The sequence below is a fragment of the Bufo gargarizans genome, chromosome 3, assembly GCF_014858855.1.
Source record: "Bufo gargarizans isolate SCDJY-AF-19 chromosome 3, ASM1485885v1, whole genome shotgun sequence".
NCBI classification, from domain to species: Eukaryota; Metazoa; Chordata; class Amphibia; order Anura; family Bufonidae; genus Bufo; species Bufo gargarizans.
Window position 1 is genome coordinate 141,470,042 of NC_058082.1, and position 144,179 is coordinate 141,614,220.

Genomic DNA, 144,179 nt, shown 5'->3' on the forward strand with positions numbered 1-144,179 from the left:
CGGAGACATCTCTGCTGACTTAAACTCCGGTCCGGTATTTGACCTCACCTGGCTGGAAACCAGCCCAGCGGCACATGCTGGGAGGAAAATACCTGTCTTGCCAGAAACAACCCTTCACTGTGTAACAATATATCTCATACACTACGTGCAGAATTATTAGGCAAATGAGTATTTTGACCACATCATCCTCTTTATGCATGTTGTCTTACTCCAAGCTGTATAGGCTCGAAAGCCTACTACCAATTAAGCATATTAGGTGATGTGCATCTCTGTAATGAGAAGGGGTGTGGTCTTATGACATCAACACCCTATATCAGGTGTGCATAATTATTAGGCAACTTCCTTTCCTTTGGCAAAATGGGTCAAAAGAAGGACTTGACAGGCTCAGAAAAGTCAAAAATAGTGAGATATCTTGCAGAGGGATGCAGCACTCTTAAAATTGCAAAGCTTCTGAAGCGTGATCATCGAACAATCAAGCGTTTCATTCAAAATAGTCAACAGGGTCGCAAGAAGAGTGTGGAAAAACCAAGGCACAAAATAACTGCCCATGAACTGAGAAAAGTCAAGCGTGCAGCTGCCAAGATGCCACTTGCCACCAGTTTGGCCATATTTCAGAGCTGCAACATCACTGGAGTGCCCAAAAGCACAAGGTGTGCAATACTCAGAGACATGGCCAAGGTAAGAAAGGCTGAAAGACAACCACCACTGAACAAGACACACAAGCTGAAACGTCAAGACTGGGCCAAGAAATATCTCAAGACTGATTTTTCTAAGGTTTTATGGACTGATGAAATTAGAGTGAGTCTTGATGGGCCAGATGGCTGGATTGGTAAAGGGCAAAGAGCTCCAGTCCGACTCAGACGCCAGCAAGGTGGAGGTGGAGTACTGGTTTGGGCTGTATCATCAAAGATGAGCTTGTGGGGCCTTTTCGGGTTGAGGATGGAGTCAAGCTCAACTCCCAGTCCTACTGCCAGTTTCTGGAAGACACCTTCTTCAAGCAGTGGTACAGGAAGAAGTCTGCAAGGTAAGAAAAACAAGATTTTCATGCAGGACAATGCTCCATCACACGCGTCCAAGTACTCCACAACGTGGCTGGCAGAAAAGGGTATAAAAGAAGAAAATCTAATGACATGGCCTCCTTGTTCACCTGATCTGAACCCCATTGAGAACCTGTGGTCCATCATCAAATGTGAGATTTACAAGGAGGGAAAACAGTACACCTCTCTGAACAGTGTCTGGGAGGCTGTGGTTGCTGCTGCACGCAATGTTGATGGTGAACAGATCAAAACACTGACAGAATCCATGGATGGCAGGCTTTTGAGTGTCCTTGCAAAGAAAGGTGGCTATATTGGTCACTGATTTGTTTTTGTTTTGTTTTTGAATGTCAGAAATGTATATTTGTGAATGTTGAGATGTTATATTGGTTTCACTGGTAAAAATAAATAATTGAAATGGGTATATATTTGTTTTTTGTTAATTTGCCTAATAATTATGTACAGTAATAGTCACCTGCACACACAGATATCCCCCTAAAATAGCTAAAACTAAAAACAAACTAAAAACTACTTCCAAAAATATTCAGCTTTGATATTAATGAGTTTTTGGGGTTCATTGAGAACATGGTTGTTGTTCAATAATAAAATTAATCCTCAAAAATACAACATAGAAACATAGAATGTGTCGGCAGATAAGAACCATTTGGCCCATCTAGTCTGCCCAATATATCTGAATCCAACAACTTGCCTAATCATTCTGCACTCCCTATATATATATATATATATATATATATATATATATACACTCACCTAAAGAATTATTAGGAACACCTGTTCTATTTCTCATTAATGTGATTATCTAGTCAACCAATCACATGGCAGTTGCTTCAATGCATGTAGGGTTGTGGTCCTGGTCAAGACAATCTCCTGAACTCCAAACTGAATGTCAGAATGGGAAAGAAAGGTGGGCTACAACAGCAGAAGACCCCACCGGGTACCACTCATCTCCACTACAAATAGGAAAAAGAGGCTACAATTTGCATGAGCTCACCAAAATTGGACTGTTAAAGACTGGAAAAATGTTGCCTGGTCTGATGAGTCTCGATTTCTGTTAAGACATTCAAATGGTAGAGTCCGAATTTGGCGTAAACAGAATGAGAACATGTATCCATCATGCCTTGTTACCACTGTGCAGGCTGGTGGTGGTGGTGTAATGGTGTGGGGGATGTTTTCTGGGCACACTTTAGGCCCCTTAGTGCCAATTGGCCATCGTTTAAATGCCACGGGCTACCTGAGCATTGTTTCTGACCATGTCCATCCCTTCATGACCACCATGTACCCATCCTCTGATGGCTACTTCCAGCAGGATAATGCACCATGTCACAAAGCTCGAATCATTTCAAATTGGTTTCTTGAACATGACAATGAGTTCACTGTACTAAAATGGCCGCCACAGTCACCAGATCTCAACCCAATAGAGCATCTTTGGGATGTGGTGGAACGGGAGCTTCGTGCCCTGGATGTGCATCCCTCAAATCTCCATCAACTGCAAGATGCTATCCTATCAATATGGGCCAACATTTCTAAAGAATGCTATCAGCACCTTGTTGAATCAATGCCACGTAGAATTAAGGCAGTTCTAAATGCAAAAGGGGGTCCAACACCGTATTAGTATGGTGTTCCTAATAATTCTTTAGGTGAGTGTGTGTGTATATATATATATATATATATATATATAAATTAGTTTCTATCTGTCTAGACGTTCTTTATGCACGACCAAACGACTGGACCGATCTTCACCAAATTTGGCACACAGATACATCAGGTGTCCGTTAAAGTTTTAGACTGGGTCTCTGCTCTCTAGGGCGTACCGTTCCTGAGATATTCCTAAAAAAATGACCAGCATTAGCCAATACAAAACAACCCAGCCATTTTTCTTCACTGCTATAAGTCAGCTTTAGGCTAGGGCTACACGACGACATGTACAGCTCAGCAGACAGTATGACACAATAGACGTAGATTCACAGCAGACAGTATTACACATGATAGGATTAGATACACAGCTCAACAGACAGTATTACACATGATAGGATTAGATACACAGCTTAACAGACAGTATCACACATGATAGGATTAGATACACAGCTCAACAGACAGTATCACGCATGATAGGATTAGATACACAGCTCAGCAGACAGTATCACACAGGGTAGGATTAGATACACAGCTCAGCAGACAGTGTCACACAGGATAGCATTAGGTACACAGCTCAGCAGACAGTATCACACAGGATATGAATAGATACACGGCTCAGCAAGGATTAGATACACAGCTCAACAGACAGTATCAAACAGGATAGGATTAGATACACAGCTCAGCAGACAGTATCACACAGGATAGGATTAGACACACAACTCAGCAGACAGTATCACACAGGATAGGACTAGATACACAGCTCAGCAAGGATTAGATACACAGCTCAGCAGACAGTATCACACAGGATAGGATTAGCTACACAGCTCAGCAGACAGTATCAAACAGGATAGGATTAGATACACAGCTCAGCAGACAGTATCAAACAGGATAGGATTAGATACAAATCTCAGCAGACAGTATCACACAACATAAGATTAGATACACAGCTCAGCAGACAGTATCACACATGATAGGACTAGATACACAGCTAAGCAAGGATTAGATACACAGCTCAGCAGACAGTATCACACAGGATAGGATTAGATACACAGCTCAGCAGACAGTATCACACAGGATAGGATTAGATACACAGCTCAGCAGACAGTATCACACAGGATTAGATACACAGCTCACCAGATAGTATCACACAGGATGGGATTAGATACACAGTTCAGCATACAGTATCACACAGGATAGGATTAGATACGCAGCTTAGCAGACAGTATCACACAGGTTAGTATTAGATACACAGCTCACCAGGCAGTATCACACAGGATTGGATTAGATACACAGCTCAACAGACGGTATCACACATGATAGGATTAGATAAACAGCTCAGCAGACAGTGTCACACATGATAGGACTAGATACGCGGCTCAGCAAGGATTAGATGCACATCTCAGCAGACAGTATCATGTGGGATAGGATTAGATACACAGCTCAGCAGACAGTATCAAACAGGATAGGATTAGATACACAGCTCAGCAGACAGTATCACACATGATAGGACTAGATACATGGCTCAGCAAAGATTAGATACACAGCTCAGCAGACAGTATCACACAGGATATGATTAGATACACAGCTCAGTAGGCAGTATCACACAACATAAGATTAGATACACAGCTCAGCAGACAGTATCACACAGGATAGGATTAGATACACAACTCAGTAGACAGTATACATGATCGGATTAGATACACAGATCAGCAGACAGTATCAAATAACATAAGATTAGATACACAGCTCAGCAGACAGTATCACACAGGATAGGATTAGATACATAGCTAAGCAGACAGTATCACACAGGATAGGATTAGATCATTGTTAGATCACATTAGGTCACTGTTATGGGGAAAAGTGTTGATATCTTTTAACGACACATAGAAACTTTAAATTAAATAGATTAAATATACCTGTAGGAAGCCGGGTCCTTCTGCTAGTATATTATAACACTGGTTGGAGATCCACACTGCACTGCTTTACATTAGATGGTAATGATGTGATCCTGCCATCATGGCTGAGCAGCCTGTCAGGAATGCTCACCAATGTCTACTAAATATAAACTGTGTATATATATATATATATATATATATACATATATATACATATATATACAGTTCAGACCAAAAGTTTGGACACACCTTCTCATTCAAAGAGTCTTCTTTATTTTCATGACTATGAAAATTGTAGATTCACACTGAAGGCATCAAAACTATGAATTAACACATGTGGAATTATATACATAACAAAAAAGTGTGAAACAACTGAAAATATGTCATATTCTAGGTTCTTCAAAGTAGCCACCTTTTGCTTTGATTACTGCTTTGCACACTTTTGGCATTCTCTTGATGAGCTTCAAGAGGTAGTAACCTGAAATGGTCTTCCAACAGTATTGAAGGAGTTCCCAGAGATGCTTAGCACTTGTTGGCCCTTTTGCCTTCACTCTGCGGCCCAGCTCACCCCAAACCATCTCGATTGGGTTCAGGTCCGGTGACTGTGGAGGCCAGGTCATCTGGCGCTGCACCCCATCACTCTCCTTCATGGTCAAATAGCCCTTACACAGCCTGGAGGTGTGTTTGGGGTCATTGTCCTGTTGAAAAATAAATGATGGTCCAACTAAACGCAAACCAGATGGAATAGCATGCCGCTGCAAGATGCTGTGGTAGCCATGCTGGTTCAGTATGCCTTCAATTTTGAATAAATCCCCAACAGTGTCACCAGCAAAGCACCCCCACACCATCACACCTCCTTCTCCATGCTTCACGGTGGGAACCAGGCATGTAGAATCCATCCGTTCACCTTTTCTGCGTCGCACAAAGACACAGTGTTTCGAACCAAAGATCTCAAATTTGGTTCCAAAGCACAGATTTCCACTGGTCTAATGTCCATTTCTTGTGTTCTTTAGCCCAAACAAGTCTCTTCTGCCTGTTGCCTGTCCTTAGCAGTGGTTTCCTAGCAGATATTCTACCATGAAGGCCTGATTCACACAGTCTCCTTTTAACAGTTGTTCTAGAGATGTGTCTGCTGCTAGAACTCTGTGTGGCATTGACCTGGTCTCTAATCCGAGCAGCTGTTAACCTGCGATTTCTGAGGCTGGTGACTCGGATGAACTTATCCTCCGCAGCAGAGGTGACTCTTGGTCTTCCTTTCCTGGGGCGGTCTGCATGTGAGCCAGTTTCTTTGTAGCGCTTGATGGTTTTTGAGACTGCACTTGGGGACACTTTCAAAGTTTTCCCAATTTTTCGGACTGACTGACCTTCATCTCTTAAAGTAATGATGGCCACTCGTTTTTCTTTACTTAGCTGCTTTTTTCTTGCCATAATACAAATTCTAACAGTCTATTCAGTAGGACTATCAGCTGTGTATCGACGTGACTTCTCCACAACACAACTGATGGTCCCAACCCCATTTATAAGGCAAGAAATCCCACGTATTAAACCTGACAGGGCACACCTGTGAAGTGAAAACCATTTCAGGTGACTACCTCTTGAAGCTCATCAAGAGAATGCCAAGAGTGTGCAAAGCAGTAATCAAAGCAAAAGGTGGCTACTTTGAAGAACCTAGAATATGACATATTTTCAGTTGTTTCACACTTTTTTTTGTTATGTATATAATTCCACATGTGTTAATTCACAGTTTTGATGCCTTCAGTGTGAATTTACAATTCTCATAGTCATGAAAAGAAAGAAAACTCTTTAAATGAGAAGGAGTGTTCAAACTTTTGGTCTGTACTGTATATATATATATATATATATATATATATATGTATCAAGGCCGATTCATTGGCCTGTATTTGTGGGAGAGGCGCCCTGCCCTATATCTGGCACGCACCTTTCTCCAAAGGGGACAGACGGCAGCAGTGTTCCTGGGGTTGTTACGGCTGTGCACATACTCCACGGTGTCTTTATACTTCGCTCTGGTGATGTGCTAGCTTATAATGACATTTTAACACTATTTTTAGGCTAGTAGGAAAGCTTCCACTACCATGTGTTGCTTATACCAAAGGAATGATTTATGGTTTTTCCGCAAGTACTATTTTTCCAGTTTAAGTAGTACTTCTCTTAGAATTGATGGTCGCTGGAAAACTTACAAATCTTCTTTATCTGACTAGGTACAGGCAAACAGTGTCTTTTGTGGGGGGGGGGGCAAAGTCTGGCACGGGCCTCCGTGCTGTTAGGTAGGGGGGTTAATGCCATACAGTGTGATGGTGATGAGTTGTTGGGGGTAGTGCCCCCAGTAACAGGCGCCCCTAGACGTATGACAGCAGGGGCACGCCAGACCCTTCACATTGCATGGCATTTTATTTCATTGTTCTGTTTCAGATGGGCAGGTTTTCTCATTTGCCTGTCTTCATACACTTGTCGCCCAGCTTCGGGCCACTTGAACGCAGGCGCAAGCGTTGTAAAAAAACAACAAAAAAAACCAAAACAAAACAAAAAAAAATTATTCTGTTTAATTCATGCGGACAGGTCTATTCCACTGTTGATTCCTTGTGTTCTTCTCATATCAGCATCGTGTCCTGTTTCCGGTAAGGTCCTCCTTCTTTGGCTCCAATTCATTTTCCACTGTCACACGTCTCCTCTTTCTCCGTACCTCAGCTGTCAGGTGGTCACCAGGGTCAGTTACCTTTTGCATGACGGTTTTTCAGCAGTGGCAGTGGTGGTGTCAAGTCACGGGTGTTAGTCAACTTGTCGCTAAATGGTGATAGTGATGGTCTGTCATTTTGCTTGTTTTAACAGTCTGGTCATGTCTCACGTGTCAGATATCGTGGATGCTTCTGGCGAAGACTTGGGTTCCAGGGCATCGGAATCCGGTAGTATTCCGTCTCTGCGCAATTGGACTGTGCCCAAACTCATGTCCGAACTAACCAAAAGAGGCATTCCTTTCCCGGCCGCTGCCCGAAAGGCGGAATTGTATCGGCTACTGGTGTCCACCCCTGCAGAACCTAGCCAGCAAGAGGTCTCTATGGCCACGGTTCAGACCTCCTTGACTCAGCTCCACGTCATGCTGAATAGTCTCACCTCCTCCGTGTCTGGTGTGCAATCCAGGTTGGAGTCGGTGGAGTCTAGGGTCGCTGGCTTATCTTCACCCGCCACTCTGTTACCAGTCGCAATGGCACCTGTTGCCAGTACCTCAGGTAACTTTGTTACAGTGCCCAACGTCACTCCAGCCCATTTCATTCCGGCAAATATCAAAAAGGACATCCTCGATGGCAGAGACGTGAACCTAGCCTCCCTCTTAATTGCCACTCGTGACCTATCGGACAATAGGGTCATTGCGTGCGGCGATGTTTCTGTCGTCCTGAAGGGACGCGATCTCAGGCTTAGCAGGAAGTTGACGATTCCGGAGTTTGTACTTGCCTTTAGTCTCTACCGAGATATCATCTGTTCGGTACGACCGGATAGGAGAGAAGGGGGGGCGTGGCCTGGAGCGCACCAGAGCAGATGCATGTCTCTGTAGCTCCGCTACATGCAGTCTTAAAAGCGGCTCATAGGAACTTTCTACAGAAGATCTTACTGGCCTGACTTCACTCCTAACTTCTAAAGACCTTTCTCGCCATGCTCAAGATGCCGAGGGGCAAAAGAATACCAGGAACTCCAGCTAAGCTCACCAGCTTCTTCAGCCCGACATCGCTCCAAAATGGCGCCGGCTCGCGGGAATCCACAACCCCTGTGCGTGAGGAAGCTGCTCCTGCTCTCGGATCTCTCCACAACTCACCAGCAGACAGCTCACCGTCTTATACATCGGACAAATCACAAGGCAAGTCGCACTCCCCCTCCTCATCTCCTGTACACTCAGATTATTTGGGTGCAGGGAAACCTCCTAATGCGGCCCCTATAACATTAGAAGCCATGAAGGAGCTACTGTCTGACCTAAAGACATCATTTAATAATGACCTTAAAACAGCTCTCGCTTCACTAAAAGCAGACATCACTGCCATAGGTGACCGCACAGCTCATTTAGAGGAGAAAATGGAGGAGTTCACAACTGCTCACAACTGCCTTGTTGACGCTCATAACTCTGCTGAGGAGGATATAGCTGCTATCAAGCTAAAATTGGCGGACATTGAGGACAGATCTAGAAGGAACAACATTCGTTTTAGGAACATTCCAGAAACAGTGCAGGATGAACAACTGCAGGATTACCTGATTGACCTATTTTCAGCTCTGCTAAAATTGGCGGACTTGCGGACCTCTAATACAGACTTGCTAATAGACAGAGTCCATAGACTTCCTAAACCTAAAGCTATCCCAGCTTCCTTGCCCAGGGACACTATAGCAAGGATCCACTACTACCACATCAAGGACTCGATCCTCAAAGCTGCAGCCAAAAAGCCGGATCTTCCTGAAAGGTTTCAAGAAATCTCACTCTACACAGATCTTTCCCCTGCTACTCTAGCTAGACGCAGGGAATTTACTAAAATTACACAAATACTAAGGGAGCAAAAAATCCTTTATAAGTGGGGTTTCCCAGTCAAACTTATAGTCCACTACAATGGACGCACTGCGGTGTTAATCTCGCCTAAAGAGGCTATGAACTTCCTATCTAAGAATGCCCTTATCAGGGATTCAGAAGAACCAAAGAGTCCTCCAAAGAAAAAACACCACACTCTTGCTCATGAATGGACAGTAGTGGGCTCTCCTAAAGCCAATAACTCTCCAAAATAAGTAACTCTCTAAACTAGGCTAGTATCAAGATAAATATTCTCCTATCAGTCTGATTTAATATTACATTTAGACTGGTTCGGTAATGTTAGACTAATTTTCACCACCACCTCCCATGTCATGTTAGCGACCTGGGGTCGCATTGGTTCACCTAGAACCGGACTTTACTATATCACCTATTCGTTTTTTATTTTTTTGGTTTTACGTTATTTTAATGTTATGTTCAAAACTACTTGTTTGTGGTATATTGATAATGTACGGTCTCTTTCACTATTACAGGTATATCCTATATCATATCCCCTCTGCGCACTTCTATTTCCTAATGCATTATGGTCTTACGAATTGCCTCCTTAAATGTTAAGGGCCTTAATAGCCCAGCCAAATGCTCTTTTTTATGGAAGGAAGCTCACAGACTGGAATGTGATATATTGTGCGTCCAAGAAACGCATTTAAATGAAGCAGACAGCTTCAGAATTAGTCATAAGGATTTCCCCACTATTATATTCTCACACGCCTTCAACAAAAAAAGGGGTGTTTTAATCGCCATCAAAAAGTCCATTGCCTTTCAAACTTTATCCCTTGATACAGACCCTATGGGTAGATACATTATCATTACTTGTCTGATCAATAATTCACCCTATACTATAGTATCTTTATATGCGCCTAATTCCAGAACTTTAAGTTTTATCAGGTCTATCTTGGAGTCCGTTTCTGCTCAAAAGAAAGGTTCTATCATCATCTGTGGAGATTTCAACCTGGTAATGGACCCTCGTATTGACAAATCTACTCCTGTAAGTAAAAAAGACAACTATAAACTTAAAGATTTGTGTCACAAGGAAGAACTTTTTGACGCATGGAGGTCACTGCATGCTTCAGAAACAGACTACTCCTTCTTTTCAAACCCACACAACTCATATTCCCGCATAGATTTTTTTTCTGGTTGATAAATGGTTACTTCAAAAAGTGGTGGACTCCAGGATAGACCTGATTACTTGGTCTGATCATGCCCCTATCACAATCTCCATTCAAGAGACGTTCAACCTCAAACATTCATCCCCATGGAGGTTGAATAACCTTTTATTATCAAACAACCATTATAAAGAATTAATATTAAAGGCAATAATAGAATATTTCCAACTTAATACTAACCCAGAGATCAACCCAACCACAATATGGTGCGCTCACAAAGCGGTAATCAGAGGTCTCTTTATTAAATATTCTTCAGAAGAAAAAAAGAAAAGATTACTAAAAATAGAAGAACTACATAACAAACTAAGAATCTTAGAAAAAGAAAACCATAAATCCCCAAATCCCCATATATCTAAAAAAATTATTAGCATTAGACATGAAATATATCTTCTGATGCAAAATAACTTTGAAAGGCACCTTAGACAATCTAAGGCTCAATTTTACAGACAAGGAAACAGAGCATCTAAAATGCTAGCCAACAAACTAAAAAACAGAGCAGCAAACGCCCGTATTCCCTTCCTATGGTCCGCTAATAAAAACAAAATAATAAACCCCCTTAAAATTACCGAGGAATTCGCTAAATATTACCATTCCCTTTATAACCTAAAGAATGACCCAAACTCTCACCAACCAACCGAAAAAGATATCAACTCATTCTTAAATAATATTTCACTCCCCACTTTGTCCGCAGACCAACTCGCTTCTCTAAACAAACCTATTTCCTCACAAGAAATACTAGATGCAATTTCCTCTCTTAAAATAAACAAATCCCCAGGTCCAGACGGTTTTATTAATGAATATTATAAATCTTTCTCCCATATATTAACTCCCCAGTTATTGTCTTGTTTTACACATATGATGCACGACAAAGGTATTCCCACAGAGATGCTCCAAGCAATAATAATTACTTTACCAAAACCTGGAAAAGCCCCCAATACTCCTGCTAATTTTAGACCAATATCTCTTTTAAATACTGATCTAAAATTATTTTCCAAAATCCTAGCTAATCGTCTGGCAGACATTTTACCTAGTCTGATAGATTCTGATCAGGTAGGCTTTGTCAAACACCGACAAACATCAGACGGGACGAGACGTTTTCTAGACTTGATTGAAATAGCCCATACCCGTCGGACGCCTTCCATGCTCCTCTCTTTGGATGCGGAGAAGGCGTTCGACAGGGTTCACTGGGGATTTCTTCGTTCGGTCTTGGAAAAATTCGGGTTCATTGGCCCTTCATTAACTGGCATATTAAACCTTTACTGCTCACCCCAAGCTTTTGTTTACTCCTCTGGATTTAAATCTCACTTATTTTCCATATCAAATGGTACTAGACAGGGATGTCTCCTTTCTCCCTTAATATTCGCCTTAATAATGGAACCACTTGCTACCCACATTAGATCTTCCCCACATATCTCTGGTATTACAACGTTAGAAAAAGATCACCGCATTGGCTTATTCGCGGACGATGTCCTCTTATTACTATCTAACCCAGCTACTTCTCTCCCCCACACCTGCAATATAATCTCATCCTTCTCAAAAGCATCCTACTATAAAATTAATACCACAAAATCCCAGATCCTAAACTTGGGTATTCAGGAAAAAACTGTAAAGTCTCTAAAAGCAACCTTCCAATTTAACTGGGTTAAAAAAATCAATACCCTACCTGGGAATTAACCTCACAGCAATCCCCAGCAAAACATTCACTCTTAACTATATCCCCCTATTTCAAGAAGTCAAGTCTAAGTTAACTAGCTTCAAAACACAAGGCATTTCCTGGCTAGGCAAAATTGCTGTTGTAAAAATGAGCATTTTACCCAAAATTCTATATTATTTTAGAAACCTACCTATTCCAATACCTATCAAATATCTCAAAGATCTGCAAAAATCCCTTTTACATTTCATATGGGGAGGCAAGTATCACAGAATAAAAGCAGATATACTATACCTTCCTAAAAGAAATGGTGGTTTAAGTTGCCCCTCAATTATTCAATATTACAGAGCTACGATTCTAGATCAACTTAAACACCTATGGCATAATGACCAATATAGAAAATGGTCTTCCATAGAAAAATATTCTCTTAAAAAGCATTCTCTGAAAGATCTTCTTACAGCTATGTCCCTCTTCAAGTTTTTCCCCCCTAGTAACCTGGCCACCATCAAAGCTATCTTTAACGTCTGGGACGTTGTTGCTAACAAACGTCAATTATTTGTCTTACCTCTCCAGGATTACAGCATTACAATATTAGAGTCCTACATCCCAGATTTAGATGTCTCAGCTTGGAAAGAGAAAGGTATATGCTATATTAAGGATCTCTTTACGAACAATATCCTTAAATCCTTTTCAGAACTTTCTCATTCTTACGGTATCTCTACGAGAGACTTTTACAAATATCTTCAGATCAGACACGCTATTACTAATACCATTTTTACACATCCTTCTAAACAAACCAATGAAAACTCATCCTCAATTCTTTTCACCAAATGGCTTCTAAATCACAACGCCAATAGAAAAGGAATTTCTAAAACATATGAGATTCTTATCATCCCTTCAGAAGACCCTCTCCAAGCGACTAAGTCTAAATGGTCTCATGACCTTTCCACAATGTTATCCTTAGAACAATGGTCATCTGCACTCGATGCAATATTTAGTATTTCAAGATGCGTTTCTCATTTAGAGACATCTAGGAAAATCCTTTATAGATGGTATTATCAGCCGACAAGACTTAATAAAATATTTCCAGACGTACCCCCTGAATGTTGGAAATGTGGTCACTCACAAGGATCCTTCCTTTATTGTTGGTGGGAATGCCTCCGGATTAATTCTCTATGGCAGAGATCATTCAATATCTTTGCAAAAATTTCTCAGTTTCCAATTGCACCTTCACCGCAATTGGCACTTCTGTTTATAGGTATTGAGTCTATTCCATTCGAGTTCAGAACAGTTTTTGGCCATATTTGCATCGCAACACGCCAACTTATAGCTTCACATTGGAAATCCAATCAGATCCCTAATAACCTTGATGTTATTAAAAAAGTTGAAGAAAACTGCTGGTACGAAGGAGCAGCTGCTTCCGCTCTTTTCAGAAAAGAAAAATTTTATAAACAATGGGGAATCTGGCTGAAAAGCACCTTTCATGCTAATTCTACCCTAGCAAGTTCCTTAACTATGTAACCAAGCTTTAACTGGCTTTCAACAAGATTCCGCAGCCTGTTTACATTATTTTATAAATCTTATACTTGCAATGTATTAAATACCTGTAAGACACCCTTACTAATATACCACTCTATGTTACTTTATGTTACGATACTTTACTCATTCTAGATTTATGTATTACTACTAAATGCTGATAATTTACGTGATTATGCATCTTCTTCAATAGGTACTATCAGAGTATCTGGTTCTTTGATTTTGTATTATTTTATCATCCTATGCTCCTCCTCTCCCTCTCCCCCCTTCTCCCTTCCCCCCTTCTTCCCTTCCTCCAATCTCACCACCTCCCGCCCTCCCTCCCCTATTTCAACCCTCCCCCCCACTTCCCTACATCCCCTTCCCTAAATTCCTTTATGACTTTGTATGTAATCAAAGCCTGATATATTATAACTGTAATTATGCTCTTTTTTCAAATTGGAAAATTTAATACAAATTTTCATGTTTCAAAAAAAAGGAGAGAAGAGTTGGACCTGTATCTGTTCAGGTCACTGAGTTGGGCTACAAATACGGAGGCTTCGGGTTTGATGACTACCATTGCTCGTTTTCCGCAAAGGTGGCAGCAGCGCTCAGTCAGTTCCAGTTTACCACCAACTGGGCTAATATTGACACAGAGATATTCTGTAGGCACTTCGCTGGGCTTAAACCCCGGCATGTTCTTCGTGCCAGTCTATCTATCACACAGGAGAATGGTGTCATAATGCCGCGAGTGCCCCGAGGTCCAATCCTTCTCCTCCTATCCCTGGTCCATCGGCTGGCGTCCAGCAGAATTCTGCTGTAGACAAACTCGGCCGCCCAATCAAGTACCTGGGCAGGTCGCAAATCTGCAACAACTATAATTTTTCTGCTTGCAATCATAGTCAATGCCGTCTGTTGCACATTTGCGTCAACTGTTTCCGAGCCCACCCGAAGGTTGCCTGCTCATTAAAAACTGATAAACATTGCATGAGCGTGGTAAATGTAGACCTCCTGGAATTTTACTTGCAGGGGCATGAGGATGCTTCCTTTCGCAACTTTCTTGTGTCAGGTTTTACTAATGGTTTTCACACAGGTCTTGTGGCATTACCGGATGACACCCATGAGTGTAGGAACCTGCAGTCTGCGTCACACAACCCCGGGTCCATAGATAGACTCCTCCAGTTGGAGTTAGACAAGGGATACATCATCGGCCCCTTTTTGTCATCCCCTTTCGAACGCTGGAGGGTCAGCCCCATAGGGGTGGTCACGGGAAAGTTCAGCCACAAAGAAAGATTGATTTTCGATCTGTCAGCGCCTCATGGGTTAACTACACCCAGTCTGAATTCACTCATTCCAGCGGAGGAGGTCAGCATGGTGTACGCCTCCATCGATCAGACTATTGCACTCATCCTTGCCACAGGCCCTGGGGCGATTCTGTCCAAAGCGGACATATCAGACGCTTTCAAGTTGATTCCGATCAGGCCAGAACTTTGGCGGTGGCATGGGATCAAGTGGAATTCCCTTTATTATTTCGCTACAAAGTTGACTTTTGGATCCCGTAGTAGCCCTTGGATTTTCGATCAGCTGGCGAAAGCCTTGCATTGGATCCTCGAGAACAGCTTTTGTTGCGAACATGTTATACATTACTTGGACGATTTTTTGCTGATCGAATCTCCACAGGGCTCGCGGCGCGATCTCCAGAGCCTCTTAGCATGCTTCACTCAATTAGGGATCCCCGTTTCCCCCAAAAAAGTGGATGGTCCTGTGACCACCATCACCCTCCTGGGCATCGTGTTGGACACAGAGTATGTCAGCTAGGTTGCTGGAAGACAAGTTGGTTAGGGTCCGGGCAGTCATTCACAGTTTCGTCACTGGTAGGGTCACCACCAAGGTGGAACTGCAGTCGTTGTTAGGCATGGTAAATTTTGCGATGCGCGTCATTCCTCAGGGTAGGTCTTTCGTAGCCAGGTTGTTACCACTCCTCTCAGCAGCCCCCTGTCAGGATAGTCCAGTGTTCCTGGACAGTCAAATGCAAGCGGATTTGAGCATGTGGGACCACTTTTTGAGTCATTGGAATGGCGTGTCCATGTTTGTCCCGGCGGTCTCGCACAACTCCCCCGTCATATTCTCCAGCAGCGGGGTCAGCACTGGTTTCACTGCTATTTTTGGCCCCCATTGGCTGAATGGGGCGTGGCCGGAGGAGATTTGCGAGGCCACGGGAATTTCCCAGTCTACGGAGGCTAGGGACTTGTATCCCGTGGTGGCGGTAGCGCATGTTTGGGGTAACCATTGGACAGGCCGTACCGTGATCTTTGTCTCTGGTAGCCCCTCCACCATGGCTATCCTTGACAGTGGCAAATCCAGGTCTCAACTGGCCATGTCCTTGATAAGACGTCTGGTACAGTTGTCGCTCCTACACAATTTCTTGTTCTGTGGTTCCCTCATACATGATGCGCAGGTAGTAGCAGTTGACGCCCTAGCTAAGCGGAATTACTCTTTGTTTTCTCAGGTTTGCCCCGAAGCCGATACATCGAGAACCCCGTCTCCCCGTCCGGTCGCGCTCATTCTCAGTTGAACAAATACTTAGCTACGGCCCATGGGCTGTTTGCCAGGTCGCTCTAGGCTAATACCACCAGGGCGTACAACACCGGCTGGCGGTTGTACTGCAAGTTCCAGCAGGAACACCCCCGAGGCGGCCTTGATCATATTGACTTCATATTGTCGTTCATCGGGTACTGTCATGGGCATATGCACCTTTCACATGGCACCGTCAAAACTTACCTATCAGGGGTCGAACATCATTTGTCTCTCTCCCCTCCAGAAAGAACATCGTTGTTTTCCAGTCACGTGGTCAAGGCCACGTTGAAAGGTCTGCAGAACAGTACCCCAGGTGTCAGCTCCCGTAGACAGCCCATTTCCGGCCCAGTGTTCAGAGGCATGTCCGATTTGTTAGACCTAAGCCCTTTCGGGGTTCTACAAAGCTTGGTACTCAAAGCTGCCATCTACTTGGCCTTTTATGGCTTCATGAGGCCAGGAGAGTTCACCTCGCTGTCACTTAGTGGCCCCTTCCTAGCTCGCCGACAGATGGTCCCCAGCCCAGAGGGCTTTGTCTTGTCTTTACCTGTGACCAAGACCTCCCAGTCAGGTCCCCCTACCCAGATCAAATTCTTCCCCACGTCACACAAATGGTGTCCGGTCCACGTCCTGCAGGAATTGTCAGGGGCACTGGCCGGTCACGGCACTGACACCCCTCTGTTACCCTTCGGGGCAGCAGCATTGTCCACCTCTCAATTCATAGCGCATGCGCGTATACTGGCGGTCAATTTAGGTTTAGACCCCCTCACGGTGTCAGGGCATTCGTTCAGGATAGGGGCAGCCTCGGCCGCTTCCAGGAATCAGGTGCCAGCACACACTATCCGTAAGTTGGGCCGGTGGCATTCGTCTTGTTACAGCCGATATGTTCCGAACCCCGTTAGCGAGATTTCTTGTGCCTTTCAGAGTTTGGCGTTGTAATATGTCAATAAACACGTTTTGTATTTTCATGCTGGGTTTTTGGCCTCTTTCAGGTGTACTCTCGACGGAAGCGGTTATGGCACAACTCAAACCGCTAGGTCTGTTGGGGGTTAATGAGGGGGTAGGTTCTTTCACACATAGCCCCGGCCACAAGTATCAAGGCCGATTCATTGGCCTGTATTTGTGGGAGGGGCACCCTGCCCTATATCTGGCACACACCTTTCTCCAAAGGGGACGGACGGCAGCAGTGTTCCCCTCCCAGCCCGCCCTTTTCCTTTCACTCTCCTACAGGGTATGCCCTCTTTCAGGTGTACTCTCGACGGAAGCGGTTATGGCACAACTCAAACCGCTAGGTCTGTTGGGGGGTATATGAGGGGGTAGGTTCTTTCACACATAGCCCCGGCCAAAAATATATATATATATATATATATATATATAGATACACAGTGGATATAAAAAGTCTACACACCCCTGTTAAAATGTCCATGATGTAAAAAAAATAATAATATATGATTGCATAAGTATGCACACCCTTAAACTAATACTTTGTTGAAGCACCTTTTGATTTTATTACATCACTCAGTCTTTTTCGGTATAAGTCTATCAGCATAGCACATTTTGACTTGGCAAGATTTGCCTACTCTTCCTTGCAAAAACATTCCCAATCTATCAGATTGTGAGGGCATCTCCTGTGCACAAAAAGTTCAACCTTGGTTTCATCAGACCATAACACCCTTTCCCACATGCTTTTGGGAGACTTCAGATGTGTTTTTGCAAAATGTAGCCTGGCTTGGATGTTTTTTTTTGTCAGAAAAGGCTTTCATCTTGCCACTCTACCCCATAGCCCAGACATATGAAGAATACGGGAGATTGTTGTCACATGCAACACACAGCCAGTACTTGCCAGATATTCCTGCAGCTCCTTTAATGTTGCTGTAGGCCTCTTGGTAGCCTCCCAGACCAGTTTTCTTCTCTTCTTTTCATCAATTTTGGAGGGACATCCAGTTCTTGGTAATGTCACTGTTGTGCCATATTTTCTCCACTTGATGATGACTGTCTTCACTGTGTTCCATGGTATATCTAATGCCTTGGAAATTCTTTTGTACCCTTCTTCTGACTGATACCTTTTAACAATGAGATCCCTCTGATGCGTTGGAACCTTTCTGTGGACCATGGCTTTTGCTGTGGGATGCGACTAAGAAAAGTTCAGGAAAGACCAACTAGAACAGCTGAACTTTTTTGGGGGTTAATCAGAGTCACTTTTAATGATGTCAGGTGTATGTTGACTCCTATTTAACATGATTTTGAATGTGATTGCTTAATTCTGAACACAGCTACATGCCCAGTTATAAGATGGTGTGCACACTTATGCAACCATATTATTTTAGTGTTAGTTTTTTTCTTCCCTCCACTTAAAAGATTTCAGTTTGTTTTTCAATTGAGTTGTACAGTTTATAGATCACATTAAAAGTGGAAAAAGTTCTGAAATGATTTATCTTTGTCTCATTTTTTTTCAGCACAGAAACCTGACAGGGGTGTGTAGACTTTTTATATCATATATATCTGTATATATATATATATATATATATATATATATATATATTTATAGAACAAATATATAGAAATTGAGCAGCACGGCTATATGTGAGGTATCAGATAATGTGATCATGGCCACTACATTATTATGCAAGTGTCTGTAAGAACCGACATGATGCGCCCCACCGTGGAACGCACACGTCTGCGTAGGCCTTCACACCAGTGAACTAAGTCAGGGCTACGATGGCCTGAAGGCCTACGCAGACGTGTGCGTTCCACGGTGGGGCGCATGACGCCGGTTTTTACAGACGCTTGCATAATTAACATAGTGGCCATGATCACATGATCGGATCCTCGATCAAGTGATCGGAATGTTTCCAAAGATCCTGCGACATGCGCAGTTGATTGACCTGCACGCCGTAATCCATGTGGACCTCTTCCAGCGCCCGCTCTAGGACCTTCCTCCTCCTGCTTGCTTTTAAGGTACACCTGCACTAAATATATAATGATGAAGTCATCCACAGATGTGTGTATTTATAATTATGATGACCATACACTGCTATATGCATTTATGATTGTTTCATTTGACAATTATGCCTAAAGCACATACGTTGTACTTTATGCCAGTATTTCTGTTCACGGTATACACTGATATATGATGTATTTGAATGATTATTTTGTGATATACTCTTGATTGGAACAATTAGCACTTTGATTAATTATGTGAAGCTGTATAAATATGCACAGTGCGCTAGTATGTTTGTCACTGCTTGAGAAAGATCCCAGGAGGTGGATCTGAATTTATTTTACGCCTTGGTGGTGCCGTGGAATTTCTTTCTGCTGTGTATATATATATATATATATATATATATATATATTCACTAGAGGAATCAGCACTGGAAATGTTGCCCACTGTCAGGGGCGTAACTAGAAGTGACTGGGCCCCACAGCAAATATTTGTAAGGGCCCGCACAGCGCACTTCGCACCTCCCTCCTCCTGTGTAAACCCCACTCCTTTGGCACAGTGTAGCGGTATACTGTATATTGTGTGGCACAGTGTAGGCTATATGTGTATAACATAAACATATTTCATATCAAAACTTACAATTACTTGGCTTGGCCCTTGGGGATCTCGCACCACTTCAACACTTTGGCCGGGGGCTCGGTGGAGCTGATGTTGTGTTTTATCCTAATGAGAAAGATTTCATAATAAGGATTTAGAGAAGGGGCAGAGGAATAGCAGATCAGGGAGAGGCTGGTGCTGCTACTAGGGGGTCATACCATGGGGGAGTAATAAAGCCCACCATAATGCCCCCCAGTAGTAATAATTCTCCTTATAATGTGACAGTGCAAAAATACCCCCTTGTAATGCCCCCAGTTGAGCTAATGTTCCCATAGTGCCCCCATAATGTGCCAGTATAAAATACCCCTATATAGTGCCCCCAGTATATTCCCCCATAGTGCTCCTCCCCCCCTCCCTGCTAGTGCCCCCCATAATGTACCAGTATAAAATGCCCTATATATAGTGCCCCAGTAGATGCCCTCAGTGTCCGGCCTCTGATAGGCTGCCGGCCTAGTGTCCCCCATAATTCCCCCCAATAATGTGCCAGTAAGTGTCCCCATAGGTGCCCTCCCATCATGTGCCAGTATCAAGTGCCTCTCTCCTCCCCCCCATGTTCCAGTATCATAGTGCCAAACCCACCCATGTCCCAGTATCAAGTGCCAAACCCCCCACATGCCAGTATCAAGTGCCTCTCTCTCCCCCCATGACCCAGTATCATAGTGCCACCTCCCCCCCAAAAAAAGTGCCAGTATCAAGTGCCTCTCTCTCCCCCCCATGTCCCAGTATCATAGTGCCATCTCCCCCCTAAAAAAAGTGCCAGTATCAAGTGCCTCCCCCCCATGTGCCAGTATCATAGTGCCAAACCCACCCATGTGCCAGTATCAAGTGCCAAACCCACCTCCCAACGTGCCAGTATCAAGTGCCTCTCCCCCCCATGTGCCAGTAGCAAGTGCCAAACCCCCCACATGCCAGTATCAAGTGCCTCTCTCCTCCCCCCATGTGCCAGTATCATAGTGCCAAACCCACCCATGTCCCAGTATCAAGTGCCAACCCCCCCCACATGCCAGTATCAAGTGCCTCTCTCCCCCCTATGTCCCAGTATCATAGTGCCATCTCCCCCCTCCCAAAAAAAAGTGCCAGTATCAAGTGCCTCTCCCTTCATGTGCCAGTATCATAGTGCCAAACCCACCCATGTGCCAGTATCAAGTGCCAAACCCACCTCCCCCGTGCCAGTATCACGTGACTCTCTCCTCCCCCCATGTCCCAGTATCATAGTACCATCTCCCCCCCTCCCCCCAAAAAAAGTGCCAGTATCAGGTGCCAACCCCTCCCCCCATGTGCCAGTATCAGGTGCCAGCCCCCCCCCATGTGCCAGTATCAAGTGCCTCCCGCTCCCCCCATGTCAGTAACAGTCAGGTATAAAAAAAAATAAAAAAACACTTCTACTTACCTCCATGTCAGCGATGCGATGCGATGCAGCCTCTTCCTGTGTCCCGCCCTGTATGTCCATATATGGAGTCAGTGCTTGTATTTCAGAAAAGTTTCTGCTGGGATTCGAACCCATGACCTTCTGTATCAGAGGCAAATCACCTAACCACAAGACCATAAGATGTCCCCATAGATGCCCCCCCTCCATCATGTGCCAGTATCAAGTGCCTCTCTCCTCCCCCCCATGTGCCAGTATCATAGTGCCAAACCCACCCATGTCCCACTTGATTCTACTGTTATAGCTGGCTAAGTGTACATCTATACACATGACAGCTGCCCTAACACACCCAGCACTGCTTTATCTCTATATGACAGCTGTCCCAGCATACTCAGCTCTGCTATATCTCTATATATGACAGCTGCCCCAGCAAACCCAGCTCTGCTACATCTATGCACATGACAGCTGCCCAAACACACCCAGCACTGCTATATCTCTATATGACAGCTGTCCCAGCACACTCAGCACTGCTATATCTCTATATATGACAGCTGCCCCAACAAACCCAGCTCTGCTACATCTATACACCTGACAGCTGCCCAAACACAACCAGCACTGCTATAGCTCTATATGACAGCTGTCCCAGCACACTCAGCTCTGCTATATCTCTATATATGACAGCTGCCCAGCAAACCCAGCTCTGCTACATCTATGCACATGACAGCTGCCCAAACACAACCAGCACTGCTATATCTCTATATGACAGCTGTCCCAGCACACTCAGCTATGCTATATCTCTATATATGACAGCTGCCCCAGCAAACCCAGCTCTGCTACATCTATATATCTCTAAGTATTGCTATACAATAGATAGATATATAGAGATATAGTAGAGCTGAGTGTGCTGGGGCAGCTGTCATGTGTATAGATGTAGCAGAGCTGGCTGTGTTTGGGCAGCTGTCAGGTGTATAGATGTAGTAGAGCTGGGTTTGCTGGGGCAGCTGTCATATATAGAGATATAGCAGAGCTGAGTGTGCTGGGACAGCTGTCATATAGCAGTGATTTAGCAGTGCTGGGTGTGTTGGGGCAGCTGTCATGTGTATAGATGTACACTTAGCCAGCTATAACAGTAGAAGTCTCATATTTTTTCAGGCAGTTGCAATGCATCCTTTATGGCTGTGTGGGTAAATGCTTTGCCACTGATACACTGATACATTGGAGACTTTAGGAGACAGTAAGATTAGATCACATTAGCGAGGGGGCCCTGAACTGAGACAAGAATCGATCATATTTAACTAACTTGAAAATAAACTGTCACACACGCTGACGGGGCGCCGGTAGTTATGGCTGCCTGTGTGTAGTGTGTGTCAACAGAAGGCGGCCCGGACGGGCCCCATAGCCGTTGGTGATCCGTACGTGATCCCTACGCTATGGGGATCAGCCATTGGTGATCCCTACGCCTGTGACCACAGTATCACAAGCTCCAAGTGAGTGTAGCTTCAAGTCATGTCCACTAAGAAATGCAACGTTTTCGCAGTACAACTGCCGTTTTCATAAAGGTGCTGTGGTTCTTGTCCCAACATGTAAGGCTGGGCTGGTTTTCAGCCAGGTGAAGTCAAATATCGGACCGGAGTTTAAGTGCACATACCGGGTGCAAACCATATCAGAGGAGGTGCAGCTAATGTTGCAGCTAGACATCATTGAGGAGTCAAAAAGTGAGTGGGCCTGCCCTATAGCATTGATACCCAAGCTGGACGGGACGTTGCGGTTTTGTAACGACTTTGGAAAACTTAACGAGGATTCCAAATTCAATGCGTATCCCATGCCCCGGGTGGATGAGCTCAACTAGAGGTTAGGACAAGCCCGGTATTTTTCTGTTTTGGACCTCACCCTTAATGGAGGCGGCCAAAGATAAAACTGCCTTCATCACGCCTGAGGAGCTGTATCAATATAAGTTCTTACCCTTTGGTCTGCATGGCGCCCCCGCCACTTTTCAGTGACTAATTGACATTGTGCTTCGTCCACATCGTCGGTACGCTTCGGCTTACCTAGACGATATTGTCATCCACAGTACCAACTGGGAAAGTCACCTACCCAAAGTGCAGGCTGTAGTGGACTCTCTTCGGAAAGCTGGCCTAACCGCTAACCCAAAAAAATGTGCGATAGGGTTAGAAGAGACTAAGTACCTGGGGTATTTCATTGGGCGTGAAGTCATCAAACCCCAAGTGAAGAAAATAGAGGCGATACGAAATTGGCCCCGACGTGTCACCACTAGGCAAATAAAGTCATTCCCGGGAATGGTGGGCTATTACATGAGGTTTTTCCCCACTTTACTACTCTAGCCACGTCCTTGACAGGACTCTCTTAGGAACACAAGTCAGTGATGGTTCCCTGTGATGAGCGGGCGGAAGAGGCTTTCTCCACTTTGAAGTCGGCCCTGTGAGAGTCACCCGTTTTGGTGACGCCCGACTTCAAAATGGAGTTAATAGTACAGACCGATGCCTCCGCAGTAGGCCTCAGTGCTGTACTGTCTCAGGAAGTCAACGGGGAGGAGCATCCCATTGTGTTTCTTAGCCGTAAGCTCACCCCAGCCGAGACCAGGTATAGTATAGTGGAGAGAGAGTGCCTGGTCATCAAGTGGGCACTCGAGTCTCTCCACTATTATTTGTTGGGGAGAAAGGTCTGCCTGGTGACTGACCACTCCCCTCTCAAGTGGATGAGCCAGGCCAAGGACAGAAATGCCCGGGTCATCCAAAGGTTTCTGTCCTTACAAAACTAAGTTTTCAGTGGAACACAGGGCAGGCCGGTTACAGGGAAACACGGATGCCCTGGCGTGTGTTCACCCCCTCAGGGTTGAACAAAGGGGGGGGGTATGTGACACAGCGGGGGCTTTTGTCTGGGAAGAAAGGTATTTTCCTCCCAACATGTGTGGCTGGGCTGGTTTCCAGCCAGGTGAAGTCAAATACCGGACCAGAGTTTAAGTGCCGGCCTGGGTTTTGGCAGCACATGGCTGTCATTAACCACTTCAACCCCCCTAGCTGAAACACCCTTAATGACCAGGCCACTTTTTACACTTCTGCACTACACTACTTTCACCGTTTATTGCTCAGTCATGGAACTTACCACCCAAATGAATTTTACCTCCTTTTCTTCTCACTAATAGAGCTTTCACTTGGTGGTATTTCATTGCTGCTGACATTTTTACTTTTTTTTGTTATCAATCGAAATGTAACGATTTTTTTGAAAAAAAATGACTTTTTCACTTTCAGTTGTAAAATTTTGCAAAAAAAAGACATCCATATATCAATTTTTTGCTAAATTTATTGTTCTACATGTCTTTGATTAAAAAAAAATGTTTGTGTAAAAAAAATGGTTTTGGTAAAAGTTATAGCGTTTACAAACTATGGTACAAAAATGTGAATTTCCGCTTTTTTGAAGCAGCTCTGACTTTCTGAGCACCTGTCATGTTTCCTGAGGTTCTACAATGCCCAGACAGTAGAAAAACCCCACAAATGACCCCATTTTGGAAAGTAGACACCCTAAGGTACCCACTGATGGGCATAGTGAGTTCATAGAACTTTTTATTTTTTGTCACAAGTTAGCGGAAAATGATGATTTTTTTTTTCTTACAAAGTCTCATATTCCACTAACTTGTGACAAAAAATAAAAACTTCCATGAACTCACTATGCCCATCACAAAATACCTTGGGGTGTCTTCTTTCCAAAATGGGGTCACTTGTGGGGTAGTTATACTGCACTGGCATTTTAGGGGCCCAGATGTGTGAGAAGTAGTTTGAAATCAAAATCTGTAAAAAATGACCGGTGAAATCCGAAAGGTGCTCTTTGGAATGTGTGCCCCTTTGCCCACCTAGACTGCAAAAAAGTGTCACACATCTGGTATCACCGTATTCAGGAGAAGTTGGGGAATGTGTTTTGGGGTGTCATTTTACATATACCCATGCTGGGTGAGAGAAATATCTTGGCAAAAGACAACTTTTCTCATTTTTTTTATACAAAGTTGGCATTTGACCAAGATATTTATCTCACCCAGCACGGGTATATGTAAAATGACACCCCAAAACACATTGCCTAACTTTTCCTGAGTACAGCGATGGCATGGCGAGTTCCTAGAATATTTTTTTTTTTGTCACAAGTTATCTCACCCAGCATGGGTATATGTAAGATGACACCCCAAAACACATTGCCCAACTTCTCCTGAGTACGGCGATACCACATGTGTGACACTTTTTTGCAGCCTAGATGCGCAAAGCGGCCCAAATTCCTTTTAGGAGGGCATTTTTAGACATTTGGATCCCAGACTTCTTCTCACGCTTTCGGGCCCCTAAAATGCCAGGGCAGTATAAATACCCCACATGTGACCCCATTTTGGAAAGAAGACACCCCAAGGTATTCAATGAGGGGCATGGCGAGTTCATAGAATTTTTTTTTTTGGGCACAAGTTAGCGGAAATTGATTTTTATTTTTTATTTTCTCACAAAGTCTCCCTTTCCGCTAACTAGGGAAAAAATTTCAATCTTTCATGGACTTAATATGCCCCTCACGGAATACCTTGGGGTGTCTTCTTTCTGAAATGGGGTCACATGTGGGGTATTTATACTGCCCTGGCATTTTAGGGGCCCTAAAGCGTGAGAAGAAGTCTGGAATATAAATGTCTAAAAAATGTTATGCATTTGGATTCCGTGAGGGGTATGGTGAGTTCATGTGAGATTTTATTTTTTGACACAAGTTAGTGGAATATGAGACTTTGTAAGAAAAATAAAATAAAAATAAAATATCTATTTCCGCTAACTTGTGCCCAAAAAAATGTCTAAATGGAGCCTTACAGGGGGTGATCAATGACAGGGGGGTGATCAGGGAGTCTGTATGGGGTGATCACCCCCCTGTCATTGATCACCCCCCTGTAAGGCTCCATTCAGACGTCCGTATGTGTTTTGCGGATCCGATCCATGTATCCGTGGATCCGTAAAAAACATACGGACGTCTGAATGTGAATGGAGCCTTACAGGGGGGTGATCAATGACAGGGGGGTAATCAGGGAGTCTATATGGGGTGATCAGGGGTTCATAAGGGGTTAATAAATGACAGGGGGGGGTGTAGTGTAGTGTAGTGGTGTTTTGTGGTACTTTACTGAGCTACCTGTGTCCTCTGGTGGTCGATCCAAACAAAAGGGACCACCAGAGGACCAGGTAGGAGGTATATTAGACGCTGTTATCAAAACAGCGTCTAATATTTCTGTTAGGGGTTAAAAAAATCGCATCTCCAGCCTGCCAGCGAACGATCGCCGCTGGCAGGCTGGAGATCCTGTCTCTTACCTTCCGTTCCTGTGAACGCGCGCGCCTGTGTGCGCGCGTTCACAGGAAATGACGGCTCTCGCGAGATGACGCGTATATGCGTCACTCTGCACAGAGCTGCCACCTCCGTACCGCGGATCTGCGTTAGGCGGTCCGGAAGCGGATAAAGGGCTTCTGTCACCCCACTAAACCGTTTTTTTTTTTTTTGTTTACTTATAATCCCTATACTGCGATTTATGCCTACATAATCTAATCATTTTGGTCCAGTAGATTGTGTTAAAAACGTGCTTTTAAAATATGCAAATTACCTTGCTACCAGCAAGTAAGGCGGCTACTTGCTGGTAGCAGCCGCATCCTCCGATCCCCTCCTCATGTTGATTGTAAAGGCCAGGGAACGGGATCGTTCTCTGCTGGCCCTGTTTGCATTCAAAATCTCGCGCCTGTGCCGTACCTGTCTTCAATCGGCGCAGGCGCACTGAGAGGCGGACACTCGCTCGGCGCTCCATCCTCAATGCGCCTGCGCCGGGTGTAGATGTGACGTCATCGGCGCAGGTGCATTGAGGATGGAGAGGCCGAGCGAGCGGCCGCCTCTCAGTGCGCCTGCGACGACTGAATACCGTTACAGCGCAGGCGCGAGATCTTGATAGCAGACAGGACCAGCAGAGGACGATCCCGTTCCCTGGCCCTGTTAATCAACATGCGGAGGGGGCGTCTTTAGGATCGGAGGATGCGGCTGCTACCAGCAAGTAGCCGCCCTACTTGCTGGTAGCAAGGTAATTTGCATATTTTAAAAGCACGTTTTTAACACAATCTACTGGACCAAAATGATTAATTAGATTATAGGGATTATAAATAAAAAAAATAAAAAAAAACGGTTTAGTGGGGTGACAGAAGCCCTTTAAATAGGCAGCTGGGCTCAGCAGCTGAGTCTATGTTGTAATCTGGGCGCCTTGTATCTGTATAAAGGCTTGCTACCTGTTTGGCGTGAAAATAGGTTGGTGCTGCTATCAGCAAGGACTCTTTGACGCAGAATTGCTGCATGGTGTTAATTACCACCAACACTGCAAGGTAACTTTTTGTTTGAATATGACTTTGTTTTGTCACTTGCCTAACGTGTGAATAAAACACTAAACTGTTTGATCCAAATAACTTGTTGCCTCTATACTGCGTCCGCTAATCCTGTCTACCAGAGTGAGTCCCCCACAAGTTTTAAGTCTCAGAGGCAGCTAGTGCTGACCAACACTGTTTTTCGTTAGTATGGCTGTAAATCCGATCCGTACTGGCTCTTACTGGGAGTAGCCAAAATGCTGGGTGAGTGGCATCTCTCCACGATCCTGGCCCGGTCTTTTTGGCCTATATAAAACCCAGCCAGCAGTCTCAGCTGGGTGTGGTTTATCCTCCATCTGACAGAGAAGCTGGGGAGTCTCTGTGTTTTGGGACCTGTGAATTTGTGCCGTGCTAAAGGGCTGAGAGCCGCATGCCAGGAAACAGGCCCCTAAAGCCTGCTGTGGACTGTGGGTGGAAAACTGCTAACCAGGTGCCAATTTTGTTCTATGGACAATGCATGGTATGAACAAACACCGAACTGTTTAATGTTAAAGCCTTTGTGATTGCCTCTATACTGCGTCCGCTAGCCTGTCTACCAGAGCAAAACCACACAATTGGTGTTGGATGTGGACAAACGCAGTGAGGCAGGCCTTAGGGCCGAAAAGATTTTTTGTTTTTCCAGGGCACAAGTGCATGTCCTATATTAAGCCGGCAAGGTTACAACCCATGTCCCCGATTAAAATGGAGGCGGTCATGAAAGCCCTTGTGGAGGCAAATTTGCAGCAGCGGGAGGCTAACAAGCAGCAGCCGAAAACTAGCCAGCTGCTATTGCAACATGTAATGGCGTTGCAATCGGCCGGAGCGTCCCAGAACGTCCACCATGCCCAGAAAGCTGTCCTTGCGGTGATCCATAAGATGTCCCCCTTGGATGACGTCGAGACCTATCTGGTGATGCTTAAAAAGGTGGCTGTGAGGGAGATGTTACCCCGAGACCAGTGGGGTGAGGTCGTTGCTCCGTTACTGGCGTCTGGACCCCAGCAAGTAATTTTTGATCTCCCCGATGATCAAGTGGCCGACTAACCGACTGTGAAAGGTGAGATCCTGGCAAGACTGGGGGTGAATATATTGGTCCGTGCTCAGCGTGCGCACCAGTGGGAATTTAACTCGGCTGAACCCGCCAGACCACAATATTATCACCTGCTACACCGGTTTCAAAAATGGCTGCAGATTGACATATCGACTCCCACTGCTATGTTGGACCGTCTTTTGGCAGATGTGTTTTGGAGGGCTTTGCCGTACCCTCTCCAGCACTGGATCGGCCAGGTGTCTCCTGGTAACGGCTTAGAGATGGTCGACCTGGTGGAGCGCTATGAGGCCACCAAAAATCTGCATGGGGGTTCTTTTGGGAGGGGGCCAACCAAACCCCGGAAATCTTTACCCCAGACCCGGTGGCCGGTGCCAGCCAAACCCACCCGGGAGGTATGCCATGCAGACCCAGCCCTGGTGTTACGAGCCTGGATACATAAGGGCAGACTGTCCACATCGGGGTGAACCCATGGATACCAACTATGGCTACCGCCACTCATTGTATGCCAGGAAGCTGTGTGCCACAGGTACCTCCGAGACTGTAGACAATAGCCATCTGTGACAGGTGGAAGTGGGGGAAACTCTGGCGGTGGCACTGGTGGATTCAGGGAGCCTTGTGTCCCTAGTAAGAGCAGCCCTGGTGCGGCCCTTCGATTATACTAAGAGGGAAGAACAGAATTCTGAGAACCTGAGTCCAAAGGGCCAGCGGTAGGGGTGACCACCACTTTGGTGGAAGAGGGTGAGACAACCCCGCTAAGTGTGATGGTGGGAGACATGGAGGACTTGCTACCAGGTCCGGGGCTAGCCGACCTCAATGTCTCCAGGGATAATTTTGGTACTGCACAACATCGGTACCCAACTCTATCCTGAGCCTGGGAAAATGTATTAATAATAGATAGGGAACCACTACAACCGGGGGCAGAGTCGGTGTTTTCCCATTTTGTGGTACATCAAGAGATGTTATATCTAGTAAACCAGCTGCGAGGTGAATCCATTGAACAGTTGGTGGTACCCCAGGCTTATCGCAAACTCGTGTTAGAGTTAGCCCACCAGCATGTTCCCGGGGGGTCATCTAGGAAGGCTAAAAACAAAGGACTGGATTCTACAGCGGTTTTACTGGCCCAGTTTGTTCAGAGAGGTAGAAGAATATTGTAAGTCTTGCCCAACCTGCCAGATAATGAGCCCCAAGCCACATTTCTATAGTCCCCTGGTACCCTTCCCGATTATCGAGATCCCGTTTGAGCAAATCGCTATGGATCTTGGAGGCCCAGTACCGAAGTCTGTTAGAGGACACCAACATATCTTGGATCTTGGTGTCCTCGACTATGCCTCTTGGTACCTAGAGGCAGTGCCACTGCGGCATACATCAGCCATACTCATAGCTAAGGAGTTAATGGAGATGTTTTCTCGCATGGGTCTGCCTAAGGAGTTTCTGACTGACCAAGGTACCCTGTTTATGTCCAAGGTCATGAGGGAACTCTGTAAGTTGCTCCACATAAAACAGCTATGGATGTCCATGTATCATCCGCAAACGGATGGACTGGTAGAGAGGTTTAATCAAACATTAAAAAAATATGCTAAAAAGAGTAGTCTCTAAGGATGGTATGGACTGAGACCTTCTGCCCTATTTCATGTTCGCAGTGCAGGAGGTTCCCCAGGCCTCTACTGGGTTCTCACCCTTCAAACTGCTATACCGCAGACACCCTCGCGATCTGTTGGACGTGGCCAAAGAGGCGTGGGAACAACAACCCACACCGCACAGAAGTGTTGTTGAGTAGGTCACCCAGATGGAAGGACGAATGGAAATAGTTCTACCTCTGGTTAGGGAGCATATGGAGGCAGTGTAGCGAGCCCAAAGTCTGATCTATAATCGGCAGGCTCTGGTCCGGATCTTTTACCCGGGTGATCTGTTATTGGTTCTGGTACCAACCGTAGACAGTAAGTTCCTAGATATGTGGCAGGGGCCCTACGAGGGGCTTTAAAAAATTGGAAAGGTAGATTACAAGATACACCAGCCAGGGAGGCGAAAGCCGGAGCAGGTGTACCATGTGAATCTGCTCAAACCCTGGAAAGATAGGGAAATATGTACGGAAGACAGCCCACGACCAGGGTTCCTAGGGGAAGCGGTTTTGACCCCTCTGTCTGAAGCAAGGGAAGAGGCTGGCACAGTGAAAATTGCTGACAGCCTCTCTAAACAGGCTCAGGAAGCCAGGGAGTTCTTTAGTCAGAACACGGATGTGTTCTCGGACCTCCCTAGACGCACTTCCATAGTCCGACATGACATTATCACTGAGCCTCAGGCAAAAGTCTGCTTAAAACCATACCGGGTACCCGAGGCTCGGTGACAAGCCATCGCGGAGGAAGTGCAGCTAATTGTCCAACTAGGTGTCATCGAAGAGTCAAAAAGTGAATGGACCAATCCGATAGTCTTAATGCCCAAGCTGGACATTGTTATTCTGTAACGACTTCTGCAAACTGAATGAGGTGTCCAAGTTTGACGCATATCCCATGCCCCGAGTGGATGAGCTTATTGAGAAGTTGGGCCAAGCCCGGTATTTTTCTGTGTTGGACCTCACCAAAGGCCACTGGCAGGTACTCTTGATGGAGACTGCCAAGGAAAAAACACCTTTCATCACACCAGAGGGGCTGTATCAGTATTAGGTATTACCCTTTGGTCTACATGGCGCCCCTGCCATGTTTTAAAGGCTAATTGACATTGTACTCCGTCCACATCGTCGGTACGCTTTGGTGTACCTGGACGATATTGTTATCCACAGCACCGACTGGGAAAGTCACCTACCTAAAGTACAGGCTGTAGTGGACTCCCTTCAAAATGCTGGCTTAACCGCTAACCCCAAAAAATATGCGATAGGGTTAGAAGAGACCAAGTACCTGGGGTATGTAATTGGGCGTGGAATTATTAAACCTCAGGTGAACAAAATTGAGGCAATTAGGAATTGGCCCTGACCTGTCACTACTCAGCAAGTAAAGTCATTCCTGGGTATGGTGGGGTACTATATAGGTTTGTCCCCAATTTTGCTACAGTCGCTGCACCATTGACCGGCCTTTTGAAGGGATGCAAGTCAGTGACGGTTCAGTGGAATGAACAGGTGGAAAAGGCTTTTTTTTACTTGAAATCTGCCCTGCGTGGGTCCCCGGTATTGTTGACGCCTGACTTCAAGAGGGAGTTTGTGGTACAGACCGATACCTCTGAAGTAGGCCTCGGAGCTGTACTCTCTCAGGACATCAATGGGGAGGATAATCCTATTGTTTTCCTGAGCCGAAAGCTTACCCCAGCCGAGAATAGGTACAGTATAGTGGAGTGAGAGGGCCTGGCCATCAAATGGGCACTCGAGTCTCTTCGCTATTACCTGTTGGGGGGAAAGTTCCGTCTGGTGACTGACCACTCCCCTCTCAAGCGGATGAGCCAGCCCAAAGAGAGGAATACTCGGGTAACCAGGTGGTCTTGTCATTACAAAACGTAAAATTTTCTGTGGAACATAGGGCAGGCATGTTACAGGGAAACGCAGATGCCCTGTCCCGGGTACACTGTCTGGCGGGTGCTCACCCCCTTCAGGGTTGAACAAAAGGGGGAGGTATGTAGGAAGGGGCAAGGGGCCGTCATTGATAGAATGTATGTGTCACCGAGATTACTGGCCTCGGTGAGGTAAGAGCCGGTAGTTTTAAGTGTCAGCGTCAGCTAGTGCTTACTGACACCGTTTTTTGTTAGTATGGCTGTAAAGCCGATCCGGGCCGGCTCTTACTGGGAGTAGCCAAAGTGCTGGGTGAGTGGCTTCTGCCCTTGATCCAGGCCGGGTCTTTTTGGCCTATATAAACCCAGCCAGCAGTCTCAGCTGGGTGTGGTTTATCCTCCATCTGACAGAGAAGCTGGGGAGTCTCTGTGTTTTGGGACCTGTGAATTTGTGCCATGCTAAAGGGATGTGAGCCGCATGCAGGGAAACAGGCCCCTAAAGCCTGCTGTGGACTGCGGGTGGAAAACTGCTAACCAGGTGACGATTTTGTTCTATGGACATTGCATGGTGTGAACAAACACAGAACTGTTTAAGTTAAAGACTTTGTGATTGCCTCTATAATGCGTCCGCTAGCCTGTCTACCAGAGCAAAACCCCACAATATATATATAGGGCAGCTCTGCAAGTGAAGACAACCAGAGCTGCTCACATTCTAGGACAGGTGTTTGTAGCTATTTTAAATCATCGTCAGAGAACCCCTTTAAACTTGACACTTTTATTAAAATCATTATGGTTCCAGAATCACATTCCTCTACTATTTCCTCACTGTTATAATTCCAATACATGTATCAACAAACTAGAAACTACAGTTGCAAAAATGAATAAGTAAATTCTTGAATAACTTCTAATTCTACATTAATTACTAATAAAATGTGGTCTCATTGTTATCTAAATCATAATTATAGAGAAACTCAATCCACCTAAACTAATAACATGCAAATAGTTAAACTATTCATATCTTTTTTAACACATTGAGTTAACTTCCATAATGCAGGGAGAAATCATTGAACGATGCCTGGGATGCCTTGCATGCATAGCCCTCTTCTGGTCATGCTACAGCATTTTGATAGGTTCAGTACATAAATCAATAGTACTCAAAAATGTAAGAAACTTTTGTAATATGTCTTGAAAGTGACTATGCCTCTTTTTTCACTTCAGGTTCTTTGTCATGCATTGTAAATTAACATTGTCTTAAGAGACTGACAGGAAATGTCAGCGTACTCCTTCTTCCCCTCCACTCTCCATAGAATTCTCTTGGCAGCATGCAAACTGGTTCCTAAGTGAGCTGAAAGTCAATTCAAGACAGTCAAGGCAAGGAATGTCGAGGCTGATAAGAGGGGAAATAAACTTTTTCCTCTGATGAGATATATATTGTCCTTAGGACGCAGAGACAGTTGCTTGTAATGGTGAAGCTGGGAGCTGACCGCTGCTTGCTTTACTATTCAACTCAACTACAGGAGCTTCCCAGCAGGCACAATGCAGTTATCCATCGTGCAGCTGGGCTGTGTAGGAGCCTCCTACACAGCCCAGCAGGCAAGATGTTCTCCAATGATTGGGGGAACAGAGGTGGCACTGCTAAAAGGGGGGCATAACTACTGTGGGGCACAATGTTGGCATAAGTACTGTGAGGGGACACACTGTGGGCAGATCTACAGTGAAAGGGGGGCACAATGTGGGCAGAACTGTGAGGGGGGCACAATGTGAGCATAACTATTGTGAGGTTACACAATGTGGGCATAACTACAGTGTGGAGACACAATGTGGACATTACTACTGTGAGGGGGCACAATGTGGGCTTTACTACTGTAAGGGAGCCTTCAGTTGTTGCAAAACTTCAACTCTCATCATGACCTGAGGGCCATGAGTTTTACATCCCTGATTTACTGCGTCTTGTTTTAGGACTGTACGAGCAGAAGGACCAAGCTTTGCACAGGTATATTTCATCTATTTTCTTTAATGTTTGTGTGTGTCGTTAAAAGATATTGACAGTATCCCCCATAACAGTGACCTCTACAGCACCCCGCCCCTTTAACGGTGAACTCCACAGTCCCCCACTACTTAACACTGACCCCCCACAGTGCCCTGCCACTTTAAAATGGGACCTTCACAGCAGCGCATTCCCTTAACTTTGACCTTCACAGCAGCCCTCCTCTTTAACAGTGAGTTTCACAGCTACTAAATCCCTTGACAGTGACCTCCTCAGGGGTCCGCCCCCTTAACAGTGACCTCCACAGTACCCTGCTACCTTAACAGTGAACTCCACAGCAGTTGCCCCTTTAACCACCTCAGCTCCCCTAGCTTAAACCCCCTTAATGACCAGACCACTTTTTACAATTCTGCACTACACTATTTTCACGGTTTATTACTCGGTCATACAACTTACCACCCGAATGAATTTTACCTCCTTTTCTTTTCACTAATAGAGCTTTCATTTGGTGGTATTTCATTGCTTCTGACATTTTAATATTTTTTTTATATTAATCGAAATTTACCGAAATTTTTGGAAAAAAAATTAAATTTTTCACTTTTGGTTGTATTTTTTTTTAAACTACATTTCTATATAACTTTTTCTCTAAATTTATTGTTCTACATGTCTTTGATAAAAAAAAATCAAAAAGTGTATATTTATTGGTTTGGGTAAAAGTTATAGCGTTTACAAACTATGGTACAAAAATGTGAATTTCCGCATTTTGACGCAGCTCTGACTTTCTGAGCACCTGTCATGTTTGCTGAGGTTCAATGCCCAGACAGTAGAAACACCCCACAAATGACCCCATTTTGGAAAGTAGACACCCTAAGGTATTCGCTGATGGGCATAGTAAGTTCATAGAAGTTTTTATTTTTTGTCACACGTTAGCGTAAAATTATGTTTTTTTTTCTTACATAGTCTTATAGTCCACTAACTTGTGACAAAAAATAAAAACTTCCATGAACTCACTATGCCCATCACGAAATACCTTGGGGTGTCTTCTTTCCAAAATGGGGTCACTTGTGGGGTATTTATACTGCCCTGGCATTTTAGGGGACCTAAAGCGTGAAAAGTAGTTTGGAATCCAAATGCGTAATAAATGCCCTTTAGAATTTGGGCCCCTTTGGGCACCTAGGCTGCAAAAAAGTGTCACACATGTGGTATTGCTGTACTCAGAAGAAGTAGGGCAATGTGTTTTGGGGTGTATTTTTACATATACCCATGCTGGGTGAGAGAAATATTTCTCTAAAAGTCAACTTTTCCCATTTTTTTATGCAAAGTTGTCATTAAAGAGAGATATTTCTCTCACCCAGCATGGTTCTATGTAAAAAGACATCCCAAAACACATTGCCCTACTTCTTCTGAGTACGGCGATACCACATGTGTGACAATTTTTCTGCAGCCTAGGTGCGCAAAGGGGCCCAAAGTCTCCCTTTCCGCTAACTTGTGACAAAAAATTCAATCTTTCATGGACTCACTATGCCCCTCAGCGAATACGTTGGGGTGTCTTCTTTCCGAAATGGGGTCACATGTGGGGTATTTATACTGCCCTGGTATTTTAGGGGCCGTAAAGCGTGAGAAGAAGTCTGGAATATAAATGTCTAAAAATGTTTACGCATTTGGATTCCGTGAGGGGTATGGTGAGTTCATGTGAGATTTTATTTTTTGTCAATTGTCTTTTTATTGAAAAGCAGCATAAAAAGAGCATCACATACATTAATGTATAAGTCAGGATAATGACGTACATACAAATTTGCAATTGACAGTCACATAGAAGTTATACATAAGGCATAAGTAAGGTGCAGTGTACCTAACTAGATCAGCCAATGACAGCAATTGACAATAAAAAGTGCAACCTGAGGTAGGTAAGTCAAGAACGAACCGGTAAGGAAGGGGGGGGGGGGAGGAGGGTGGGAATTAGAGTGAGGAGGGAGGAGGGGAGGTAGGAGGGGGGGGGGGTTGTAATATGTCCTTAGAACTGGACAAATACGGTCTGAGGCTGTTGAAAACCTAAGATGATTCCAAAGGGAGGAAGACAGTCATCCCCATCCAATCTCGCTAATGTGTCGGTCACCACCCTAAACCTGTCTCAAGGTCGTTGTCAGTCAAGAATCGCTAATATGCAAAGTACCATTCGCCTGCCTATATGTACACCAGGGGCCCCATAATTTTTTGTGCTTCTCATGAGACCTAAGTTCCCAACCCGCCAGCTCCTCCATACGGTGTATGTGGTCCAATGTGCCTAACCACTGAGATACAGTGGGGGGGTCTGAGCTCAGCCACTTTTGGGGGATGAGTAAACGTGCAGCCTGTATCAGGTGTGTACTCAGCCTGTTCCTCGACGGCGATAGGTCCTTCGTTGGGAGCCATAAGAGAACAAGCTGAGGGGTCAACGTCAGGTTAGTGTTTAGTATTTCGTTAATGGTCTGGGAGACACTGTTCCAATATCCTCTTATCTTGGTGCAGGACCAGAAAATGTGAAGAAGAGTGCCACCTTCCTCCCCACATCTCCAACACTTGTCATGATCACTCAGACCACTAAGAAATAGTTGTTTGGGGGTAAGGTACCACTGCGTGAGAACCTTGTATGAATGCTCTTGGATCTTCACACAGCGGGAGAAGCCATGCGAGTGTGCGTGCATGCGGAGAATATCAGTCTCCGAAAAAGTAGTCTTGAGGTCATTGGCCCAGGTGTGAACATATTGTGGGGTTATGTGGCGCTGAGGTGAGTTCAAGGCCATATAAATATTAGATATCAATTTGCGTTGAGGTGAGGGGGGGTTTGCTAACTTCTCAAACCAAGTCTGTGTCACCACACATGGTTTCTGGGCGAGTAGTTGTTTCCCAGCAGAATTGATAGATATTAGGTCTAGGAAGTTTGTTGTCTTCCAAACTTGGCTAAGGGGGTGCTGCTCCGGCAGAGTGCCGTTCATTTTCCCTATAAATTCGGTTGTGGAAAAGCTTCTTAGTCTGTGCCAGATCTGTGAGACCTGAGCACTGGAAGGTTGGATAGTGTGTGGTATAAGATCTGCTGGCATCGCGCCCGGAGGATTCTGAAGGAGCCCATGAGCCTTATTGAGCTGTTTAATGACGAAACTGGTGCCCTTTAGGAGCACGTGAGAGTGTAGGGAAGTGTTTGATTGACCCCATAAGGCTGCTTTCTGTATTTGGGTAAGCTGCGCTAGCTCCAATTCCGTGCCCAAAGTGCGGTAGGCAGGGGAGTGGAGCTGCAACCACCTCTTCAGGTGTATGGCCCTGTAATACGTCTGGACATCCGGCAATGCTATACCTCCATGACCACGCCCCAGTACCAGCCTCTGGTGAGGGGCCCTAGCTTTCTTTCCACCCCACAGGTAAGTCGCAAAAAGTCTACGGATCTTTGTAAAGTATGAGTTAGGTAAAAATATTGGTAACATCTGTAATATGTACATAATTTTTGGGAGGACAAATGCTTTTAGGATATTTTTCCTTCCCATCCAAGAGGAATAAGGGAGGCGTAACGATTGGAGCTGTTTCTGGACCTCTGCTATCAGGGGAGTGTAGTTAAGCCGAAATAGGTCGTCTGTGGACGCGGAAATCTGAACCCCCAGATAAGTGACACATGAGGATTGCCATTTAAAGGGTGTAGTGGTTTTCAAAATGGCGATGGAGCTCGCCGGAGCACTAACATTTAAGGCTTCTGACTTGGTATAATTCATTTTGTAGTTTGACAGCCTACCATACTCCTCAAACAATTTCAGAAGATGCGGGAAGGCCTCGATCGGGTTGGAAACCATGATCAATAGATCATCGGCATAAGCCACATTGATATATTCTACCTCGTTAATTCCTGTTTTCACTCCACGTATATCTACGTGTTCTCTAATGGCCTGAAGAAGTGTCTCCATGACCAGTACATACAAGGCAGGAGATAGGGGGCAGCCCTGACGCGTCCCGTTGCAAATCGGGAATGATGGAGACAATGTGCCATTCACCCTAATCCTTGCACTCGGACCCTTGTATAACGACATGACTGCCTCCTGGAATCTAGTCGGGATTCCAAACCTCGACAGCGTCCTTCTCATAAAGTCCCAGCTTACCCGATCGAAGGCCTTCTCCGCATCTACGCTGAGAAGCGCTAAGGGGAGGTTTTTCCGTTTGGCCCACTGAATTGCAGCAATCAACCTACAGGAATTATGGTTACCCTCCCTCCCTGGGACAAAGCCAGATTGGTCGGGGTGGATAAGTTTGGGAAGCAAGCGGCCCAGCCGCGTCGCTAGAAGTTTGGACCATATTTTAACATCCACGTTAAGTAACGAGATTGGCCTATAGCTACCGCAGAGTAGGGGGTCTTTCCCCGGTTTTGGGAGTATGGTCACCGTGGCCTCCAATGATTGCTTGTGTAGGGTTTCCCCATTCAGTAGCGCATTGCACCACGTCACCAGATGGGGTATCAATACATCTGAGAATTTTTTATAATAGCCCGCCGGAAATCCATCCGGGCCAGGGCTTTTACCCGTGGGCATAGAGGTCAGTAGCGATTTCACCTCAAGTTCAGTGACTGGCTCTAATAAGGTGTCGCCTTCTTGGGAGGTTATCCGGGGTAAGCTCAGGCCACTCAGAAACAAGTCTGTTGCCTCTGGTATTGAAAGATCTGGGTGGTCGGGGTCTGATAGGCCGTAGAGTTGCTTATAGAATTCCTGGAATTCTTCTGCGATCTCAGCTGTTTTGTGCAGTATGCTTCCATTGCTGGATTTAATATTGGGTATGAACATGGACTCTCTCTTTTGTTTCGTGAGGAAGGACGTCAACTTAGACCCCTTATCGCCATGGGAATAATGTTTATATTGGGCGTATTGATAGGCTTTTGCATTTTGAATGTTTAAGTGATCTTTTAATTGTGATCTCAGCTGATTCAGTTCGGTCTGAACTGTTAGTGCTTTAGACCGTTTATGGACCGCCTCTTTGTCTGCTATCCGAACCAAGAGGTCATGTAGAATCCTTTGTTTCTCTTTCTTGACCCTACTGCCTAAGGCTATGAGCTCGCCCCGGATAACCACCTTGTGCGTCTCCCAAAGTGTCGTCTGGGCCATACCCGGTGTCGCATTGGTCACAAAGAAGTCCCTTAATTTTTGTTCTAGGGTTGAGGTGTCTGCTTGTCTATCTAGCAGCGTCTCGTTTAAGCGCCACTGTCTAACTGAGGCTGGCAAGCTGGAGAATCTGAGGGCAGCAGAGACTGGGGCGTGGTCAGAGACGGTCACAACACCTATGTCGGCCGAGTCCACCATATCCACGGCGTTGCTGGACAGTAAGATGTAGTCTAACCGTTTGTGCGATTTATGCGGTGCTGAGAAGAAGGTGAAGTCCCTAGTATCTGGGTGGGCTAGTCGCCAGACGTCTAGCAGGTTCATATCTGAAATATATCTGTTGATACATCCTAATGCTGACTGGGTCAATTGGGAGGAGCCATCAGAGGCATCAATGAAAGGGTTCAATGTGACATTGAGGTCTCCCCCAATTAACCTAATCCCTTCCGCAAACAACTCAAGTTTGTTCAGTGTGGTCTTGATCCATTGCTTCTGACCACGGTTAGGGCTGTACAAACTGGCAAGCGTAACCTTTTGTGTGCCAATGAGGCCCTTCACGAATATGAAGCGGCCCTCAGGGTCCGTCAGGGTGGATATCAATGTAAATGGTACTCTCCTAGAAATTGCAATACCCACTCCTCTCTTTGCTTTTGCAAAGGCACTAAAATACCAGTGCTGAAAGTATGGGTTCTGAATTTTGGGTATATGAGCTGTCGGGCATATTCATATCTGCACATTAAGGTCTGACAATATTAGAACCAAAATGGAGATTCACATTACCTTTAAGAGGCCAAAAACTCTGCTGGAATAAGCCAGAGAAGGAATGGTCACTGGCATACAATGTATATTGTTTTAAAAGTTATTGCCAACAGATGTGGTATCTTAAGAGAATGTAATGGGTCTCACATAAACTGTATCAACTACCGGGGTCATCATTACTCAAATAGCTGTGACAATTAGGTGTATACAAACCAGGGCAAAAGCTAGAAGTTTATGGTTCTCTTATCTGACCATAAATAAGGTGGTCTGTTAACTGTCAAAATGGATCCATGGTGTCTGGGAAAGTGATCCTAAAGTGTCAGAAAGAGTACCTCCTAATTGATTTAAGTTGGGAGAGACCAAAGGTTAAGAGGTGTAATAAAGCCGGATATATATGTTAATTCTAAAAATTGCTATATGATACAACAGTGCCATCAAGTGGTAGATGGGCAGAAAGAATGTCAATAAAATGACATCATACCCATGATTACCATACGTCACACCCACCTTATCTAATTGGAAATCCCTAATCCAAGAGGGGATGGGCATAGATAAGGATGTGGATATCTAAACCAGTTTTTAGAAGAAGAAACTAAGATCACTTGAAAAATCACTTGAGACAAAGAGGACTGGAGCCAAACATCACTTGGAACTTCTTCAGGGAGAACACTTGGGAATTCATACATCAGCATCACTTCACACGTCAGGAACGTACAGACGTGGACAAAATTGTTGGTACCCTTTGGTCAATGAAAGAAAAAGTCACAATGGTCACAGAAATAACTTTAATCTGACAAAAGTAATAATAAATTAAAATTCTATAAATGTTAACCAATGAAAGTCAGACATTGTTTTTCAACCATGCTTCAACAGAATTATGTAAAAAAATAAACTCATGAAACAGGCATGGACAAAAATGATGGTACCCCTAACTTAATATTTTGTTGCGCAACCTTTTGAGGCAATCACTGCAATCAAACGCTTCCTGTAACTGTCAATGAGACATCTGCACCTCTCAGCAGGTATTTTGGCCCACTCCTCATGAGCAAACTGCTCCAGTTGTGTCCGGTTTGAAGGGTGCCTTTTCCAGACTGCATGTTTCAGCTCCTTCCAAAGATGCTCAATAGGATTGAGGTCAGGGCTCATAGAAGGCCACTTTAGAATAGTCCAATTTTTTCCTCTTAGCCATTCTTGGGTGTTTTTAGCGGTGTGTTTTGGGTCATTGTCCTGTTGCAAGACCCATGACCTGCGACTGAGACCAAGCTTTCTGACACTGGCTAGTACATTTCTCTCTAGAATTCCTTGATAGTCTTGAGATTTCATTGTACCCTGCACAGATTCAAGACACCCTGTGCCAGACGCAGCAAAGCAGCCCCAGAACATAACAGAGCCTCCTCCATGTTTCACAGTAGGGACAGTGTTCTTTTCTTGATATGCTTCATTTTTTCGTCTGTGAACATACAGCTGATGTGCCTTGGCAAAAACTTCGATTTTTGTCTCATCTGTCCACAGGACATTCTCCCAGAAGCTTTGTGGCTTGTCAACATGTAGTTTGGCATATTCCAGTCTTGCTTTTTTATGATTCGTTTTCAACAATGGTGTCCTCCTTGGTCGTCTCCCATGTAGTCCACTTTGGCTCAAACAACGACGGATGGTGCGATCTGACACTGATGTTCCTTGAGCATGAAGTTCACCTTGAATCTCTTTAGAAGTCTTTCTAGGCTCTTTTGTTACCATTCGGATTATCCGTCTCTTAGATTTGTCATCAATTTTCCTCCTGCGGCCACGTCCAGGGAGGTTGGCTACAGTCCCATGGATCTTAAACTTATGAATAATATGTGCAACTGTACTCACAGGAACATCTAGTTGCTTGGAGATGGTCTTATAGCCTTTACCTTTAACATGCTTGTCTATAATTTTCTTTCTGATCTCTTGAGACAGCTCTTTCCTTTGCTTCCTCTGGTCCATGTCGAGTGTGGTACACACCATATCACCAAACAACACAGTGATTACCTGGAGCCATATATATAGGCCCAATGGCTGATTACAAGGTTGTAGACACCTGTGATGCTAATTAGTGGACACACCTTGAATTAACATGTCCCTTTGGTCACATTATGTTCTGTGTTTTCTAGGGGTACCATCATTTTTGTCCATGCCTGTTTCATGAGTTTATTTTTTTACATAATTCTGTTGAAGCATGGTTGAAAAACAATGTCTGACTTTCATTGGTTAACATTTATAGAATTTTAATTTATTATTACTTTTGTCAGATTAAAGTTATTTCTGTGACCATTGTGACTTTTTCTTTCATTGACCAAAGGGTACCAACAATTTTGTCCACGTCTGTACCTCAGGACGGGATAGATCTGAATCTTGGAAAGCTGGGTCCCTTCTAAAAGCTCTTTATCCCAAAGCAAGGGGTAATGTATAATCCATTTTATTTGCAGTAATTATAAATCGCTCCAATTGGCATATAGTTGAGACCCCATTATTAGTGGGTCAATAGTGTTAACATTAATTTTATGGGAAATTTTAATGAACGTGCACATCATTAGAATTCCTGTAATATTGTTATCAGAGTGGAATCTCTGATCGGATTTTTATTATCCGTAGTTAGGTCAACGGGCGTATTTATAAGGTGTCTCTTACTGCCATATTCTCTGATTGAGCATAAGGGATTTTCCACAGATTCATTTCTATTGTTTTTTTGTTGTTGTTACATTATAATATTTTGATTACCAGTATATTAATCGGTAATAATTTGATAAAAGGAAGTAGTATTATATTGTACTTAAGTCAGCCTGTAAACGGTGGAGCACCATCTTATGGTCAATTTTGATATTATCTTTGTATTTGTATGCCATGTTTTCTGCTTGTATTTATAATAAATTATATTTTGTATAATTAATTGCACCCTGTTTCATTAGCTGCACAAATTAACTTTAGATCTCATCAATAAAAGAACTGGCGTTTATATGTCCGCCAATTAAATTTCCATTTTAATTTTTTTTATTTTTTTTTTATTTTTCATAAAAAAATCTGAAATCATAATTTTTATAATTTCATATTTTTATATATGATAAATACCCGACATATATGGAGGTCCCACCGAGATTGATTGAGATATTTCTATAACCAATTTGTGCAATTAGTGAAAATATTATTTAATCCTTATTGGCAAGTCAAATTGTTGTTGTTATTGATTATTGATCAGAATCATGAGTGTAACAAACAGCGACCCAGGTAATGGCCAGGTTTTAGCAGATAGTCCCTCTGACCCAGACAAGATAATCTCTAAGGTTATCAATTATGTTTATTCCCGTTTGAAGATTGATAAAAATATAGATGAATGGACTAATGAACTGCAAGCGAGAGCCTTTGAAGAACGTTGTGATGTATGGAAGTTAGGTGGCATGGTTGATAGATACCTGACCTATATGGATTTGGCAAATGATAATACCAAGAGGGACCAACACCTCTTATGTGCATTGCCACCTGTTTTGTATGCATTGTTGGCAGTCAGTACTCTTTCTAAAACTAGGTATGAGTCTATAATGGGTACAAAAATATATGTATCCAAAATGGAATCAGAACTAAAATTCGCAGAAGCGAAGATCAAAGACTTAGAGTACAACCTTAGTCTCAGCCTTGATGCATACCAAAAGGCAAAAAGTGATTTAGAGGATTTATATCTCCAGTATTCCAAAATTAAACAGACAGATGAATCAGCCCGTAATATAGTCAATGCTGAAAGGGATCCATCTAACACTGTGAGATCTCCTGACCCTCCATTTCTTACTCCCCAATATCCAGACATGCCATCACATGCTTTTACAGCAGACCCCATTCAAAACATTCAGCAACCTGAAAGTGTTAGCATGATTAAACAGGAGGCATTAACCCAATTAGGTCGCGCATTCCAAACTGTAACCACCTTACTAGGTGTTGATATTATGGAAGCCCCTAGAAGTGTCTCTCCTCATACTCCCCTGGATAGACATGTTAGGGTTAGGGTTAAATCACCTGTGCGATATAAGTCTCATGAAAGTTGTGAAAGTGCATGTGAGTCTGACGGTGATGTGGGGAAGCATGTGACTTATTCCTTGCCACAGAATCACAGGCGACCAACATATGCTGAGGTGGTTTCTAGGAAGAAAAATTCCCAAGATTCAGAAAAGGATCAGAGCTCCTCCAGCATAATTAAGTTTTTAAATAGTACAGTATCCAAGTTTTCCAAGAAAGGTTCGTCTCAGATAGCCAATCACTTAGAACTGTATGAATCCACTATGGATTCTTTAAAATTATACTCTGATGCTGACCGGATTAGGTTCCTTCCATGGGCATTTGATGATAGATATCGTCATTACTTTACATCCTTTAAGGAGAGAGGAGTACAAGATTGGCCAAGTGTTTTGCATGAGGTTAAATTGGAATTCGGTCCATACCGAACCACTACTGCTGCAAAACGGGACATATATAGCCTTACGTGTAGACCTAATCAGAGTCCCCGTGAATTCCTCTCTGTCCTCAAAAATGCCTATGGGTTGGCATATAGATCCCCAAATTGGGAATCTGAAGAATTCAAGCAGTTATTCTATGATGCTATGCCAACCCAGATCAAACTTAACTTAGCCAGAGATCTGGATATTGATGCTCCCTTGGATAGGTTGGTGACGGCTGCCACCACGCTGTATAATATCAGTGAGTGCCATACAACAGGTGAGAGAAGGTTTAAAAATTCCCCAGAGCAAAAGGTAGCTGAAGCTAAGGTAAACCCTAACTTGGGATTTGAAAGCCAGCCACGAAAATTCCCTCAATCTACAGGACCTTCTCAACAAGCCCAGCAACAACAGGTAGGACCGCCCAAACAGACCAAACCCCTAAATAATAATGGATCAGAGGGGAATAATTCAGGTAATGGGAAGTCTAACTACCGTCCCTATTACAATTACGTTCCCCAGGGATATAGGCCCTACAACACTAGAAGTTACCAGGGTTATAGACGTTGGGATAATAGGCCCAGACAACAGAGGGAAGATAGGAATTCACCCAGGAGTAGGTCACCTACTAATAACCAGGGTGCCCAACAAAGCCAAAATGTACCCAAACCAAACAGGTTTGATCAGCTGGTAGAGCAAGTGGCCCAGCTGAGCAATATGGTAAATAAGTTGTCCCAGTTATCCCCAGAAAAACAGCCTAATCCTTTTTTAGGGGCAACTGCCGGTCCCAGCAATGTAACAGCATAAAGCAGATTGGGCCGGGTCAAAATCCAGGCCACTGTAAGGATATTAAATTGATTGTGGTAGAATCTGATGTGATTCCTAATTCTTTATTTCCTTGCAGTACCCCTGACCCTGAAATTAGGGCCAGGGGGGAAATGTCTAATATGTCATTTGTCTTGCAGTCTAAGGATGTCAATTCAGTTGACCAGATGTCTGTTCCAGTGTATAATCACATCGTCCCAGCATCTAGCCATGAGCCAGCTGTGATGTGTGATGTCACACAGCTTGTCCCAAAGGGGGGGGCTAACGCTGCTCCTCCAGCTTGTCCTGGGAGACTCAGGAATGCAGAGGTCACGGAGCTGCAGAGAGGTCAACCTCTCAGACTGCAGATGGGTAAACATCCTAACTTTCTCTGTGATTTGTTGCAGGTGGATGGCCGATACTTTGTGGACATATATCTACAAAATGAACTTATCGGACCAATCAAAGGATTAATAGATACTGGATCACAAGCCACCATTTTATCTTACACCTATTTCAAACAAGTTTCAGATTTAACATCAAAGAAGCCACGATTAAGGTCATTTGATGGCTCTTTGATAAGTGTGGGTGGAAATGCCTTACAGGTAAAAGGAACATCCTGGTTGACATTTAAGATTGGCAAGAAGACAATTAGACATCCCACATTGATTGTGGATCTTCCATATGATCGGATGATCATAGGAATCGATTTATTAAAAAGATTGAGTCCCATAGTTGATTTCATTAATGAAGCAGTATGGACTCAGGTGAAGGCACCCATTGCCTATGAATACTCTTGCAACACACAAGCACAACGCTGTTGTCATGTGATTGAAGAGAAACCTAACTCTATTGAAGTGCATTTCAGGAACAATCAAATACCGGAGGTCACAATCCTGAAGAATGGTAAGCCCGAGGAAGATATCAATGGTGCTGCTCACACCATTACCATCCAGAGGGACAAAATCAAAAAGGTAACTTTGGATGATGATATATTAACCATTTCTCTTGAAAGGGGGAATCAAGAAGTCTTGGACCTGACCAAGCACATTCAATCGATGGTACGGATTGAAAAGGTCAATGACAATTTATTGATTCCCGTACAGGTAAACAATATAGCCCGGGTGAAATATGCCAAGTTGGATCTGAAATCCGAAGCGAGTTACATAAGCCTAGGACTTTTAAAACAGATCACCAACCCTAAAATGATTAAAAGTTCCTCTCCACAGGACCAATGGGTTCATGATCTGGATGGAGATTTCCAGAGTCATAATATTGTTGCAAGATGTGTTTTATCTATCTCCATAGGAAGTAAAACTACGGAGCACGTTTTCATCGTGATAAGTGAATCACGGTATCAAATGTATATAGGTAATGACCTTCTGCACCGATTTGCCATACAGATTGACATGGTAAATAACACCTTATGGTCCAGATTGCCGGGAAACCCAGAGGGGTTCCAGGATGAAGAACAAGCCTTACGATGGGGACAACAGATGCCCTATGCCGTAAGTATCATGGTTGCTGAGAAAGTTGAAATTCCTGAAGGATGCAAACCATTTCTTCTCCCCATTAAAGTAAAGAAGGGACAGAAGCTGAAGAACGCAGACGCGTTGATCTGTTTATCCAACAGAATGCAGCAACTCGGCCTAAAGGTAAAACCTACTCCACTGATAAACATCCATCAGGATCAGTTACACATGGTAATTCATAATATGGTTCCCCATAGCATATCCCTACAAAAGGACACCGTAATTGGTTTAGCTATGGATTCGGAATACTACACATTTGGATTCCAAAATGATGTTATTGGAATAATTCCTGATGAATACCTGACAGAGGAACAAACAGTGGAACAACATTTTTCCTCAACCCCTGAGGGGTTATTTAACATACACTCTGTTTATCCTTTCAGCTCTGAAGAAGGTACATGCCACATCGAAGAGTCATCATTAGTTTTCAACCATGAGATCGATGAAAAAGAGTATGAATCATACCAGCAAGGAAAGGATAAGGTACGCTACACCCAGAATGATTTAACTAGTGAGCTTGAAGAAGCTTACGAGTTAAGTCAGCCTGAGATTTTCCCAGAATTTCAGGAGCGGGTGGAAGAACAAATCTCCATGGCTGACGCATGCTCCGACGAGTCGAAGCGTCAACGGCTAAAGGAGCTCTTCGCAGAGTTCCAGGAGATGTTTGCCAAGGATTCTTATGACTGTGGGGAAACAAACCTACACGTTACAAGAATCCAAACAGATCCTGATGCACCCCCTGTTTTTGTCAAACAATACCGACTTCCGCTGGCGGCTTACGAGTCACTATCGGAAATCGTCAAGAACTTGGAGGAAAGGGGTATCATCCATCCAGTACACAGTTCATTCAATCATCCAATACTTGGAGTCCTCAAACCTAATGGTCAATTTCGTCTCTGCTCGGACCTAAGACAGTTGAACAAACGTGTTTATATGTCCGGATGGCCCGTGCCATATATTGACCAAAGTTTGGCACAAATACAAGGATCCAAAATCTTTACTGCCCTTGACTGTGCACAAGGATATTGGACGATTAAGATAGATGAAAGGGATCAGTACAAACTGGCCTTTACATTTGGCAAACGACAGTATGCATGGACCCGATTGCCCTTCGGGTACATAAATGCGGGCCATGAGTTTGCAGTGTTCATGCATAAGGCAATGCCTGATGCCGCTGAACGAGGTACCTTATCCTATGTGGATGACATCCTGATCAAAAGTACAACTTTTGAAGAACATATTCAGGAGTTGAGGCATGTACTGACCCAGCTGAGGAAAGCAGGTGTAAAACTTTCTTTGCAGAAGGCTCAATGGTGTCGGACCAAGGTTAATTTCCTAGGTCATGAAGTCACTGCGGATGGAATTAACCCACAGAAAAAGAAGGTGGAAGCAGTGACCAAGACAAAATCTCCTACAAATCTCAAGGAGTTGAGATCATTCCTGGGTATGATGAACTACTCACGTAAGTTCATAGATAATTATGCAGAAATTACAAAACCTCTTTTACAGTTGCTAAAGAAAGGAGTAAAATGGGAATGGAGCGAGCGTCATGAGCAAGCTGTAACTGAGCTCAAGGCCAAACTTATCCAGGCTCCATGCCTTGCTTATCCAGAAGGGGGAAAACCTTTCTTCGTGGAAACAGGTTTCACTGATAAAAGCATAAGTGCAGTTCTTTTCCAAAAACAGGAAAACCGAAGCAAGATCATCGCCTATGCCAGCAAGTCATTGTCACCGGTAGAGGTAAAATTCAATAGCTGTGAAAAAGCATTATTGTCAACTGTATGGGCTTTGCAATATTTTAGGAGTTTTATCCAAGGCGAAAGGATCATTGTGGAGACCGCACACCAGCCGCTGCAATACTTGCAGAGTGATCGTATAAGAGATGGAAACTTGTCAAACAGCAGGATAACCGCCTGGACAATGTCCTTAATGGGATGGCCATTGGAGATCAGGTACAAACAAAATAATAAAAACCCAGTTGCTCAGGGATTAGCAGAACTCCATGACTGTACCAATACGGAACATAAAGGTGAGACAACGGAAAATGATTTCCTGGAGGAACAATCATCATCACCATATAAATCTTATGAAGAGGAGTACTGCAAATCGTTACCATGTGTGTATGTAGACGGCTGTTCCTTCCATGCCGATGAAGGATCTGAACGTACATTGGTTGCAGGTATTGGAGTCGTGTGGAATAATACATTCCTAGATGTATCCGTTGGATACAGAATTGGTTCTAAAAGCAGCCAGGTTGCAGAGCTTACTGCTGTGTACAAAGCCGTACAAATGGCTATCGAATATGATATTAAGGAGTTTGTAATCATCACAGATTCTGATTATGTTCGTAACAGCTTTGTGGAGTACTTTCCCGGATGGAAAAGATCCGACATGATGAGAAGCAATAACAAGCCAGTAAAGCATGGTAAGATGTTTTGTAAAATTGATGAGATGGTTACCGTCCACAGTCTTATCGTTTATTGGAAGAAGGTAAGAGGTCATTCAAAGTATCCAGGCATGGATAAAGAGGGGAATGACCTAGCAGATTCCCTTGCCAAGCAAGCAGCCATTGACGGAGAAGTCTTTGATGTGGACGACCTCATGGGAACTGTCCAAGTGGATGCTATGACAAGGAGTCAGGCCCAAAAGGGAGCTGAAGCCAATGTGGCACAGTGGAGCCAAGATTCCCCTAGTGAGGATCTCATTGCGAGCCAAAAGGGGGATCCGATTATTGGTCTCTTTTATAAGTACATTGAGGATCCACACAACTGTCCCATAACCACGGAAGACTGTATGGATAAGGAGGAGTTACGAATTTTGATGAAAGGTAAGTCCCAATTCTCATTACAGGATGGATTACTGATAAGGACCTCGAAGAACGGTATCAAACAATGGGTAGTACCTGCAGCATACCGAGGTCTGATGTTGCAACATGCACATGATGCCCCAACCGCTGGTCATCGAGGTGAGAAAATAACTTACGAGTTACTACGGGACTACGCTTACTGGCCACATATGTTACAAGATGTGCGAACATATTGTCACGGATGTCTAATCTGCCCTCAATTCCAGCCACAAGGACCCACTCATCGGGCACCGCTGATGAAAAGGGGGATGTCCATGCCATGGTCAGACATCCAAATTGACTTCATTGGACCAGTAACAACCTCATCAAAAGGAAACAAGTATATGTTAACCGTAACTTGTCTGTTCACCAAATGGGTGGAATGTTTGCCGTGCAAAACATGCAGTTCAAGTGTATGTGCATCTCTACTTATTAACCACGTATTTTCTAGATTTGGCCTTCCCCAGCGCATTGAATCCGATCGTGGAAGTCACTTCACCAGTGAGGTGATGACAAAGATGTGGGAAATCCTGGGGGTAAAGCGGAAGCTCCATATAGCTTATCGACCAGCCTCTAGTGGTGGAGTAGAACGTTACAACCAGTCCATTGTAAACATCCTGAAAAAATTTGTCAATGAATCTGGTAAGGACTGGGATGTCAAGTTGCCTTTGGTGCTTATGGCCATCAGAGCCACCCCAAGTGCAGCAACTAAGCTTTCTCCCTTCGAGATGATCACGGGAAGGAAGATGGTGTTACCCCAGCATTTACTTTACAGAACAACGGACCATAACTTGATCAATGCTACAACATCGCATCAGTATGTGGAAAATTTACGCAAGCACCTTCAGCATGCTTTTGCGTTCGCACAGAAGAATATAGAGAAAGCCGCAATGAGTGCTAAGACATACTACGATCTGAAGACTACACAGAAGGAGTATCAAATTTCCGATCGGGTATATCTCTATAACTTCGCTCGGGATCAAGTGAAGGAGAGAAAATTCCTACCTTCCTGGAAAGGTCCCTATGTCATCACTGACAAATTATCTCCAGTGGTCTACAAAATCAAAATCCCTAAGGGGGATGAGTTTATTGAAAAATGGGTGCACATTAATCAGCTACGTGTTTGTCACCCTAGTGCGCGACTTCGAGAGATTGAAGGAGTTGGATGAAAAGAGGTGAAGAGACTTTATGGTTCCAGCTAAAGACGGAAATAAGGATTGGTATCGTATGAACTAAAAAGTGTTATCTGTTATTGAACATTTTTAACTCATACTAACCCATCCTGATGTATGTTTCCTCTGTAACAAAATGTCTCCTAACTCACCTCTGAAACCAGAACTTACTCTGTCCAAGAAAAGAACTTATGCCAATCAGAGGTATATGGTATTAGTAACTCTTTTCTTGCAGGATAAAGTTGAAAAGTGTATGTACTCATATGTGTCATACAATATTTTAGAGGCGTAAGATGTCATCAAAGATGATTGCCATTGTCTACGTCGTCCTGATCTTGGGGAAGGAGTTCCATGCTGAGCCGATTGCTGTGCCAGGTCCTTCGTCCGGAATCATGCTACAAGATACGGCGGGGTTCATCTTGACGAACAAGAGGATATTATCCCAGAAGATCTACATCAGCCTGGATCCACGTGTCTTCGTCGGAAAACAACTCAACGTGTCTGAGATCCTGTCGCCGGAGCTCCAATCCTGGTATCAGATGCACATCGGATATTTCCAAGAACGGATTACGCAGATCCTGGAACAAGCAAGGAAGACCTTGACCAAAGAAGAGTTTTCTACAGACCAAAGCGATTCATATTTTTGCAATCGTACCCGCCATAATCTTTGGCATAGTGGGCACTATTATTACTACCGGTGTGACAGTTGCCGATTCCATCTCTTTCAAGACATTGGGACTTGAAGTTGGTTCATTGAAAAGGAACCTATTAAACATTCATGTGGAAATGGAGGATCAAAACAAACCTTTATCGAACTTATATCCTGTTTTGCAGGATCTATAGGATGTTGGAATTTGTGTCCCATCCAAGTCATGCGTTAGATAAGGTTCTCCAGAAGAACTTTAACCAAGCTCTGGTTGGAACACTATAAGCCAAGTCTACGCATCGAAGAAAATATATGAAGAGCCCTTTATTACATTCCAAATGCATTCACATGTTATGGAATATTTTGGAATGAAGGGGGATTTGTCGGGCATATTCATATCTGCACATTAAGGTCTGACAATATTAGAACCAAAATGGAGATTCACATTACCTTTAAGAGGCCAAAAACTCTGCTGGAATAAGCCAGAGAAGGAATGGTCACTGGCATACAATGTATATTGTTTTAAAAGTTATTGCCAACAGATGTGGTATCTTAAGAGAATGTAATGGGTCTCACATAAACTGTATCAACTACCGGGGTCATCATTACTCAAATAGCTGTGACAATTAGGTGTATACAAACCAGGGCAAAAGCTAGAAGTTTATGGTTCTCTTATCTGACCATAAATAAGGTGGTCTGTTAACTGTCAAAATGGATCCATGGTGTCTGGGAAAGTGATCCTAAAGTGTCAGAAAGAGTACCTCCTAATTGATTTAAGTTGGGAGAGACCAAAGGTTAAGAGGTGTAATAAAGCCGGATATATATGTTAATTCTAAAAATTGCTATATGATACAACAGTGCCATCAAGTGGTAGATGGGCAGAAAGAATGTCAATAAAATGACATCATACCCATGATTACCATACGTCACACCCACCTTATCTAATTGGAAATCCCTAATCCAAGAGGGGATGGGCATAGATAAGGATGTGGATATCTAAACCAGTTTTTAGAAGAAGAAACTAAGATCACTTGAAAAATCACTTGAGACAAAGAGGACTGGAGCCAAACATCACTTGGAACTTCTTCAGGGAGAACACTTGGGAATTCATTCATCAGCATCACTTCACACGTCAGGAACGTACCTCAGGACGGGATAGATCTGAATCTTGGAAAGCTGGGTCCCTTCTAAAAGCTCTTTATCCCAAAGCAAGGGGTAATGTATAATCCATTTTATTTGCAGTAATTATAAATCGCTCCAATTGGCATATAGTTGAGACCCCATTATTAGTGGGTCAATAGTGTTAACATTAATTTTATGGGAAATTTTAATGAACGTGCACATCATTAGAATTCCTGTAATATTGTTATCAGAGTGGAATCTCTGATCGGATTTTTATTATCCGTAGTTAGGTCAACGGGCGTATTTATAAGGTGTCTCTTACTGCCATATTCTCTGATTGAGCATAAGGGATTTTCCACAGATTCATTTCTATTGTTTTTTTGTTGTTGTTGTTACATTATAATATTTTGATTACCAGTATATTAATCGGTAATAATTTGATAAAAGGAAGTAGTATTATATTGTACTTAAGTCAGCCTGTAAACGGTGGAGCACCATCTTATGGTCAATTTTGATATTATCTTTGTATTTGTATGCCATGTTTTCTGCTTGTATTTATAATAAATTATATTTTGTATAATTAATTGCACCCTGTTTCATTAGCTGCACAAATTAACTTTAGATCTCATCAATAAAAGAACTGGCGTTTATATGTCCGCCAATTAAATTTCCATTTTAATTTTTTTTATTTTTTTTTTATTTTTCATAAAAAAATCTGAAATCATAATTTTTATAATTTCATATTTTTATATATGATAAATACCCGACAGAGCCTCTTTAAAATGTAGCTCCTGAAAGAAGCAGATATCTGTATTATTCTTTTTTAACAGACGGATGACCTGAGAGCGCTTTTGTGGGGTGTTAAAGCCCCTGACATTGTACGTTGTACATTTAATTGACGACATCATTGTGAGAATAGGGTATCTTTGGAACCGGAGAACTCCAGCCATACACATCGACCGTATCTAGGGAGTGAACCAATAACATCACAACTAAAAATTCTGTCAACATGACAAATAGAACAGTGCGATAGCTCCCATGCCAGCAACACTGCAGCGGATCTATTGGCTGCAGTGAAGCGGGCGTGAACAGCCATGCAATCAGGCACAAGTACCAGGTTTGTGCCAGTGTAACCCTGGTAAGTAGGGGGGGATGCAATATGGAACCACATTACTCAATGGTGTCCACAGTGCACCACCTGCTGGACTGGTGCGTAATAGCACCTTACAGATATTGGTCTAAGTGAATGCATAAAAAAGGCACAGCAGGGTAAAGTATCTACCCTGCGGAGTACTACAAGAACAGGAACTCTTCAATACTTTTGACAGACAGGTATACTTGCAGCCTCATGGTGTTGCAAAGATCAGCATGAACCTGTCCTTCCCTGGAACCCCTGGGAAGTCACTCATGTAAATTAGGTAGAACTACTGGACAGTCTCTAGGACTTCAGGTGTCTCTTGATCTGTGCTGGTTCTTCCTCTTTTGTGAAGCTTTGAGCCAACCTGCGGCCTCTGGTAGTTCTGGCAGCTGTGTCCCGATGTCGGCAGATGGCAGCCAGGATGGCACATCAAGCGGATCCGTCTGTAACAGCTCCCAGGCAGCCTGGAGGTCTTGAGGCAGGCGAATGGTACAGCGCTTCCCATCCACAGCGAATGTAAGGCCGAAGGGGAATAGCCATTTATATGGCACCTTGTGATGGCGCAGATGCTCTGTGAGGGGCCGCAGCGCCCTCCGTTTATTCAAGGTAGAGGACGCCAGGTCCTGGTAGATGGAGATTTTGGCGCCTTCGTACAGGATTTCTCTCCTGTTTCTAGCGGCCTGCATTAGCGCAGCGGTGTCCACATACCTCAATAGACCGCATACAACGTCTCTAGGGTTCTCCTTCTCCTTCGGCTTCGGCCTGAGCGCTCTATGAATGCGCTCAATCTGGATCTCGGCTGTGCTGGAGCTTCCCAGGAGTAGGGAGAAGATGGCGCCTGCGGCTTCTGGTAAGCCCTCGTGTGCGACGCTTTCCGGCAGGCCACGGATGCGGAGGTTCTTCCTCCTATTCCGATTTTCCTGGTCTTCAATAAGGGAGTACGCTGTGTCCAGGGAGGCTGCTAGAGCCATGGTGTTGTCGCTTGCAGCCTTTACATATTTTGTAATGGACGCCTGGTTGTCCTCTAGCGTTTCCACTCTCCCGCCAATATGCTTCAGGTCAGCTTTGATTTCCTGCAGCTCCTGTACAACTGGGGTGAGGGCCGCCGATAACGCTTGTTGCAGGAATTTCTTCGATATCGGAGCAGCGCTATGTGAAGCGGGGCATGCTTCCCGGTCATTTATGGCCTCTTCATCATCCTCCGATTCTCTGCCCCAGTCATCAGTTTCCGGCGGCGCCATCTTAGGGCCGGCCGGCGCAGGAGCTGGAGACTTCTTATTCAGGTATTTCTCCATGTCGGAGGCACCGCGCTCTGGTTTGCTGGCTTCAGTTTTCTCTCTGGGTATGTATCTACCCACTTTTCCCATTCTTGAGCGATTTAGACCGCAAAATTTACCAGTTAGCAGAGTGGTGAGGAGGAGAGCTCTCCTACATACGTCCGGCCAGGTCTGCAGCCAGGCTCCGCCCCCGTGAGATTTTATTTTTTGTCACAAGTTAGTGGAATATGAGACTTTGTAAGAAAAAAATATATATAATTTCCGCAAACTTGTGCCCAAAAAAAAAAAATCTTCTATGAACTCGCCATGCCCCTCAAAAGTGATCTTTTTATAGCGCCACAGCGATTTTACGGTGTTTTTGCAGTGATCATAAAAAAATTCTGTCACTGCGGTGGGGCGGACTGAACGCAAGTGTGCGCACAAGATCAGGCCTGATCGGCGAACACTGCGTTTTTTTGTAGAGCCTATAGAACATGTCCTATTCTTGTCCGCAATTGCGGACAAGAAAAGGCATTTTCTACATAGTTCTGGCAATGTGCGGATCCGCAAAATGCAGAAAGCACATTGCCGGTGTCCGTGTTTTGCGGATCCGCGGTGTCCATGTTTTGCGGATCCGTAGATTTGTGAATCCGCAAAACACATACGGACGTCTGAATGGAGCCTTACAGGGGGGTGATCAGTGAGTCTATATGGAGTAATCACCCCCCTGTAAGACTCCATTCAGACGTCCGTATGTGTTTTGCGGATCCGTGGATCCGCGGATCCGTAAAACACATACAGACGTCTGAATGGAGCCTTACAGGGGGGTGATCAAAGACAGGGGGTTGATCAGGGAGTCTATATGGGGTTATCACCCCCCTGTCATTGATCACCCCCCCTGTAAGGCTCCATTCAGACGTCCGTATGTGTTTTGCAGATCCGCGGATCCATGGATCCGCAACACACATACGGACGTCTGAATGGAGCCTTACAGGGGGTGATCAATGACAGGGGGGTGATCAGGGAGTCTATATGGGGTGATCAGGGGTTAATAAGTGACGGGGGGTGTAGTGTAGTGGTGTTTGGTGCTACTTTAGAGAGCTGCCTGTGTCCTCTGGTGGTCGATCCAAGCAAAAGGGACCCCCAGAGGACCAGGTAGCAGGTATATTAGACGCTGTTATCAAAACAGCGTCTAATATACCTATTAGGGGTTAAAAAAATTGCATCTACAGCCTGCCTGCGAATGATCGCCGCTGGCAGGCTGTAGATCCACTTGTTTACCTGCCGATCCTGTGTGCGCGCGTTCACAGGAAATCTCGCGTCTCGCGAGAGGATGCGCCGTCGCGTCCAGGAGGAATAACAGGGCTGCCGCCAGGACGCAATCCTGTGTGCGGCGGTCCTGAGCTGGTTAATAGTGGTGGAAAAATGTCTGGGTTGTTATGGAAACCTGGAGTAAAACTGTGTATATGGAGACTAAGGGCCTGCAAGCTTCTATTGGCTGATAAGGGACATGTGACCGTCTGTATGGCAGTTGGGATATGAAGAGAAAGACTTGCATGCTTGTATTGGCTAATTCAGGCAATTTTGGGGGAATATCTCAGGAAGGTACATCTTAGAGAGCTGTGACCCCCTCAAGATTCCTTTCCAGGTAGCAAGGGAATGTGTATACTAAGTTTCGTTGAAATCGATTTGGGTGATCGCGTTTTTGGGTGATCGCGGAACATACATTCATATATATATATATATATATATATATATATATATGTATATATTGCAAATAGTGAATGTGACGTACAGGAGTAACTAATAACCAGTTGAGGTGCACTCAGTAAAGCGGACTCACCCTGTCCACTCCAACAAAGAAAATTAGTGTAACAAAAAGAACTGTTACAGTTCAAATAGCCTAAAGCTAATGGATTCCCGTTTCAGGTCTAATTCAAAATATAACGTTTACTTCTTTATTTAAAATATACGGGAAGACACAAGAACACGGACACTAAGTCTCGGCCGCACTTGCTTAAAACCTAAATTGTAGCTCCTCCGACATGTTTCACCACTGCTGTGGCGTCTTCAGGGGAAATGGTACTCTCAGGATATCTGAACCATAAGGAATTTATTAGCATATACAATATAGTTCAATAAATAATGGTGGCTGTGTAAAGCAACAACAGTCAATATTAAAATAGCATAGACATCTAAAATGTAAAATGGCGCACCTAAAGTGCATAGACTGGTAGTAGGACCATGAAGCAGCGATCACGCAACATTTAACATAAAAGAACTAATGAAGGTACAATATATAATAGAAAATCGATAATTAATGGATAAAAAGGAAAAATTGATATCACCGTCTATCAGTGCGAATTGTGTTGATGAATTTCAATGCGAAATAGTCCCGAATATAAATAGCAGCAATATTAGCAATGTCCTGAAATATGCCCAATGTGATAAACTGGTGATTATACAATCGAATGTTATTATGTCCCACAATGGTAAAGTATGAACAAGCAAGGAGTAGCGGCGTCCCGCTAAATGCAATTACCAGTAGCTACTAAGGAAGGGGTAACTCGATACCCCGAAACGCGTCTAGCTAAGACAGAACCCCCAAGTCTGTGACCACTTGAAAAGCTGGAATATCTTGCCGGATTCGCACAGAAAAATTGTCCGCCGTGTGAATGGTAGTTTTGAAAAATACTACGCAAGACCTGAATCCATAGTGAAGGTCTGACGGCACATGCCAAACATTTGCCAGCGTGGGAAGTCAGGACGAATATCACTAGTAGAATATTGGTCTCTACACACACAGGACCACCTTGCAGAGCGACTCTGTGATGCGAAAAGTTATATGGTAAGACTGTTCGAAATTTTCCTGCAGAACTTTAAAACTCGCAGTGATAACGTTCCAGTGGGACGCCTCTGGTACTTGCATTTAGCAGGATGCCGCTTCTCCTTGCTTGTTCATACTTCACCATTGTGGAACATAAGAACATTTGATTGTATAAACACTAGTTTATCGCATTGGGCATATTTCAGGACATTGCTAATATTGCTGCTATTTATATTCGGGACAATTTTGCATTGGAATTCATCAACACGATTCGCACTGGTAGACGGTATATTCGATTTTTTTCCATTTTATCCATTAATTATCGATTTTCTATTATATATTGTACCTTCATTAGTTCTTTTATGTTGAATGTTGCGTGATTGCTGCTTCATGGTCCTACTACCAGTCTATGCACTTTAGGTGCGCCATTTTTACATTTTAGATGTCTATGCTATTTTAATATTGTCTGTTGTTGTTTTACACAGCCACCATTATCTATTGAACTATATTGTATATATATATACTATATATAGTAATATATGTATATTAGCATATACTATATTCTATATGCTAATAAATTCCTTATGGTTCCGATATCATGAGAGTGCCCAGTTCTTTTTGTTACACTATATATATATATATATATATATATATATATACACACACACGTCCTTCTTTATATACATATAGATTTATTTAGGTTGTCTGTTATGCATCCAGTTATGGGACTCTATTTGTTAACGGAGGGTTCTGGTCTTCAAACAGTAAGGGCAGATCTACACAGGATGCTGTGCATTTTCCACTGTGGAATTGTGCAGAAATTTACGTGTAAATTTTATTACACAGCATGTCAATTTATGTTGTTGATTTGCTCTGTTGATATGACTTTTTGTAATGCATAAGATAAATTCCATGGCAAATCCACAGCAATTGTAACTCATTTGGTGTCTCCTGGGTGTGTGGGTTAGTTATTGGCGGGGAAGGGCGGTAGTTTTGGTCACAGATTAGGTCTGATGGTCTGCTTAACTGGCTACTTGGCAGGTGGCCTCTTTCAGCAGGATAAAGTGAACTGCAACACTGCAAAAGGGATAATTTAAATAATGTGACAAGGAGTTTGAGGGGTTGACTTGGCTTCCCAATTACCCAGATCTCAGTTTGATTGAACATCTATGGGATGTCCTGGAAAAATAAGTGATATCCGTGTAGGCCCCAGCTTGCAACTTACAGGACTGATGCTGATTCCTTAACACCTAATACCACAGAACACTTGTTAGGTCCATGCCTTGAGGGGACAGAGCTGTTTTACTGACATGAGGGGGGGCATACACAATAGTAGATATTTATTTTTATGTTATGGCTGATTAGTGTACTTTCCCTTTTTTTTTTTTTATATCACAAATGGCGTAAGAAATTCTTTCTCATTGTTGTTTCTCTGCATCTTAAAATATTCCACTTTAATGAATCTTCAGGGACACTCCATTGTTTGTTAGAAACAAACTGTAGTAAGAGCAATACTTTTTAAAAGTGCTTGAAGTACAAATACACAGTTTAAAATCCTACTTTTCAGATAAAGGTTTTCCAAAGTAAATAAATTATATTGCCTTCATATAAATAAAAAGAAAGGAGCATAGAAGAACATGAGCATAAATTACTTGTGCAATTCATCACAAATAGTTGACACTTCAATCTAATCCAGCAAATGAAAATAGTGAAGTTTATAGAGTTGTATGAAGTAGGCAATTTAAACATCCTATAGCACAAGGTCACCTGAAAATGAATCCTGGAAGATGTCCCTTTTTATTCCTTTCTCCTTCTGAATCTATCAAATGGAAATGAGCCACACCATGTAAGTGACAGAGCCAATGTCCATTCATGATTAGGATAGCTAGTGGCCCGAGGTCCCCATGTTGTACACTTACTGACAACACATCACGTTTAAAGAACACCAAGGAAAGGCTGGAGATATTTTACACCTTGCTTAAGGTACAGTGCTCCTATAATGGAGACTATAACTGCATGCAAAGCAATATACAGCATGGCATTGTTTAGGGAAGGATAAATTAAGTGTATGCGTTGAAAGTACTTGCACATAATTTACGTTTTTGCATTGCATATTTCAGCCTTCAGAATGTCTTCTGGAGATAATTTATAGTGACACTAGGTGAATGTTCATTAAAGTAACCGACAAAGCACAGTCTTGCTCTAATATTTTTTTGCCTTGTGCTCTTTTATCAATTACATGGTCTTACTAGGCTCTATAAAATATCAAGAAAACATTATTAATCCTGTGTCCAGTCACCTCCACCTGTGATAACCTCTAGCCTCCTGTCTCTGACTTTAATATTCATTGCACCCTACTTCTCAAGTACTTTGAGAAGCATGGCCTGTGTCAATGTGTTCTGACAATTTCAGTTTTTTTTTATAGCTTTTTTATTTTCATAAGATCGAATGTTCTTATGTCCCACAATGGTAAAGTATGAACAAGCAAGGAGTAGCGGCGTCCCGCTAAATGCAATTACCAGTAGCTACTAAGGAAGGGGTAACTCAATACCCCGAAACGCGTCTAGCTAAGACAGAACCCCCAAGTCTGTGACCACTTGAAAAGATGGAATATCTTGCCGGATTCGCACAGAAAAAGATAATATTCGCAAGATAAATGCAAGCCTTAAATGGGCAGCTAGTAATTTCAATGACGGTCATGTAATTTTGTATGATTAGAATGGGTGGCTCATCTACTGATGACAACTGATAGCCAGGTAGTTATAGAAGATCTAATTGGAGTGATCAGCTGATCAATAACAAGTTTTGTTTTAAAAAAGATTATCTTAGTTAGAACCCACTTTAATGGCTTAAAGAACACAAGTTAGGCCTACAAATAAAGCCAACATGTACAAAACCACTAGTTCAGCTTTATCAAGGCAACTGATGTAATGATAGAAAGAGGCCCATCCCTATGATGTAATCAAATATGCCCTTTAAAGGGAACCCCCATCATAGGGATGGGCCTCTTTCTATCATTACATCAGTTGCCTTGATAAAGCTGAACTAGTGGTTTTGTACATGTTGGCTTTATTTGTAGGCCTAACTTGTGTTCTTTAAGCCATTAAAGTGGGTTCTAACTAAGATAATATTTTTTAAAACAAAACTTGTTATTGATCAGCTGATCACTCCAATTAGATCTTCCATAACTACCTGGCTATCAGTTGTCATCAGTAGATGAGCCACCCATTCTAATCATACAAAATTACATGACCGCCATTGAAATTACTAGCTGCCCATTTAAGGCTTGCATTTATCTTGCCTAACTGCAGCTGCTTGTACAGATTGGCTCTCCATTCTTTTTCATACATGTGGGCCACCCTCTATAATGTCCATGTGCCCTTATGAAGTAAATTCCAATCAACTCCTTCACAAACCTATGATTCTTTGAAAGCTCTCTAACACCAAATTAATTGTTCGTGCAAAGATCTCCATTCTCCATTTTGTAAGACACACAAAACTTCCTGTAATAAATCACTCTGGCTCCTTTGTTAGAACCACTGAGCATTGCATGATCATGAAGTATAGAAATAGGAACTCACAAGCAATGGAGATAACAAGCTTGACATTTTAAGTGTCAGGTATGTACAAAGGTTACATTTGTATCTAGGCCCTAGGACAGTGAAGGAGAACCTTTTAGAGACCGAGTGCCTAAACAGCAACCCAAAACACATTTATTTATAGTAAAGTGCCAACATTGCAATTTAACCTGAATACCACAGTCCAATACAGTATATCTTCCAAGTCCTCTATCATTTAGCTATAATAGTCTGCCTGCCTTCAATTCAGAACACTCAGGCAGGCCCTCTCCACAATATAAGTGGTGGTGCGCCAAATGCTTCAACAGCCTGCTCAAAACGACTAATGACATATAAACTATGTTACTAAGGCCGAAAAAAGACATCTGTCTATCCAGTTCGGCCTGTTATCCTGCAAGATGATCCAGAGGAAGGCAAAAAACAAACAAACTGTGAGGTAGACAATTTTCCCCACTTAAAATTCCTTCCCAACTCCAATCAGAATAACTCCCTGGATCTGCGACCCCTCTCTAATAGCTCTAGCCTGTAATATTATAACACTCCAGAAATATATCCAGGCCCCTCTTTTAGTGAACTTACCATCACCACCTCCTCAGGCAGAGAGTTCCATAGTTTCACTGATTTTACCGTAAAGAATCCTCTTCTATATTTGTGTACAAACCTTCTTTCCTCCAGACGCAGAGGATGTCCCCTCGTCACAGTCACAGTCCTGGGGATAAATAGATGATGGGAGAGATCTCTGTACTGACCCCTGATATATTGATACATAGTTATTAGATCTCCCCTCAGACATCTTTTTTCTAAAGTGAATAGCATTAATTTTGATAATCTTTCAGGGTACTGTAGTTCCCCCATTCCAGTTATTACTTTAGTTGCCCTCCTCTGAACCCTCTCCAGCTCTGCTATGTCTGCCTTGTTTACAGGAGCCCAGAACTGTACACAGTACTCCATGTGTGGTCTGACTAGTGATTTGTAAAGTGGTAGGACTATGTTCTCATCACGGGCATCTATGCCCCTTTTGATGCAACCCATTATCTTAATGGCCTTGGCAGCAGCTGCCTGACACTGGTTTTTACAGCTTAGTTTGCTGTTCACTAAAATTCCTAGGTCCTTTTCCATGTCAGTGTTACCCATTGTTTTACCATTTAGTATGTACTTGCATTACTTGCATTATTACTTCCCATGTGCATAAACTTACATTTGTCAATGTTAAACCTCATCTGCCACTTCTCTGCCCAAGCCTCCAATCTACCCAAATCCATCTGTAGCAGTATCCTGTCCTCTTCCGTGTTAATTACTTTACACAGTTTAGTGTAATCTGCAAAAATTTATATTTTACTGTGAAAGCCTTCTGAAAGATCATTAATAAATATATTGAAAAGAATAGGGCATAGTACTTACCCCTAAGGTACCCCACTAGTGACAGTGACCCAATCTGAGTGTGTACCATTAATAGTTGATAAAAAAAATGGCTGCACAACTTTACACATAGTTGCTGAGACATGGGGATCATTCTAAATTAAAGCGGTATTCTTCACTGCATAATGAAAATGTGTGCAATCTTAAAAAAAAAAAAAAGTAGTATTAGACCTACTATAAATGAAAAAATTGAAGCTCTTAGCGCACATTTTGATAAAACTTATGTCAGGCCCATCTACCAGGCACCAAGGTGGCTTCCGTAGACAGGTACCTAACACAAATTTACTGCCTCTCTTGGACTTATCTAAGCCTGTATTTTCAGAGCAGTGTAGGAACCAGCTACATTTGTACTCTGCTCACAAGCCCTAGGCAGATGGGCGTTGCTCAGTCTAAAAGACATGCCACCCTCCATATATACTACAAGTGTGTACCATTAATAACCACCCTCTGTTTTCTATTACTGAGCCATTTACATACCCACTGTGACGCTTAGCGATCTCAGCAATACGAAGAAATCGCAAATGCGTCCAGTTTTAAAATCACACAAGAGCCCTCTCCTGCACACACAAAGAGTTAAAATCTTATTTTTTTTTTACCCAGAAGTAATTCACCTTGCTAGCACAGCTCACAGATGAGAGTCAATTAGCACTTCCATGCCCAAAAAATCTTCCTGGACAGAGGAGCACCCCCTGCCAGGTTATACATCCATCACTCTGATATCATCATGACAAAACCTCATACAAAATGCATCTTCCCAGTCTGCGCAGCAACTGTCACATCTGTGACAGGTCTCAGAAGGTCTGAAAGATTATCTACGCATTAGTGATCTGACAGCCTCTTTCGGTTTCACTTTGTCTGTGTGTTGCTAGTATGTCCACACCTCCTGTTCAGGTGTGGATCAGGTGACCTTTACCTCGCCCTATTTAGTCTGACTTTACGCATCACTCCTTGCTTGAGATAGCTTCATTTGGTCTTGGAAGAGCTGGAGTGTGGTTCTTGTTGGAGTCCTCTGCATCCATCATCCTCTGAAGTTAAGTGTTCAGTTTGTTGTGTTTTGTTTCCCCCTCCCTTGGTTGTTTACTAAGCCTCAGTGAGACGCTAGTTCCTTCACCAGGGAAGGAACGGGTGGTCTCTGCCCTGGTATTATCTTTAGGGCATCTGAGGGTCACCAGGGTTGTCTAGGTTCCTGTGTATGGGTATCTCTACCAGTGTTGAGCGGCATGTCCCATATTCGAATTCGCGAAATTTCGCGAATATTCGAAAGAATATTCGTAAAATATTCACGAATATTCGTATTCGTTATTATTTCGCATATGCGATAATTTGAATTTTCGCATCGCATAATACATATTATGCGATACATTTAACACTCTAACCCGACAAGCGTCACTTCACTGTGTTGTTAGAATATACCATCGGATCTAAGTTTTCCGTACGTTCGTGAAAACTCAGTTCCGATGGTATATTTTAACTAACTAGGGTTAATAGCATTTTTCAAAAATTCGCCTATTAGCTGGCTGTTAGATAATTCGTCCAGTCGCTATATTTGTTTATTCGCTACATAACCACCTAAAATAAGTGTGATGAGATTGTTCGCACGCGCATTATAGGCGTGGTTTTTCGCGAGTACATCAGGGTCAATCAATAGCATTTTTCAAATATTCGCCTAACCGCTGCCTGTTAGATAATTTGCCTATTCAATATATTCGCTTATTCTCTCTATTCGTTTATTCGCTACATACACCACCTAAGTTAGTGAGTTGCGGTTGTGCGCGCGCACATTCGCGCGCATTATAGGCGTGGTTTATCACGAGTACGTCAGCTCCATTTTAAGAGTGAATGTTCCTGAGTCGACTTCAGTCCTGACAAGAGAAAATGGTGGGCACAAAATTCCATGACGAAGAGGATGAACTCCTGCTAACCGTAAGTACAACACTTCATGTCATAACATTTTGAATGCATGTTCGCACCATATCTGTATAGTATAGTAATTATTAAGCAATAGTATGTTTAAATATTCGCGCATGCGCAGTTATGCGCATATATCTGGCACTAAATATAACTTTATTTTTAATCATGTCTGATTAGATAATCATCATTGTTGTAATAAGTATTGTTTTGACATCACAGCACTTTGTAAGAAGTATGTATGTATGTATGTATGTATGGACAGCAAAGAAATAGCATGCACATTGCATATACATTTTCCTGCCACACACTGCATACCACACACTGCATACCACACACAAACACATAGGGCCAGATTTATCATTACTCCGACAGCTCACTCCACTTTCACAAATGTCTAAAGTCAGTTTTAGCCAATTCAGATTTATGATCATCCCTTTTTACGGTAGCAGTTTATCCATCAGTAAGCAGCTTTACAAAAGTCGCACGTCCTTACGAAAAAGTCGCATGTTCTATTAAAAACTCTCATAAGATAAGCATGGTCCTCACTGGAGTGAACTAGCGCATTTTTTTTGCAACTTTTTAAATAGTCCCAATAGTAAATGTGTCTAGAGATTCATCTACATAAGAAAACACGCCTACTTTCATAAAACTGGCGAGCATAGTGCAGAGCAGGAGAAAGTCGCAAACTTGTGCGCAGTTTTAGCGTTTGTGCATTTTCTTGCGACTTTTTCACTCCATTATTCTGATTTTTAATTTTTCTCCAGACCAATAAGACATGGGGCCATAAATCTGGCCCCATGTCTTATTGGTCTGGAGAAAAATTAAAAATTTCTTCCTGCCATTATTTGCTGGTTCATTTAGCGTTACCCAGGGTGCACCACAGGGAGGGGAACCTGCTGTACACCCCATATCGTACCGTCACTTCACTAGACAGGTACATATCAGCTCAGCTGGCCAATTTCCGATTGATCAGACCCCACACACAATCGCAATACAATCCGATCTTATAACGTGAACATTAAATATAATATTTACACCTTCTAACAAATACTTTTTGCTGTATTTTGGATGATATTTATTAATAATCCTTGTATTATTGTCCTCAATTGAGGCCAAGAATAGTCATATTATATTATTGCCATTGACGTGCGGTCTTCAAAATGCGTCACGCACATTGCCGGTGTCCTTTTTTTTTTTTTTTGTGTGGGTGGATATGAAAAACACATTACGGACGTTTAAATTGAGCCTAAATCCAAACGTTGTGTGATTACAGGGCTTCCAGTGCCAACGGTCCGCCGCCGTCTAACCACGGCGGATTTAGATGTAGTGGAGGTCTCCACAGAGGAGAATGAGCAGGCGGGCCCCTCCCGCAGTCTTCGAGGTGCCACCAACCCACCTGATGTGGGGATTGTTGTGGAGGTGGCCTCTGACGAGCCCGGACCCTCTGAAGGGCCAAAAACATCTGGCCCAGCTTCTGCTGAGGAGGAGATTGCCACCCCGCACCAGGAGGGTAAATATGTGCACACATCATTGTAATTATGTATACATCACATATTTAGAAACATTAACCCTCAGTACCCCATGCCCATTTCTACTTTAACGCTAATTTAAAAAAATTCTTAAATATTAAAAGGTATCTATGTTTGTGCTAATAACTTTAAAACGAGTTTACTTTTCACAGGCATAGTCCTATCTTATCGTTACACATTGTACTTCATGACAGTGGTAAAATTGAGTCCAAATTGTAATGGCATCTTTGTTCAAAAAGTAACTAATATAAAAAAATATTAGAAATAAATTTATATAATCAAAATAAAAATTTCACTTGATGCTACAATATAGATTAATAGAGATTAAATAAATGTATAAGTTTACAATCGCCATATGCATATATCATGTTTAGATAATTTATTAACTGAAATATAATTCAATAACAGTTTGGTTATGCAGTCACTTTTTGTGGCCTACATAGTGTCAGCGACAAATAAATAACCCCATTTCAGAAACCACACACCCTCTATTTAATCCAAATTTATTCTTTAAAGTCTGTTAACGATTTAATTGTCCAACGGTAATCTATTAAAATGTTAAAAAAATCTAAATAATTTGAACAAATTATAAATTACAAACTATTTTATTTGAAAACATTGTAGTGTTTAAATCATAAAAAAATCTTAAACGTATTACACAGAATATGTATATTTACAAACAGTTGTGCACAAAACCCTTAACTTTGGTCGCACAGCAGGCTTCAGACTGCAAAGAGCACAATATGGCTTTAGGCGAAAGAATTTAAATTAATGGTAATTGGGAGCTATGTCGCATGTTAAGAGAAGACACCCTTATGTGACCCTAGAGTTGAAAAACAAAACAAAGTGATTCAATTAGGCAAACTACACCCCTCAATGAATATGCTAAGCAATTAGATCAATCCGCAATTTTACATAATGAGCCAACGATTGTCTTCTAGAAAAAACTGTTCAAATTGACAAAAAAAAGGAATTTACACACAGTTTTTTATTAAATAAGTGGTTACAGGACTAAATGCACCCCACATTTAGTTCCATTTTTAGCATATAATTCACCTGAACACCACCACATATGTGAATTTATTTCATTGGCTGTAGAGTTGTAACAGCCAATATCAGCGCTTGCAGGGGAACAAAACACTGTTGTCCCCTTCTTCACCTCTAAGGCGACAGGTGCTGTCGTACAGTCTTTTTTAGCATTTGTCACCTCCACATGACACCTACTTACCCCCCCTTCAGCTACGTAGCAGCAATGCTTATGTCTTTGAAATACGTCCAATAGGAGAGATCTAGACAGCAGGTGTTTGACAAATACCTGAAAAGGCCTTATTTTATATAATTGGCTAGCTGCTCTGGACTAGTAGATCAGCTATTAGACCACGGTTAATGAGCCATTTTGTCCCCAGGGCAAATATTTTATATTTGGCACAAAAATAGTACGGAGCAATTTTGAAAGTCATGAAACACTGCACCCTACAATTATATAGCAGGTGATGAAGATCATGAAAGTAACAATATTAATGGGACAACAAAAACCACAGTAATATCAAACAACAGACATGCACAATAACTCTTCAATCTACATAATCTAATATTATATAACACAACAAATTTAATTTAAAACTACTAAAATGTCACTAAATAGTCTAATATATAACTACATTTATTATGGTATACTTGAAAAATCACACTCAAATTCTCTGCACTTAACTACATACTACACAAAATTCAACAAATGAAGCAGCGGCATAGGAAAACGGTCATGGAATTCCGAGCACACATCAGAAAATCGCAGAAGATGCTTCAGGAATTCCATGACCAATACGGAGAGGACCTGGAGGAACTCAAAGGCTTGCAGGAACAACTGCAAAACTTGCCTTAAATTTATTTCAGTTATATTGAAAGTTTTTTCAGTTATATTGATTCCATACTTATTTTTCTATAAGGTTATGTTTTTGTCTAATTTTAACTGAAAACTTATCAGTAAAGGAGCCTTTAGTCCACGTTCAAAGTCAGCAGGGTTCGGACAGACAACAGCAGTAGGTACATCTTAACAGTGTAGTATAAGGCCTACACATAAATATGTTTTTTCATGACAGCAGCAGCAGGTAGTGTTGTATTATGAGGCATATACATAACAAATCAACTTGATCAAGACAGCAGCAGCAGGTAGAGCTATAGTATTCTGAGGGCTACAAGTCACCTTTAAATGTACAGCAGCATGAGCAGCAGGTATTTATAGTGTTTTATTATGAGGTATATACATAACAAATCAACTTGATCAGGACAGCAGCAGCAGTTAGAGCTAACGTTATATTCTGAGGCATACAAGTCAGCTTCATCTGGACAGCAGCTGTTGGTAAAGTTAACATTGTAGGTTGATTAGTAAATTGAAAAATCAACTTTAGCAGGACAGCTGACGGTGTTGTATAAGGACTTCACATAGCTACAAAGGACAAACAACTAGCTTGACATAACTCTGTATGATCATGACAGACAGCATCTGCAGCTGGTAGATATTAACGGTCGAGTATAATCTCATCCTAACTCAGCAGGACAGGCTGCAGCGGGTAATGTGTATTCTCAAAAGGCTGAATGCTAACTCGCCATGATCAGAACAGACAGCAGCAGAATCCGCAGTAGCTAGATATTAACAGTGGATTATACGGCCTACACATAACTCTCAAGGATCAGGACAATAGAAGAAGTCAATGCTAACGGTGGAGTATAATGACTACACAGAATTCTGAAGTATCCGGCCAAGATCAGCATGCAGTAGGTAAGTTAAAGTAGTATTCTAATTACTACACAAAGTTTGGCATAACTAAGCAGTAATAGAGAGTGTCAAGTTATTATATTGCAGCAGACAAAAAATTTTAACAGATGGGGATGTGGAAGACCGATTATAAAAGTATAAAAAAAAAGATTGAACCCCCAACTACAGCATGTGTATTCATCGCTTACATATACAATGTTCATTATTATTATATTTTATTGAAAAGGCCAATATAACATTGTACAGTAAATCATTTATCTAAAAAAAAAGACCGTAATTTATAATAGAAAATTATTGTTTAACGCACATTAATTAACCTTTGTGTGAGCACACTATTACCTTTCAAATGTATTATTGAACAAAGCTTTAGATTACAAAATACAAATCTACATTCAAAATGTATAATAAATATATATAGAGTATCAACCAAATTTTAACAAAAAATAAATTGATACTTTAAAAAAAGTATCTTTATATTAAAAAAGTATCAAATTATCCATACTGTGATCCAAATTTCAACCTCAATAAGACAATATTGCATAGTAAAATTGTCTTAAGTTATATTAGTTCCATTATTTTAAAAAAATTTGAAACATCAAATGCGTCTGAAAAAAAGAAAATAAAAAAAAAAGAAACAATTGGTGAGTCAGCAAAGAAATAACTAGCATAATTCTGATATAGTGTTCGTTTGTTAAACTGGACATGTTGGAGCATAGCTTCCTCAATAAAGACATCAACATGTGATGCAATGAGTAGAATCACTCACAAAATGGTGACATGGCTTCAAGATTATTATTCTGTCAGCAGTTAATTTTGAAAGATTAAAGTCTATTATTATATTACACTAGCATGTGAAAATAATCATTATATAATTGTCAAGAAGTAAGATTACATATAAATGTATATATCTATATATACATGTGGCAATAACGCTCCATTACCAAAACCGGATTACCACACGGATGAGTATAACGCCAGTAACACCCAACCATGTAGAGAGGTCAACACGGAAGCCAGGCATCCTTTCCAGGACAACCGACAACACCATGTTAGAACCTAAGTCCGTATTAAAATAATAAATAAAACAAAAAACTTTTATTAGGTTTATTAATCAGTCTTGTACAATGTTAAGTGCACAAAACCTTTTGAAAAAGGAAGCCCACATGCGGTCTCCACCTTGCTAAAGTAAGAACCACAACATGGACGCCAACAACCCAATTAAAGCAAAATTAAAATTTTTAAAATAAATAAACAAAATAAATTATTTTGGTGAATGAAGCGGAAAACCGCATGAATGTATTAAACGAAAACATTTTTATTCTATCTATATTCCAATCAAATTCTTGACAATATACGATGAATAGTGCACATTCGCAAATATTAAACATGAACACCATTTTATGAAAATAATAATACTCAATACTTGTCATATTACAAGGGCTAATAAGTGGTCCATGCTGGTTCTCCTTTGCATGATCTTGAAAAAAAAAATTCCACAGTTAGATTTTAATAATTTAGTATATTTCAGACACATTACTTGGCAGCATTAGGCCAGACAGTAGCAGTAAAATAGTAACGCAACAGTAGAAGGCATACAACTCAAAGGGCCAAACAATTAAGGATAACTACTGAAACTACCATTAAAACAGAAAAATCTGTTGTCTAAAGGCCACACATAGCTAAACTAAACTCTGCAGGAACAGGGCAGACAAAAGCAGGTAAATGTAAACACCATAGTAAAAGGTCTACACCAAGTTCGCCTAACCCTGCAGGATAGGCAGCATCATAATTTAATGTTAAATTGGAGAATAAAGAGTAATTAGAAATACATGTTCAGGACAGACAGATGCAGCATCAACTAGATGGAAGTTTGAAATGGTTGAGCATAAGGTCTACACATAACTTGGCACAACTCAGTAGGAAATGCATAATCAACATTTAAATATAATGATGTAGTGTAAGGACTAAACAAAAATCAGCCTGATCAGCAAATTCAATAACAGCATCAACAGGATGGAAGATGGAAAATGTCTAGTAAAAGGCCTAAACATAGCTCTGAATAACTTATCAGGACAGACAGCAGCACGTTCAAAGTTGGCAGCAGCAATGTGTACTGCTGAATGGGAAACCAACAGGCCATGGTAAGCCCATAAATAAAATATGACATGTCAGTCAGCAGCACGTTCAAAGTTGGCAGCAGCAATGTGTACTGCTGAATGGAAAACCAACAGGCCATGGTAAGCCCATAAATGAAATATGACATGTCAGTCAGCAGCACGTTCAAAGTTGGCAGCAGCAATGTGTACTGCTGAATGGGAAACCAACAGGCCATGGTAAGCCCATAACTTAAAAAAAATGCAACTCTGACAGCAGCAGGTATTCAGTGTGCTGAGGAAATTTGATGACATGCATAATAATTAAAAAATTTGGCATTCTAGAATGATTATTTTAATTATATTAAGATTTTACTTCCACACCATAAACTATTGATAAATTAAGTAGACACGCCGCATGCATCGGTAGTCAACAATTTATTCTTTAAAGCATATTGAGTCAGTATCAGAACACTGCGGCTACACAGACAGCCTAACTGGGTGATGATTCCTATACGCCAGAGGGCACTAGCAGTGGTGGTGTATTTCAGCGGCTATCTCGTCCTCCTTTTGTCTGTGAGGAGTAATGGGTACGGCCGCTCTCCACACCCATACATGATCTTCAGCGCACACACGCTGTGCTCCAGGCACACGACTGGACCTGTCCATCCTGTACCCGTATGAGCACAGAAGGCACTGATGAGGCAGCTCTCCTGGGCCAGGGTCTTGAAGTGTCCCCTGCTCATGCGCCTGGATTAGTTCACCTTCTCATCATCGAAGACTCAGCTGCGTTCCCCTGGCTGCTGTGGGTGTCACAGGTGTTTGGGTTCAATGCGCATCCTTGATGAACTATTTCAAGTCATAGTGCTGAAGAAGACTTCAAATGCGAGGCTTGTCTACAACCCGGGGAGGGGAGGGGGGGGAGTGTTCTAAGAGCCGGTGGCAAACTTCACAGTTAAGGCCGAATGCACACGGCCGTGTTTGCAGGCGAGAGCGGGCCGTGAAAACCCTGCCGGGATTCCTGCTGACTGCTAGAGCGCACGGCGTCATGGGTTGCTATGACGCCGTGCGCTTCATGCAGCCGCTCCTGTACAGTATTACACTATACTAGTATATTACTGTCCAGCAGCTGCTGCATGAAGCGCACGGCGTCATAGCAACCCATGACGCCGTGCGCTCCAGCAGTCAGCAGGAATCCTGGCAGGGTTTTCACGGCCCGCACTCGGCCGCGGAACACGGCCGTGTGCATTCGGCCTAAGGGGATGACAGGCAAAGTGGAGCACCTTCTCTGTCATTCAGCAGAGTGCATTTTGGAGTTTCTTGCAAAGGCACTATGTTTAATGGAGTATAATAGAACTACAATGAAACTTTCACTGCATTACAAATACAGCTGTGCTTAATTTCTTTGGTACTTTTATTGTAACTTATTATTCCTTTCAGTTCAAGAAAAACATACATTAATTTTGTCCTCTATAAGGCCGAATGCACATGGCCGTTTTTCACGGGCATGTGCATTCGGCCTAATGCTGATGTCTCAAGGGAGAGAAATTTTGATGGCTTCCGTTTACAGATGGGTTAGAGAAATATATTATAGCAGTACAGACCACCGTCATATCTCTATCTACACCATCTCTACAAGGAAGATCGGCATCATTCTACTCCTCCATACTTGAAAATGTTATAGGACATGATTCATGTAGGTTTATCTTGAGCGGAAAGGAACAATAATTGATCCTAAAAAAAAAAAAAAAAAAAAAAAGATAAACTAATTCAGCCGTAATGCGCGGTAAGTTTAACGGCAGTTTTATGTTACTCTAATAAACTGTGTTCCGTCTAATGACAATCAAAAATGCACTCTGCAGAATGACAGAGAAGGTGACCCACTTTCCCTTTCATCACCTTAAACGCCTCTTTCCCACGGGTGTGTACGCCCCCTTGTCGTGCTACGGCCCACAAAATGCAGTTCGCAGTACACGAGCCCAGTACGTGGGGCAGCCCCAGCGGATCGCAGACCAATTCACTTAAATCGGTACGCGATCCGGCCGTTACGCAAAAAGATAGCACATGATCTATATTTTAGCAGAATGGAATTCCTCGACGAAAACACAGGGAAAAATACCATAGTGCTTCCGTAGGGTTCTGTTCCGCATCTGCAAATTTGAAGACACATTGAAGTTAATGTGTCCGCATCAGTGATGCGGAATGACCACGGAACGGCAGCCGTGTAATGCTGTTCCGCAAATGCGTTCAGCAATACGGAAAATGGAGCACACACACGACAGTGGTAAACAGGCCTAATTTATTTGTAATTGTCTGCCACTGGCTGTTTGAACCCCCCCTCCCCTCCCTGGGTTGTAGACAAGCCTTGCATTTAAAGTCTTGTTCAGCACTACGACTTGCAATAGTTCATCAAGGATGCGCATTGAACCCAAACACCTGTGACACCCACAGCAGCCAGGGGAACGCAGCTGAGTCTTCGATGATGAGAAGGTGAACTAATCCAGGCGCATGAGCAGGGGACACTTCAAGACCCTGGCCCAGGAGAGCTGCCTCATCAGTGCCTTCTGTGCTCATGCAGGCACAGGATGGATAGGTCCAGTCGTGGGCCTGGAGCTCAGCGTGTGTGCGCTGAAGATCATGTATGGGTGTGGAGAGCGGCCGTACCCATTACTCCTCACAGACAAAAGGAGGACGAGATAGCCGCTGATAAACACCACCACTACTAGTGCCCTCTGGCGTGTAGGAATCATCACACTGGTTAGGCTGTCTGTGTAGCCGCAGTGTTCTGATACTGACTCAATATGCTTTAAAGAATAAATTGTTGACTACCGATGCATGCGGCGTGTCTACTTAATTTATCTTTAGTTTTTGGATTGGTAACAATCAATTTAAGTCAAATTACATAAGTAAATAAATTAATCTAATAATATATCAAATCATTAAAATAAATAATATTAAATAAAAGCTATAATTAAAAAGTAATATATACATCAATAATAAGATTTAATAATTCATCAATAATTTAATAATTCATACACAACAATAAATACAAATTAGACAAATTTCATAATTAAAAATTTATAATATATAAATAAGTAAATATATAAATAAATATTTGTAAAAAAATTAAAAAACAACGTAGTTTTGGAGGGAGAGACAAGGAGAGGGATGGACAAGGGACCCTTCAATGGCCTGAACCGACAGCGGGGGCCAAGAAGTCACTGCCAATCCAGGACTCGTTCATTTTAATGAATGTAAGTCTGTCCACTGAGTCTGTGGACAGACGGGTCCGCTTGTCCGTGACCACCCCACCTGCTGCGCTAAATGTCCGCTCAGACAGTACGCTGGAGGGGGGGCAAGATAGTAACTCCAGCGCATACTGAGCGAGCTCGCGGCAGGTGTCCAGCCTGGCAACCCAGTACTCCATGGGGTCATGCTCATGCTGTCGGAAGCACCAACGGACCCCATGTAGTCTGCCACCATGCGGGCCAGCCGCTGGTGGTGACTGCTGCTGCTGCTACTGGGTCGCGCAGACTGGTAGAACGACCGCATCTCACCCATAAGGTCACCTGCTCGGCTGGTGCTGCTGGGGCCAGCCACCTGCTGGGTGAGATGGGCAGGGAGAACTGGAGCGTGAGGCTGAGGGTTGGCCTGCTCCAGCCTCTTGATCAGACAGGCCCGCAGTTGATCCATCCGGGCCTGTCTACGGCTTGCTGGGATGAACTGCTCCAGTTTCCGCTTGCAGCGAGGGTCTAAAAGGGTGGCCAACCAATAATCTTCCCTCTCCTTGATTCTCTTGATCCGGGGGTCCCTCCGGAGGCATCGCAGCATGTGGGCAGCCATAGGGAAGAGGACAGCTGTGACTGTTTATGGCTGCCCAGGACCATGACTTCTTGGTCCTCCTGCTGCTGCTCCCGGTCGGAGCTGCCCCACCCCCGGACTAACGGTGCCCCCAACACCGTCTCTCCCTCCTGACCAGGCCCAGACTGCTGGACGTCTACAAATTCTTCCTCCTCCTCGTCTTGGGCCTGGTCTTGTTGGAGCATTGCTGCCTCCTCTTGCTCCAACAAGGCACTCTCCCCAGCCTCGAGCAGGTGATCTAGTGTCCTGTCCAGCAGGAACACTAAGGGGAGCACGTCGTTGAGGCCGACATGCTCCCCGCTGACCATCTTGGTCACCTGCTCGAATGGGGCCAACACGTGGCAGACCTGCTGTATCTGCCTCCACTCCGCATTAGTGATGTATGGGAGTGGTTGTGCTGGCCCTGGAGTGCCTTGGTCCAGCAGGTATTCCCTCACCACCCTTCGCTGCTCCCACAACCTCTCCAGCATGTGGAGGGTGGAGTTCCACCGCGTCACACTGTCCACAATCAGCCTGTGAGGTGGCAGGCTGTTGTCCTGCTGTAGTTTGGACAGGGACGCGGCAGCAGTTGGGGAGTGTCTAAAGTGGCTGGCAATCCTCCGTACCCTTGGCACAATGTCACTCAACCCTTCGTATGTTCGGAGGAATTTCTGCACAACTAGGTTGAGGACATGTGCCATGCAGGGCACGTGTGTCAGACTGCCAGCATGGAGGGCGGCGAGGAGGTTGCTGCCGTTGTCACAGACAACCATACCTGCCTGGAGCCTTCGGGGTGTCAGCCACTTCTGGACCTGATCCTGTAGTGCGGCCAGAACGTCAGGTCCAGTGTGTCTCCGTTCCCCTAAGCTCACAAGCTGGAGCACGGCCTGGCAGCGGACGTGCACCACACTCGCTTAGCTATGGGGACGCTTTCTGGGGGGCTCAGCAGCGGTGGAGACAGTGGCTTGTGGGGGGAGAGCAGGCTCTGTGGCACTGGCTTGTGCCACAAGAGACACAACTTCCTCGGCATCCTGTGAGGTAATTCTCCTGCTGCCAGTGGCAAAAAAAATCACGAATAAGGCGGACGCCCCTGACACCTGTGTCCGCACCTCGGTGGGTAGAGGAGCGGCCCCGTGCTGGCAGCTGTCCAGCACTGGGACCAACTACTCTCCTACCCCTGCTGCTCGATCGTGAAGACCTCATTATTTTTTTTATTTTTTTTATACAAAAATTAAATTATATGATGTGATTTAGGGAAAAAGTTTATTGGGATGGGGACTGTCGCACAATAAGGAAAACCAAATTTATATATAATAAATCAACGAAAATATATATTTTATTTTAAACTAACAAAGGATGTAGACACTGACAATACACCGAATAACCAGTAAAAGAAAAACACTAAAACTAATAAACTTTTTTTTGTCTTTTTTTTAACTAACAAAGGACGTAGACACTGACACGACACAAACTAAACAGTAATAAACGAAAACTAATAAACTTTTTTTTTATTACAGACACTATACTAAACTAGAAAACAAAAAAAACAACTAAAGCCTACACTATAACTAACCTACACCCTTCACTAGAAACTATCAGCTAACTAATCTATTCACTAACCTAAATAAATTATTATATTTCTCCTAACTATGCCCCACACTGCACCCTGCACTAGAAACTATCAGCTAATTAATCTATTCACTAACCTAAATAAATGATTATTTTTCTCCTAACTCTGTACCCTAATCTTTAACCTATCAGCTACACTAAACTACCCTATCTAAAACTATCAGATTAATTCGATTTAGAATTTGCTTTTAAAAAAGCAAAGCACTGCACAGTTCCAAGATCCTCTCTCAATCACCACCACATGAAACTGCACAAAATGGCTGCCGTGACAAAATCTTATATAGTAATGGGGTGGGCAACTTTCTGATTGGTTGCTAGGGATGTTGCTAACCTGTTGGACTTCTTCTCATTGGCCCACAATCTAAAATGAGGGAGGGATTAGTGTCCTCACAAAGAGCCGATATTCGCATGTGCGCTAATAAAATCGCATTACGAATATTCGCGCCTCAATCACTTTCTAGGCAATGTGAGTAAGATCTGAGCTTTTGGACTTTTGGGAATCAATCGAGATACAGTGGGGGGTGATGACAGTAGTTGACAGAGTACAGATCAATGTAATCTGTAAGGTGGAAACTAAAATAAAAAATACGAATATTCGTAAATCGAATTTTTCGAAGTTCTAAATATTCGCGAATATGGTGCTATACTATATGAATGCACAGGCCTTTGCCTCTCTGTTCTGGGTACAAGTGTAGATATTCGCATGAGCGCTAATATAATCGCTTTACGAAGATTCGCAACTCAATTCACTAATGTATGAATGCAAAGCCCTTTGCCTCTGTTCTGGGACAAGTGCCGATATTCGCCTGTGCGCTAATAAAATCGCCTTACGAAGATTCGCGCCTCAATCACTTTCTAGGCAATGTGAGTAAGATCTGAGCTTTTGGAATTTTGGGAATCAATCGAGATACAGTGGGGGGTGATGACAGTAGTTGACAGAGTACAGATCAATGTAATCTGTAAGGTGGAAACTAAAATAAAAAATACGAATATTCGTAAATCTAATTTTTCGAAGTTCTAAATATTCGCGAATATGGTGCTATACTATTTGAATGCATAGGCCTTTGCCTCTCTGTTCTGGGGACAAGTTTAGATATTCGCATGTGCGCTAATATAATCGCCTTACGAAGATTCACAACTCAATTCACTAATGTATGAATGCAAAGCCCTTTGCCTCTGTTCTGGGACAAGTGCCGATATTCGCCTGTGCGCTAATATAATCGCCTTACGAAGATTCGCACCTCAATCACTTTCTAGGCAATGTGAGTAAGATCTGAGCTTTTGGACCTTTGGGAAACAATCAATTATATGTGTACTGTAATTTTGTGAAAAAACAAAAAAAAACTAATATTTGTTTTTGTTTTTTTAATTCTTTTTATTGAACACACAAAGTCAATTATGATGACAATCTTTGTACATATTCTATGACATAATGTACATCAGTAATGTTGGCAATTACATAAAAGTAACATGACTTTTTGAAATTTGGACGAGCAGCCTCTATTCTTATACACTATGTTTTCATATGGTATGACAGTGTTAACCAGTTGTTTCCACTGCATCAGGGTGGGTGCCCTGTCCCCCATCCATCTCATGGCTATTGCCTTGCGTGCGAATATTTGTTTTTACGAATATATAGCACTATATTCGAAATATTCGCGAAATCGCGAAGTTGCGATATTCGCGAAAAAAAATCGCTTTTCGAATATTCGCGCTCAAAACTAATCTCTACCATTGAGAGGTGCCCATAGGAGTTAGGGCCAGGAGAAGGGTTTTATAGGTGGTGACCCTTTTCCTTCCCTAGCAGTGAGGCCTAGTGTCTTTCCCCTTCCTTCTTGTTGTCTTTTGGTGTTCTCCCCTACTACATCCGTGACAGCAAAAGAAGAAAAGGACAGATCCTTATCAAACAGCTGGTTGGTACAAGAAGGAAGATGACTAGAGTTGAGCGGACAGCTGGATGTTCGGTTTCGATGGGTTCGGACGAACTTCACAAAAAATTTCCCACTAAACCCCATTAAAGTCAATGGGGAACCGAACTTTGGAGCACTAAAATGGCTCTAAAAAATTAATGGAAAGGGCAAATGGCTGCAAATGGCAGCAAAATGTGGTTAAGAGCATGGCAAGTGCTCTGCAAACAAATGTGGATAGGGAAATTACTTAAAATAACATAAAATACATAAAAATATAAAATAATCTTAATCTAGGAGGACGAGGTCCATATGAAGTAGGAGGTTGAGGATGCGGTGGATGTGGTGGTGTAAGTGGAAGCGGCAGTGGAAGAGGAGGTAGCCAACAATGGTTTTTGGTTTATTTTTTTATTTTATTTTTAATTTGTTTTGTTTAAATTTGGGTAGACCCCAAAACATTGGGAAATATAAGCTTTGATAACCCCCTCCAGCCATGCTAAACAAACGTTCAGACAATACACTGGCTGCAGGGCAGGCCAGCACCTCCAAGGAATAAAGGGCAAGCTCAGGCCATGTGCCCAATTTGGAGACCCAGAACTTGAAGGGGGCAGACCCATCAGTCAGTACGTGTAGGCGTGTGCACACATACTGCTCCACCATGTCACACGTAAGCCCTGATGTCCACAATCCAATTGGATATATGCTCTATCAACTTTCGATGTGAGCGTGAAAAAGGGATGCCACATCCAAGGGAGGTCAATGGATGAAATTAAATGTGATTGAGCGGAAATGTGGAACAAATTATTGAAGCCAAAGCTTCCAAGTAAAGGAGGGGGCGCGCGGCAATTACCCACTCCCGACTCGGTGAGGTAATGACGATAAATAACAATACAGGACTCTTAAGATGCCCTGTTATTGGAATGATTAATAAAAAATTATAGGGAATGTCACTGGGGTATTTTGGATTTGGAAACGTTAGACAGGAGAGGCCCTGCTGCTGCTTTGTTGACTCTAGATAACTTCTGCCTGATCGCACGATCCTGTGATGTTCATGATTCAATTGGATATTTTCTCTATCAACTTTCGATGTTCTTTTCTGCACCTACCATGTTGATCACGGTTAGCGGTGAATAGGGGTTCCACGCCGGAGAGGGAGCGTGAGAAAGGGATACCACATTCAAGGAAGGCCAATGGCTGAAATGTGATCAAGCGGAAATGTGGGACAAGTTGTTAAAGCGGAAGGATTGACTAAAAGGAGGTGGCGCATGTCAATAAAATACCAATTTTAGAAATTTAAGTCCCTATCACCTATGCAGAGCAGGGGCTTTTCATCTGCAAAAATGGGTTAATATCACCCACCAATGGAACAGACGATATTTAAAAATTTTGGGCCCTGTCAACTATGCAGAGCAGGAGTTTATTCACGGCAAAACTGTGTCCATGTCACCCACCAATTGAACAGACGATTTTACAAAAATTTGGTCCCTATCACCTATGCAGAGCAGGGGTTTGTTTACGACAAAATTGGTAAAATGTCACCCAAGAATGTAACAGATGCTTTTGCACCCTGCTCCCTCTTTTGCTGTGCTGGTGCCTCTGTGTGACCAGCGCCTCTTCTTCTGAACTAGACAGGTCACTCGCATGACTTTGATTCCATGTGGGGTCTAGTATCTCATTATCCTCCACATCATCTTCCACCCACTTTTACCCCTGCCCTCCTTGTCGGTCTGCATACTGCAGAAACCCTGCTAGCAGAGTCATCAAAAAGCAGAAGAGACTGCTGCATGACTTGGAGCTCAGACTGCTTAAACTGGTACATGGATTGCAGGATAAAACTTACCAGGAAAGATTAAAGGACATTAACATGTATACAGACGTGGACAAAATTGTTGGTACCCTTTGGTCAATGAAAGAAAAAGTCACAATGGTCACAGAAATAACTTTAATCTGACAAAAGTAATAATAAATTAAAATTCTATAAATGTTAACCAATGAAAGTCAGACATTGTTTTTCAACCATGCTTCAACAGAATTATGTAAAAAAATAAACTCATGAAACAGGCATGGACAAAAATGATGGTACCCCTAACTTAATATTTTGTTGCGCAACCTTTTGAGGCAATCACTGCAATCAAACGCTTCCTGTAACTGTCAATGAGACATCTGCACCTCTCAGCAGGTATTTTGGCCCACTCCTCATGAGCAAACTGCTCCAGTTGTGTCCGGTTTGAAGGGTGCCTTTTCCAGACTGCATGTTTCAGCTCCTTCCAAAGATGCTCAATAGGATTGAGGTCAGGGCTCATAGAAGGCCACTTTAGAATAGTCCAATTTTTTCCTCTTAGCCATTCTTGGGTGTTTTTAGCGGTGTGTTTTGGGTCATTGTCCTGTTGCAAGACCCATGACCTGCGACTGAGACCAAGCTTTCTGACACTGGCTAGTACATTTCTCTCTAGAATTCCTTGATAGTCTTGAGATTTCATTGTACCCTGCACAGATTCAAGACACCCTGTGCCAGACGCAGCAAAGCAGCCCCAGAACATAACAGAGCCTCCTCCATGTTTCACAGTAGGGACAGTGTTCTTTTCTTGATATGCTTCATTTTTTCGTCTGTGAACATACAGCTGATGTGCCTTGGCAAAAACTTCGATTTTTGTCTCATCTGTCCACAGGACATTCTCCCAGAAGCTTTGTGGCTTGTCAACATGTAGTTTGGCATATTCCAGTCTTGCTTTTTTATGATTCGTTTTCAACAATGGTGTCCTCCTTGGTCGTCTCCCATGTAGTCCACTTTGGCTCAAACAACGACGGATGGTGCGATCTGACACTGATGTTCCTTGAGCATGAAGTTCACCTTGAATCTCTTTAGAAGTCTTTCTAGGCTCTTTTGTTACCATTCGGATTATCCGTCTCTTAGATTTGTCATCAATTTTCCTCCTGCGGCCACGTCCAGGGAGGTTGGCTACAGTCCCATGGATCTTAAACTTATGAATAATATGTGCAACTGTACTCACAGGAACATCTAGTTGCTTGGAGATGGTCTTATAGCCTTTACCTTTAACATGCTTGTCTATAATTTTCTTTCTGATCTCTTGAGACAGCTCTTTCCTTTGCTTCCTCTGGTCCATGTCGAGTGTGGTACACACCATATCACCAAACAACACAGTGATTACCTGGAGCCATATATATAGGCCCAATGGCTGATTACAAGGTTGTAGACACCTGTGATGCTAATTAGTGGACACACCTTGAATTAACATGTCCCTTTGGTCACATTATGTTCTGTGTTTTCTAGGGGTACCATCATTTTTGTCCATGCCTGTTTCATGAGTTTATTTTTTTACATAATTCTGTTGAAGCATGGTTGAAAAACAATGTCTGACTTTCATTGGTTAACATTTATAGAATTTTAATTTATTATTACTTTTGTCAGATTAAAGTTATTTCTGTGACCATTGTGACTTTTTCTTTCATTGACCAAAGGGTACCAACAATTTTGTCCACGTCTGTAGCTTGGAAGAAAGACGAGACAGAGGGGATATGATAGAAACTTTTAAATACATAAAGGGAATCAACAAGGTAAAATAGGAAAGAATATTTAAAAGAAGAAAAACTGATACAAGAGGACATAGTTTTAAATTAGAGGGGCAAAGGTTTAAAAGTAATATCAGGAAGTATTACTTTACTGAGAGAGTAGTGGATGTATGGACTAGCCTTCCTGCAGAAGTGGTAGCTGCAAATACAGTGGAGGAGATTAAGCATGCATGGGATAGGCATAAGGCCATCCTTCATATAAGATAGGGCCAGGGGCTATCCATAGTATTTAGTATATTGGGCAGACTAGATGGGCCAAATGGTTCTTATCTGCCGACACATTCTATGTTTCTATTTGCTAGGGGGTGAGGTGAAGGACTGATGGACATCAGCTGCAGGTGCCAACTCTGATCGTTCAGCAGGAGACTGGGTGGGAGACAATGTGAAGGAACTGGAGGCACTGTCAGCCACCTAATATACTATTGCCTGTACTTGTTCTGGCCTTACCATTCATAGAGCCGCATTCGGCCCTACCAAATAATGCTAAAGGTTATGTCGCCTACTCGCACCTGAGGAAGTTGTTTCACTTGTGCGTGTAGCTGGCACAAATCGACCACGTCCTCTCCCTGCAACAGGAGCTCCACCAGCAGCACCATGACCGGGGCAACGTCCCTTATTTGATGCTCTCCTCATTCTTTTTTTTTTTTTTTCTCCCATTAGTTATCGCTCCTCATTCTTTGCGTTCACCCACCAAACTAACAAATGGTTTAGGTCAGGCAACAATGTAACCGCCAATAGTTAACAATTAAGTTCACTGAGAGTAAGGCAGTGCTGGTGTCATAAAGAGGAAAAATGTATTGAGGTCACACAACAGTGTGACAGGCAAATTTTATACAATTACTTCACGGTCCCAAAATATGTTAAATTGTCAACCAACAATGTAACTGCAGTATTGACTGGTTGTATTTGACTTTGACAAATGCACCAAAGGCCGCAAATGTAGGGTCTTGCCCAAAATGGTTGTTTTTTAACCCCGTATATAATTGCAGTATTTAAACCTTGTATTTCACTGTGACAAATGCATCAAAGGCCCCAGATGTAGGGTCTTTAAAAAAAATTGAGTTTTTTTAAACCCAGAATATAACAGCAGTATTTAAAGTTTGTATGTGTCTGTCACAAATGCAACAAAGGCCGTAAATGTATTATCTTAGAGTAGTGGATGCATGGAATAGCCTTCCTGCAGAAGTGATAGCTGCAAATACAGTGAAGGAGTTTAAGCATGCATGGGATAGGCATAAGGCCATCCTTCATATAAGATAGGGCCAGGGGCTATCCATAGTATTTAGTATATTGGGCAGACTAGATGGGCCAAATGGTTCTTATCTGCCGACACATTCTATGTTTCTATGTTTTCTAACCCAGAATATAATTGCAGTATTGAAAGCTTGTATTTCACTGTGACAAATGCAGCAAAGGCCCCAGATGTAGGGTATTGCAAAAAATTGGTGTTTTTTTAAACCTAAAATATAACTGCAGTATTTAAAGTTTGTATTTAACTGTCACAAATTCAGCAAAGGACCCAAAACTTATTATCTTGCAAACAATGTTTATTTTTATTTTTTTAAACCAGTATATAATTTCAGTATTTAAAGCTTGTATTTCACTTTGACAAATGCAGCAAAGGCCCCAGATGTAGGGTCTTGCAAAAAAAAAGGGTGTATTTTTTTAAACCAGAATATGATTTCAGTATGTAAAGCTTGTATTTCACTGTGATAAATGCAGCAAAGGCCCCAGATATAGGGTCTTGCCAAAAATGGGTGTTTTTTTGAAACCCAGAATATAACTGCAGTATTTATACCTTGTATTTGACTGTCACAAATGCACATAACTAACAGACGGATATTTTTCTGTGTCACTGGGCTCAGGGCAGGGTAAAAAAATGGTGCACTTCACCCACAAAACAAAATCGCTGTAGATCGCTGAGTTAACAAGCACTTCTGATAACATATTCTTTCCTATTCTCTCCCTCACAGCAGCAGCATCCTATCCCTACACTAGTAAGAGCAGAGTGATGTGCAGTGCTACGTGACTTCATCTTATATAGAGGCTAGGTCATATGCTGCACTGGCCAGTCACAGCCATGCCATTAGTAGGTATGAATGTGATGGCTTCTAAAGGGCACACGAGTTAAGCGTTTGACTGGCTGCTCTGCAGCCTTTTAAAAATTGCCATTGACTCGCCGAACACCGAAATTTTACTGAAAAATAAAAAAATCCTAAAGTTTGGTACGAACCCGAACTTTACAGTTCGGGTTTGCTCAACCCAAAAGATGACCTGAAAGTCACCTCCAATCTATAGACTTCATATTTTTATTTAATGGGTTAGAGAATATGAAAGGAACCATCTCTTCAGAGGTTGTTCAGGTTATTCTAATACACCTTCCTGAAAATCCGCAAACAAATCGAAAATTCCCTCTCTGAGATATGACGGTTCTCAGGCACACTGTATTGTCTTCCAGTCATATTTGATATCAGATGATGCGCAAAATTGTCCTGATTATAAATATGAACTTTATTTCTTAATTTGACCTACGGGTACGGAGAAACTGGCAAAGCAATGATGCTGCCAGATTTTCTCCCTCTCAGGGCAAGGACTGCCCCTCTTCCAATTACACAAGGCTAGACTTGTGCGTGTCACAGCCACTCCCAGCTCCAGAGTGGGTAAAACAGAGTGACCCACGCAGATCCTAGTCCTTCATCTGACGTCGACTAACATCACGACCGCCCGCTGGACACGGGCACCCCGCCATCTTGGATTATTCCTTCAAAGACTTTATCTTTTACTGGACTTTACTGGAGGTATATTTATCTGTTAGTTTTAATGTACAGTATATATTTTTTGTGTATAGTTTTTAGAATAATACTAACGATTTAATCATTCCAGTTTTGCCCTTGTTACTTGTTTATCTGGTCTATGCAAAGAACTCTGTCCTCAGAAGAGACATTCTACCGCATTGTCTTATTTCTATAAATTGTTAATTGGTTAGCTAAGTTTCAAATAACGGTTTCTTCCCTTTAGGATTAGCTAGCCGGGGTCTCTTCTGCCCCGATTCAATACGAAGAGTGGTGGCAGCAAATTAATTTGATTTCCAGCGCAAAATTGATAATTATATTTTACCGATTGTACATACAATCGCGATTGTATCATGTATGGGCACACCAACCAATCTTAAACGTCTACTGTGCTCACAGTGGATTCGCCTCCAGAAGTCTCTAGTGGAAGAGAACTGTATGGCAACTGTGGCATAGTAGGACGGGATTGGCCAGTGGCTGGGACACCCACATACAGACATTTTCTCCCATTCCAAGCATTCTCATTTTATATTTTAACCTTTCATGAGGTACAGTGTCAAATGCTTTGGAGAAGTCCAGATATACGACATCCATTGATTCACCGCTGTCAAGTCTAGAACTTACCTCCTCATAGAAAATTATTAAATTAGTTTGATGTGACCGATCCCTCATGAAGCCATGCTGATATGGTGTAATTTGCTTATTTTCATTGAGGTACTCCAAGATAGCATCTCTTAGAAAACCTTTGAGAGATGTTAAACCTACTGGCCTATAGTTTCCAGGCTTTGTTTTTGGACCCTTTTTGAATATTGCCACCACATTTGCTATTCATCAATCCTGTGGAGCACTCCCTGTCAGTATAGAGTCCTTAAATATCAGAAAGAAGGGCCTGGATATGACATTACTTAATAGTCTTAGGATTTGGGGCTGAATGCCATCTGGTCCTGGCGATTTGTATATTTTAATCTTTTTAAGATGTCGCTGTACTTCTTCCTGGGTCAGACAGCGCACTTTTAATGGGAAATTTACTTTTAAATTCTGAATTTCATCTAACAGTTTATTTTCCTCAGTAAATACAGTGGAGAAAAAAAAATGTATAGCTTTGTTTTTTCCTCATCGCTCTCTGCAACTCCCCCCTCATTACTTTGTAGGGGGCCGACACCTTCAGATTTATACTTTTTACCATTTATATAATTGTAGAACATTTTAGGGTTAGTTTTGCTCTCTTTGGCAATTAATCTCTCGGTCTCTAGTTTGGCTGCTTTTATTTGTTTTTTACATATTCTATTTTTTTCTATTTAAATGCTTTCTTTTTGTCATTTATTGCTTTCTTTAAAAGTTATATTTATCCACATTGTGTCACCGCCACTTCTGTGAGAAGGTCTGTTAGATGTTCTTCTCTACCTGCATGATGTTCTTTGTTTTGGTTTCACTTTGTCATCTCCTTTCCCTCCACCAGCTGTCACCTATTTACACTAATTGTCTCCCTTTATATTCCCTCCCATACTGCCTCACTTTGCGGTTTATACTTCTTCCTGGATTGTGTTCACTGCTGGATGCTGCTTCTGCTGATTCCTCAGATAAGTCTGTCTCCTTTATTTGTGTTTCCTTGCTGGCTTGATTCTAGGTGACCCTGACTCCGTCCGTATTAAGTGCAGGGAGCCGGTGGTCGTGTCCCCTCACTATTATAGGGTTTTCAGGTGTCACATAGTATAAGGTACGTGGACATGCAATCGTCTACCATAAAGACCTTTGCATGGGCATAGCAGTCAGGGAGAGCTCTAGGGGGTTTTATAGGGCTCACCCATATGCTCCTTAGTTTGGGATCAAGCCAGTCGGATGTTTATTTATAAGTTCCAGCTTTTTGCAACATCATCCGTGACACATTGTTTTTTTCTTTTTCCTAAACCTTTTATTTCCATAAGGTTAGTACCTCTCACAATTAGATTTTAGGATACTATTAAAAATATCCCATTTTGTGGCTGTATTCTTTTTTTTTTTCTTTCTTTTTTTTTTTAACTTTGTCCCAGTTAGTTAGGCCTATGGCCTCTCTTATTTGGCCAAATTTAGCTTTTTTTGAAGTTTGGTATTTTTGTTCCTCCCTGAAGAAACACTCTTTTGAATGACAATTGGAAAGTTATTACTTTATGGTCACTATTTTCCAGATGTCCTCCAACTTGCACATCTGTTTTTCTGTCAGGTCTATTGGTTAATACTAAGTCCAGTATAGCTGTCCCTCTGTAAGGAGCTTTGTTATTAGTTGTTTCAGGCAACAGCATCATCACTGTTCATAGAGCGCCCTGTACTGATGAATGGCAGGAAATGTCGTATTGATCCACCACGTGTGTTATATGTTCGCCACCACTGCCCTAGGACCTGAAAATGTAACTGACAATTTTTTATTTTTTTTAAACGGCCTACTAGGTATAGCAGTGTTACATCACACCCAAAAATTGGTGAATTTCATTATAAAATGTGTGTATGCTGTATTTCAAATCCCTTTTTCAAACCCCTGTATGTAGAGGGAGTATCTCACAGAGCCTGATCCAGTGTAGGCATGAAGTAAATATTTATTTGCCCAAAATGGCTGTATTTCAAATCCCTGATTCAAACCCCTGTATGTAGAGGGGGTATCTCACACGGTCTGAACCAGCGTAGGCCTGAAGTAAATATATCTTTGCACAAAATGGCTGTATTTCAAATCCCTGATTCAAACCCCTGTATGTAGAGGGAGTATCTCACAGGGCCTGAACCAGTGTAGGCCTGAAGTAAATATTTCTTTGCACAAATTGGCTTTTTTTTAAATGGCTGTATTTCAAATCCCTGAATCAAACCCCTGTATGTAAAGGGAGTATCTCACAGAGCCTGATCCAGTGTAGGCATGAAGTAAATATTTATTTGCCCAAAATGGCTGTATTTCAAATCCCTGATTCAAACCCCTGTATGTAGAGGGGGTATCTCACACGGTCTGAACCAGCGTAGGCCTGAAGTAAATATATCTTTGCACAAAATGGCTGTATTTCAAATCCCTGATTCAAACCCCTGTATGTAGAGGGAGTATCTCACACGGTCTGAACCAGTGTAGGCATGAAGTAAATATTTCTTTGCACAAATTGGCTGTATTTCAAATCCCTGAATCAAACCCCTGTATGTAGAGGGAGTATCTCACATGGTCTGAACCAGTGTAGGCCTGAATTAAATATTTATTTGCCCAAAATGGCTGTATTTAAAATGACTGTATTTCAAATTCCTGAATCAAACTCCTGTATGTAGAGGGAGTATCTCACAGGGCCTGAACCAGTGTAGGCCTGAAGTAAATATATCTTTGCACAAAATGTCTGTATTTCAAATCCCTGATTCAAACCCCTGTATGTAGAGGGGGTATCTCACAGGGCCTGAACCAGTGTAGGCCTGAAGTAAATATTTCTTTGCACAAATTGGCTGTTTTTAAAATGGCTGTATTTCAAATCCCTGAATCAAACCCCTGTATGTAAAGGGAGTATCTCACACGGTCTGAACCAGTGTAGGCATGAAGTAAATATTTATTTGCACAAATTGGCTGTATTTCAAATCCCTGAATCAAACCCCTGTATGTAGAGGGAGTATCTCACACGGTCTGAACCAGTGTAGGCCTGAATTAAATATTTATTTGCCCAAAATGGCTGTATTTAAAATGACTGTATTTCAAATCCCTGAATCAAACTCCTGTATGTAGAGGGAGTATCTCACAGGGCCTGAACCAGTGTAGGCCTGAAGTAAATATATCTTTGCACAAAATGTCTGTATTTCAAATCCCTGATTCAAACCCCTGTATGTAGAGGGTGTATCTCACAGGGCCTGAACCAGTGTAGGCCTGAAGTAAATATTTCTTTGCACAAATTGGCTTTTTTTTAAATGGCTGTATTTCAAATCCCTGAATCAAACCCCTGTATGTAAAGGGAGTATCTCACACGGTCTGAACCAGTGTAGGCATGAAGTAAATATTTATTTGCACAAATTGGCTGTATTTCAAATCCCTGAATCAAACCCCTGTATGTAGAGGGAGTATCTCACACGGTCTGAACCAGTGTAGGCCTGAATTAAATATTTATTTGCCCAAAATGGCTGTATTTAAAATGACTGTATTTCAAATCCCTGAATCAAACTCCTGTATGTAGAGGGAGTATCTCACAGGGCCTGAACCAGTGTAGGCCTGAAGTAAATATATCTTTGCACAAAATGTCTGTATTTCAAATGGCTGTATTTCAAATCCCTGATTCAAACCCCTGTATGTAGAGGGGGTATCTCACACGGTCTGAACCAGTGTAGGCCTGAAGTAAATATATCTTTGCACAAAATGGCTGTATTTCAAATGGCTGTATTTCAAATTCCTGAATCAAACCCCTGTATGTAGAGGGAGTATCTAACACGGTCTGAACCAGTGTAGGCCTGAATTGAATATTTATTTGCCTAAAATGGCTGTATTTAAAATGGCTGTATTTCAAATCCCTAAATCAAACCCCTGTATTTAGAGGGAGTATCTCACAGGGCCTGATCCAGTGTAGGCCTGAAGTAAATATTTATTTTCACAAAATGGCTGTATTTCAAATCCCTGAATCAAACCCCTGTATGTAAAGGGAGTATCTCACACGGTCTGAACCAGTGTAGGCATGAAGTAAATATTTCTTTGCACAAATTGGCTGTATTTCAAATCCCTGAATCAAACCCCTGTATGTAGAGGGAGTATCTCACAGGGCCTGAACCAGTGTAGGCCTGAAGTAAATATATCTTTGCACAAAATGGCTGTATTTCAAATCCCTGATTCAAACCCCTGTATGTAGAGGGAGTATCTCACACGGTCTGACCAGTGTAGGCCTGAAGTAAATATTTATTTGCACAAATTGGCTGTATTTCAAATGCCTGAATCAAACCCCTGTATGTAGAGGGAGTATCTCATACGGTCTGAACCAGTGTAGGCCTGAATTCCATATTTCTTTACCTAAAAATGCTGTATTTAAAATGGCTGTATTTCAAATTCCTGAATCAAACCCCTTTATGTAGAGGGAGTATCTCACAGGGCCTGAACCAGTGTAGGCCTGAATTAAATATTTATTTGCACAAAATGGCTGTATTTCAAATCTCTGATTCAAACCCCTGTATGTAGAGGGGGTATCTCACACGGTCTGAACCAGTGTAGACCTGAAGTAAATATATATTTGCACAAAATGGCTGTATTTCAAATGGCTGTATTTCAAATCCCTGATTCAAACCCCTGTATGTAGAGGGAGTATCTCACAGGGCCTGAACCAATGTAGGCCTGAAGTAAATATTTATTTGCACAAATTGGCTGTATTTAAAATGGCTGTATTTCAAATCCGTGAATCAAACCCCTGTATGTAGAGGGAGTATCTCACATGGTCTGAACCAGCGTAGGCCTGAATTAAACATTTCTTTGCCCAAAATGGCTGCATTTCAAATGGCTGTATTTTAAATCCCTGATTCAAACCCCTGTATGTAGAGGGAGTATCTCACAGGGCCTGAACCAGTGTAGGCCTGAATTCAATATTGGTGCACCAAATGGCGGTGTTTAAAATCTCTAAATGTAACCTAAATGTATTAAGGGTGTATCTCACAATGACAAATGCATCAAAGGCTGCCAACAATTTTTTGGGTGCCCAAACAAGTGTTTGTTTAACAACTGAATTTACTGGCAGTATATAAGCCTGTAATTTCGCACGTGCTCATGCTGCAAGGCCTGAAAATAGTGTTTTTTGTCAAAAAAGTGTGTTTTTCAAACCCGATGGGTGTATTTCTACCTTAAATTGCACACTGACTAATCCAGATGTTGTAGTTTGCACCCCAAAAAATGGTGATTTGCAATGTCCCAAAAGCTCAGATGCAGTGCTGGTGCACTGAGCAGGCATAAAATGGCCACCGCCGCCACCCACCTAACTAACAGAATTATAAAAGTTTTTTTTTTTTTTTGGTCAATAGCCTCAGGGCAGGGTAAAACGATTGTATCCTGCACTCACACAACTATTTCTAGGTAGATCGCTGAGTTAGAGTCTCTCCAATTCTCTCCCTGAAATCACAAGTCCAGCAGCATCCTTTCCCTACACTTGTAACAGCAGAGTGACGTGCGGCGCTACGTGACTCAAGGTTATATAGAGCCTGGGTCACATGCTGCTCTGGCCAGTCACAGCCATCCCATTAGTAGGCATGGCTGTGATGGCCTCTTGGGGCAAGTATTATGACGCTTGTTGATTGGCTACTGTGCAGCCTTTCAAAAAGCGCCGAACACCGAACCCGAACCAGAACTTTTACGGAAATGTTCGGGTTCAGGTCCGGGGTCCCAAAATCCTAAAGTTCGGTACGAACTTTTTTTTCCTCACCATTCTGCACTGGAATTAAATAAATGATTTACAAGCTATTCTTAATGTTTTCCACTGAACTATTTCAACTTGCTGCAGGGCAACTGTATGCTGCAGGGCAACTGTATGGACCAGTTTATGGAAGCTCCCACTAGGGGCAATGCTCTATTGGATCTGGTAATTTCTAATGATAAAGAAGCAAACACTGCCAGGCAGAACAAAAAAAATGAATTTTAAAAAGGTAAATATCCCTGGGTTGAGGGCAGAATTTCAGGGCATAGACTGGGAGCAGCTACTGTAACATAATAATACTGAGGATAAATGGGAGAGCTTTAAATCCACATTGAGTAATTGTACTAAAAAGTGTATTCCTTCACGTAACAGTATAAATGGCTAAAATTAAACCCTCCATGGCTTACAGCTACTGTAAGGCTGCGTTCACACGGGCGAGATTTCCGCGCGGGTGCAATGCAGTAGGTGAACGCATTGCACCTGCACTGAATCCTGACCCATTCATTTCAATGGGGCTGTGTACATGAGCGTTTTTTTTCATGCATCACTTCTGCAATGCTTTAAAATCGCAGCATGTTCTATATTCTGCGCTTTTCACGCAGCCCTGGCTCCATAGAAGTGAATGGGGCTCCGTTAATAACGCATTGCATCTGCAAGCAAGTGCGGATGCAATGCGTTTTTCACTGATGGTTGCTAGGAGATGTTGTTTGTAAACCTTCAGTTTTTTATCACGCGCGTGAAAAACGCATCAAAATGCATTGCACCCGCGCGGAAAAAACTGAACAACTAAACGCAATTGCAGCCAAAACTGACTGAACTTGCTTGCAAAATGGTGCGAGTTTAACTGAACGCACCCTGAACGCATCCGGACCTAATCTGTCACGCTCGTGTGAACTCAGCCTAAGGGTACTTTCACACCAGCGGCAGGATGAATCCGACAGGCTGTTCACCCTGTCAGATCCTTACTGCCGGTATTTCGCCGTGCCACCGGACCGCCGCTCCGTCCCCATTGACTATAATGGGGACAGGGGCGGAGCTTCGGGTCAGCACAGCAGTTTGCGATGAGATGCCGCCAGACAAAAAAGTAGGACTTGCAGTACTTTTAGTCCGGTGGCCTTTCGCCGTGCACTGCCATGCTGCTCCGGAGCTCCGCCCTGTCCCCATTATAGTCAATGGTGATGGAGCGGCGGTTTGGCAGCACGGCAAAATAGCGTCAGGATAGATCCGACAGGGTGAACAGCCTGTCAGATCCGTCCTGCCGCTAGTGTGAAAATAGCCTAAAAAGGGAAATAAATAACAAAAAAGGGCACTTAAAAATTACAAATCTGTAGCGTCAGATGTAGCCTTTGAAGTTTACAAAGGACTTATCAAAATCTGTAAAAAGAAGATAAAATTTGCAAAAATACAAAATGAACAGCAAGTGGCAAAAGAGAGGAAAACATATCCTAAAAAAGTCTTATTTAATGCTAAAAAACCAAGGTCTGACCAGATTTTCTAAATAACGGTAACGGGGGTTAGTCACTGAAGATAAGGTAAAGGCAGTGACTAATTGTTTTTAGTTTTTTTTGCTCTGTATATACAGTACTGATCAAAAGTTTAAGACCTCTTGAAAAATGGCAAAAAAAAATCATATTTAGCATGGCTGGATCTTAACAAGGTTCCAAGTAGAGCTTCAACATGCAACAAAAAGAAATGCGAGTGAGACAAAACATTTTTTGAGCATTCAATTTAATGAAAACAACGAATAAACTGAAACAGGCTATTTTTCAGCTGATCAAAAGTTTAGGACCATACCTGCAAAATAAACCTACACCTCCCAAAACAGAAATCCAACTTCCAAACATGAACTCAGTAATGAGTAGCTCCGCCGTTATTGTTTATCACTTCAAAAATTAGTTTTGGCATGCTTGATGCAAGCGTTTTCATGAGGTGGGATCTGCTTGTCATGCTAGTAACGTTGTAAACCATCAGGACCATCAAGGTTAAACTTTTTCTCATCAGAGAAAAAAACTTTCTTCCACCTTTGAATGTCCCATGTTTGGGCTCTCTTGCAAAGTCCAAACGAGCAGTTCTGTGGCGTTCAAGGAGACAAGGTCTTTGAAGACGTTTTTTGGTTTTTGAAGCCCTTCAGTCTCAGATGCTGGCTGATGGTTATGGGGCTGCAGTCAGCACCAGTAAGGGCCTAAATTTGGGTCGAGGATCGTCCAGTGTCTTGACGGACAGCCAATTGGATCCTCCGGCTCAGTGCTGATGAAATTTATTTGGGTCTTCCACTTGACTTTTTTGTTCCATAACCCTCAAGATCATTTAAGAAATTCCAAATGACTGTCTTACTGCGTCCCACCTCAGCAGCGATGGCGCGCTGTGAGAGACCCTGCTTATGCAGTTCAACAACCCGACCACGTTCAAAAAGGTTTTTTGCCTTTGCCATCACAACGTGTGACTACCTGACAGAAAATGACAATGAATTCACATCTTTGCACAGATTTGCCTTTTAACCCCTTAGGGACACAGCCTTTTTACACCTTAGGACCAGGCCATTTTTTGAAAATCTGACCAGTGTCACTTTAAGTGATGATAACTTTAAAACGCTTTGACTTATCCAGGCCATTCTGAGATTGTTTTTTCGTCACATATTGTACTTCATGACACTGGTAAAATAAAGTTAAAAAAAATATTTTTTTTTGCATAAAAAAATGTCAAATTTACCAAAAATTGGGAAAAATTAGCAAATTTCAAAGTTTCAGTTTCTCTACTTCTGTAATACATAGTAATACCCTTAAAAATTGTGATGACTTTACATTCCCCATATGTCTACTTCATGTTTGAATTATTTTGGGAATGATATTTTATTTTTTGGGGATGTTACAAGGCTTAGAAGTTTAGAAGCAAATCTTGAAATTTTTCAGAAATTTACAAAAACCCAATTTTTAGGGACCACTACAGCTCTGAAGTCACTTTGCGAGGCTTACATAATAGAAACCACCCAAAAATGACCCCATTCTATAAACTACACCCCTCAAGGTATTCAAAACTGATTTTACAAACTTTGTTAACCCTTTAGGTGTTGCACAAGAGTCATTGGCAAATGGGGATGAAATTTGAGAATTTCATTTTATTGCCTAATTTTCCATTTTAACCAATTTTTTCCACTAACAAAGCAAGGGTTAACAGCCAAACAAGACTGTATCTTTATTGCCCTGACTCTGCCGTTTACAGAAACACCCCATATGTGGCCGTAAACTACTGTACGGCCACACAGCGGGGCGTAGAGTGAAAGGTGCGCCGTTTGGTTTTTGGAAGGCAGGTTTTGCTGGACTGGTTTTTTGACACCATGTCCCATTTGAAGCCCGCTGATGCACCCCTAGAGTAGAAACTCCATAAAAGTGACCCCATCTAAGAAACTACACCCCTCAAGGTATTCAAAACTGATTTTACAAACTTTGCTAACCCTTTAGGTGTTGCACAAGAGTTATTGGCAAATGGGGATGAAATTTGAGAATTTCATTTTTTTGCCTAATTTTCAATTTTAACCCATTTTTTCCACTAACAAAGCAAGGGTTAACAGCCAAACAAGACTGTATCTTTATTGCCCTGACTCTGCCGTTTACAGAAACACGCCATATGTGGCCGTAAACTACTGTACGGCCACACAGCGGGGCGTAGAGTGAAAGGTGCGCCGTTTGGTTTTTGGAAGGCATGTTTTGCTGGACAGTTTTTTTGACACCATGTCCCATTTGAAGCCCCCTGATGCACCCCTAGAGTAGAAACTCCATAAAAGTGACCCCATCTAAGAAACTACACCCCTCAAGGTATACAAAACTGATTTTACAAACTTTGTTAACCCTTTAGGTGTTGCACAAGATTTAATGGAAAATAGAGATACAATTTCAAAATTTCACTTTTTTGGCAGATTTTCCATTTTAATATTTTTTTTCCAGTTACAAAGCAAGGGTTAACAGCCAAACAAAACTCATTATTTATGGCCCTGATTCTGTAGTTTACAGAAACACCCCATATGTGGTCGTAAACCGCTGTACGGGCACACGGCAGGGCGCAGAAGGAAAGGAATGCCATACGGTTTTTGGAAGGCAGATTTTGCTGGACTGGTTTTTTTGACACCATGTCCCATTTGAAGCCCCCTGATGCACCCCTAGAGTAGAAACTCCAAAAAAGTGACCCCATTTTAGAAACTACGGGATAGGGTGGCAGTTTTGTTGGTACAAGTTTAGGGTACATATGATTTTTGGTTGCTCTATATTACACTTTTTGTGCGGCAAGGTAACAAGAAATTGCTTTTTTGGCACCGTTTTTTTTTTTTGTTATTTACACCATTCATCTGACAGGTTAGATCATGACGTAATTTTAAAGAGCAGGTTGTCACGGACGCGGTGATACCCAATATGTATACAATTTTTTTTATTTATGTACGTTTTACACAATAATTTCATTTTTAAAACAAAAAAAATGTTTTAGTGTCTCCATAGTCTAAGAGCCATAGTTTTTTAAATTTTTGGGCGATTATCTTAAGTAGGGTCTCATTTTTTGTGGGATGAGATGACGGTTTGATTGGCACTATTTTGGGGTGCACATGACTTTTTGATTGCTTGCTATTACACTTTTTGTGACGGAAGATGACAAAAAATTGCTTTTTTTACACCGTTTTTATTTTAATTTTTTTACGGTGGTCATCTGAGGGGTTAGTTCATGTGATATTTTTATAGAGCCGTTCAATACGGACGCGGCGATACCTAATATGTATACTTTTTTTTTTATGTAAGTTTTACACAATGATTTCATTTTTGAAACAAAATAAATCATGTTTTAGTGTTTCCATAGTCTAAGAGCCATAACTTTTTCAGTTTTTGGGCGATTATCTTGGGTAGGGTATGATTTTTGCGGGATGAGATAACGGTTTGATTGTTACAATTTTGGCGTAGATGCGACTTTTTTGATCACTTTTATTACCTTTTTTGGGAAGTAAGGTGGGCAAAATTCCAATTTCATCATAGTTTTTAATTTTTTATTTTTATGGCGTTCACCGTTCGGGTAAAGTAACATGACCATTTTATAGATCAGGTCGTTACGGACGCGGCGATACCAAACATGTGTAGGGAATTTTATTTTTTTCATTTTTAATCAGTGATAAATGTGTTTTTTGATTTTTACTTTATTTTTCACTTTTTTCACTTTTTTTTTTACCCAGACCCACTTGGTTCTTGAAGATCCAGTGGGTCTGATGTCTGCATAATACAGTACAGTGCAATATATATTGCACTGTACTATATTTTACTTACACTGAACAGATCTATACTTTCAGCACAGATCTGTTCAGCACCATGGACAGCAGGACGCCTGAGCAGGCGTCCTGTTGCCATGGGAACCTTCCCCGTCTGCTCAGTAGTGGCCAGAACTGCGCAGACGGGGAAGGGTAAGGACGGGGCTCTGGGGGGGCTGCCTGGGAGCTCTCTCCCTCTCCATTCGGGGGACTGCAAAGGCACAGCAGCCCCCCGATCGGAGAGGGAGGGAGCTCCCTCTTACTGTTAACCTTTTCCATACAGCGGTCCGTACGGACCGCTGTATGGAAAGGGTTAAACGGCTGACATCGCATCACCGATGTCAGCCGTTTATACCAGGGTGCCAGCAATGTGCTGGCACCCTGGTATAACCCACTAGACGCCAACGATTACGCAATGGGAGGCGGGCGGGGGATCGCGATCCCGCCTACCGCACCGCCCGCCTCCCGCACCGCCCGCACCGCCCGCAACCCTCCCCCTGCACCTCCCACCGGGCAAAAATCACTAAGGGGTGCAGGGGGGAGGGATACATTTATATTTTACAAATGCAAAAGTTTCTGATCCCCGCGGTCAGGGACCGCGGGGATCAGAAACTGCAGAAATCGCAGCAAACCGCAGGTCTGAATTGACCTGCGGTTTGCCGCGATCGCCGACATGGGGGGGTCACGGGACCCCCCCGCGCATTTAGCCTAGGTGCCTGCTCAATGATTTGAGCAGGCACCGGGTTCCGATTACTGCCAGCCGCACGGCAGTGATCGAAAATGCACAGGGCGTACATGTACGCCCTGTGTCCTTAAGTACCAGGGCACAAGGGCGTACCTGTACGCCCTGTGTCCTTAAGGGGTTAAAGGTCCTAAAATTTGGATCAGCTGAAAAACAGCCTGTTTCAGTTTAATCGTTATTTTCAATTAATTGAATGCTCAAAAAATGTTTTGTCTCACTCTCATTTCTTCTTGTTGCATGTTGAAGCTCTACTTGGAACCTTGTTAAGAGCCAACAACGTAAAATATGATTTTTTTGGTCTTAAACTTTTGATCAGGACTGTACAAAAGAAGAGAAAGGAGCTGATATATGTGGTGCTGGGGCTGTTTGTACATCCAGAAATATACTCAGTAGGCTAACTGAAGATATGGTTAAAGCTAAGTTAAATAAGGTAAATGTGAACAAGGCTCAGGGTCCAGATGGATTACGCCCAAGAGTTATTAACCACTTCACATCCGCCCATAGGATATAAACGTCCTATGTGTGGATGTTTAACTCTGAATGGAAGTTCTGGAACGTCCATTCAGAGATCGCAGCTGCACACTAATCGTGCAGCTGCCGAGCGGGAGGCCTGCTGTCAGTGACAGCAGAGCAACCCAAACAGAAGGCAAGGACAGTTCCCAGGTGTCTCTGCCTTCTAGATTGCTGCACATGTAACACCCCAGAGTTGTGTTACTACACTCCTCTACCCCGCTACTATCTCCTAGGAGCCTTTATACTGTTATCATATATGATTTTGCTCATGTCTTCCGCAAATGTGCATATAAAGCTATGTTAAATGCATTTGTTCATGTAATTAGCCTGGTAACCAGTAGGTGGCAGCAACTCATTTGCAGGTACAAGTTACAATTTAGTGTATCTAAGCTGGAATGGTTTATTCCAGCTTAGCTCCCCTTCTGTGGAGAGGTGGGCTGGTCCCACATCCTGCATGTCCATATATATCCCAGCTAGAGCATCTTCAGCTCCGCTGGATGAAGAAAGCAGAAACTACAGACCAACTCCAGAGTTCCAGGAAGAAAGCATCCCCTGAAAATCCATCTGTGAGATAAGTCCAGAGTCCTAGGAGAAGCCTATTCCTCCTCAGCTAGTCTGTCCCCACACAGCAGAAATTACAGATAAGTGCAGAATTTAATCCTGCCACCATTACAGAGATATTAAGCAGACGTTTACCCTCCACATTTAAAGCAGACTCATTCCTGCCAATAATTGCCAAAACCTGCTGGGACCAAGAGACCAAAGCTGTATACTGTTTGGATGCAAGTGATTTCAAGTAAAGCAACGTTTGAACTTCATCTAAAGGTCTGGACATCATTTATTCTGCAAATTTTCTCTATTACTCCTATTATCACTACACTCAAATTTATTGCAAGTGAGCCAGGAGTCCGGCCGTACCCAGGTAGGAGGAACCGTGCAACAACTACCACAAAACTACAGAGACACTATAGGCCATTACTCCACTCTGGCATTCCTTACCTGGGATGTGCGTTATACCATCTTGGAAGGGCCCTGAGATAGTACCCTGATTATTCTGCAATTGGTGTCATGACAAATACAGAATATTATCCACCTGTACCTGGCCACTGCACATACACAGCACTCACAGAGAGCTATGCGCTTTCTTTCCTGGCCTGGTGGTCATGTGACCGCCAGGGTCGGGGGAGTGCAGGAGCTGTCGGGTCTTCTATAGACCTCGATCAGCCCTGCACTGTACGGTGCTGTATTCTGCTGTACAACCTCTCTAGGGGGTGTATTTGTCAGCCCCAGTTGCAGGAGAAAGCAATAGTGAAAAAAAACAAAAATCAATGAAGTCACATGTCCCCCAGATCCCAGAGGTCTTGCATGACCTTATGGGGGACAAAAAGTGTAAAATAAAAAGTAAAAATAAAATAAAATAAAGTGTTTTATAAAAAAATAAAAGGTTTCACATCTAAAAAATTAATAAAATAGACATATTTGGTATTGCCGCGTCTGTGAAAACCGGCTCTATAAATATATCACATGATCCACCCTGTCCGATAAACAACATAACAAAAAAACTGTCAAAAACTGGTGCAAAAAGTGCAACACCAAGTGATCAAAAATGAGTATGTCCGACAAAATGGTACCGATAAAACAATCACCTCATTCCGCAAAAAATTAGCCCTTACATAAGAAAATCGCTCAAAAAATAAAAAAACACTATAGCTCTCAGAACATGAAGACGTTAAAACATCATTTTTTGTTTCAAAAATGCTATTATTGTGTTAAAGTGAAATAAATAAAAAAAGTTGACATATTAGGTATCGCCACGTCCGTAACAACCAGCTCTATAAAAATATTACATGACCCAAGGTGAACGCGGTAAAAAAAAAAAATAGAAACAGTGCCATAAAAAAGGCATTTTTGGTCACCTAACATCACGTGTAATAGCAAACGATCAAAAAATCAAACCGTCATCTCATCCTGCAAAATATGATACCCTACCTCAGACAATTGCCCAAAAAAAAAAAAAACTATGACTCTCAGACTAAGGAGACACTAAAACATGATTTTTTTAAATTCTAAAATGATATTATTATGTAAAACTTAAATAAATAAAAGAAAGTATATGTATTAGGTATTGCCGCATCCGTAACGACCGGCTTTATAGAAATATCACATGACCTAACCCCTCAGGTGAACACTGTCAAAAAAATCAAATAAAAACTGTGCTAAAAAAACGAAACACTTTTTTGTCACCTTACATCACTAAACGTGCAACACCAAGCAATCAAAAAGACGTATTCCCCCCAAAATAGTACCAATCTAACAGTCACCTCATCCTGCAAAAAATGAGCCCCTACCTAATGGGTCCACAAATCCGGAGATGCGGAATGGAAGCATGAACAGAACACTAAGTAAGCACTACGGAGTGCTTCCTGGGGTCCCGTTCCGTGACTCCGAACCGCAAAAAGGTAGAACTTGCTCTATTTTTTGCGGAACGGAGGGATTGCGGACCCATTCAAGTTAATGGGTCTGCGATCCCCATGCGGCTGGGCCACGGTCGGTGCCAATGTATTGCGGACCGCAATTTGGAGTCCACAGCACGGCTCAGCTTCACACAGTCATGTGAACAAGCCCCAAGACAATTGCACAAATAAAAAATATATGGCTCTCAGACTATGGAGACACAAATGATTTGTTTCAAAAATGATATTATTGTGAAAAACTTAAATAAATAAAACGTATAGATATTAGGTATTGCCGCATCCGTAAGAACCTGCTGTATAAAAATATTACGTTATCTAACCCCTCAGGTGAACATCGTAAAAATAAAAAGTGTGTCAAAAAAGCAATTTTTTTGTCACCTTACATCACAAAAAGTGTAATAGCAAGAGATCAAAAAGTCATATGCATCCTAAAATAGTACCAATTAAACTGTCATCTCATACCGGAAAAAATGAGCCCCTACATAAGACAGTGGTCCAAAAAACTATAATATAGAGCAACCAAAAATCATATGTACCCTAAAATAGTACCAACAGAACTGCCACCTTATCCCGTAGCTTCCAAAATGGGGTCACTTTTTTGGAGTTTCTACTCTAGGGGTGTATCAAGGGTTCTTGAACTGTGACATGGTGTCAAAAAACCAGTCCAGCAAAATCTGCCTTCCAAAAATTACATGGTGCTCCTTTCCTTCTGCGACCTGCCATGTGCCCTTACAGCAGGCTACGACCACATATGGGGTCTTTCTGTAAACTACAGAGTCTGGGCAATAAATATTTAGTTTTGTTTGGCTGTTAACCATTGCTTTGTTACTGGAAAAAATGGATTAAAATGGAAAATTTTCCCAAAAATAGAAATTCTGAAATTTCATCTCTATATTTCATTAACTCTTGTGGAACACCTAAAGGGTTACCAAAGTATGTAAAATTAGTTTTGAATAACTTGAGGGGTGTATTTTCCAAAATATTTTTGGGGGAGTTTCTACTCTAGGGGTACATCAGGAGGGGATTCAAATGGGACATTGTGTCAAAAAACCAGTCCAGAAAAATCTGCCTTCCAAAAACCATATGGCGTTCCTTTCCTTCTGCGCCCTGCCGTTTGGCCATACAGCAGTTCAGGACCACATTTGGGGTGTTTCTGTAAACTACAGAATCAGGGCAATAAATATTGAGTTTTGCTTGGCTGTTAACTCTTGGATTGTTAGCGGGAAAAAATTATTAAAATGGAAAATCTTCAATTTTTTTTATGTCATCTCCATTTTTCATTTATTCTTGTGGAACACCTAAAGGGCTAATAACGTTTGTAAAATCAGTTTTGAATACCTTGAGGGGTATAGTTTCTAAAATGGGGTCATTTTTGAGTGGTTTCTATTATGTAAGCCTCACAAAGTGACTTCAGACCTGAACTGGTCCTTAAAAAGTGGGTTTTGGAAATGTTCCCAAATTTTTTTATATTTGCTTCTAAACTTCTAAGTCTTCTAATGTCCCCAAAAAATAAAATGACATTCACAAAATGATCCAAACATGAAGTAGACATATGGGGAATATAAAGTAATAACTATTTTTCGAGGTATTACCAACTATTAAAAAAGTTGAGAAATTGAAATTTGTAAATTTGCTAATTTTTCCAAATTTTTTGTAAATTTGGTATTTTTTATAATTAAAAATGAATTTTTTTGACTCTATTTTACCACTGTCATGAAGTACAATATGTGACAAAAAAAATCTCAGAATGGCCTGGATAAATAAAAGTGTTTTAAAGTTATTACCATATAAAGGGACACATGTCAGATTTGCAAACAATGGCTCTGTCAGGAAGGAGGAAATGGCATGGATGTGAAGGGTTTCAATAGGTCAGTTCAATCATTGATGTGCCCCTGTTTATAATTTTTTAAGATTTTCTAGGTACTGGTACAGTGCCAAGTGATTGGCGAAAGGCAAATGTGGTGTCCATATTCAAAAAAGGATCTAGGTCCTCCACAGGTAATTACAGACCTATAGGCTTGGAAAGTATAGTTTGTAATTGGATTGACAACTGGTTGAAGGACCGTGTCCAGATAGTTGTAGTCAATGATTCCTATTCAAAATGGTCCCAGGTTATAAGTGGTGTACCCAAAGTTTCAGTGCTGGGTCCTCTATTATTAAATTTATTTATTAATGATATCGAGGACGGGATTAATAGCACCATTTCTATTTTTGCAGATGTAGTCTATGGAAGATAAAATACAAGCTGACTTGAACACTCTGAGTGATTGGGAATCAACTTGGCAAATGAGCTTTAATGTGGATAAATGTAAAGTTATGCATCTTGGTAGTAATAATCTCTGTGCTTCATATGTCCTAGGTGATGTAACACTGGGAGAGTCACATATAGAAAAGGATTTGGGTGTCCTTGTAGATGGTAGAATAAATAACAGCATTCAATGTCAATCAGCTGCTTCTAAAGCTGGCAATCACTGGTTGTTCGGCTGCCAAGTTTGCATTAGTATTAGTAACAGTAAGTAGATATTAACAATGTAGTTGTAACACCAAACATATGGTTATTCAAATGTTCCTTTGAGATAATGGAGTGATAGTGATCAGTTAGTATTCTCCATAGCGTGTTTGTTAGTATCTCACAACACGCATCATGTGGCTGTGGTACCATACATTATCGATCCTGTGCCCGTCTCTGTACCCCATCTTGGTCTGCACTGTTTGGCAAAGGTCCACACACTGTCTGTCTCGCCAATGGTCACACGCAGCGTCCCATGTGTTCCCGGCGTCCCACGTGGCGTACCATGTGGTTTCTTTGCTTCAGCGTTATTGGTCTTATGTTTAAGATATTGCGGTGGTACTTGTTACAATACAGTGGGTAGGAACGGTTGAACTTATATGCAGGATGCTAATATTAAAAGTATCTCCTGGAGATCTTATTGTATTGCTGTAAACTAAACGCGTTTTAGAACTTAAATGTTCCTTCTTCAGTGGTTAAAAGCGATTAATCAAAGTTTCCCCTTATTATAGGCTATATAATTGATTTAAAGATGGTGTCTTGATGCCTCTAAGGCCTTTGACAGGGTGGAGTGGCGTTTCCTCTGGAAGGTTCTTGCTAGGATGGGCTTTGGAGAGAGGTTTATACGTACTGTTAGGTTATTGTATGGATCTCCAAGGGCTAAATTGAGTCTTAATGGAATTTTGAGTAGTAGTATCGAGTTAAACAGAGGCACCCGTCAGGGTTGCCCATTATCTCCCTTATTATTTGATATATATATCGAACCCCTTGCAATGGCCATCAGGCAGGACGATCAGGTCAAAGGATTTGGTACGCTAGGAACACAAGACCGCATCTCATTATATGCAGATGATGTTCTGTTTTTTATAGATCATACGGAAACCACTCTCCCTAGGATCATTCAAATGGTTAAAGTATTTGGTGAGGTGTCCGGTCTTCTTATAAACTGGGCCAAGACCAGTCTGCTCCCAATAGACCCCCTGCCACAGAAAGAGGTTCCTGTTACACAGTTGGATATTGTTGATACTTTTCAATATTTGGGTTTGACTATATCGCCTCGGGTCGAAAATTTTGTAGAACTTAATTTGATCCCCATAATGGTAAAGATCAGAGCTAAAATAGGAATCTGGCTGAAACTTCCCCTATCTAGAGCTGATCGAGTTTCACTAGTTAAAATGGTGATACTACCACAATTTCTTTATGTGCTCAGGAATACACCTATTTGGATACAAGACAAACATTTTAAACTTATGGAAAGACTAATTAATGATTTAATATGGGGAAGAAAGCGAGTTCGAATTAAGTTGGAGCATTTGTATAAATCAGTGGAGTGCGGAGGTTTAAATCTCCCCTACTTTAAGGGGTACTTTATTGCAGCCCAGCTATTGAGATGCTATGAATCAGAGCATAGCGCACTACTGGGGAAGTTGGTAACTAGTCACGCCCACAATAATATTTTTTCCTTGTTGGAATCTGGCCTTTTGAAGAGTTATGAGCAAGGCTATAGAGAGACTATAAAACTACTCCTTAAGGTGTGGGCTACAACTCGGACATGGTTGAAGGTTAAGGGTTCACTCACATTTACACCTCTTTGGCATAATTTGTATTTACAAAGGCTGGATGAAATTGCAGCTGACACATTTTGGCAGAAGAATAAAATTTTATATATTTCACAGGTAGTTAAAGATAGAGAAATTAAATCCTATATAGAAATGACACAAAATATAAAAAATCTTTCATGGTTTAGGTATTTCCAATTGCGTTCTGTATTATCTAGTTTGGATGATAAGCGGATGTTGGATATAGATAATTTATCCTTTCTGAATGATTGGGTAGGGGGTACACTTTCTAGAATAAAAATTTCAAATATATATAAGTTATTACTTAAGGTACGGTTTAGTGATATACACTCACCAGGACAAAAATCGTGGGAGGTGGATTGTCCGAATTTACAAATAGAAGGGTGGGAGAATATTTTTGGGAATTTATCTTTACTATCCCAGAACTTTAACCATGTTCTAATACAATTTTATATCTGCCACAGATTATATATTACTCCATTGTGGATGAATAAATGCGGGTTAAGAGACACGTCCAACTGCCCCAAATGTGACACTGTAGGAGCAGACTTTCTCCATATGATATGGACCTGTCCAGAACTTATAAATTACTGGAATGGTATTAATAACTGTATTATGTGTAAACTAAAAATTCGAATTCCTTTTGAACCACAAGTATTTGTTCTTAATGATCTTTCCAAACTAAAAAATCATAAGCATCAAAAGATTTTTCTGAGCAGAATATTGATGTTGGCTAGAGTTTTGATCAGCCGGACCTGGTTTGCCCGATCCACTCCAGACATAAACACATGGATAAATTTAATTGATAAGGTAAAGAACTATGAAAAAATTTTATATAGACGGAGGGAAAATGAATACCAATGGAGTAGGATATGGGGTGGTTGGAGGTCTGGTTAGCTGAGATCAAGTCGTTTCATATATAGGGGTCCTACTTTGACGCACCACAAATTGGGAGGGAGGGAGGGGAGGGTTTTCTAAATGTTATGAAAAGATGAGTGGAATATATTTATATATAATTACTTGGGTCACTAAGAATTGAGAGATTGTAAAAACTTTTTTTATTGTAAATGTTTTGTAGTTTTCCCAATAAAAAAAAAAAAAAAAAAAAAAAAAAGATGGTGTCTTGATGACTGTGTGCATTATCCAAAAGGTGGACCAGATCTACGGATTGTATAATGCATATCCAAATATACAGATACAATAACATTCAAATTATATCGACTTCTGTCACTTGAAGATCACTATATAGTGATGTAACTTCCTATCTATTATGTTATGACTCAAATACTCTTAATTTTTTTTAAAAGACAAAATTTATAGAAAACTACTCAATTTATAGAAAAAACGCACATGCTTTTTCAATGCAATTTAAATGTGTTTTTTGTACAATTGGCGTTAAAGGGACTCTGTCACCACTTTCTAACCCCCACTTTTAAAACTATAGTTCTGTCCATGGAGCCCCTGTGATTACAATGGTGTTGTTATATGCGAAATCCGAAGGCTCGTTTTGATAAAAAAAACTTTTATCTAACCTGTCACTCATGAGGATAAGGTGCCCAGGGCGTTTCTCCTGGTCTGAACATGCCGCCCGCCGCCGTCGCCGTTGGTGCCCAGCTCCTCCTCTGCCTTGAATTAGCGCCGCCTGAATGGGAAGAAATACGCCTCCGGCTCTCCCTCAGTCCCCCCTCCTTCTTTTCTAAGATCCCGCGCGTGCAGCAGTGTTCGCGTCAGCGGGAGGTTGAGCGAAGTGCGCATGCGCACTTCGCTCATTGAGGCTGAATCGAAAAGTCCGCACGGGCGCATCAGGCACAGGCCTGTGCGCACGCGCAAAATTTTAGAAAAGGAGGGGGGACTGAGGGAGAGCCGGAGGCGTATTTCTTCACATTCAGGCGGCGCAGAAAGGATCAGAGGAGGAGCTGGGCACCAACGGCGGCGGCGGAGAGCGGCATGTTCAGACCGGGAGAAACGCCCTGGGCACCTTATCCTCATGACTGACAGGTTAGATTAAAGTTTTTTTTTATCAAAACGAGCCTGCGGATTTCGCATATAACAACACCATTGTAATCACAGGGGCTCCATGGACAGAACTATAGTTTTAAAAGTGGGGGTTAGAAAGTGGTGACAGAGTCCCTTTAAACTCAAATTGACAACATGTCCTGTATGTCAAGGCTTCTGTATCCTTTATTATAGAGATTTTTGGGATATAGTTATATGGTTTTTCTATATATACAATCCAAATAAGCTGCAGATATAAGGATATAATCTGCAGAAAGACGCATGTGCATTTTTGCTACACACCAACAAGCCGTATTAAACTTCATTTCACATAAATAGACTTAGGTATATAGAATCCCCACATATATCTCTAATACAGTTCATATATTGTTGGGACAATAGTCTGGGCATATGTAAATAAAAATTTGAAAAATCATATACATTGTAAAAATCATAAAAAGGGGGGGAAAGAGAGTAGAGATAGAAGATGCGGGGATGGGAGCTCGTCCAGGAGGGGGGATGGGACTTCCAATAATGGCAAGACCCCCTCCTCACAAAAATCCAGATAATTCCATCTCTACATTAAGGCCCCTTGGAACTAGGGTGTTAAACTCAAATATTCTCCTCCTACATATCTAAGTGTGAAAGGATCACTGTTATGAAAATCATTTTAGTGTTTGGAGACTGAGTGTAAATCATAGCCTTTTTTAATGTTGGCAATATGTTCCGCTACTCTCCTTTTAAAAGGACGTTTTGTCCTACCCACATATTGTTTATGGCACTCACATTCTAATAGATATATAACGTCCGCAGAATTACAAGTAAGACTGTCTTTGATGTCTAATTGGAATTAACTTTGTGTAGATTGTATTGTCATGGTTTGGAAAGTTTGTGATTTTCCAATTATGGCAACAACCACATCTGAAGAACCCCTTCAATGACAACCAATTTGATTTGGTAGTGATTTTTCTTGCTTTAATGGTAAGGGCTACCTTAAGGCCCAAATTTGGAACCCTTGTATAAGTGCTTCAATGGGTTAGTAGTTAAAATAGGCCCTATATCTTTGTCCCCCAATAGATGGTGCCAATGTTTTTTAATAATTTTTTCATCTGTTTTATGTTGAGTAGAAACTTATCTATATATTGAGAAAGATTAGAGGATATAGACCAGATACCGTAAATAATTGGTCTACCAGGTGGGTTATTGCAAATCTTGTGGATCTTTGGAATACTGTAAAAAAATTTTTTTTTTTTTTTTTGTGTGAATTCACATTCTAAAAGGATACCTTTATCTACACCCTTATTGCAATATTTACCGTAATTAACTCTTTATGGTAATTATCTGTCGGGTTATATTTCAATTTATTATCAGTAGAATTATCGTCCAATTGTCTCCTACATTCTTGCTCATAGTCATTCGTATCAAGAATGACTATTGCTCCTCCCTTATCAGCTGGTCTAATTGTAATATCATTGGTAGATTGTAATTGTTTATTTGCTATTATTTTTTTTTTTGTCAGATTATTTCTGCCCCAATTTTTTTTTTATGTTTCTATTTCCTGGCTAATTTCCTGTTTTGGATATTTTTTAGATTTTCATTTTCGGCATGAACTAATAACATTTAACCATAATTAAGGACTAATATTCAAATGCGAAGAACATTGGATAGCGTATACTGCAAGGCATTGTTCCCTTTTATATACTTTCTGAGAGAGAGAGAGAGACTTGTGAACTTGGTATGGATATCTAGGATTTCTACATAGATGAATATAGATTATTAAGTGGATTATCTTTTTATAGGACTGTCATTAAGGAGGTGTTACTGCCCAAGTGCATATTGTGTATTGTTCTTATATTGTTTTTATTTTGTTATATCACGTTTTAATAAATCTTATGGGTAATTGTATATGGTCTATGTAGCATCGGATATTTGTGTGCCCTCCAATCACCAGAATATTTTTTATCCCACTTTTAGCGACATAGGGTGTGTTGCTGAGTGAGCACTATTTCTTTATCTATCCAGTCGGTAGAGCTACTACTTATCTATTATCATTGCTTCTGAAGCTACCAGGATATTGTTATACATTAAACAAGGCATGGACTCGCGTGGCAGAGATGTAATATCACCACTTTACAAGGCGTTGGTGCGGAGAGTGACTAAACTGATAAGAAGCATGGAGGATCTTAGTTGTGAAGAAAGATTAAAATAATTTAATTTATTTAGTCTTGAGAAGAGACGTCTAAGGGAGGACACGATTAACCTATACAAATATATAAATGGGCCATACTCAAAATACTGTGAAAAACTGTTCCATATAAAATACCCTCAGGGGGCACTGCCTCCGACTGGAGAAGAAAAAGTTCAGTCTCCAGAAGTGTCAAAGCTTTTTTACTGTAAGAACTGTGAATCTGTGGAATTGACTTCCTCAGGACGTGGTCACAGCAGGAACAGTAGACAGTTTTAAAAAGGGGACAAGTAAATGACATTAATTCTTTTGAAAATGTAAACAAATCTGAGTCTTATTTCCTTCTGGGATTCGCATCCCCACCTATCCTTTGGTTGAACTTGATGGATTTATGTCTTTTTTCAACCGTATTAACTATGTTACTATGTAAATATCCTTATTAACCAAATAAACAGTACACATACGGTATTTGGACCAGGAGCACTCAGAGCAGACTCAAGGGGTTATTACAAATTTATGTTTTGTCTCTGTCTTGTTTTTATGCAGACTTTGAGGATTTTTTTAATAAACTAATAAGGATTAATTTACATGTATATGGGTGGCTTAAGTGCCAATACATTTGTTTTGTTAATATGGACTTTTTCAGTTCGACAGAGACTGGATAATCTACAGTATAGCACACCTGCCACTCATATCCTTTGTCCCAACTAGTGAGCCCCCCATTTTTCAGTACTTAACCAATTTTCTGCTCAATACCCTGCTGAATAAAGATTGGACAGCATTTCTAATGTGACAGGTTCCATTGAAAGAATGTATGTGTGTATATTTAATCTATTTCATGTAATGTTTGTATCGACAGTATCCACTATAACAGTGATATCTACAGCACCCGACCCCTTAATAGTGACCTCCACAGCCCCAACCCCTTAACACCCCCCACAGTGACCCGTCTCCTTAAAATGTGACCTCAACAGCAGCCCACCCCTTAACTTTGACCTTCACATAGCCTGCCCCTTTAACAGCACCCCACCCCCTTGAAAGTGACCTCCACAGGGGCCCGCCTCCTTAACAGTGACCTCTACAGCATCCACACTTTAACACTGCCCATAGGTTATAGTCCCCTTAACTGTGACCTCCACCATTCCTGGCCCCCTTAACAGAGACCTCCCAAGCAACTGCCCCTTTAATAATGACTACCACATTACCACACTCCCTTAACAGTGAACACCACTGTACCCCACTCCCTTAACAGTGACCTCACAGTACCCCCGACTTAGCAGTGACCTCACAGTTACCCCACTGCCCCTTTAATAGTGGTCTCCACAGTCCCCTCCTCCCTTAACAGCGACCTCCACACTGCCCGCCCCTTTAATAGGGACCTCCACAGCGGCCTGCCCCTTAACAGTAACATCCACAGCGCCCGCCCCTTTAACAGTGACCTCCACAGTACCCCATCTCCTATACAGTGATTTCAACAATATTCCACCTTCTTAACAGTGACCTCCACAGAGCTCCGTTCCTTTAAAATATGACCTCCACAATACCTGCCCTCTTAACAGTGACCTCTACAGCACCCCACCCTTTAACACTGACTTCCATAGCGGACCGTCCCCTTAACTTTGACCTCCACAGTTCCCTGCCCCCTTAACAGAGACCGCCACAGCACCCACCCCTTTAACAGTGACCTCCACAGCAGCCCATCTCCTTAACAGTGATTTCCACAACACCCCACCCCCCTTAACAGTGGCCTCTACAGCAATCTGCCCCTTAACACTGACCTCCATAGCGGACCGTCCCCTTAACTGTGACCTCCACAGCAGCCTGCCCCTAGGGTGGCCAGAGGTCCAGTTTTAGGGTGGACAGTCCGGCTTTCAGACTCCCTGTCCTTCATCCGGTGCAGGGCCTGGACGGACACAGAAATTTCCTTTTGAACAGCTCACTCTCAGACAGCAGCGTGAGCTGCAGAGAGAAAGTCACCCCCCCCCACCCCTGCAGCTGATAGAAGTTGATTTTTACCTTCATTTTTTAAATCCCCTTCGGCTGTAGAGTGGGATGGGGTGTGGCCTAACCAAGTAGGGGGCGTGGTTTAGTGGGACCGGTGGCAGGGTTTTAAGTCCGTCTTTTGAGGGTGGCCTGAATGGTCATCCTACCTGCCCCTGAACTGTGACCTCCACAGCACTCCTCTCCCTTAACAGTGTCATCCACAGCTCCCTGCTCCTTTAAAGCTGACCTACAGCAGTGAAGAAAAAGGACTCAATTGTTATGTAAACCTGGTTTAAAACTGGTCTGCGCTGCTTCAACTCTGCATTCTCCAGCTCTGCTGAGTGAGGGAGCGTCTGCCAAGCGCAGGGACAGGGAGAAGTGCACACAGCCCAGGCATTGTTATCAGCTGCTGGGGAGGACCTGGCTTTAATCATTTACTTACAGTCCCTGGCTGTCAGTAATGTGAGCCTGCACGCAGGTTGCTCGGTCCTTCAACAGATAGACAGACCATGCCTAGCAACCCTTTTTTAAGCAGAGGTAAAAGTAGGCAGTACAGGGAACAAAACTGTGGAATTAAGGGGTAATTGAATGCACAGTGAAAAGTTGAAATAGGGCCACCAAGGAGATATTAATCACCACAATCCAATACTCCCCCCCCAAAAAATACAACAGTTATACTTTAACAGTAACATCCATAGTGAACGACTCTTTAACAGTGACCTCCACAGTACCCGCCCCTTTAACACTGACCTCCACAACGCCCTGCCCCTTTAATGCTAGGGCTACACGACGACGTGTGTTGTGCAACATTTTGTTTTAACAATTTCTATATGGATAAGCTATGGTGTCCCACTGCGACATGTGACATGCTGTGACTGCAACGCGACAGTTGTAAAAAATCCATCCATCGCAGCATGTTGAATGTCGCAGTGCAACACCATAGACTATTATTATAAAAATTGTTGTGCGACATTGGTGCGACACATGTCGTTGTGTAGCCCTAGCCTAAAGCTGACCTACAACAGTGAAGAAAAATGGCTGGGTTGTTATGGAAACCTGTCGTAAAACTGTGTATATGGAGACTAAGGGCCTGCGATCTTCTAATGGCTGATAACGGTCATGTGGCCAGGCTTCTATTGGCTGATGCATTTTTGGGGGGATATCTCTGAAACGGTTAGTCCTAGAGAGCTGAGTCCCAGTCTAAAACCTTCCTGGACACCTGATGTGCCAAATTTCATGATTGTAAATGCGACGGTGTGGATTCCTTTAGCGGACACGCACACACACACACACATACATAAACTCAGCTTTATATATTGGATATATATATATATATATATAGCAGTCCACGGCAGGCTTTAGGGGGCCTGTTTCCTCGGCCCATGGGTCTCAGCCCTCCAACCTGGCACCAAGCCTCAGATCCCAACACAGAGATCCTGCTGCTGAGCCCAGCTGCCTATTTAAGGACAGCCAGGTGCTGCCAAAAACCCGGACCGGTAATTAAAATCCAGTCCGGTATTTGACCCCATCTGGCTGCAAATTAGCCCAGCAGCACATGCTGGGAGGAAAATACCAGTTTTCCCAGACCATTCCCCTCACTGTGTCACTATATATATGTATATATATATATATATATATATATATATATATATATAGATCTCTCAAAGAAGAGGCAGCACTCCAGGATAAAAAGTGAAATTACCCGCTTTATTTCCCCTGTGCACAGGGGAAATAAAGTGGGTCATTTCACTTTTTATCCTGGAGTGCTGCCTCTTCTTTGAGAGATCTACAATTATTTTGACCGACCAGCCTAAGGTCAGAGGATTTTGCACCCGGCTTCACCTACAAGTGCTGCTGTCCTTTCTTTGTGTGATAGATTTATTTATATATATATATATATATATATATATATTCGTCTGAACCTGCAAGGACATTTAATTCGGATGCAAATCAATTCTACTTAAATTGAGAGAAGCATTCATCCATCTGAGGAGTCTTAAAACTAAGGCAATCCTACTTTGGACATGTAAATTAGCTTTCATTTCAAAATGAACAGATATTAGGTGTCAATTCAATAAGTTAATTCTTAGTCTTTAGACAAGACTTGAAGCATAACTTAGTTGTCCCTCATCAGTGCAGAGCCGAGAGAACTGACTTGGTCGGGATTTAGGGAGTACTATTTCTCCATATGTTGAGCACCTAGTATGTGTGAGGAGTTAATGCTGTTATCAAACTAAGAAATGCAGGCAGATATTTATCCATCATGCAGTACCATCAGGGAGGTATCTGATTAGCCCCAATTTTTTTCTGCAGCAGGACAAAGACCACAAACATATATCCAACGTGATTAAGAAGTATCTTCAGCATAAAAAAGAACAAGGAGTCCTGGAAGTGATGATGGCCCCCACAGTCCTGATCTCAACATCATCAAGTCTGTCTTGGATTACATAAAACAGAGTGATTAACCCCTTAGTGACCACCCATACGCCTTTTTATGGCGGTCACCAAGGGGCCTCAGGCTGGGCCGCTGCTTTTTACGCAGGAGTGCCGATCCGGGCTGTGTAACACTTTACATGCCGCGGGCAATGGCGCTCCCTCTGTCTCCCATCGGCACCCTGCAAATAAGATCATGGGGTGTCGATGTGTGTGAAGGCTGCCTGAAGTCTGATGTAGGCCCCAGACCAGCCTTGAGTAATTTCCAGCAGGCAGCGCCTCTCTGGTGCAGCCTGCTGGTCAATGTCAGAATAGCATTGCCATTAAAATGTAATGCACTATAGGGATAGTGGATAGAATTTTAAAAGCAATCAAAAAGCTATCTGTTATGTTCCCCTTGCGGGACTATTTTTTTAAAAATCAAGTTTTTTTTTACCATTGAAAATACGCTTTTCAATGAAAAAAATTGCAAAACAAAAATCTTCCCCAAATTTTTGGTATTGCCACATCTGTAACGACTCGGACTACATAAATATCACATAAATTATGCTCTACGGCGAACACTGTAAAAAAAAAAAAAAGAAAAGAAAAAAGACAAAAAGACAGAATTGCTCATTTATTCTTGGTTGCCACCGAAAAAATGTAATAACAAGTGATCAAAAAGCGACATTTACTCCAAAATGATACTGATGAAAAATACAAGTCGCCCCCCAAAAATCAAGCCTTCACACAACTCCATATAAAGAAAATTTTAAAATGTATGGGTCTTGGGAAGTGGCAATACAACATTTTTTTCTCCAAAAAGATAAAAATGCAAAAAAGTAGTAAAATGTAAAAAGAAATATATGTATTTGGTATCCCTGTAATTGTACTGACCCAGAGAATAAAGATATCATATTATTTGTACCAAAAAATGAACACCGTAAAATTGATAACGTAAAAACCCATAAAGAGTTAATAAAGGTTAATCAGAAAGTTATGTGCACCCCAAAATGGCGCCATTAAAAACTAAAACTTCTCCCACAAAAAACAAGCCCTCATAAAGCTATATAGATGGAAAAATGAAAAAGTTATAGTTCTTTGAACGCGACGATGAAAAAAGGAAGAAAAACGGTTAGTCAGTAAGGCCCAAAACAGGTTGGTCCCTAAGGGGTTAAGCAAGTCTACATCCACAGAGGATCTGTGGTTAGTTCTTCAAGATGTTTGGAACAACCCCCCTGCTTAGTTTCTTTTAAAACTGAGTGCAAGTGTACCTAGAGGAATCAATACTGTTTAGAAGGCACAGGATGGTCGAATAAATATTGACTTGATTTAGATTTCTCTCTTGTTCATTCACTTTGCATTGTGTTAATTGCTAAAAAATTATAAACTATTAACACTTCTATTTTTAAAGCATTCTTACTTTGCAGAATTACTAAATATCCTTTAAATGTAATATATAGTAAGGGAATATTTAAAAGGGTTTTCTGAGATTTTGATACTGATAACGTATCCTCTTAATAGGACAGTGTAAAGCGACTGTGCTTGGTATTGCAGAATGTAGAGATACAAAAAGAGGATTATGGTACAATTTGAACTCCCTGGTCTAAAAGTGCACCAGGAGTCGCAAAATAGGTACCTAGAGTAGAGGCTATCAGAGGCGCCAGGGGGCGGAGGAGGGTTCTATACAGAACAATATAGGAGTTATGCTCATCTGAAGTTATGGAACAAGATAGGCAACTCAAGTGTTTCAGTGGATCAAGGATTACCCTTGTCCACTTGTGAAGAGGTATAGGTGGTGTAGAGAGGACAAAGGAAGAAAAGCCCTTCACACCCGTGAAAAAAAGTTTGAAACACGTACCAGGCGCCAAATCACTCAGTCATGACACCACCTATACCTCTTGGTATTGCAGCTCAGCCTTGTTCACTTGAAGTCACTGGACTACTAAGAGGCTGTGGTGCTCACCAGAGCAGTGTGGCCTTGAAAAACAGCTGATGGCGGGTGCCCGGGAGTCAGACCTCCACAAATCTAATATTGACCTATCCTTAGGAAGCATAAGCAATTGTAAATCAATTTCACCTGTTGTGGTGCAAATGTGCACTAGAGGGACAACTGCAAAGCAGCCTCCAAAAAGCTAATGGTTTTGCCGGTGGTAGTCACACAATTTCTCTTATAACTCCTGACTGATTTTTCTCTAGTTTTGCATTTTGTGATTGCTTGTCACGACTGGTAGCACAAGGTGGTATGTGCAGCTCAATCAGGTTGCACAGGTAGTCCTGCTCCTCCAAGATGGCACATCCTTAAGTGCCATTGCAAGAAGGTGTGCTGTGTCTCTAAGCACAGTCTCAAGAGCACGGAAGTGATACCAGGAAATGGGCCATTACACAAAGAGAGCTGGAAAGGACCATACAAAGTCAACTGACCAGCATCAAGACCAATATCTGCTCCTTAATGAAAGAGCAACAGGAGGAGCACTGCTACAGCCCTACAAAACAACTTCCAGCAGGCTACTGGTGTGCTTGTTTCTGCACAAACTGTTAGAAGACTCCATGAAGGTAGCATGATGGCCTGATCTTGTCTTATAGTGAGACCTTGTGCTCACAGCCCAGAACTGTGCAGCTCAATTGGCATTCTTCAAAAAGCTTGAAAATGTTCTGGTCTGCCATTGTCCCCCTATTCTCTTCACAGAGGTTCACAATGAACACAATGTGATGGACATGAAAGAGTCTGGAGATGCTATAGAGAACATTAGGCTTCATGCAACATAATTCAGCATGGCCAGTTTAGAGGTGGGTCAGTGATGATTTTGGAAGGCATATTCTTAGAGGGTCCCACAAACCTATATGTGATAGCCAATGGTACCGTAACTGTTGTTAGATAATGGAATGAAATCCCCAGAGCCATTGTCAGACAGTTTTTGTGCTGTTGAATCCTGACATATTTGCCAGGTAGTGGCCGGATCTCCGCCAGATCCCATTATAATCAATGGGGATGGAGGGCACTGCAGCCAGCTATGCCAGATCCAGAGAGCACCATTAGGCTGATTTCTGCCATTCCAACCTGCCGGAGAGCCCACTGCATATGTGAAAGAAGCCTTACTTTGTAGGTCCTGGCAGTGGCGTAACTACCGGGGAAGCAGGGGAAGCAGCTGCTTCGGGGCCCGGGCGCCCCGGCAGCGTGTGTGACAGTTTATTTTCAAGTTAGTTAAATATCATGTTCAGGGCCCCTTCACAGCCGCTAGTGTGATCTAATTTTACTGTCTGCTAAAGTCTCCTGGTCTGGGATTCGAACCCACAACCTCCAATCTTTCAGTGAATCAGTGGCAAAGCATTTACCCTCACAGCCATAAAGGCTGCATTACAACTATACACATGACAGCTGCCCAAACACACCTAGCACTGCTATATCTGTATATGACAGCTGTCCCTGCACACTCAGCTCTGCTATATCTCTATATATGACAGCTGCCCCAGCAAACCCAGCTCTACTTCATCTATACACATGACAGCTGCCAAAACACAGCCAGCTCTGCTACATCTATACACATGACAGCTGCCCCCAACACACCAGGCACTGCTATATCTCTATATGACAGCTGTCCCAGCACACTCAGCTCTGTTATATCTCTATATATGACAGCTGCCCCAGCAAACCCAGCTCTACTACATCTATACACATGACAGCTGCCGAAACACAGCCAGCTCTGCTACATCATTACACATGACAGCTGCCCCCAACACACCAGCACTGCTATATATCTATATTACAGCTGTCCCAGCACACTCAGCTCTGCTATATCTCTATATATGACAGCTGCCCTAGCAAACCCAGCTCTACTACATCTATACACATGACAGATGCCTAAACACACCCAGCTCTGCTACATCTATACACATGACAGCTGCACCAGCACACTCAGCTCTGCTATATCTCTATATATGACAGCTGCCCCAGCAAACCCAGCTCTACTACATCTATACATGACAGATGCCCAAACACACCCAGCTCTGCTACATCTATACACATGACAGCTGCACCAGCACACTCAGCTCTACTATATCTCTATATATGACAACTGCCCCAGCAAACCCAGCTCTACTACATCTATACACATGACAGCTGCCGAAACACAGCCAGCTCTGCTACATCTATACACATGACAGCTGCCCCAGCACACTCAGCTCTGCTATATATCTATATATCTATCTACTGTATAGCAATACTTAGAGATATATAGATGTAGCAGGGCTGGTTGTGCTGGAGCAGCTATCATATATAGAGATATAGCAGGGCTGAGTGTGCTGGGGCAGCTGTCATATAGAGATATAGCAGTGCTGGGTGTGTTTGGGCAGCTGTCATGTGTATAGATGTAGCAGAGCTGGGTTTGCTGGGGCAGCTGTCATATATAGAGATATAGCAGGGCTGAGTGTGCTGGGACAGCTGTCATATAGAGATATAGCAGTGCTGGGTGTGTTTGGGCAGCTGTCATATGCATAGATGTAGCAGAGCTGGGTTTTCTGGGGCAGCTATCATATATAGAGATATAGCAGAGCTGAGTGTGCTGGAACAGCTGTCATATAGAGATATATCTGAGATACTGCTATATCTGTATATGACAGCTGTCTCAGCACATTCAGCTCTGCTACATCTCTATATATGAGCAGCTGCCATGTGTATAGATGTACACTTAGCCAGCTATAACAGTAGAAGTCTCATATTTTTTCAGTCAGCCTCAAGGCAGCTCATATGGTCTAGTGGTTAGCTGCTCTGCCTCTGAAGCAGAAGGTCGTGGGTTCGAATCCCAGCAGAAGCTTTTTCTGAAATACAAGCACTGACTCCATATAAGGACATACAAGGCGGGACACAGGAAGAGGCTGCATCGCATCGCTGACATGGAGGTAAGTAGAAGTGTTTATTTTTTTTTTTTTAATACCCGACTGTTACTGCCATGGGGGAGCGGAAGGCACCTGATACTGGCACATGAGGGGAGGGGGGTTGGCACCTGATACTGGCACCTGGGGGGGGGGGAGTGGGGTTGGCACCTGATACTGGCATGGGGGGGGAGGGAGAGAGGCACCTGATACTGGCATTGGGGGGGGGAGGGAGAGAGGCACCTGATACTGGCACCTGGGGGGGGGGAGTGGGGTTGGCACCTGATACTGGCATGGGGGGGGGAGGGAGAGAGGCACCTGATACTGGCATGGGGGGGGGGAGGGAGAGAGGCACCTGATACTGGCATTGGGGGGGGGGGGAGGGAGAGAGGCACTTGATACTGGCACTTTTTTTGTGGTGGTGGGGGGGAAGATGGCACTATGATACCGGGACATGGGGGGGGGGGGGGAGGCACCTGATACTGGCACCTGGAGGGGAGAGGGGGGGGTTGGCACTTGATACTGGCACATGGGGGGGGGAGGCACCTGATACTGGCACATGGGGAGGGGGGAGGGAGAGAGGCACTTGATATTGGCACTTTTTAGTGGGGGGGGGGGGGGAGATGGCACTATGATACTGGGACATGGGGGGGGAGGAGAGAGGCACTTGATACTGGCATGTGGGGGGGGTTGGCACTATGATACTGGCACATGGGGGGGAGAGGCACTTAATACTGGCACTTTTTTGCGGGGGAGATGGCACTATGATACTGGCACATGGGGGAAGAGAGAGGCACTTGATACTGGCACATGGGGGGAGATGGCACTATGATACTGGGACATGTGGGGGGGGGAGAGGCACTTGATACTGGCACATGATGGGGGGCACTTACTGGCACATTATTGGGGGGCATTATGGGGGACACTAGGCCGGCAGCCTATCAGAGGCCGGACACTGAGGGGCATCTACTGGGGCACTATATATGGGGCATTTTATACTGGTACATTTTGGGGGGCACTAGCAGGAAGGGGGGAGAGGAGCACTATGGGGGAATTTACTGGGGGCACTATATAGGGGTATTTTATACTGGCACATTATGGGGGCACTATGGGGACATTAGCTCAACTGGGGGCATTACAAGGGGGTATTTTTTGCACTGTCACATTATAAGGAGAATTATTACTACTGGGGGGGGGGGGGCATTATGGTGGGTTTTATTACTGCCCCATGGTATGACCCCCTAGTAGCAGCACCAGCCTCTCCCTGCTCTGCTATCCCTCTGCCCCTTCTCCAAATCCTTATTATAAAATCTTTCTCATTAGGATAAAACACAACATCAGCTCCGGCGAGCCCCCGGCCAAAGTGTGGAAGGGGCGTCCGAGATCCCCAAGGGCCAAGCCAAGTAACTGTAAGTGTTCATGTGAAATATGTTTATGTTATACACATATAGCATACACTGTGCCACACAATATACAGTATACCGCTACACTGTGCCACACAATATACAGTATACCTCTACACTGTGCCCCACAATATACAGTATACCGCTACACTGTGCCACACAATATACAGTATACCTCTATACTGTGCCCCACAATGTACAGTATACCTCTATACTGTGCCCCACAATGTACAGTATACCTCTATACTGTGCCCCACAATGTACAGTATACCTCTATACTGTGCCCCACAATGTACAGTATACCTCTATACTGTGCCCCACAATGTACAGTATACCTCTATACTGTGCCCCACAATATACATTATACCTCTACACTGTGCCTCACAATATACAGTATACTGCTACACTGTGCCCCACAATATACAGTATACCTCTACACTGTGCCTCACAATATACAGTATACTGCTACTGTGCCACACAATATACAGTATACCGCTACACTGTGCCTCACAATATACAGTACACCTCTACACTGTGCCCCACAATATACAGTATACCTCTACACTGTGCCTCACAATATACAGTATACTGCTACTGTGCCACACAATATACAGTATACCTCTACACTGTGCCCCACAATATACAGTATACCGCTACACTGTGCCACACAATATACAGTATACCGCTACACTGTGCCACACAATATACAGTATACCGCTACACTGTGCCAAAGGAGTGGGGTTTACACAGGAGGAGGGAGGTGCGAAGCGCGCTGAGGGGGGCCCTTACAAATATTTGCTGTGGGGCCCAGTCACTTCTAGTTACGCCCCTGGGTCCTGGGTTCCTCCTGGTGCAGGATACTACCTTATGTTTTATGTTGCCAGAGTGCTTAGGTAGTTCCAGGGTAACAAAGGATTCTTATGTGAGTACTGCTGGCCAATTCGAAGGAATTTGGACTACCAAATCACCAAATGTGCAGATTTGGTGGAGCTGAAAATGAAAAAGTGAAAGTGTGCTTTGCATCTCAACACAGCTTGCATCTCTCTTGGAAATAAGCCTTGTCATTTTCTCTAGTGGAAAGAGAAAGAAAAAGAGAAAGGTTTTCACAGAATAAACTACAAACCATAAAGGTCAATGATATGGATATTTGAAATACAAATCAATTGCATAAAAATGTCAAACACTTCAGAATTCTCAAGGATCTCATGAAGTCTCATCACTCAGTTTTACGTTGGTGAGGGCAAAGAAGAAATCAATTAGCAGAAATGGAAAACAGGGTCTCGGTCTGTGAACTTTAGGAAAGCAGAATTAAATCCAGAAACAACAGAAAATGTGTTATTATTCTGTCAAAAAAGATACAATAGTTACTGTCAAGGTCAATCCAAAGGTCATTTCCTTACCTTACTTATCGTACACATTCTTTTCAGCTGGCATTGCTTTACCGTTTATGCTGCATAGAATACATTTTTGCATGGAGAACATATCTACGGATATTTAAAGGCTGACTGCTGTGTGAAAATGATATAGACTTACTCCATTCAGAGCTTAATTCTAATCCACCTTGATGCAATTAGCATTATACTGAAGCACCATATGACACAGTGGACACAAGAGAATTTTTAGCAGCCAACTCTTTCAATGCAATGAATTGCTTTTAGCTTGTATATAATAACACGGTATAAAACCAGCTTCTCAGAGATCCCATTGTTTAAGCAGGAGCACAAGGCAAGCCACTGAGGCTTTTCTCCTCTTTCTCTGCTTAGTTCTGATACAAATTCTTTAGACAAAATGTCTTCATTTTGTAAGATATATGTCTGTAATCCCCATTAGTCTATCTTTCCGTAACTGGAAATGAAGCCAAAAACCTGTAGCCTTTGCAAAGAATAAAGCAGTAGAAAACCCTGTTTTAAGTTTAATGAAAATCAAAAGGGATTTCCTAAGTATAACTGAAATATTAGTTTTGAACCCCCTTTATCTCAGCTATAGGCTGTTCAGTTTAATAGCTCGTGAATTTAAGATGATGTGAATAATTAGCCTTTCTTCTACTGGCTAAGGAAGAAAGAAGTTAAAAAGAGAAGAAGAGAGAAACAGAAGACTTTTTGATATGTTTGACATAATCCAGTGTATCGTTCTACAAGTGTAATGACTTGATCTAAGAAAGGTAGGTCAGCCTTGTACTTTTCCAGTTATCACTGTGGAAGGAAGTCTGTGTAAATGTTGTAAGGGTCTGAAAATTTACATTTATATAGATATCCACTCTCCCCTGGGACCACTGGAAACATTAACCCTTTATAGATCCTGCTGTTACTATTATTTCTAGATTGAGTCTAACTTTATACATATTTTGATATGTATACATTTTAAAACTAATTAAGGGTACTTTCACACTAGCAGCAGGATGGATACAACAGGCTGTTCACCCTGTCAGATCCGTCCTGCCGCTATTTCGCCGTGCCACTGGACTGTCACTCCGTCCCCATTGACTATATTGGGGATGGGAGTGGAGTTCCGGCGCAGCACGGCAGTGCGCAGTGAGAGGCCACTGGACTAAAAAGTCGGACATTCAGGACTTTTAGTCCAGCTGCCTCTCACTGTGCACTGCCGTGCTGCGCCGGAGCTCTGCCCCCGTCCCCATTATATTCAATGGGGACAGAGTAGCAGTCCGACGGCAAGGCGAAATAGCGTCAGGACAGATCCGACAGGGTGAACAGCCTGTCGGATCCGTCCTGCTGCTAGTGTGAAAGTAGCCTAAGTCTACTTTCACACTTGTGGTAGCCTTTTCCGGCAGGCGATAGTTTATGGGGACGGCGGCGTGGTGGACTAATGGTAGCATCCCCATGCTGTCCGCATATGTGTCTCCGTTCCGCGGCCCCACTAAAAAAATATAACATGTCCTATTCTTGTTTGCTCTTTGCGGACAAGAATAGGCATTTATATTGCCAGCGCCCGTTCCATTCCGCAAATTGCGGAAGGCAACACGGGCGCCTTCCTTTTTTTGCGGATCAGCGGTTTGTGGACCGCAAAAAATGTCACGGTCGTGTGCATGAGGCCTTACACTGCTCATATAGGCACTTCAGCATGCAGTATACTAGGTGGAATTTCAACGAATTTGAAGATTTCGGATCAACTGGTGCAACATCAGACCGTTCTTTTGCTCCAGTAGGGAGTGTGTTATTTCCCCCAAATGCAGTGCAGCCACAATGTTCCTGTCATTGTCACTGACCACAGTTAGTGGGTTGCTTGCAGCTTGATGCACTTTGGCAAATATCAGCAGTGTGGTTACTCCTACACAGGCTGATCAATTGTAACACAGCATGGAAATAATTCACTTTACAAATATGATAGGCACTGGCCTTTCAGGTGAATGGGACCATGGAGTGTGCATCTTATTTATCCTGTTCTGATTGTTGATATAATACACTGCATTATACAGTACCTGTCAGTATTATACAGACAGATAGTTTATTAGACTCTGCCTCAGGGTCCAATTAGCTTTTGTAGTTGACAAACCTGAAGTCCATTACTAGGCCTCTAGCTGACATGGCAAGCATTGGCATCCTGCTATTCGATTGTGTTGTTGGGGAGAGGGCGAGAGGTTACAGTAGGAGCCCCCTCTGTCTATCAACCACTTAGATTGTATGCATGCTATTAACCACAGCATCTAAGGGATTAAATGGCCAGGATCAGAGCTAGAATCTGATCCTGGCCAGCTTGGCTCCTACTGCAGATTATACAGGCTCATCTACTGAGTCTGCTCCATAGCAGCACCATTTACTATATGTAAAGTGCTGTGGGTTAATAACCTTCCCATTGTGCTGTATATGTACAGCATAGAAGCATTTCATTTCTGTGTTTCTAAACAAAAAGATGTTTGAAATCGGTACTTTATTTTTGCAATCCCTAAATATTAATGTCAGTGTGCTAACATGGACACCAAAATGTTGTTGGAAACCTGATGATTTATGTTACCCCAGTATTTTCTGAGAATGTTCTTTTCTTAGGCTACCATCACACTCGCATTTTGGGCGGATCCATCATAGATCGGCAAAAACTGATCTTTTACAATAATACAACCGCATGCATCCGTCATGAACGGATCCGTTTGCATTATCTGTAACATAGCCAAGATGGATCCGTCATGAACTCCATTAAAAGTCAATGGGGGATGGACGGATCCGTCCCTATTGACTTACATTGTGTGCCAGGACGGATCTGTTTTGGCTCAGTTACGTCAAGCGGACAGCAAAACGCAGCAGGAAGCGTTTTGGTGTCCGCCTCCAGAGCGGAATGGAGACTGATCAGAGGCAAACTGATGCATTCTGAGCGGATCCTTTTCCAATCAGAATGCATTAGGGCAAAACTGATCGGTTTTGGAACGCTTGCGAGAGCCCATGACGGATCTCACAAACGGTTATCCAAAACGCGTGTGAAAGTAGCTTAACTCTCCAAGTACCATGTATAATGGACATGCGTTGACTGTGGAGTCAAGTCAATGATAATCAGCACTTATGGTTTTATTGTAATTCTTGCAATGCTTTGACATTGAAAAAAGTGCATCAAAGCATAGTGAATGTCTTTGAAGAATGGAAAAGTTTTCTCTTATAAAGAGTAGCTGATTTTTTGTAGGTGTTTAACTCCTCAGTAGGCAAAACACATGAATATCCCCACCACTATCTTTCATTGTTATTTTGATACATTGCAACATTGATTTCTCTTCTGCTCATCTTTCCTTATATAAACACTTAAGTTTGTTGTTTTAAAAAGTGTCAGAAATAGAAAAAGGAGCATTAAAGGGGTTATCCCATCTTAGACAATGGGGGTATATGGCTAGGATATGCCCCCATTGTCTGATAGGTGCGGGTCCCACCGCTGGGACCCGCACCTTCAAGGAGAACGGAGCAGAGAAAGTGGAGGAGGGCGCACTGCGCATGTGCAGCCGCCCTCCGTTCATTTCTATGGAGCCGCCGTCGGCCCCATAGAAATGAATGGGAACGTTGGCCGCGCATGCGCGGTGCGCTCCCATTCACTTCAATGGGAGAGACGGGGAGCTGTGCCTGGTGGTGGACGGACCCTGGGAAACCTCCAGCCACAACTCTCCCCGGCTCCATTCTCGTTGTAGGTGCGGGTCCCAGAGGTGGGACCCGCACCTATCAGACAATGGGGGCATATCCTAGCGATATGCCCCCATTGGCTAAGATGGGATAACTCCTTTAAGCAACTTGGTCAACTTGCTGCTTGTTCTGTCTAAATACACAATCACACAGTGAGCAGTCTGAAATTCAGTATAAACCATCCCTGTCTTCTAAATAAGAGGACTGTTCTCTGTAGTCTAACTTGTTTATTGGTCAACAGGATTGTGAATTGGTAAAACATATACTTGCAAAAGGATGGTGGAGTTTAAGAAGAAGATATGCAGGAGACAGCTCTGCTGATGTCCTGTAACAATACAATAATCTTTATTAACAGACAAACAAAGTGTAGTAAATTTTTAGGAACCGCTAGATGGTGCTATAACCTAACTAATAACTACAGAAATACAGCAGATGTGATCTGTAATGATACTGAAATGAATCTCCCTGTGCTGGGACAGAACACTGCTACTGCTGCTCTGGTCTCTGCTGCTCTCCACTTCCTGTCCTGGCTTAAAACACCTGAAATACCAGGAAAGGCCCAATCAGCTAATCGTTGACTAAGACGGGTCACCACTAAGGCCAGTGATTGGCTCAGTGGGTTTTCTTAGCATTTCAAGCGCATTAAGCCAGGACCAGGAAGTGGATAGAAGTGGTGACCAAAGCAGCAGCAGGCTTGGTGGATTTGAGTAATGGTCCTTTTTTTTTATTTTTAACCATTTCTGACTTTTTTTTATGAATTCCCTGGAAAACCTATTTAATGCCATATAAATCAAACGTATGTATTTATCTTTAAATAGACATTTTTTTGTCCACTGATCCACTGTTAACTGTTGATACAGTATATCAGTCTGTGTTCAATATAAGGCTTTCCTTAAAACTTATTGTTAATAGAACAATATTTCAATATGTTCTATTCATTTCCACATTTCTAAACAAACACACAAACAAATAACAATCCCAGATTTTCAATGTTGTTTCAGATGAGTAGACCCCAGTGCCCAATATGTGTTAGCTGTATCCTGGTGGATGTCATTCTTTGCAAAGACAAAAAGGGATGGGCACCATGGCTCCCAATTGCTTTTGTCACCATTTACTATGGCAATGACCGTAATCTATATGGAGCTAATGGATATTCTATTCAAATTCTCGAGGTCGCAGATAAAATAAAGATAACATATCAGCATGGTTGATTTTATTGATGTACTGTATCTAGTTTACACATGCCTTATTATTTTACATTGAATATGGTTGATGTAGGCAAAATAATCTGATTTTGTTATTGTGTCTAACAAATTGCACATTTGTACAGCCAATGCAAGATCCAGTTGGCAGCAGTGTTGGCAGAGGAAGAATTGCTGCTGATTTATGGTAATGTTTGGAGTTAGGTCAGGTTCCTCTCATGTGTGCATGCTTCCAGCACTGAATAATAATGGTGCAGACAGACTCACATTTTAGCACACAGTGAATATTTGATACACTCTCAATTCATGTTCAATAGACCTTATAATTTACATGCTGATTTTGCACTCCAGAAGGTGCATTGCTGGCGCTTTGCAAAGCTGCTTCCACAGCTCATAGCAGAACTTTATAAGGGCATTGTAAATTACAACCATTCACTGTTCATTTCATTAGCAACTCACAAACTGTGTGAAAAACTAAACAAGCACATCTGTACTACATGATTTATTGCTGGTATTACCTGTATTGAAGATGAGTTATTCAGATGTAATATCTACCCAAAGCTTTAAGGATACTTTTTCTGAACTGTAATGGTACTCAAATAGATGTGGTGCTTGATCCACTGGAAAAAAAAGCTTATGGAAGCAAAATCCCTATCACAAATCATATAATGCTGCCAGTCTAACAAGCTTATGAGGCAAAGTGCTTCTGTCTCCTGAAAAGAGGAATTTGAATATTTTTGTTAAAATGTTAAAACGATAGGAGTTAAATGGAGTTAAAGAGCATGAAAGCTGTTCAGTGTGAGATTATTTATAAGGACCTTGGTTTTTTAATATCATGATCACTCAAGTTACGTGTCTGATGCTAATGGAAAATTTGTTTGCCTTACTAACAACAGTATTGAGAATGTATACAATAATAATGTGAGCACATTTGTTGTAGATGGAGATTCCAGCAGGTAGGAAAGCGGAAAGCAAACATGATAGGTCAAATTCATACAGTAACATGAAAGATGGAGCAGAGGATCTGAAAAAAAAAAAAGTCTTTACATTGCTTTTGTTTTGGAGACCAAAGTTCAGGAATATCAGATTTTTCACCAAAAGCTGCAAAATATGGTGGGTCCTTATTGCCCAATAATTCTGGCTGCTTAGTTTTTTTGGTATGTCTGGATTGCATGGTTTTAAGAAACACAGAACTAAGCAGCTGGGAGAGCTCAGCCTACTTACACAAATGTGCTGTATATCTGAATGATAGGAGAGGCAGGCTGCTTATTAGTGATGAGCAGCAGGGGCAATATTCGAAATTTGCGATATTTCGTGAATATTTGGTAGAATATTCGTCATATATTCGCACATTCGAGATTATTTTCTTGATCGTGAAAAATCGGCAATGTAATATTTCCATAATGCACGTGAAATACAGGCATGGGTCACTATAGCTACATTTTTCAAGCTGCTATAAGTTTCCTGAGACTGGAGAAAATGGTTGGCACGGCAAAACATTACAATAGCTTTATATGCAGATAGAGTGCTCCAATATTTTCGCGATTGCAAAATCGGCACTAATGATGCAAATATTTGGGCGCAATACTTGCAACTTCACATTTTAACTGGTCTGACTACTTATTAGTGATTGGTGCACTAAGTATCGTTGTGAACTTGTGATATCACAGCACTATGTCTGTATGTATGTATGGCCAGCAGAACCTATCAGCTACAATATATCACTATCTAACCTATATTTCCAACGATCTATAATATATATATATATATATATATATATATATATATACAGTGGCTATAAAAAGTCTACACACTCCTGTTAAAATGTCAGGTTTCTGTGATGTAAAAAAAATGAGACAAAGATAAATAATTTCAGAACTTTTTCCACCTTTAATGTGACCTACAAACTGTGCAACTCAATTGAAAACCAAACTGAAATATTTTAGGTAGAGGGAAGAAAAAATATAAACATAAAATAATATAGTTGCATAAGTGTGCACACCTTTAAACTTATATTTTGTTAAAGCACCTTTTGATTTTATTACAGCACTCAGTCTTTTTGGGTATGAGCCTATCAGCATGGCACATTTTGACTTGGCAAGATTTGCCCACTTTTCTTTGCAAAAACATTCCAAATCTGTCAGATTGTGAGGGCTTCTCCTGTGCACAGCCCTCTTCAGATCACCCCACAAATTTTCAATCGGATTCAGGTCTGGGCTCTGGCTGGGCCATTCCAAAACTTTAATCTTCTTCTGGTGAAGCCATTCCTTTGTTGATTTGGATGTATGCTTTGGGTCGTTGTCATGCTGAAAGATGAAGTTCCTCTTCATGTTCAGCTTTCTAGCAGAAGCCTGAAGGTTTTGTGCCAATATTGACTGGTATTTTGAACTGTTCATAATTCCCTCTAGCTTAACTAACGCTCCAGTTCCAGATGAAGAAAAACAGCCCCAAAGCATGATGCTGCCACCCCCATGCTTCACTGTGGGTATGGTGTTCTTTTGGTGATGTGAAGTTTTGTTTTTGCGCCAAACATATCTTTTGAAATTATGGCTAAAAAGTTCAACCTTGGTTTCATCAGACCATAACACCTTTTCCCACATGCTTTTGGGAGACTTCAGATGTGTTTTCCAAAATGTAGCCTGGCTTGGATGTTTTTCTTCCTAAGAAAAGGCTTTCGTCTAGCCACTCTACCCCATAGCCCAGACATATGAAGAATACGGGAGATTGTCACACAGCCAGTACAGCCACACAGCCAGTACTTGCCAGATATTCCTGCAGCTCCTTTAATGTTGCTGTAGGCCTCTTGGTAGCCTCCCAGACCAGTTTTCTTCTCGTCTTTTCATCAATTTTGGAGGGACGTCCAGTTCTTGGTAATGTCACTGTTGTGCCATATTTTCTCCACTCGATGATGTGTTCCATGGTATATCTAATGCCTTTGAAATTCTTTTGTACCCTTCTCCTGACTGATACCTTTTAACAATGAGATCCCTCTGATGCTTTGGAAGCTTTCTGTGGACCATGGCTTTTGCTGTGGGATGCGACTAAGAAAATTTCAGGAAAGACCAACTTGAGCAGCTGAATTTTATTTGGGGTTAATCAGAGGCACTTTAAATGATGGCAGGTGTATGCTGACTCTTATTTAACATGATTTTTAATGTGATTGCTTAATTCTGAACACAGCTACATCCCCAAGTATGCACAGGCTAACTAAAGCTGAACAAGCCAAGAGGGAGGATTTGGTCTCTGAAAGACCCCAGAGAGTGATGTTATTTCTCAATTTTCTAATTGAGAAACGCGTTTAAGCAGCCGAGGATTATTGCATCAACCCTGAAACAAAGCAGGCACGGAGAACACACTCTGAATAGGATCGCGATCACAAGTCCGCTGACGTCATTCATCCAGACGTGCGAACCACGCCCCCAGCGTCCTAGGCAACACGAGGGACGCCATCGCCTCCACAGCTTTCCAGGAACTGCTGACCACTGCCGGAGGACGCAATACAATGAGCGCTGTGAGGGGTAAGTGAACTCTGAAGCCAGAGACAGTGCGGGACGCCGCACTCAGGCACAGAGCTCCGCTTCACTCCACAGCTTGGCACATAAATCTTACAACCTACCAGACTGCCTATAAGAGTACAAAGTTACATTTATGCCTACTACTCCATGTGAAATATATTGCAACATCACAATACCTATCCTGGATTAGGCATAAATCACTCTCTGCTCAGAATTGTTTTTATATTACATTTTTTTTTTCCTCCACAAAGGACCGTCTCATCATTGAAAATACCTTCATCAATTCCATCTATCTATTTTATTGATGTTTTTTCTGCTAAATAGTGGCCACTTGTATATGGAATTATACTTTTTTTGAAAGTTTTTACAGACTGCACACATTTTTGAAAGCCTTTACAGACTGCATTTTATTCCGGATTTTTACCTGATTTTTTTTACTTGATTTTTTTTACCTGCTTCTGCTACTTGTTACTTCTTGTTTATATACAAAATACTTACTATTCCTTTATATACAAAATACTCACTATCAAGTAGGTGGTCCCCACTATCACATGAAAAAACCATACCCTTAAGCATATTTTAAAACAACTACCTACTATTTACCTACTAATAAATTATTTACTTGTACCCAAATTGAGTGTGCCTGCTCATCTTTACCAAGTAGCAATAAGAGGCTGGAAAAAGTAAATTTGAGCATAATTAAGAGCTGGAAGACCAATTAACACTAATTATGTCAATTGGCAACATGATTGGGCATAAAAAGAGCTTCTCAGAGTGGCAGTGTCTCTCAGAAGCCAAGATGGGTAGAGGATCACCAATTCCCACAATGTTGCACAGAAAGATAGTGGAGCAATATCAGAAAGGTGTTACCCAGCGAAAAATTGCAAAGACTTTGCATCTATCATCATCAACTGTGCATAACATCATCCGAAGATTCAGAGAATCTGGAACAATCTCTGTGCATAAGGGTCAAGGCCGTAAAACCATACTGGATGCCCGTGATCTCCGGGCCCTTAAACGACACTGTACCACAAACAGGAATGCTACTGTAAAGGAAATCACAGAATGGGCTCAGGAATACTTCCAGAAACCATTGTCAGTGAACACAATCCACTGTGCCATCCGCCGTTGCCAGCTGAAACTCTACAGTGCAAAGAAGAAGCCATTTCTAAGCAAGATCCACAAGCTCAGGCGTTTTCACTGGGCAAGGGATCATTTAAAATGGAGTGTGGCAAAATGGAAGACTGTTCTGTGATCAGACGAGTCACGATTCAAAGTTCTTTTTGGAAATCTGGGACGCCATGTCATCCGGACCAAAGAGGACAAGGACAACCCAAGTTTTTATCAACGCTCAGTTCAGAAGCCTGCATCTCTGATGGTATGGGGTTGCATGAGTGCGTGTGGCATGAGCAGCTTGCATGTCTGGAAAGGCACCATCAATGCAGAAAAATATATTCAGGTTCTAGAACAACACATGCTCCCATCCAGACGTCATCTCTTTCAGGGAAGACCCTGCATTTTTCAACAAGATAATGCCAGACCACATTCTGCATCAATCACAACATCATGGCTGCGTAGGAGAAGGATCCGGGTACTGAAATGGCCAGTCTGCAGTCCAGATCTTTCACCTATAGAGAACATTTGGCGCATCATAAAGAGGAAGGTGCAACAAAGAAGGCCCAAGACGATTGAACAGTTAGAGGCCTCGGTCCCCAGACGTCTGTTGAGTGTTGTAAGAAGAAGGGGAGATGCCACACAGTGGTGAAAATGGCCTTGTCACAACTTTTTTGGGATTTGTTGACACCATGAAATTCTGATTCAACATATTTTTCCCTTAAAATGGTACATTTTCTCAGTTTAAACTTTTGTTCCATGACTTATGTTCTATTCTGAATAAAATATTAGAAGTTGGCACCTCCACATCATTGCATTCAGTATTTATTCACGATATGTATAGTGTCCCAACTTTTTTGAAATTCGGTTTGTATATATCACTATAATCTAAATATTTGCAAATTCTTGAAGTGCCGATATTGCGATTAATTTTCGTTATTCGAATATTGGCGCCCAACATTACTGCTTATGTTCAGACAGACTCAACACTTTTTGTTCTTCATCTCTCTCTGCTTCTGTGTTACTAAAGATAAAAAAGTGATATCTAGTGGCATAAAGTTTAGAGATACAAAAATTTGTAAAGGAAGTTCATTGCCAAGTTACTAGATATTACATACAATGTGACATTATCATAAGTGTGAAAAGTTAGTGTTCGTGTAATGAGGACATCTAACTTCTCCTGACATGTCTGATTTAGCAACTACTTGCATGTCCGATAATAAATGCCTGTGCATGAACAAACCCAAACTGGTAGCACCCATCTGGACCTTCATTGCAAACTGATAGCAATTCATTCATAACATCTGGCAGAAATAATAAATGAATTGTCACATCATACAGTCATAAGAATAGATGTTCCAGAATTTTTATTACAGGAAGATGCAAGGAGTTACTAAAACAGACATGTCAGGAGGGGCTGATATAGGTCCCCTTTAAGACTCACTTGGTATGATATATATCATCACATTATCATCATAGCCACTTAATATGTACATTTTAAAAACCTTAGTAGAAAGTACAAGTATAATTTAAGTATGAGTAAGAATTTTGGGGTAAGCACTGAAAAATACTGTGATATCATGGCAGCTAGATACCGCAGTCGATATTACTGTGACAAACACATGAACATGGCTTGCTTCCTTTGATTCTTTAAAACTGAGTTATGCATGATCATTTCCATAGAATAAAACCGTAGAAAGACTCTGTAATGAAAAACAGGTTTGAACATAACATTTTTTTAATCAATATATCAGAAAGAAAGAAAACTTATCTCTGACTTCATATAAGAAACAAAAACAGAGGCACAGTATGACCCCATAGCAAGTGCACTGAAATTGCAGCTCTAACAACACAAAACCCTGATATGGAAAAGTGCAAAAAACCATATGAGTTCTTGTGTTAAGGCTAGGCCCCTTTTACCTTAATTTTAAAGGGAGATCATGTAAGCGCATGTTAAGTTGTAGTCTAGCTTAATGGCTGAAAGAAAGCAACAGAAATTTGGAAAAGCTAATGATTTGTTATTTCAACACAGTGTTCTACTTTCCAGAGCAGGTCACTGCTAGGATAGGTTCTTTCTGGAATTGGAGTGTATCTTTTGTACCGGCCTCCTAATGAAATGACACTTATTACTGATATGACACTCTCATACTATCTAATATTACGAACACACATCCTCCCTAAAAATGTTTGCATTTATAGCTGTTTTTAAATAGAAAATGTGCATGTAAAGGCTGGTGCTGCTGGCATTTTTAGCTATCAATATGCTAATTCAATAGGGTATATCATGTCAGCAGTGTGTTCCAAAAATATTGTTTTACTTATTTTCTTTCTATCTTTTTCAATAAACTATGTAATAAATGCAAATAAAACAGATCAGACGTAAGGATTATGTGTACTTTCCATAGGAAGTATAGCCTCTGCAGCAATAAAAAGCATAAAGCAAAGAATTTCAACAAAAGCTTCCGTTTTAATATTTGTGAAATGAATCTGCAAGAACAAGGTCCCTTATTTATTCAAGTCTCCATTTTAATTTTATAAAATAGTTGCGGTCGTATGACCTGTGGAGGCACTTCTATGTCCCCCCTGGGTGAAGAAGTCAATGATAGAGTTGAGCGGACACCTGGATGTTCGGGTTCGAGAAGTTCGGCCGAACTTCCCGGAAATGTTCGGGTTCGGGATCCGAACCCGATCCGAACTTCGTCCCGAACCCGAACCCCATTGAAGTCAATGGGGACCCGAACTTTTCGGCACTAAAAAGGCTGTAAAACAGCCCAGGAAAGGGCTAGAGGGCTGCAAAAGGCAGCAACATGTAGGTAAATCCCATGCAAACAAATGTGGATAGGGAAATGAATAAAAATAAAAATAAAATAAATAAAAATTAACCAATATCAATTGGAGAGAGGTCCCATAGCAGAGAATCTGGCTTCACGTCACCCACCACTGGAACAGTCCATTCTCAGATATTTAGGCCCCGGCACCCAGGCAGAGGAGAGAGGTCCCAGAACAGAGAATCTGGCTTCATGTCAGCAGAGAATCAGTCTGCATGTCATAGCAGAGAATCAGGCTTCACGTCAGCCACCACTGCAACAGTCCATTGTCATATATTTAGGCCCAGCACCCAGGCAGAGGAGAGAGGTCCCGTAACAGAGAATCTGTCTTCATGTCAGCAGAGAATTAGTCTGCATGTCATAGCAGAGAATCAGGCTTCATGTCACCCAACATTGGAACAGTCCATTGGCATATATTTAGGCCCAGGCACCCAGGCAGAGGAGAGAGGTCCCGTAACAGAGAATCTGTCTTCATGTCAGCAGAGAATCAGTCTGCATGTCATAGCATAGAATCAGGCTTCACGTCAGCCACCAGTGCAACAGTCCATTGTCATATATTTAGGCCCAGCACCCAGGCAGAGGAGAGAGGTCCCGTAACAGAGGATCTGGCTTCATGTCAGCAGACAATCAGTCTGCATGTCATAGCAGAGAATCAGGCTTCACGTCAGCCACCACTGCAACAGTCCATTGGCATATATTTAGGCCCAGCACCCAGGCAGAGGAGAGAGGTCCCGTAACAGAGAATCTGTCTTCATGTCAGCAGAGAATTAGTCTGCATGTCATAGCAGAGAATCAGGCTTCACGTCAGCCACCACTGCAACAGTCCATTGTCAGATATTTAGGCCCAGCACCGAGGCAGAGGAGAGAGGTCCCGTAACAGAGAATCTGTCTTCATGTCAGCAGAGAATCAGTCTGCATGTCATAGCAGAGAATCAGGCTTCACGTCAGCCACCACTGCAACAGTCCATTGTCATATATTTAGGCCCAGCACCCAGGCAGAGGAGAGAGGTCCCGTAACAGAGGATCTGGCTTCATGTCAGCAGAGAATCAGTCTGCATGTCATAGCAGAGAATCAGGCTTCACGTCAGCCACCACTGCAACAGTCCATTGGCATATATTTAGGCCCAGCACCCAGGCAGAGGAGAGAGGTCCCGTAACAGAGAATCTGTCTTCATGTCAGCAGATAATTAGTCTGCATGTCATAGCAGAGAATCAGGCTTCACGTCAGCCACCACTGCAACAGTCCATTGTCATATATTTAGGCCCAGCACCCAGGCAGAGGAGAGAGGTCCCGTAACAGAGAATCAGACTGGGGCGTGTCTGGTTCCTGCAGCCACAGAGTGAGGAGGTGTTTCCACTGAGCTCCTGGAACTTCCAGTGTGGCCTCTCTGGGGAGTTTTCTAACATCTGCTTCCCAGGAGGAGCTCCAGGCTTGCGGGGAGTTTTCAGCACCTCTCCCCAGCCCAGGCCCTGCCTCTCCTTAGGGAGTTGGTGGAGGCCTGGAGCTATGTCTCCAGTTGGGACCCAGGATCCTGCTTCCCGGGGTAGGCCGGCGGGAGGTAGGGGAGGCGAGTTACCGGCCTCTGCACCATCATCCGTCTCAGCGGTCAGAAGATCGAGCAGGGGTCATGCTGTGGTGTCCCCTGCAGCCCCTGGGAGCGGAACTGTGAAGACCACCAGCAAGTCCGGGAGGGTGGATGGTAACCCTGCAGGTGAGCGGAGTGTTCCTTGGGGTGGGCCAGGGAGGATGGAGACTGACTGGAGCATCAAAAGGCCCCAGGAATCGGTCTCCATGTACAGCTCCCGTATTGCGGCCTACCTCAGGGAATATGAAGACGCTGGCAAAGCCTTAAAAAAGCTCAGAAGCGACATTAAGCTGGAAAGAGTAAAGGCGTACAAGGCTTCAAAAAATAAAAGACCTGAGATATCAGAAAGGATAAAGGTCCTAAAAGAAAAGATAAAAGAAATGGAAGCAAGGAGGGCAATTATACTGGAAAGTAGTATTCCCTTCCAAGAAAAACTAAAAAACGAGGAAAGATTTTTCGTCATGGCCCAGGGAAGTCTGCAAATGGCTGACCCCCCAGACGATGAGGAAGAACCAGAGGCAGAGAAAAAGGCAGAGAGAAAGACAGAGAAAGAGGAGCAGGCCATGGACACTGGGATCACAGCTGAACAGGTGTGCCTGCCTCTCACAAGCTCAGAAGATGAATTTGAAAGTGAAAGTAGTGGAGTCGGGGGAGGGCTCATGGCTGAGATTAAACGCTTGGAGTCACCCCGGCTCCATGAAGGCAGTTTTTTGTTTGGAGAAGAACTTCCAGATGAGGATGAAGATATTGAAAAGAAAAAAAAGAAGGGAAAAAAGAAGAAAGAGAAAAGCAGAGTGGAGGTGAGATATGTGTATGTTTCTCACCCCCACCATCCTCCCAGCCCCGGTCTCTGCTGTGGGACCGGGCGACAGGAGTGGGGAGAAAAAACACGAGGTGTCCAAGATGGCGGAGGACGCCGTCCTCACTTGCAGTAGTGGGGGCGGCCCCAGAGAAGGAGGGACTGAAAAGTCCAACACGCAGGCATTGAGGGCGGCGAGTTCGGAGGGTGGGGGGGGCTTTCCGATGACGCGGCTGACCCCGCCCGTCCCCGCCGCGGTCCTTAACACACTGAATGGGTGTGTGGTGGACCTGCGGCGGAGTGACGTGGTGGGGGCTCCTCCCCTCTCTCCCATAAAGAAGGCTCCAGGTTTCCCTGTTTTCTCCTCCGGTCCCGCTGCTCCGGTAGTGCCCGTTGCTCCGCCCTCCTGCTCCGCAGTGTTGGTGGCGGAGAGCGGTGCTGCGGGGGTGGTGGGCAGGCCGGGGGACGTGTCTGTCGGTGTGTCCCTGGATGAGATTAAGGGCGCTCCTAAAGGACAATTTAGGAGTGAAGGGCATTGACTTGCTGAGCACAGTGGTGCCACGGCACGGCGCTTTTCAAGAAGAACAACTGTTAGGAGGAGGGGATGTGTCTCCCCCTCCTCCATGGCCGCCTATGTGGCCACTGGTGTCATTCCCTCCGCTTCTGCCTCTGCCCCCAGCGCTGAATCAAGCGCAGGGGAGATGGGGGTAGTGACCACCAGTGCCCAGGTTCTGTGTGGGGCAGGTGGTAGCAGAGGGAAGGATAAGAGGGGTAAAAAGGTTAAAAGTGACGATATAAATAAAAGCAATGTAAATGATGTAAATAAAGTGTCAGCTGGCCCAGCAGTGTGTATGGGGTCCGATGTGATTGAGCTAGTCCCTGTAAAGGTGACTACTGAAAAAGTGGTCACCCAAAAGGGTCATGGAGGGGGTGTTAGTTTAGGGGTCGCTCCGGGTCCTGATGGGGGGGTGAATGCGGGGGGTTGCCCTGCTGCTGGAAAAGTGGCGGGGTCCCCCCGTGTGGCCCCCTCAGAGGGATCCGGTGCGACAGTTGAGGCAAGCAGAGGGGGGGGGGGGGAGCCGGTTCTGCTGCCCCTCCTGCGTCCGTGGCGCCTGGCAGAAGTTATGCCAGTGTGGCTGCGGCCGTAGGGGGGCAGGGGCTGGCCTCTTTGGCTTCCTCACTCTCAGGGCCTGGTAATGGTGACTTGCAGCGGCGACTGTTGGAGGCCCTCAAAAAGGGGGAGAGCTCCTTTTCCGTAGAGGGAGAGAAGGTGGATTGTTCATTCTGGTTCAACAGACATGGCGTTCGGACCTTCCGAGAACAGAACGGGGGCGAGACCACCTGGTCTTCACCCACAACCGGCCCTGGAGCCAGACGGAATGTGGTCTGTCTCAAGTGGAGTGGCGATGAAGCTTGCCCTACTAGAAAGAGGGTAGTGGAGCTCCTGCTTGGGATGGGTTTCAAGGCTACTGACATCTTTGCCTTGATCCATCCTTTTGGCTCCAAGGAGTTTGACATCAGCTTTGTCCAGCCGGAGGGGCTTGAGCTCTTCTGGTCCAGATATGAGCTGGTGAAGAACATGCCGGACTGGCGTGGTTTCGTTGCAAAAGCGATAACCCGCCAGAGTGAGGTCAAGAGAGTGACCGTTCTGACCCGTAACGAGTCGCTCTCTTGTATTGACATCATGACCTGGCTGGGAATGTACGGAGAGGTCCAGGGAATACCAGCTAAAAACCTGGACGAGTTTGGCATTTGGTCGGGTGCCTGGATGTTTAATATCAAGCTTAGGCTTCTGGGCAGTACAGTTTCCCACATTCCATCATCTGCCTTTATCGGCCGAGACAGGATCTTGGTTTTCTACAGGGGGCAGCCTAAGCTCTGTCACAAGTGCAGCAGCCCCACACACTTCAGCGCCAGCTGCCAAGTGCAGAAGTGCGTGTTGTGTGGGGGGACTGGTCATCTTGCTGCATCTTGTGAGGAGATTAGATGCAACCTGTGTGGGGAGCTCGGGCTCCCCTTCAGTCGCTGTCCTCTCTCTGAGGCCAATGCGGCCCGAGCTCATGCAGGAGCGGGCCGGGAGGTCCATTCGGCTGAGGCGGGTACTGGCAAAGGCAGTGGAGTTAAGGGGTCAGTGAGGAACCGGAACAACCCGTCCCGGCAGAGGCGGAGAGAGAGGAGTCAGGCGGAGAGGGAGGGGGAGGAACCTCGTCCTGGGGTGATGCCCGCTCCTTCCCAAACGACTGCCCCTCCTGAATCCAAGACCCTAGGGGGCAGCGAGCTGGAGGAGGAGATTGAGAGACTGGACCGGGCCGAAGAGACTCTGTCCTCGCACTACGAAAGTTCTGCAGAGGGTAGTGGGGCAGAGTCCCAAAGTAGACGGAAACGGCGTACTAAAAAAAGATCTAGCCCGACCAAAGTTGCCAGGGAAGGTGTAACCGGCTCCCCTCTGGAGCTCTCCAACCGGTACCTCATCTTGGATGAGACCTCTGCCTCCTCTGCTGAGGAGGGGGTTGAAGGTGAGGGGCCGGGGGCGAAGGAGGGAGGGCCTTCAGGGGGCCCCGCGCCCCCCTCTGGTGGGGATGCAAGGTCCTCAGGAGGGGTGGCAAAACCGGGCCCTGAGACTGAGAAAGCCAGGAGTGGTGCGCAGAGGGAGGTGGTGGTGGCAGAGATGGATACCACTATCTCCCTCAAGAGAGGTCGTGCTGCTCTAGAAGGCAGCCCCGGGAGGGGGGAGAAGGATGGGAAGAAGGCCGTCTAATTTAACTACTCTTTATGGCGGTACCCGCTCTGCTGACTCTGGCGACCATTAATGTCGCCAGCATTAAGTCGGATGCGGCTCGTTTCACAGCCTTCGATTTTCTCAGCCGTGTTGAAGCTGACATTTTGTTTTTGCAAGAGACCAGGCTGCCAGATTTGGCAGCGATTTATAAAGCCAAGAGGGAGTGGAGACCAGGGCCCTCCTACTGGTCTCTTGCGGCTGAGCCGTATAACGGAGTGGTGGTCCTTTTTACCGCACCGGTAGAATGCCGACGAGTAATTGAATTAGAAATGGGGAGGTGTTTGATCTTGGATGTCCTCATGAAGGGACAGGAAATGTCTCTTTATGAGGATTAAGCCTTTCCTTTTTACAAGCCGGCAGGTGGTTTTTGGTGGGGACTTTAATACTGTCACAAGGCCCCAAGACAGGGGAGGCACCAGAAACCGGCTGACTTATGATAGTATTTTTCTGAATAGAGTAGCTAGTGAGGCTCGTCTGGAGGATGTCCACATTAGGCATACCCCAGGCCACGGGGGTTTCACTTTCTATAGAGGTAGTCAGGTAAGGTCTAGAATAGATAGGTTTTATTTGAAGGAGGAGGCTACCTTTTCGCCCTTAAGGGTTGTGGAGGTGGAATTCTCCGATCACTGTTTGATTATGTTTTCTCTGAATATTTCAGAATCCCCCCAAATGGGAAGAGGTTATTGGAAGCTGAATTCGGGTGTCTTGGTGGAAGCGGAGGTGAGACAATCCTTTGAGGACTTCCTTCAGAGTCAGGTACCTTTACTGGATCTCTGTGATACTAAGTCAGAGTGGTGGGAGATATTCAAAGATCGGGCTGCAAGGTTCTTCCGCCGGCTCTCGAGCCTCAGGTCCCTGGACAGGTACCGCCTGTATCAGGGTCTGAGGAGGAAACTCGAGCATCTGGTCTCGACTGGTGGTAGCCGCGAGGATATCTCCAGGGTGAAATCTTTGCTCAAGAGGTGCCAGTATGATAGGCACACATCTTTAGTTTTTGAGAGGGACTTTGGGAGGTACCGCTCGCCCGACCCCTACAGAAATTGTAAGATGTCAGTGAAGAGTAAGTTAATAACAGGACTGGCGTCCCATAGCACTTCTTAATACGGACAGAAAGATTCTGGCCAAGATACTTTTTAATAGGCTGGTAAAATTTGCACCCCAACTCCTTTCGGTGGCCCAGCATTGCTCGGTTCCAGGCCGCAGCACTTTTAGTGCTGTACTCGGTGTCCGAGAGGCAGTGGAGCAGAGTAGAGCAGGCTACTGGAGGGGGTACATGCTGTCCTTAGATCAAGCAAAGGCGTTTTATCGGGTGAACCATGAGTACCTCTGGTCGGTCCTTCTGAAGTATGGCCTGCCGGGGGGGTTTGTCGATTGGTTAAAGATCTTGTATGCAGGGGCAGAGAGTTTCCCGCTTGTGAACGGTTGGTCTGGCTGCTCTTTTGAGGTTGGGTCTGGCGTCCGCCAGGGTTGTCCTTTGAGCCCGCTTTTATACGTGTTCGCGATTGATCCCTTTCTTAAGCGGATCGATCGTGGACCGTTGGCGGGAGTCGGGATGGATCGGGCGGCGCCGGAAGCCACTCTGAGGGTAGTAGCGTACGCTGACGATGTCACCATTTTCGTATCCTCGAGAGGGGAGGCGGAGTACGTGATGTCTGAAGTGGATCGCTACTCGGAGGCATCCGGGTCCATGATCAATCGGGATAAGTGTGAGATTCTCTGGCTGGGAGGGGGTGATCCATTTTTTGATCTCCCGGACACCCTCCCAGGGCCCAAGTCGTCAGCCAAAGTCCTAGGCATCCATTTTGGCCATGGGGACTATCCCACTCAAAATTGGGACGACAGGCTTAAGATCGCCGCTCAGAAGGTCGACCAGTGGAAGGGTTGGTCTTTGACCCTCAGGGAAAGGGTAAACCTGATCAAGGCCTACTTACTCCCTTTGCTTATCTATTTGGGTAGCGTGTGTATCTTGCCAGAGCCTCTCTGGACTCGGGTTTATAGTCTGTTCTTCCAGCTCTTATGGGGGAATAGACTGAACTTGATCAAGAGAGAAGTGACTTACCGCACGAGGAGACTAGGGGGGTTATCTATGGTCAACCCTGTGGTGTTTCTTGTAAACACCTTTGTGAAAGCGAATCTGGCGAACCTCTGGATGGAGAGGGCTTTTCCGTGGGTAGTCTCCTGCCGGGGGTGGTTTCGGCCTTTCTTTCAGGAATGGGAGACAGGAGGGCAAGTGAAGGACTTGCGTACGCCTCACGGATATCTTCCGACTTACGTCACCCCGATTCTGAAGGTGATCCGTCGGTGGGGTTTGGAGGTGAGGGAGATCAGGACTCTGTCAAGGAGGTCCCTTGACGAGAGGGTCTTGTTGTCCCACTTCCAGAAGCCCCTGGCCCTCAGGGATTGCCCAAGCCGGGATCTAGACAAGGGGTTACAGTTGCTAAATTCTGCAAGGATCCCCTTGAAGTTTTGGGACTTGGCTTGGCGCTGCTTTCACGGGAGGCTGTATGTGAGGGACAACTTGAAATACAGGAACTCTGATGAAAGGGGTTGTCCCCGGGAGGAGTGTGGCTCCATACTGGAAAGTATGGATCACTTCCTGATTCAGTGTCCCTTTAATACAGAGGTTTACCAACGGGTGGGAGCTTCCATTGGCTGGCCTAGGCTAGCCAGCCTCTCCTATGCGGAGTGGGCTTATGGAGTGCTCAGAGACATTGGTAGAAGGGACCTGTGCACATGTTTTTTAGTCAGTATAGTGGTTAGGTTCTACACGTGGAATGCACGGTGCTTAGTTTCAACGCAGCAGAAAGTCCTCCCAGTGGACGTGGTATGTAGGAACATTCTGGGTGACCTGGTGAAGGTGCGTTCTTTGGAGTATGAGAGACTGGGTACCAGTAGGGCCTCTCTCCTCTGGAGAGGCTTTGCGCGTACCCTAGCCTAGTCATACGTTTCCTGGTGGTGGGCTGATGCTTTCACCGTAGATTTTTGTTTTGTGGGATGTTGAGCTTTGAAGAAAGGCTTACAGAGACCGAGCTTGGGCCTTCGGGTAGTTCTGTATATTAAAATATTTTGTAGTGTGTGTTAAATAGTTATGTTGTTTATGTTGTTTATTAGGATAGAATGAGTTGGGGCTAGTTAGGTTGGGTGGGTGAGGGAAGGGGTCTTTTATTTGTGCTTTTAAGTGTTTTATGTGTGTATTGAAGTGGGAGGCCTGCATCTAGCCCTGGACTATGCGGACATGGGTGGACATGGGGCGAGGGGCTAGATGTGGGTGGTGGAGGTAGGGCTGGCCTCGGACTATGCGGACACGAGAGACACGTGAGGCGGAGGTCAGCCTTGGGTGAAGGGTGATGGAGTAGGTAGTGGGGGTTAGGGCTAGATTAGTGAGGTGAGGTTTGTTTTGCTTTATGTGTTATAAAAAAATTTTTAAAAAAATGGGTGATGGAAAAAAAAAAATTGTCTTATTTGCGTTTCTGTTTTATTGACGAGTAGTCAAGTTTTACTTTTTTTGGGTTTTACAGCTGAACCGGCTAAGTAAGTTTAATTTCTTTTTTAGCATTTGTATATAGTTTGTATATAGTTTTTTATAGGGTGTTGGTATGAATGTGAGTATGAGTGAGACTGGGCCAGCTGAGAAGCTGTTCTGTTTTGCTTCTGTTTTTTCTTGTCTGTTAAGTTTTTTTTTCTAGTAAAAAAGAGTTCCCGTAACAGAGAATCTGGCTTCATGTCAGCAGAGAATTAGTCTGCATGTCATAGCAGAGAATCAGGCTTCACGTCACCCAACATTGGAACAGTCCATTGGGATATATTTAGGCCCCGGCACCCAGACAGAGGAGAGGTTCATTCAACTTTGGGTAGCCTCGCAATATAATGGTAAAATGAAAATAAAAATAGGATTGAATGAGGAAGCGCCCTGGAGTACAATAATATATGGTTAAGGGGAGGTAGTTAATGTCTAATCTGCACAAGGGATGGACAGGTCCTGTGGGATCCATGCCTGGTTCATTTTTATGAACGTCAGCTTGTCCACATTGGCTGTAGACAGGCGGCTGCGTTTGTCTGTAATGACGCCCCCTGCCGTGCTGAATACACGTTCAGACAAAACGCTGGCCGCCGGGCAGGCCAGCACCTCCAAGGCATAAAAGGCTAGCTCTGGCCACGTGGACAATTTAGAGACCCAGAAGTTGAATGGGGCCGAGCCATCAGTCAGTACGTGGAGGGGTGTGCACACGTACTGTTCCACCATGTTACCTCCTGCTAACACGTTGCGTATCAGGTGGTGGTGCAGTTAGCTATGGCGTGTTGACAAAACTTTTCCACATCTCTGCCATGCTAACCCTGCCCTCAGAGGAGCTGGCCGTGACACAGCTGCCTTGGCGACCTCTTGCTCCTCCTCTGCCTTGGCCTTGGGCTTCCACTCGTTCCCCTGTGACATTTAGGAATGCTCTCAGTAGCGCGTCTACCAACGTGCGCTTGTACTCGCGCATCTTCCTATCACGCTCCAGTGCAGAAAGTAAGGTGGGCACATTGTCTTTGTACCGTGGATCCAGCAGGATGGCAACCCAGTAGTCCGCACATGTTAAAATGTGGGCAACTCTGCTGTCGTTGCGCAGGCACTGCAGCATGTAGTCGCTCATGTGTGCCAGGCTGCCCAGGGGTAAGGACAAGCTGTCCTCTGTGGGAGGCGTATCGTCATCGTCCTGCCTTTCCCCCCAGCCACGCACCAGTGATGGGCCCGAGCTGCGTTGGGTGCCACCCCGCTGTGACCATGCTTCATCCTCATCCTCCTCCACCTCCTCCTCATCCTCGTCCTCCAGTAGTGGGCCCTGGCTGGCCACATTTGTACCTGGCCTCTGCTGTTGCAAAAAACCTCCCTCTGAGTCACTTCGAAGAGACTGGCCTGAAAGTGCTAAAAATGACCCCTCTTCCTCCTCCTCCTCCTGGGCCACCTCCTCTTCCATCATCGCCCTAAGTGTTTTCTCAAAGAGACATAGAAGTGGTATTGTAACGCTGATAATGGCGTCATCGCCACTGGCCATGTTGGTGGAGTTCTCGAAACAGCGCAACAGGGCACACAGGTCTCGCATGGAGGCCCAGTCATTGGTGGGGAAGTGGTGCTTTTCCACAGTGAGACTGACCCGTGCGTGCTGCAGCTGAAACTCCACTATGGCCTGCTGCTGCTCGCACAGTCTGTCCAGCATGTGCAAGGTGGAGTTCCACCTGGTGGGCACGTCGCATATGAGGCGGTGAGCGGGAAGGCCGAAGTTATGCTGTAACGCAGACAGGCGAGCAGCGGCAGGATGTGAACGCCGGAAGCGCGAACAGACGGCCCGCACTTTATGCAGCAGCTCTGACATGTCGGGGTAGTTGTTAATGAACTTCTGCACCACCAAATTCAGCACATGCGCCAGGCAAGGGATGTGCGTCAAACCGGCTAGTCCCAGAGCTGCAACGAGATTTCGCCCATTATCGCACACCACCAGGCCGGGCTTGAGGCTCACCGGCAGCAACCACTCGTCGGTCTGTTGTTCTATACCACGCCACAACTCCTGTGCGGTGTGGGGCCTGTCCCCCAAACATATAAGTTTCAGAATGGCCTGCTGACGTTTAACCCGGGCTGTGCTGAAGTTGGTGGTGAAGGTGTGTGGCTGACTGGATGAGCAGGTGGAAGAAGAGGAGGAGGAAGCCGAGAAGGAGGAGGTGGCAACAGGAGGCAAAGAATGTTGCCCTGCGATCCTTGGCGGCGGAAGGACGTGCGCCAAACAGCTCTCCGCCTGGGGCCCAGCTGCCACTACATTTACCCAGTGTGCAGTTAGGGAGATATAGCGTCCCTGGCCGTGCTTACTGGTCCACGTATCTGTGGTTAGGTGGACCTTGCTACAGATGGCGTTGCGCAGTGCACACTTGATTTTATCGGATACTTGGTTGTGCAGGGAAGGCACGGCTCTCTTGGAGAAGTAGTGGCGGCTGGGAACAACATACTGTGGGACAGCAAGCGACATGAGCTGTTTGAAGCTGACTGTGTCCACCAGCCTAAATGACAGCATTTCATAGGCCAGTAGTTTAGAAATGCTGGCATTCAGGGCCAGGGATCGAGGGTGGCTAGGTGGGAATTTACGCTTTCTCTCAAATGTTTGTGAGATGGAGAGCTGAACGCTGCCGTGTGACATGGTTGAGATGCTTGGTGACGGAGGTGGTGGTGGTGTTGGTGGTACATCCCCTGCTTGCTGGGCGGCAGGTGCCAACGTTCCTCCAGAGGCGGAGGAAGAGGCCGAGGCGGCAGCAGCAGA